A 142,589-nucleotide genomic window follows, 5' to 3' on the forward strand; every position below is an offset into this window, starting at 1 on the left:
TCTCTGTCCTCAGAAGGGCATTGCTAGCCGATAATGGCATATATCACCTGATCAAATGTCAATGCACCCATGAGACCTGCCTTTTTTTCAGTCTTTGAAAGTTGATCTGGCTATGGGATGGGGTACAATCGGATGACTGCTCTTGCTGCACACTCCGTTCTAACCTGTTCTGAATTTGCCACACGCTCAGAGCTGCTGGTGTGTTGTGTGACCTGGCTGTTTAACAGAAGCACACGCAGGATAATTTCTGCATAGATTGTGGGCATGTCCTGTGGGTCACTTGGTCTTTCCCCTTACTTTGCTGCCTTCAATAACAATCTGACAATCTGCTTCCTGAGATAGTCACTTAATAATGTCTCATTATTATTATTTTAAATAGAACATTTATTTCCTTCCCATACGCTGCGGAAACCTGAAGCTGTGCTGGTGTGCAAAGAGGCATGGAGGTCTTATTGTAATGCCTCTGAAACATATTTAATTAAAGTTGTTTGCAGGGTGCAGGTGGGGAAAACAAAAAAGGAAAGAAGGGTCCTCTGAGCTGATAACATGATTCTAAGTTGGATTGTAACATGTGAGTCCAAAAGCTCAAGGGCAGCTGCAGTCCTAAGAGACAGAGGAAGAGAGGCTGGCCATTGGAACAGCCTGGAGCAGTGGCGGCCATGGACCAAATGAGGAGGACATCATGGCGACAGAGCAAATCATAATCATAACCACAACCTTAATGACATAAACAGCTTCAAATCCACACGAAACTCTCGTGTGTATAGGCCCTGAAAGTAGCCGGCAAATGAAGAAGAAGTCAGAGCTTTTTCAGCTGCCTGGTAAGAAAAAGCCAGTGTGTGTGTGTGAATTCCAAAGATATGGAAGATGCTTATTAATGAAACTAAGCTGCCTGCAAGACCAACACTGACTCTGTGACAGCTTCCTCCTTTTCAACTTGCATATTTGCAAATAAACAGAAATTACCCCCAAAAAAACCACCCCCACCAAGCAACACCCAAAACCCATAAAGACTGCCGTACTTTTTAATTATAAGGAAACAAATCCTGTAAAAGGCTGCTCCTGAAATCTCTAACATTTGGAGAAGTGGTTACCATAGAAATGTGTGACAGCACAACGGCTGAGAGTCAGGAGGGGTTTTCCAGCCACTTTCCTGGTTTGTCTCCCTACAGAGAAAAAACGAACTCCTCTCCCATGCTGCAGCGCGAAGGCGTGTAGCAGCGCAAGGTCCGCTACTCAGCATTCCCCCCCCCCCCGAAGTCTGGAAAAACGACACACACACCCCGCTCTGCCGGTTGCTAGGAAGGGGAGAGAAATTTGATTCACGTGTCTGTCAAATTTGCACTTTTCAAAACAATTATGAAATGAAGCACAGCTTCTTCCTTTGAATTTTGCTATGCCATCCGAAAAATGTTCACAAAAATATACCTATTAGGGGAAAGTGTGCATAAAAATGAACATATTTGTGAAAAGAATGCACAAAATGCATTATGCTAGGGGAAATTGCTGGCAAATGTGTACATTAGTGAAAACTACATATAGCAGATGTTTATTAGGATAACTTTGCACTAAAATGTTGTGAGTTAAAAAACCCCACCAATTGCTGTAAAACGTAGAGAGCTGAACTTAAGATGAGAAAAATGAGAATGTGAAAGAACTGGAGTTGAGCTCCTTCCATCCCTGCTGGCAACCCTCTTTCCTTATCACCTGTCCCCAGCAGATGCCTCGGGACTTCACTTCCATCCGACAAATCCATATTCTCAGTTAAAAGCAGAAATGTAACCTTCTTTACAAGGTAACTTCCTGCTGCCTCAAAACTCCCCTCAGCTGCCTACTTCCTCCTTGCGCAGAGAGTGAGAAAACACAGTGTCCACCCCTGGATTTCCCCTGAGCTGCTCAAGAGAAAACATGATCTCTTCTGTACAAAGAAGGAAGCGCCTGGGCGAAGAGAAGGGAAGGGTGCTGTGGAAGGGCAGGAGGTGGGGCAGGAGAGGGGCCAGGCTGGGATAAGACACAGGCCTCTCTGGAGCAGGCCCAGCATGGGGAGAGGAGGTCTCCTGGGCTCCATTCTGCAGATTCCTAAGCTGCAAAGCATCTGCACAAGAAAGAGGCCCTCAGCAGTGCTGCAAACAGGAGGCCTGGATGGAGCCCAGCTGCCAGGAGGCTCCTGGGGAGAGCTGAGGCAATGATGGAAGCACCGTCTAGGCAGGCTTGTTTCAGGCAAGAGATTAGTCGCTGAATGGGATGGATAGCATCGCAGGCGGAAGCAAACTACAGACACCTCGAGTAACAAACTCTGCTCACCCAGCAGTAGTACCTTGAGTTGAGAACTTTGCCCCAGGATGAGAATGGAAATTATATGGTGGCGGCACAGCAGCAGCAGCAGGAGGCCCCATTAGCGAAAGCGTGCCTCAGGTTAAGAACAGTTTCAGGTTAAGAACAGACCTCCGGAACGAATTAAGTTTGTAACCACTGTACGAATGGGCTTTTGATTTCAAAGAAAGCAGTTGTAATGTAGCCAAGCAAGTGAGCTACAATTTGCAACAAATAGCGCGGGGGGGGGGGGAGTTTCAGTAGAGAAATGGTGCAGCGGCCAAAGGAAAGGTATTAAAATTCTTCCCCTCAATGAATGCTGTATCCTCAGTCTGGATCGGGGCAGCCTCCTGCCTCACAGCTGCTGCTGTTGTTTGGAGAACAAAAAGCAAAAGATTTAAAGATATCCACAGAAGTGACCACAGGAGGAATGACCACTGGGGTGGTGCAGAGAGACTAAACGCCATGATGCACCAGTAGCAGCAAAACCGGATGTCTGCTCCTGTTCAGGAAGGGTTTGGGGCTCATGTGTTTAGGGCTCTTCTCCCACTGCCCCCCCCCCCGGGGAAACTGCTTTTTCGCACTCAGTCAGATCAAATGGCAATTCAGGTTTCATCTGGATTGACAGCCGCTCCCATTTAGCACTGACCAGCAGGCTTTCCCTGGGAAAGGAATGGGGCAAGGGGAAAACTTCTCAGCCTCATGTTCTCCAGGCATGGTTCAAGCAGAACTGTGGATTAGCTCTTCTCTTAATTCATTTGAGCACAGTTTGCAGGGTGGTTAGATGGACACCAGATGTCAATCCACCATTTAATAAAAACAAAAACAGTAACAACAGAAACTATAATTTATATAGCACCATCTAAGAAGAGAGATGGCGTATTCCTACGCTGAGGGGCTTACTGTCTGGAACAGACAGGGAAACAGCAAGGAAAGTGTGTGTGTTGGGGTGAGAAATGGAGGCATGGAGAGGACAAGGAAGAATATGGGGTTGTTTCAGCCACAAAACTTTGGCGATAGTATACAATTGCAGAGAAGGATCAAAGTTCTAAGGCTTCCCAGAAAACTTGGTTTTTGATAAGGGACTTAAAGCAAGTGAGGGAAGAGGAGACCTATGGAAGGCTGTGGGAGATAGAACTGGATGAGTGAAGGATGGAAAATAAGTATACGAAGATAAGGGGCTAAGTTTGTTCCCCTTTCTGTGAGATTCCTGCTCCCATCTTCTTTTGTTTAGATTGGATTGCCACAGCATCTTTAAAGGGTTATTCACTGCTATTGCTCTTAAGAAATAGCTGGGTTGTGGACGCATAATACATTTAAACCACACACCCCAATTCAGTTCCAGGTGGGTGTGCTTTAAATGTATGTTGGTCTCAGGCTTTAGCAGATTATGGGCCTTTCCAGTATATGCAATCCCACTTTCAATACTATTTGTGCAGCCTGCAAAACTTTGGGGGTAGTCTTATTGCTTTGCTTCCAATCAGTGTATTCCCCCCATAACTTCTTGCTGAAATGCAATTCTGGGCTGCATCAATAGGAGTATAGCATCTAGATCAAGGGAAGTAATAGTGCCACTGTATTCTGCTCTGGTCAGACCTCACCTGGAGTACTGTGTCCAGTTCTGGGCACCACAGTTCAAGAAGGACACTGACAAACTGGAACGTGTCCAGAGGAGGGCAACCAAAATGGTCAAAGGCCTGGAAACGATGCCTTATGAGGAACGGCTAAGGGAGCTGGGCATGTTTAGCCTGGAGAAGAGGAGGTTAAGGGGTGATATGATAGCCATGTTCAAATATATAAAAGGATGTCACATAGAGGAGGGAGAAAGGTTGTTTTCTGCTGCTCCAGAGAAGCGGACACGGAGCAATGGATCCAAACTACAAGAAAGAAGATTCCACCTAAACATTAGGAAGAACTTCCTGACAGTAAGAGCTGTTCGACAGTGGAATTTGCTGCCAAGGAGTGTGGTGGTCTCCTTCTTTGGGGGTCTTTAAGCAGAGGCTTGACAACCATATGTCAGGAGTGCTCTGATGGTGTTTCCTGCTTGGCAGGGGGTTGGACTCGATGGCCCTTGTGGTCTCTTCCAACTCTATGATTCTATGAAATCCTGTAGCCTTTTATACCACAAATGTTCGGAGGTGGCTGCTTTTTTTGTCGTGCGCTATACCTCAAGAGTGCCCCTCCAGATGGCAGCAATACAGTAGCACTGGGGGAGCATCTCAGAACTAACAGTGCAGAATGAAACTCCCACTAATGCACCATTCTTGCATCAGTGGCATGGAGCAGGATACCACTTGCGAAATAAAATAACCCACTGGACTGGAGGGGCCCTGCCATATACATATGAGGTCAGAAAAGACCCCCTAGGCTCAGAATACCCAGTGGTGAGGTATCTGCATGTGCTCAAGGGCACTCTCTCCCATAGACGCTAGTAGTGAACTATTTCTAAAGAAAAATGTGTCCAGATGTGCTTAAGGCTCTGTGGGAGTCCCTGCCTTAGGTCTAGAAGACCTCCGCTTAATTTCATGTTTGTGGGTAACTGAGTAATGGAGGTGAAGGCACTCTGCAGTTGCTCAGAGGCACCTTCCCTTAGTGAACTTGGCTTCAGCTGCTTGCTCTCTCTCTCTCTCTCTCTCTCTCTCTCTCTCTCTCTCTCTCTCTCCACACACTGTGGCTGGAACCGTGTGAGAGTTGATGACACAGGAACAGGAAGGAGAAGTGGTGCGTAGATGGCCCTCTCTTTGCAGCCAGCCAGGCGGAGGTAGGAGGGGAAAAGCCTGGGCTGCAGGACTCTCTTGAGCGCCCACATGATGTTTGGCTTCCTGCAAGGAGGAGGTGGCGGGCGCCTGCCTGCTCTGCGGGGTTCCCAGGTTCCCACGTGTGGAGCAGCTGACAAAGAGGAAATCTTGCATCAGGCCTGTAGGGGCTGGAAAGCTGGGCATTGTTTTTTCTTTTTCTTTTTTTGTAACCTAGTTTTTATTCATTTTCATCTATTTAAACTATTTAACACGGTGGCATATGACATGCAACAATTACATGAAATACAAAATAAAAATAAAACAACAATAAACACATTTCACGATATATTAAAGTTTTGCCAAATGTATATACCAAAATTATTAGTTTTTACAGATGTGAAATGATGTGTAAGCGAAAGGTATTTTGTATCAATAACAATAATAATTTATAGGGATTTGTGGGAAGGGGAGAGGGGGAAGGCCTGTGTGATTTGACTGGCCAACAGCAGAGGGAGGCTTCCCTGAGGCAAGTACAGTTCGTTCTTGGTCATCTGGACTTTGCCTGCTGAGTCATAGCAGCCCCTGGCAGGGCCTTTTGTGCTCGACCAGCATGGAAGATGTCCAAGCTGATCTAGCAGTGAGTACTGTATTGTCAAAGTTCCTCAAGGACTACAATGGCATCTCCCTGGAGTCCTGTGTCCAGTTCTGAGTGCCACAATTCAAGGAGGATCTTGACAAGCTGCAGCATGTGCAGAGGGTGGCCAAGGTGAACAGGGGTCTGGAAACCAAGCCTTATGAGGAACGGTTGAAGGAGTTGGGGAGGAAGAGACGCTGAACAGTCTAACTTGATTTTCCTGTTCCAGTAATTTTTAATATCAGCCTCAAACTCAGAAAGGGAGCCTCTGAAAGCTCCCTTATTGTTTTATCTCTATATCAGCAACCAGCTCCCCTTGCTAAATTTATGCAGAAGCAGAATCAAATGCCCCTAAAGGAACTATGTCTGCTGCCTGACCCAGAGAGTAAATGTTGCTGAATATATTTGAATAGCAGCTGTTCTATAATCAAGAAGAACTGTGAGATTATTAAACTTCCATATTTATTTTTTAAAAAACTCTTTTGGTCAGTTGAATAAAACACACACATTATAAAATACATGCAATGTGTAACTCAGACATAGATTCAGAGTATGAGAGAAGTGCCTCTACTGTCATCTGTGAAGTTTTTTTGCAGTTGGGGGGGGGATTCTAGCATACCCCATGGTAAAGTCCAGACACAGGCTGCCTACACACAGTGAGACCACGAACACGCCCAAATTAATACTATACAGTACAAGGAAAAAGTAAAGGACCCCTAGACGGTTAGGTTCAGTCAAAGGTGACTCTGGGGTTGCGGCGCTCATCTTGCTTTCAAGCCGAGGGAGCTGGCATTTGTCCACAGACAGCTTTCCGAGTCATGTAGCCAACATGACTAAACCGCTTCTGGCACAACGGGACACCGTGACGGAAACCAGAGCGCATGGAAACGCCATTTACCTTCCAACTGCAACGGTACCTATTTATCTACTTGCGCTGGCATGCTTTTGAACTGCGAAGTTGGCAGGAACTGGGACAGAGCAATGGGAGCTCACCCCGTCGTGGGGATTCGAACCACCAACCTTCTGATCGACAAGCCCAAGAGGCTCCGTGGTTTAGATGATTTTGTTGCTGAGCTCATGGAAATGACTCAGAGCAACTTACTGGTTCTGAAATGACTGCAGCTTTCCCTTCTGTCTTGGGGGAGGGAGGCTAATTAAGAGGAAGGGATAGAGAGAAGTGACCAGAGGGGGTCCCTCTGGCGCAATGGCCCTCGCTCAAAATGCCAAACGAGCCCATGGACCTAAAAACATTGATGACCTCTGCTCTGGAGTGAATATATATTTGAGCTGTTTCTAGCAGAAGCCAGCTGTGTAAAATTCTGGCTGAGTGTCCCTTCTGCCAGCCCTGAAGACACTGCCCTCCCTCCCTCAGCCAGGACCAACCCAAGACATTTTGGTGCACCTCATTTTGGCACCCCCTCCCAGGCCAGGGAAGAAGAGGGGAGTCAGGAACAAGGGGAGGGAATCAAATCCATCTCACCCAATGGTTGAAGAGGGATTAGAAGGCCATCACCAGGGATCACTTGGGGGAGGGGGAAGAGACCCACTCGGATGAGTGCCAGAGGCGTCATCTTCTAAAGTACACTGAGCAGGCCCAAAGTGATGTCGCACACTGTCCTGATGTCACGTGTGCGACATTGTGTGACGTTCTAACATTGCTCTGTGCCCAGCTCTGTGTTTGGCCTCAACAATGGGCCCCTTCAAGAGAAAGATTGAGGGGCCCCAAAGAGCTTTGGCCCCTTGGACCCAGGGCAGGTGCAGAGCCCAGGAGATCTCAAAGGCCAGCTCCCACTTTTACGCCTTGGGGTGGCAGGAGACCAGCAACATCTTTTATTCCCCGAGAGGCCCCTGCAGAGGGGGATGAGGGGGTTCTGCTGAGGAAGCAGCAGATCTAGCCTCCACGGAGCACACCAAGGAGCAACGCATTCCTTGCAGACCAGTTCTGCTGTCCCTGCGGATCTTGCTGCCCTCGTGGGGGGGGGGCAGCCCTGCCATCAGCTGTACAAAATCAGAGGGGCTTGAAAAAGTGTTCCAGGTCGTGTGGTGAAGTGGGAGGTAGGACTTTGTTTGTGAAGTGGCTGGTGGGACTTCCCATCCTTCCCATCGGGCCCCAGGGTGGAACTGGACTCCCCTCCCTGCCTCAGAGGCTGCTTCCCTGGAATGTGGGGCCCTCCGCTCTCGGATGCTTCTCAGTGCCTGAGAGCTGCCTCATGACCTGCATCATGGATCCCAAAGGACAAAAATATTATTTGGTTTGTCCACTGCTGATCATGCAAGAAAATTTTATTTACAGCATCCTTTGCCCTCCAGTGCGGCTGGAGTCTGATGGTAGCCATGGTCCAAAACACCTAAACTCCTGGAGGGCACCAGCTTGGCAAAGGCTGCTGCAGCTGAGTCGTATCTGTCACTCAGGCCCCCAGGGATTATCCTAAATCACATGGAGGTGACTCCTTTGCTCTTGGCACTGATTATCAAATGAAGCCTGACCCTTCAATGCCATAAACAGTCTTTCAAACCTTGACCAGATTAGCGCTGATCTCATTGTGAATTCCCCTGAAATACTAGGCACGTTTTGCAACAACAGACCTGAAGCTTCTTTGTGGAGCAGACCAGGAGGTCAGAGTGCATCAGCCACATGGGATGGGCTTTCCTAATGGTCAGTGCTCATATCTTAATGAGGCGATGGGCTGTTTTCTCCTTCTCTCCTAATACAAAAAAATACGGGCTGCTGCCAGTATTCTGTGCCTTCTGCTAACATTTTCTTCTCTTTCCATCTAAAGGGGCTGTTTGAAAAGTTGGCAACTTTTATTTTCAGAGGGAAGTTAGTGGGATATGATAAATAAGCAAAATACTTTAACCCTTTCCCTGTGACAGGTTGTTTTTTTAAAAAAAGATTAAATAAATGGAATGTAACTTGGCAGCTGCTGTCCTGACTGTCCTCTGAGGCTATTGGGTTGCATGATGCACGATGAGTGCTTGTATTTAAATGCAATAATAAAGCAGAAAATGTAGCACCACTTCCTCCTGTGGTGGTATAAATTTAGAAGGTGGGGAGGGAATATGACATGATGAGAATTATGTAGCATCATATATACTTAAGGCTACAGTTGTATCACTTTCTCCTTTCCACACTTACTTTGAGTATGCCCCACTGAGTTTCAGGGGGATTCAATGGCATAGTGTGATGGGGGGCAGGAGGTGTGGCTCTGGGCTCAGAATACTGGGGGGGGGGGTGAAAACCAGTTGCCCCCTGCATGCTCCTGGTGCGCGGTCGCCTGTCAGCGGCAGGGACTGGGTGAGTGTGGAGGGCTCCCTCTGAGGATGAAGAGCAGTCGGGCAGACGCTCCCCTGCTGGGCGGGGACAAGGCAGGCAGTGTGCTCTTCACCCTCGGTGCTGACCTAAATCTCCCCTGTTCCAAACTCTGCTAGGAGCAAGTCTACTATGCTGGTTGCTGAGGTGGGCTAAGCCTGGCAGAGGGGAAGCAAGCCTTTAAAATAGGGTTTGATGGAGTTAGGATCCAGGACAAATCCCCTCCTCTGGAGCACCCATTTTTCAGGGTTTATGCTGGCATAAGGCCCACCAATCTCAGCTCAGATGGGAGTTATGCTGGCATAGCCTGACTGCATCAAGAATTGGCAGCTGAACCAGGTATCTGCTGGATCCTAACTTGTTCATCCTGGCAGATCTTGGGTTTGGATGCCCCCTCAGGCAATCTATTCTGGGCTGAGTCAGGATACTGTGAGTGTGCTTCCAGTACAGCTCACAGTGGCAGAGAGACGGAGAACCCGCTTTGCGTGCAGCTTCTATCCCCAGCATTGCTAGGTAAAAGGATCTCCGCTAGAAGCAGGACTGAGAAAGGCCTCAGCATAGGACATTGGGGAGCAGCTGCCAGTCAGAACAGACCATAATTGGACTAGTGATTCAGTGTAAGGTAGTGGAGGCTGCTGATCCTATTAGGGCTGCTGTCCTGCCAGTTCCTTATGCCAGGACAGAAGCCATGTTTTCATAAACAGTGCCCTGAAGCAAGACCAGGAAGCCTCAGGCAGGGGCCTGACTAGGTCCCTCCACCCTGCCCAAAACAAGACAGGGAGCTGCTGCTTCTTTTTAAAATTAAACAATTTCAACAAAACAAATTATCCATCAAAATAACCAATTGCATTTTTGCCCCTTTTTATTCCCCCTCATCCCTCCCTCTCCCACCCACCCAAGACTTCCCTCAGCTCCCCTCTCTGATTTCTTTGCACATATTATTCTCTGCATGTTGAAAGTTGTACATATCATTACCTTATCTGTAATAGATTCTATTAATAAATTTGTGGATGTTTATTCAAAACCTGCCAAGGAGTCCAAATAATTTTGCCGTTTTTTTAGATAGTTTGTAAAAAGTTCCCATTCTTCCTTGAAGTCACAATTGTCCTTCTCACATAATTTATATGTCAACTTTGCCAACTCTGCATAGCTCATCAGTTTTTCTTGCCATTGTTCTTTCGTTGAGGTTTCCTCATTCTTCCATCCTTATGCTAACAGGACTTGCTGCTGTTGTAGCATACATAAATAAATTCTTTGTTTTTCATGGCAGGTCTCATCCTAAAACCCCTAACAAAAATGCTTCTGGTTTCTTTGCAAATGTCATTTTAAACATTTTTTTTCAAGACAGGGAGCTTCTGATGCCAGAAGGATGCAGTGCGCAGGACGGAAAGTCAGAAGACAGGAAGCTGACCAGGACCCTGTGTCTCATCACCAACTATCCTCTGATATCCTGTTTCAGAAGGGAATGTGACCAGATCCCCTGGGGCAATGGCTGAATTTACCATGAGGGCTTCCTTCAGAGCCCTGGCGCCTCCTTCCCAAACCCAGGAAGCTTCTGCCTGGCTTAGGGAGGGAGGTATGATGCTCACCCATGCGACACCTGGACGTCATGACATCATGCCCATGACATGCCCCCCATTGCACCTCTGGCCCTACGAAAGGGTTCACTGGTTCCCCAACCCCTGGAGTGGATCCATGGCTGACTGGCAATGTTTTGTTGCAGGCCCCAGTGTTCTTCCTTAGCACTTCTCAAAATTAGAATGCAAGGGCTAGTAAAGGTAAAGGACTTCTGGACAGTTAAGTCCAGTCAAAGGCGACTATGGGGTTGTAGAGCTCATCTCGCTTCAGGCTGAGGGAGCTGGTTTTTGTCCATAGACAGCTTTCCAGGTTATGTGGCCAGCAGGACTAAATCGCTTCTGGAGCAATTGAACACTGTGATGGAAGCCAGAGCCCACATAAATGCTGTTTACTTTCCCGCCACTGTGCTGGTCCGGGGGGGAGGTTACTGTGGGGCGAGGTCCAGGACCTGAATCGAGGGTCGGCAGACAGTCCTCCACGGGCAAAGCGGGGTCCACAGAGAGGAGCCGGGCAAGGACAGGAACTCTGGGGAAACAGGACTGGATGCTGGCCAAAACAGCTCATCAACGACGTTGCTCCCGCAACCTGGGACCGGGCTGACTGGCCTTTATCTTCTCTGATGCCAGGGGCGGTCCCGGCCCCCAGGAGACCCGCCTCTCCTGGCCTTAAGGCGAGCACTCCTCCTGGGAGAAACCAGTTCCCTCCGCCTCTCTGCCCTAAGCCTATGGAGTTCAGGAGAGGCTGAAGGGTTACTGGGCCCAGGGGGAGACTCACCTGTAGGCACTGAGTCCTCAACCACCTCCGGAGCCAGAGTGGATTCACCTGGTGCCTGCTCCTGAGGATCCGGCACAGGTGCAGGCGCTTCAGAATCAAGGCCCTGCCCCAGTTCAGCCGGCCCTGGAGGCGGGGACTCCTGTGCAGGCTGGGATTCCCCCGGTTCAGCCTCTGAATCGGATTCCCAGGCCATCACAGCCGCAGTGGTACATATTTATCTACTCGTGCTGGTGTGCTTTCAAACTGCTAGGTTGGCAAGGGGTAGACTAGGGCTATGGCTCATGGTATTGTGAACCCAACCAATGAGTATTCTTGAACCACATTTATTTCAGTCACTTGCCTGAGCTTGGGCTGGGGCTAAGTTTATCAGAGCTTGGGCTATTGGCAGAGCTCTGCCTGAAGCATAGCAACATAGCCTGAGGATCCTCTACGAGACTGCCTCTCCCAGTATGCCCTGCAGAGGACCTTAAGGTCCATAAATAGCAACACCCTAGAGGCCCTAAGGAAGTCAGATTAGCCTCAACCAGAGCCAGGGCCTTTTCAACACTGGCTCCAGCCTGGTGGAACGCTCTGTCTCATGAGACCAGGGACCTATGGGATCTGATTTCTTTCTGCAGGGCCTATAAGACAGAGTTGTTCCACCTGGCCTTTGGCTTAGAATCAATTTGACTCCCTCCCCCTCTTTCTTTCTTTTTTTCCTTTTTCCTCCTGTGATGAGGCTGCATTTTAATGTTTTAATGTTGTATTTTAATCTTGTTTTTAAGGTTGTATTTCAATCAACTTGTTTTTATTATTGGTTGTTAGCTGCCCGGTCTTAGATGGGGAGGGCGGGGTATAAATAAATTTATTATTATTGTTATTGTTATTATTTGTTTAGTCGTGTCCAGCTCTTCGTGACCCCCTGGACCAGAGCACGCCAGGCACTTCTGTCTTCCACTGCCTCCCGCAGTTTGCTCAAACTCATGTTTGTAGCTTCCAGAACACTGTCCCACCATCTCGTCCTCAGTCTATAAATAAATAACTAGATGAGTGCAGGATTTTCAGGGGGAGAGCTATATGTCACTAAAGAATTATATGACTCAGCCTTTGAATTCTTTGAATTGAAAAGGGGAACACAGAGCAGAACTGGAAACATCTTTGACTAAATTCCTGGATTATCTTTTTTATGCAAGCATGTTTCTTTCCAGTGCCAGGAGATATGATAGCCACCTTCCAATATCTAAAGGGCTGTCACATGGAAGATGAAGCTAGCACGTTTTCTCCTGCTCCGGAGCGTAGAACTCGAACCAGTGGCTTCAAGTTAAAGAAAGGAGATTCCAACTAAACATCAGGAAGAACTTTCTGACAGTAAGAGCTGTTTGACAGTAGAACGGTCTCCCTTGGGAGGCTGTGGACTCTCCTTCCTTGGAGGTTTTTAAACAGGTTGGATAGCCATCTCTCAGGGATTATTTAGCTGCAATTCCTCCACTGCAGTGGGTTGGACTAGATGACCTTTACGATCCCTTCCAACGTCCATTATTCCATCTCCTAACTACCGGTATATCCTGGCAATCAGAGAATCAATGCTACCCATTGTTATCAACAAGTCTCCTGTTAGAGCATTTTGCCAGCTTCCTGCATAAGCTGTTGGTGACAGCTGTACTTAAGCAATTTTATCTCATTCAAACACTGTACATCCCATGTGTATCTCATGGAGACAGCTGTACAGTATAGCAAAGCACTAGAATGGGCAGAATATTTTACATCAAACCTGAAATGTACCGTAATTTATATTACTGAATGCAAAAAATGGGATGTCATACAGTTTTATACAGTTAAAAATCACAACCAACCTACGCACATGTTTTAGAAACTGTCAACTGACAATTTTGACAAAAATGTGGAGAAATCTGTTGCTACACACTGAGTACATTAAAACTGCATGGCCTCAGAGGACAGAGAATGAAGCCTTCTGAGCTTCCCATCCTCAGCGCTCTATGACTGCCACCTTGGAAACAGCATCATTTCTGTCACAGCAACTGATGATGATGGGGCCAAAATGTTTTGCTATAAGAACTTCAAATTTCTCTTTTGAATTATAGCATCATTAACTAAGAACCCCAACATCTCAGATCCCCTCTGCTTCAAGGAATGGAATAAGGATATTTCGAAGTTTATCTGGCAGGGGAAAAGCCAAGAATTAAACATAAAATTATGATAGACATAAAAGAAAAAGAAGGCTTTGCTCTGCTAGACTTGCAAATGTATTATGAGGCAGCTTGATTGTGCTGGTTAAAAGAATGGATTACACTAGATATGCGGACATCCTGGACTTAGATGGCCATGATTTAAAATTTGGCTGGCACGCATGTCTCTGGTATGGGAAGGTGAAAATCTATAAAAGTTTTATGAACCATGAAGGAAGAATTTGTATAAAGTTTGGAGAAATATAAAAATCTGCTTGAAAGGAAAACACTTTTATGGCTATCTCTTATTGAGGTTATTACAATAAAGAGAGCTAATATACATAGACAGCTCACAGGGAATAGCTGTATTTCACAGAGGGAGAACCTGAACTGAAATCAATGGACAATGTAAGGAGCCATGTTACAGACTGGCTACAATATCATCAATAACATGAAATGTTTAAAATAGATAGGAAAAATGGTTTCTTGGACCAAAGCTCACAATTTGAAAAAGAACTTATACAAAACACAGGAAAACCTTTATCTAAAATGTACAATCTGCTATTAGAATGGGAAACAAAAGACGAGCTTGTCAAAGCCTTTATGACTGGGCAATAGATATAGGACATAACATAGATTTTAATCTCTGGGGAAAACTTTGGAAGAGCGATCTGAAGTTTACAGCATGTTATTCCTTGAAGGAGAACTGCTTGAAAATGATTTCCAGATGGTACCTACCTCTGAGTAGGCTTGAGAAGATATATAAGGCTGAATCAGATAAGTGCTGGAGATGCAATGAGGTCGAAGGTACTTTCATATGTGGTTGACCTGCAAAAGGGTTAAAGAGCATTGGAAAATAATTTATAATGAACTGAAAAAAATGTTTAAAGCACTTTTCAGATGGAAATTCCCAGGTGTCAAAAAAGGTTATTTATATATATGCCATAACTGCGGCCCGTGTATTGTTAGCCCAAAAATGGAAAACGAGTGAGAGAATGGCAACTTAAACTGATGGAATATGTGTAGCCTGTGGACCTAATTTATAGAATAAGAGAACAAGAACATACGTTTAAAGCTTGGAAAATGTTTATTGAATATATTTGGCTTCTGAAAATCGTTTGAAAACTGGAGCAATTACTTCCGATTGTTCTGGAGCCGAAATGTTCAAGTTCAAAGGCGTTCGGCTTCTGAGGTTTTTATTAACATTAATTAGTGACCCGCTCTTTCATCACTATTTGGAGTTTTAGACCTTTGGATGCTTTAACTGTTGTGGATCATTGTTTCAGTAGTTTTGCTCTACCATGATTTTTTTTTTAATTTTTATGTCTCTTTGATTATTTTAATAGGCAAGTGGAATTCATAATCTAACAAAAAAACCCCTAAAGAGTCCAGTCCTGTGCATATCTACTCAGAACGAAGTATCTCATTGGATTAAATGAGACATACTCCCAGATACATTTGCTTTTATAGCCTAATTTGTTTGACCAGAATTCCCATTTGGCAAGGTCCATTTTCCCTTGCAACTGGCTTCCTCCTTGACCTATTCTTTCAAAGCAAAACCTATTATTTCTTGGCTTTTTCTTCCTCCTTTACAAGTTGCTTCCTGTTCACCAGCAGATTTATGGCAGTTGAGACCCGGATCTTAATTACTCAGTCCCTGCTCCCTACAAAAGTGCACGATGGCTTCAATTTATGACTTTCTGTAGCGAAACTAATTGCTCATCATTATTTTTTAATTAATTGCACATCTTAGGTGGTCCAGTGGTTCATGAATGCCCCACAATCTATCTTCTGCCCACCCCTGGGAAGAGACAGAAAGCAACACTTAGAGGTTTCTGTTGATAGTTTGTTCTGAATAACTCATCAAAAGGAAGCAATCCTTCCTAGAAATTGTCTGTTCAAGGTTTTCCTGTTATTCCTTTGGCTTCATAAAAATCTAACAAACAAGGAACGCCACTTTCACTTGGCTGCCCTTGAAAAAGATTGGATTTGTTTGTGCAATTTTGGCACATCACTGACTATTTGTCAGGCCATTACAGAACATAGTGAAATCAAGTCTGTTTACAAAAAATAGTCAATATATAATTGTTCTTTAATCAGGAGAAAAATGACTGTTGCAGAGTAACAATTATGCTCAATGCTTTTGCATCTCCTCTAAGAGATTAATGGGCCACCATCCTGAGGAATCAAGTGATCCTGGATACATTGCTTATGGCAAATTTGAAATTATGCTCACAAAAATTACTTGTGTGCAAAATCATCATCATCATCATATCTGCATTGTGCATTTAAAGCACATGGCCTTTCCCAAATAATATTGAGAAATATTGTTTGTTAAGGGTACTGGGAATGGTAGCTGTGGGTGGTAAACAGTTTCCAGGATTCTTTGATGGGAGCCATGTGCCTTATGGTGCAGATGTGACCACTTGTCTCCTAGGAACTGCCAGAAGAGTCATGCAGAACATCCTTCTGGCAACCTCTCCCTGCATTTCAATGCTGGGTGCAGAGGTTGGGGCTTCTCTCCTCTGGACGTCCACCTGACCTCTCTGCTGAGCACTGAACAGGGACAGAGAACTGTTCCACTCTTCTTCTCTCACTTGCTGACGCCTGCAGACTGTTTGTGGGCTCTCTTTAATTTGTATGTCATCACAATCATTTCCTTCCCTTCATTGAACTCTCTTGGCAGTCATCAGGAATCCGTGTTCCTGGTTTTTGACAGCATCATGTTCAGCAATCACATTTTCATTACACATTATACTGTATTCCACTTGTGGGCTCTGCCCAAAAAGCTACAGAGTTTGCAACCAAACTCCTGAGAAGGAATGGAAATGTGGTCATTTTGGCAGTAATATAGGGACCGACCAGGTTGAGTAGTGATCACGAGTAAGTTCTGGGATGGAAGAAAGCTAAGGGAGAGTGAGCCCCCAGACAAGGAGATTCAAGGTAAAGCACATCAGATGTCAGGGAAGCTTTTAAAGTTTGACATTTTATTATTTTTTATATTTTGCTAGAAGCCACCCAGAGTGGCTGGGGAAACCCAGCCAGATGGGCAGGGTACTAATGCAGAGCCGTAGCTAACAGGGGGGGGGGGCTAGCCGGGGGTTTTGCCTTTTACAGGCTCTTTTACATGGGGAGGCAGGGAGAGGGACTGAGGCTGCTTGGCTCTCCAGATGGGATCCCCTGTGGTTTTGCAGCTACAGGTATGTGAGAGAAATCCTGGAGAGAAGAATGGGGTGGGGGGAGACTGCCCTCCAAGCAAAGCTGAAAAAATATGGGTTTGTTGCTGTCAACGGCTTGTTTTGCTGTTAAATCTAAGGAAGTAGAATTGTAGAGTTGGAAGGGACCCAACCCCTGGAAATATCCTTTCTGCTTTTTCTTTTTCCTCCCCTCCATGTTTCAGAGATCCCTACCCTGTCCTTTTTTGGGAAACAGGAGCTTTTGTCACAATTAAACAATTTAAATGTCAAGTTCACAAGATAAGCCCCTTGGAGTATTGTTTGCTTATCATATGTGTTGTGTGTGTTGACAATGTATTCCACATACACCATGTGAACACATAAAGAGGGCACTGCCGCATACAATCAGCTCTAAAATACTTGAAATGGAAAATGTGGTGCTGACATGAAACACTTTGTATTTACGGTATCCCTTCCTGTAATTTTTAGCCAATCCAGCTTTCTTAGGCAGGGCTTCCGGTCTCAGCCAAGTTGCTGGAAACAAACGGCAGAGCTCAGTGGCGGGAGAGGCCAGCCACCCAGCCAAGTCTCCTTGCCTGGAGGCAGAGTCCATATACAAGGTTCAGTCCAGTCCTAAGGGCAGGAGCATCTCAGCTCACCTAGTCAGATGGTCCGGGGATCAAGAAAGCAGAGGATCCAAGGTCAAGAGAAGCAAGAAGCAGCAAGGTTGGACTGAGGCAGGAAATCCTGCCTAAGAAAGCTGGAGCAAGAAGGCAGCAGCAGGTGGAGTCACTCTGCCTTCTGCTCCTTCAGGCTGCAGCTCAGCAGGTGAAGCCAATTCCTGGCCCATGACAAATGGGTTGAAGAAGAAACCTGAAGGAAGAGGCCTGAGACAGGACCAGTTCCAGGTGTTGTTTGCAGGGGTTGGGCAGCAATATGCCATCGGGTTGCTCTCTGATAGGGTGGGGGGTGGCTGGAGCTGCTCCTTGGAAGCTGCACAGCAGCAGGGTTTGGCAACACGCCCTTCCTGGGTGCTTGCAGCCTTGGTGGCTTTCCAAGGATGTCCGCTGCTGCTAACCATCTGCTTGTGATATCTGGACAACCCTTTACAACTGCAGTCCCCAACAAATACCTCCTTTAGCACCCACCAAGGCACCGCTGTCCCTTCTGTTTTTTAATGGTGTGCAGGTATAGTTTGTTTGTTTGCAAATGCTGACCTTGGGGGGGGCAGGTTCCCTTTTTTGCCTGTGTTTTATATATATTTTAGGGTGTTGGTGTTTTGCCTGTTTGGGTAGGCGTGGGATCTGGGCACTGTCAAATTTTCTTCTGTGCATTATGTGTCCATCGTGGTTTATTGAATTCCACATTTGCTCTTCAGTTCAAAAAATTTAGGGCTCCCTGTTTTATAGTATTACACTCCCTTCTGGAAGCATCCCCCCCATTTTTTACTGAGCAAATACATAACATTCTCACAAAATCTCTCCCTGCCTTCCTGTATTTTCCCTGTGCTTTTTTCATCCTTTTTTCAGAGCACAGAAAAAGCCAACTGTGTTGGGAGACCAGACTGCCTTGGTGCTACCTTTTCATTTTTAAAAAACAGGTGTGGGGAGCCTGAAGCCCAGGGGCTGGATGCGGTCCTCCATTCCTCTCCCCAAGCCACACCCCCTCCTCAGACCACGCCCCTTTCCCAGGCCACACCCCTCTGGGGTTCTGGGATGTGTCCTTGAAGTGCAATCCTATCCCCGCTCATTCCTGGAGATCATCTGGAGAAGCGAGAGAGGAGCTGGGCTCCTCCGCTTCCAGGCTGCAGAGATGCAGCAGGAACCCTCACTTTCAACTGCTTGAAGCTTTTTTGCCTTGTATTGCTTTAAATTATGTGTGATGGTTTTTTTGCTGTACACGACCATGATATCAAAATACAGTGGTACCTTGGTTCTCAAACTTAATCCGTTCCGGAAGTCCATTCAAAAAACCAAGGTGCGCTTTCCCATAGAAAGTAATGCAAAATGGATTAATCCATTCCAGACTTTTTTAAAATAGATTTTTTATTAAAGGTTTAAATAAAACATATTATCTTAAAATATATCATCCTTAATCCCCCCATTTCCCCCCTCCCTCCCATAAAACAACCCACCTCCCCACCCACCCCCAACTTCCCTCAGTTCCAATCTCTGGTTTCTCTATCAATGCTATTCTTCATATTACAGATTTGTATAGATCCTTAATTTGTCTAGCTGTTTGTTATCAATAAAAAAAGTGTGATTGTTTATTCAAAACCTACCAAGGAGTCCAATTCACTTTGTTGCGACTTTAGGTACTTTGTAAAAGGTTCCCATTCATCTTTAAAGTCACAGTTATCCTTGTCCTGTAGTTTGTGTGTCGATTTTGCCAGTTCTGCACAGCCCATCAGTTTCTCTTGCCAGAATTCTTTCGATGGAGTTTCCTCGTTCTTCCATCCTTGTACTCTTAAGACTCTCGCAGCCGTTGTCGCATACATGAAGATGTTTTTCAGCTTCTTTGGCAGGTCTTTCCCTACAATCCCTAACAAAAATGCTTCAGGTTTTTTGACAAATGTTAGATGGAACACTTTCTTCAATTCATTGTATATCATTTCTCAATTTTTTAAAATTACATTACAATCCCACCACAAATGATAAAAAGTCCCCTCCTTTTCCTTGCACTTCCAACATATATTTGAGCTAGTTTTGTACATTTTCCCTAGCTGCACTGGTGTCATATACCATCTGTACGTCATCTTCATATAATTCTCCCTCAGCAAAGAACAATCTGTAAATTTTAGGTCAATTTTCTATAACCTTTCCCTTTCTTCCATCATGATGTTGTGACCTACATCTTGTGCCCATTTGATCATGACTGATTTTACCTCTTCATCTCTCGTCTCCCATTCTAGCAGCATGCTGTATGCAGCCTTCAGTAATTTCACTTTCCCTTCAATCACTTCAGTTTGAAACCTAGATCTTGTATAGCTAAATCCTTTCTTACTGTCTTTTTCATATGTTTCGTGTAATTGTCAATAGTGCAACCAACCGGAAGTCCGTTCCAAAACCAAGGTGCGCTTTCCCATAGGAAGTAATGCAAAATGGATTAATGCATTCCAGATTTTTAAAAACAACCCCTAAAACAGCAATCTAACATGAATTTTACTAACAATACCAATGATCCATAGAATGAAAGCAATAATCAGTGTTCTGTACTATAAAATAAATAAGACAGTATTGTAGATGATAAAAATTAAAATTAATTTTTTTCCTTGCCTGTGCTGATGACAGTCATTGTTTGGATGAGGAGCTTTTATCCATTTCCGCAGTCACACAATCCATCAGTCATAAAACAAAAAACAAGCCACTGCACAAAAATGAAAAAGCCACACAAACAAAAACACAAAAATAGCAAAAACAAAAGCACCAAATATCACCTCAGAACACTGCAATCAGAAATGGAAGGCTTTAGTTACGAATGAGGGGTGGGACTTAAATGAGCTGCGCAAGGGTAAAAATGAAAGTTCAGGAGCCTGAGGCATTATTTAATGTTTGGCATTATTTAATGTTTGGATTAGATATAAAGATTTGTTGGAAAGTAAAACTCCAAGGTGGTTGTCACCTATGGAGGCAAAGGCTGTTAAAAAACTAAATATGGAGGCTAAATGGCCGAAATATTGGGAAATTTTAGAACAAGAAGGGGACAGATTGAAATTGCAAAGTTTTGAGAAACCAAAAGGGAAGGTGAGGGATTGGCTGCATTATTATCAAATAATGGAAACTTTTAAAATGGACAGGAAAATTGGCTTCCAGGTGGAAAAATCAAAATTAGAGACAGAACTGTTAGAACCCAGTACTAAGAATTTGTCAAGAATGTATAATTTGCTGCTGAAATGGAACACTCAAGATGAGACGGTTAAATCTGCAATGATTAAGTGGGCTCAGGATATGGGTCATAACATTATGTTTGCTGACTGGGAAAAGTTGTGGACCACCGGGATGAAATTTACGGCATGCAATGCCTTGAGAGAAAATATTATGAAAATGATCTACAGATGGTACATGACCCCAGTCAAGCTTGCAAAAATCTATCATTTGCCTGATAATAAGTGTTGGAAATGTAAAGAAATTGAAGGAACTTTTTACCACCTTTGGTGGACCTGCCCAAGGATTAAGGCTTTCTAGGAAAAGATTTATAATGAAATTAAAAAGGTACTCAAGTACACGTTCACTAAAAAACCAGAGGCTTTTCTCCTGGGCATAGTCGGCCAATTGGTGTCTAAGAAGGAGAGAACATTTTTTATGTACGGTATGCTACAACAGCAGCAAGAATACTCATCGCAAAGTACTGGAAGACACAAGATCTACCCACCGTGGAAGAATGGCAGATGAAGGTGATTGACTATATGGGTTTGGCCGAGATGACGAGCAGAATCCGAGACCAGGGAAGAGACCAGGGAAGAGAAACAGCGGAAGAAGATTGGAGAAAATTTAAGGACTATTTAAAGAAATATAGCAAAATCAATGAGTGTTAAAATGATGTTGGATTAGAAAAGAAGGAGTTAATAGCGATAATGGTTAAATTAAGGAGAGTAAGTAACATTAAAAGAAAGTTAAAAATAAGGGAAGGATTTGCTGAAAATAAATTTGAAATTGGAATACAGAAAGGGGAGGTATGAGGAAGTCGGGAAAGTAAGCTATAAGAAAACAAGAATTGAAAACAAGGATATGTTTTATGTTTTATTATGTTTTGTGTTTTTTATGTTGCGTTTTGTTAAATTTGTTGAAACTTTAATAAAAAATACTTTTTTAAAAAAATGAAAGCTCAGGAGCCTGTTCGGCTTCCAAGGCAAAGTTTGAAAACTGAAACACCTACTTCCGGGTTTGCAACTTTCTTGGGAACTAAGCTGTTTGAAAACCAAGGTACCACTGTACTTTTAACGGAGCCCATAGACCAAGAGGCAGCCAATGCAGGTGGAACAAATACTGCTTTACTGATTCTGTAGGGGGCTGTATGGCAGCACCATTTCCCACCAGATGACATTTCTAGGCTGTTTCTAAAAGCAAGTCCAAACAGAGCATTGCAGCAATTCAGTCTAGAAGTAAGTACTTGAGGAAATAAGTAGAATAATAGAATTGTAGTTTTGGAAGGGACCCTGAGGATCATCTAGTCCAACCCGCTGCAATGCAGGAATATGCAGCTGTCCATACAGAGATTAAACCTGCAACCTTGGCACTATGAGCACCACACTATAACCAACTGAGCTTGAGATCTTGCCCATGAGAACAAGCATTGTGGTATTCTTACGGAGAAAGAGAGTGCTAGATTAGCCATGTGGAACAGCCATTTTAATTCTGCATTCTGCTGATTTCGGAAAGTAGCAGCCCACAAAGGCTCAGGTGCAGAGGCACCTTCTACGTCCTCATGTAGCAGGTGAGCTGAGCTGTGCCTTACTGTTAGAAGAACCTGACTTTGCAGTCAGGTGATAAAATGGAAGGCACATCAGTGGATCATGGGAATTTCAGTTTTCAAAAAAGAGTGGACTACTCAGGATGGAAGTTGGTACCTTCCTGCACTTTACTGAAAAGAACTCCCAACTAGGAATGGCTAAATCTGCCAATTTTGATTTCTCTCAGTTTTTCAGTCTTAAGTACAGTTCTCTGCTTTTCCACATTTTTTTTTAAAGTCCACCAGCATTTTGGGGTGGAATCCTCCTAATCAACACATATCTGTATGTACATTTGCCAAGTAGTTTCCCCTAATGTTTGGTATGTGCTACACCCCTGACCGGAGCACTTACATCCGGGTTTTCAGCATTTGGGAGTTGAAACGTTTGAGAATGGAGCCGTTCGAGTTCTGAGGTACCACTGTATTTCTATGTTCTCCGAATAAAATTGTTCTCTGGGAAGTGTGTATGAAATGATAAAATACAATTTAAATAAAATTCAGTATATTAAAACCCCAATTTGTAGCCTAAATGTTGTTGTTGTTTTTCAAGCAGAAAGAAATTTGATACAGAGTTGAGGAACACAGAAAGCTCCTGACTGGTGGAACAGAGTTGAAGCACATTTCAGTCACTGGTCTCTAAGTCATGCAAATCAGTATCTGTACATGAGAGAGAATGTTTAAACTTTTTACACCGGTGGTATCATAGCTCTGTTCAGCTGCCTCATATTACTTACATTACCTCACCAAAACGTTGGAGACGTTGTGGGAATTAAGAGACCTTTTTCCATTTCTGATAGAATGTCCACAGGTTGCCCTATTATGGAATGATTTTTTTCATGAGATATCAGTTATTATTAAAACATATTCACATCTCTCCTCAGTTATCCCTACTATTTATGTGTGCAGATACTATGAAGAAAATTTGCCCCAAAGATCTTCTGACATGGATGCAGCAGATACCAGGAACTCTATAGAACAATGGAAAACATTGAAAAACCCACCTATGGAATTTCTCTGGATACAAGCCAATAAGCTACATATAGAGGAAAAGAGGAAGCCAAATGGTAGTGGTTCTCAGTTGAGAAAATGGTGTGAGCCCCAAAAGGATCTCTCCAAACTGAGCAAATGGACAACAAAATGACCAATGAGTTCTGCTGTGATGTGCACTGGAGCACAAGACCCAGCTTCACATATAAGATGATGAGGTCTGAACCAGCCATGTGAACTAACTAAAACTAGACTTGGATTGCTGACTTCTTTTCAGATTAAGCCCTCACACAATGGAAAACCAAATAACTTCCATGAGTCAGACCTAGTAAGATGAGTCTGGTTTTCTTTCCTTTCCTTCTCACTTCCTTCTGTTTTGCACATATACACATCAACCTATAGATCCTCTTGGAGATTTCACCCCTCCCATATCCAAGAATCTCCTGATGAGTCTGCTGATTCTCCAGAGAGGAGGGGCAGTGTTCTGCTCTCTACTTATTCTGCTCCAGCACCACATCAAAGAGTCAGTCAGTCAGTGTGTCGGAGAGAGAGAGACTGAGTGTTAGAGATTGTGTGTATAGATAAGGTTGCTGCTAAGAGCAGCTGCAGACACTCAGTGTAGTGCAGCATTCATTTATGCTTAGACCTCATTAAGCTCTGTATATAGTTTGTATGATAGTTGTAGATAGAATAAAAGTAGTTATTCTACAGAGCTGCTCTCCGAGTCATTTGTGCTCTGCTGTACTCTGCTGCTATCGATGACTGTCTTCTTGTTGGAGTGAATCCGGTGCTCACAGCTCTGGGCTGTGAGTCCACAGCACTTTGATCTGTTGCTGTGCAGAGGGTGGTCTCTGGAAGTGCTACCCCAGCTCGCCTGGCCCAGTCGGGGCTGAAGTGGCGCTGGCTCGGGGGCGATGCTGACAAGTGTTTCAATAAACTAGTCTAGTGATGAAGGCTAAAGATAAAACTCCCTCCTTATACCCAAGGGGCAGGAGGGGATGAGGAGGAGCCCAGGCACAGCTGAGCCAGTGGCACATGAGAACAAGCCTTCCCAGGGGTGGCTCCCTGTTTATGCTTTCCCCAGGGCATCATCATTACCTAGATTTAGGTGCCAGGTGTCAGGGCTGGAGTCAGACTCAGCTCTGCAAGAGAGGAAGCAAATCTCTGATGCCAGTGACATTAACTCTTTATTCAAGGAAATGAAATACAACTCAGCCTAGTGGTCTCAGCACACTTCCCCATAGCTCTTGGCCTTATGGAGCAGCTGCCAGGAGAAATTCCCTGCCTTCCACCCTCTCTAAGACTCCTCCTCTCCCGAATGTTTCCCAAGCAGTCTCAAACTGCGACTGGGCACCTCTGGCCTCTGTTCTGCTCTCTTTATTACTCTTTGTGTTCTTGGAGACCGGAGGGGGGGGGGGAGAACTTATTGGCGGAGCCTTTCAAAGCTCAGCACGCATTCAATGTAATTCTTGCAGTGAATACCATTTTCTGACCCATTTATTTGTTTAACTGATTTTTAGTTAGCATTCATTTTAGTTTGCATTTTTCAGCATTTCTTTATATAAAAAAGAGAAATTGAAGTATAATACTACAAACACCATAGTTGTTTGTTTGTTTGTTTGTTTATTGTATTATAGTGTTTATAGCGCTATAACACTGAAATAAAAAATATCATTTTTTGTCATAAAAATGTATGTGTATAAAAAACACGTCACAGTCAGCACCATTTGACCAATATAATATAAGAATGTAAGAGGAGCCTGCAGGATCAGGCCCATGGTCCATCTGGTCCAGCATCCTCTTCTTACAGGGGCCAACCAAAGGAGGGTTGCCATAATTTGACGTGTAAAAGAGAGGATACATTAACAACCCACTTTCCCACCTATGCCCCTGGCCGACTCTCTTATATTGGGGGTGGGGGCAGGGCTAGACTTCACAGCTCACTTTGGATTACAGCAGCAGCAGCAGCAGCAGCTCCAGCTGTGTTCCAGGAAAAGAGCATGAGTCTGACCAAACTGTGGGATGCAGTGGAAGACAGGAGTGCCTGGCGTGCTCTGGTCCAGGGGGTCACAAAGTGTCAGACACGACTAAACAACAAGAACAAACAATCTGCAACTAACAAAGTTCTATGCTTCTGAATGCCACTTACTAGAAATCACCCCTTTGGGGTAGAGTTGTCATATGTCCGGTTTTTACCGGGTACATCCTCTTTTTACGGTTTAAAAGGGCTATCTGGGCAGATTTTTAAAATTTTGCAAAATGTCCAGGTTTATTTGTTTTGTACCATTAGTAACATCCAGGCCAAAGCAGTAGCAGTGTGACTGGCAGGCAGGGCCAGGGAAGAAGGGAACACGGGGTGTGAGTGGCAGAAACAGCTGCTGCTGCTCGCCCTCCCGCAGCCAGCAAGAGTCTGGATGCTGAGTGCCAGTGTGGGGAGGGCACTGCAAGAAGACGGCTCCAGCACTGTCACCGCCTAGGTGGAAAGTTCCCCACTTCGTCAGGCCAGTGGGGAACTGCCTAAAATCAACCAGCCTCTGGCAGGCAAAGGGACACACGGATCTGCAGATCTATTCAGGGGACTGATGCCCCCCCATGCAAACTTTGCATTTCCCCCCACGCTGCCTTTGGGGGGAAAAGCCCCACTTGCTCCCCTGAGAAAAATGCACCGTTACTCTACTGCCTTGCAAGGAAAGTAGCCACTGTTAGGCAGTGAGTAAAACCTTTTCCCGTGCCAATATATTCTGCTGTTTTGTGGGTGGGCGGAAGCAGCGCGTTCCCCAAACTCTCTTCCTTGGAAAGTAATTTGTTAGCAGCAGTCAAAAATCAAAACAAGAAAGGCAGCCTATTCCTGCCTCCTGCCACCTCAGGCTCTCAAAGTGGGGGGGGGGCGGGGGGGTTGCATTCAGTGTTAGTCATACTCAGCAAAAACCCATTGACATTAATGAACATGGCTAAATTAGGTCCCTTTATTTCTGTGAGTTTCCTTTTGAGTAGAGGTCAGTTGGCTCCACAGACCCTCTGGGTGCAGATGGGGGCAAGTGCCCAGCAGTGACCCCCCTTCAGGGCTCCCCCTCCCCACAAATTAACAAAAACTCCACCAGCGCCCCTGAATGAGGGGTGTGCAATCCATGTGTGGTCGACACATCAACGTGGGCCACATGGGGGGGGGAGTGTTGCGTGACATCATATACACGTCATGCATAACGGGGGGGGGGCAAACCGGGCGCCCCTGGCAGAGATGCCCAGCCTGCCGCCCGCGGGCCCGGGGGCGCAGAGGGCGCGCTTGCGGGCGGGAGGCCGAGCTGCTTGGGGCGCCCTCGGCGCTGGGCGGGCTGGGCTCCTCGCCCACAACTATGGAGGGGCCGAAAGGCTGTTTCACTCATTTTTTAGAGTTGTCCAGGATAGACGCCGCATAGTCTGACTTCGCCCAAGGCCCCCCGAGAGCAGGCAGCGGAGGAGTCGGTTTCGCCTTCTCCCGGCTGAGACGGGGCTGCCCCGAGGACCCGCTTTCCTAAATGACCCGGAGGCAGGCGGCGCCTGGTGCCCCCGAAAAACGGGTGGGAGAGCCTCTCCGAAGGCGGCGAAGGGGCGCTCGGGCGGCACCTGACCGGCCCCTCGCCGCCTCCAGGAGGCCGGCCAGGGAAGGGGGCGGCGGCGGGAGTTTCCCCGACCCTCGTGAGCGGAGCCTTTCCCGGAACCGCCTCGGGGCGTATAAACTGGGGCGAGAGGCTGCGGGCGCCACAAGCGGAGGCTCCGGCGGGACTGATTGGGCGTCGCCTGCGCAGCTGAAGGGCTCTCCGGCCGCAGCGCCCGCTCCGCGCCATGCCGCGCCTCGCCGCCGCCGCCGCCGCCGCCCTCCTCCTGCTCGCCTCGGCCGCTTGCTCTGCCGCGCAAGGTAAGGGGCCAAGGGAGTCCGCCTGTCCCGCCGGCCGAAGGTGCTGGGCGGGCGAGGGCGAGTCTCGAAGGCCCAAACCCGTGTTAGAGGAAGGGGCGAAGGGTCAGAAATGCACTCTCCGTATGCTCAGAGGCACTTTCTCTGAGCCAGACTTCACAGGCTTGAGCCACGGCAGTGAAGAGAGGTGGGACAGGGCTTCTTTTCTTCCGCTTAAATCTGTGCGGGGCTCTCCGCTTCCCCCGCTTGCTGCCCCTCCCGGTCTGGGGAGAGAAGGGGTTGCCGTGAAGCCCCCAGCCTCCCCTCCTCTGGGGCTGAGGCGCAGGCTTGCCTTGCTGCCTTTCTCAGCTGGGGGAAACCCCGAGTTTTGCTTGACCTTGGCGGTATGCTTCCTGGAATGAGAAAAGCAGCAGCAATTCAGTTCTGGCTACTTTCACACAAACAGCTGAGTGTACTTTTTCCTCCCTGAACATTTTTTTTTATTCATAAAGAAGGTACCTTCTGCCTGATTCTGTGAGTGAACTGATTAGTATATCTATGGAAGGACTCAGGAGTGTGAGAAGTGAATGAAAATGAATTCATTCTATGGTTCATGAACTCTAGTAGTGCAAAATTAGAAGAAGAAAACAAGAAAGATGTCAATGCAGCTGGCTTCAATTAAAATTTCAGTTAGAGCAGATGAAACAGACACAGTTGTGAAACTTTTTTTAAAAAATTGCTATGGTGCCAAAGTATGAGTTCACATTCACTAAGAGCAAATCACAACAACAACATACACACCATTCCAATCTCTGGTGGAAATATTCTCTGGTTCTGTGATTGTTTGGGTCCTGTTGGGCAGCCTCCTCAAGCTCAGCTCAGTGTAGGTAAAATGTCCAGGAGGGCAAAAGCCCAGGGTTCAAACACATGCTTTGGATGCAGAACAACCCAGGTCCAATTCCTGGTAGCATCACTAGCTAGAAGGATCCCAGGTCCCAAGGCTGGAGAGTCACTGTCGAGACCTTGGAGAGAACTGCTAGGTAGAGGGCAGATCTTCTGACTGCTCTCTGGGTTTGCAGCTTTCTGACTCCCAGCTGTTTTTAAAGCAACATTTCTTTTTCTATTTAAAATGAGAATGGTGAGATGAAGAAAGCTAAGCAAGAGGTAGAGCTTTTTGTGTGTGTGTAAAAGGACATGATCAGAACTCAGTTCAGTTCTGGTACTAAAAAGAAATCCCTAGAAGGAGAACATGTTCAGATCTTTAATTCTAACTGTAGATCTTGGGGTTCTTATTAAAAACAAGGTATTTCTAACAAGCTTGAAGTTTGCCTACTCCTGGTCACTCTCTAGATGGAGCAGCTGTCTGACAGCTTCATATGCCCATGTCCCCGGGCCCAGAGAGAATTCTCTCCCAGCATTGTGTTTGCATTCTTGCTGCCTTGTAGATATCCACTGCATTTGTCTTAAGAGGGGAGACACTCTTTGCTTCACTGGTTCAGAGAACACAGCCTTTGGAAGCGGGTGCATCTCTGGAGTTACATAGAACAGAGAATGGGGGGGGGGATAGCTAACAAACCAACCAACCCACAAATTTATATAATGAAAATACTCAGCACTAAAGCCATTTTGTACTTTAGTCTTCCTTGTGGAATTCCAAATGCCTGTATTCCCTCAATTCAAATGACCACTCTCCCCCATATGTATTGATGTATGGGAGTTGAGAGGAGCTCGACTGAGATAAACACAGACATAAGATGCTCATCAGAAAGGCAAGCTTAGTTGTGCACCAGGGGTGGGGAGCCTTTTTCAGCCTGAGGGGGACTGCATGGCAAGGCCAGACGCAAAAGGTGAGCAAAGCAATGGGTGTGACTCTAATCTTTGCACAGAACGCATTCCAGCCGCACAGGAATCGGGGGTTTCCACAAGCACGTCCTCCCCATCCAGGCGCCTGGGAGGCATCATCACAGTTTAAGGCAGGGAAACGCACTGGGGGCTGGTGCAGAACAGGGCCAGTTAGAGGGTGTGGCCTGGGGAAACTCCCCAGAGGCGAAGTCTGGAATGCCCAGCCCTGAGCTGCACTCAGTGGCAAATACAAGTTGCTGCCATGTGGCTACCCAAAACTTTTTCACTCTGATACAGACATGATGCAGACCATATCAGTCTTGCCATCTGGCCAGCCCAGGACCTCCGCACAAATTTTAAAAATGCAGGAAGCGGTAGTTACAAGTTACCAGTTTCTGCAGCCACAGCAGACACTATGATTCTCCAGCAGCTTGACTTCACCCTGGTGATGCCTTGTCCCTCGAGACAAATGGATGCCAGCAACAACTCCCAGCTGCGTGTGCAGAGGACTGCAACCCTACTCATGAATGTTCTGCATCACGTGTAGGTGCATCCCTTTGCCAGACAAAACAGGCAGTGTTTGATGACAGGCTTCCAAAAACTGGTGCCTTCCAGATATTAGACCAAAAGAATCATAGAATCATAGGATTTTAGAGTTGGAAGGGACCCTGAGGGTCATCTAGTCCAACCCCCTGCAATGCAGGAATCTCAGCTAAAGCAGCCATGACTGATGACCATACAATGAAGGAGTGTTCACCACCTCCTGAGGGAGATTTCAACTCCCAGTGGTGAATACAGTGGTACCTCGGGTTATAAACACCTCGGGTTACAGACTCTGCTAACCCAGAAGTAGTACTTCTGGTTAAGAACTTTGCTTCAGGATGAGAATAGAAATTACGCAGCGGCGGCAGCAGGAGGCCCCATTAGGTACCTCAGGTTAAGAACAGTTTCAGGTTAAGAACGGACCTCCGGAACGAATTAAGTTTGTAACCCGAGGTACCATTGTAGTTAGGAATGATGGGAGTTGTAGTAGTTGGAATATCTAAAGGACATCAGGTTGGGAGGCTTGGGCTACAGTATTGAGTTTGCATGTGGGAAGTCCAGATTCAGCTCTGCCTCCCCACCTTCGCCATGAAGGCTGCTTGTGTTTGTCACCTCTCCACTGCGCCAAAATGCTTTTCTGAGTGGCATTGTTATATAGCCAACACAAACGTTTATATCCCTTTTGCCACACTCAGGGGTTTTTTTTTTGGGGGGGGGGGTATATTTTAGTGTCTGTGAATTGTTGAGCACTTAACTTTCTCAATGTCTTATTGAGTAGATGTTATGATAGACATATAGGGTTGCACTCTTAAAAAGTTGCTTTAAGCACCCTGCCATGTTCACAGTTCATAACTAAAAGGGGATTTCTCCCTATCATTCTCCACTCCCAATCACAGCGAATGTGATTATAGGGTCCATGCTGAATATTCCCTTGAGTCATGAGGAATCCTAGGTGTTCAGAGTTCGGGGGGTAAGGTGGGCAAGGTTTGAATTGCGATATTACCCCTTTTGTGGGGGTGAATAAGCTGCACTGTTACTGGGTTTTTTAAAGCAGTTATCTTCCTATTCTAAATTAAGCTGCCAGCCTTTAAGTGGAGCCCACCAGCTCACAAAATAAAAATCCCAATTCATTTTGGACTTCACTCCTGAGGTGCACTCTTCCATTGTCTCCTGAGACAGACAGATGCCAACCATACGATACTTGTTTTCCCTTATGGGACAAATACTACTTTGGGAGGGAGGCAGTCTAAAGCTCTTCTTTAGCCCCCGCCCCCAGCTGCTAAGTTTTTGTTTTAAAGAGACATCCAATCACAGATCCCCCATAGTCCTTCAAAGTGTTTCCCCAAAACAAACATCTGCTTAAGTGAGGTCCTGAGAAATTAGCATTTCACTCTGAGTTATGAAACCAAGTGAATGGAGCAGGGGCGCCGACTTATAAAAAAATATTGGGGGGCCCATACCGACTTATAAAAAATATTGGGGGGGCCCAAGACCTCCAAACCGCTGCTGCTGGGGGAACAAAAGGGGCGAGCCCCAGGCTGCCCCAACCTTAAGTGAACCTGTGAGGGCCCGCCCTTTGCGGCAGCCGATTGGCTGCCGCTGTGGGCGGTGAATATTAATGATGTATCATTTTTGTGCTTCATGCTGTGGCCACAGACATATGATCTGATGGTGAATTTGGGGTGACCCAATGCAAAAATCCTGAGAATCCCTGTGGATCCATGCTTTGTAACCACGTTTTTGCACCATTGCAGCCCCAGGCAACAGTGGGTGTGTGATTTTGGGGGGGCAGGCTGTAGCCATGGACATGCTATGTGCTCTGAAGGTGAATTTGGGTTGACCCAATGCAAAGATCCTGAGGATCCCTGTGGATCCATGCTTTGTAACCACGTTTTTGCACCATTGCAGCCCCAGGCAACAGTGGGTGTGTGATTTTTGGGGGGCAGGCTGTAGCCATGGACATGCTATGTGATCTGATGGTGAATTTGGGGTGACCCAATGCAAAGATCCTGAGGATCCATGTGGATCCATGCTTTTTAACCACATTTTTGCACCACTGCAGCCCCAGGCAACAGTGGGTGCGTGATTTTGGGGGGGCAGGCTGTAGCCATGGACCTGCTATGTGATCTGTTGGTGAATTTGGGGTGACCCAATGCAAAGATCCTGAGGATCCATGTGGATCCATGCTTTTTAACCACATTTTAAGTGGGGAGGGAAGGAAAAACACAGAACGGACAAGGAGCACGAGAGGGGTGTGCAGAGAAGCAGCTGGCTAAGAATGCAGGGGAGGGGTATAATGGCAGGGAGGAAAGGAAGGCAAAAGTTTTCCCTCACCTACCCACCAAAGCCAGCCAGCTCGCACGCTCTCTCTCTCTCTCTCTCTCTCTCTCTCTCTCTCTCTCTCTCTCCCTCCCTCCTGCATGTTTTCAGCAGCACTCTGCTTTCCCCTCTCCTTGCCTGGAGGGGAGGGGCTTTCCCTGCTCTTTGTTCCGTTTGAGCAAACACAGCAAGGAAACAGAGGAGGGTGGGCAGTAAGACCCTGAGGCAGAATGCAGGAAAGCAGACGCTTCCTCTTTTCAGGTTTCCCTTCTCCAACGCATGGTTTGATTTTTGCCTGATTTTTCGGCTCCAGGGACCACACATTCGCTCTATAACACGCTCTATAACACACGTGTTATAGAGGGAAAAATACGGTAATAATTTTCTTAAATTATTGGTGGGGCAGAGCCCCCCCAAACGTATTTTTGAGGGGGCTCGGGCCCCCTCAGGCCCCATGGAGTCGGCGCCTATGGAATGGAGGTTTCCAGATTGAAGGTCCCAGTACTATTACTGGTATTTCCTTTTATTTGCAAAGTGAGATTATTGGGATGGAAGGGTTAGATGTAGATAAGGAATATTTCTTCTGGGGAGATAGCAAACACGACTGGACCTAACGGTCAGGGGTCCCTTTACCTTTACTTTTATACGCATGTTGGCAGAGTTAGGTTCCGCTGTGTTTTCTGGGCCTTGCGCTCCCTAGTCAGTGTGTTTGTGTAGCCTTGCATTCCAAGGGTTTGATGTATTCCTCCTTCCCACCCCAGTATTTCTTCTTGCAATTCACATGGTGAGTTGAGCCATTCCTGGAAAGGGACTGATTTTCTTTTAGCACTAATCAGAATAAGGAGTGGCAGGGAATTCCTCTTCTTGATCTACTGGCAGCAGTCTAAAGAGCAAGTCAAAAAGTGACTCATTAAACAAAGGAAAAAGGAAGCCTAAAAGTCTCCTCAAAGGAGATTTAAAGTCACACCTAAGGCATTTCTATTACAGTGCCTCTGTTCTTAATTCTCAAGAATCATGGGGGAGGGAGGAGAAGGCATTGGTTCCAGGAACAGAAGCTTCTGTTTAAAAATAGAAGCAAAAGGACTCCAGTATTTCAATGGCTAATCAGTACCATTAATGGATTTAAATCAGGCATAGGCAAACTCTGGCTCTCCAGATGTTTGGGACTACAATTCCCATCATCCTTGACCACTGGTTCTGATAGCTAGGGATGATGGGAGTTATAGTCCCAAACATCTGGAGGGCCGGAGTTTGCCTATGCCTGATTTAAAATATCATTTGTTGTTGTTGGCATCCGTCTGTCTCAATGGACACAATGGAGTGCGCCTCTCGGGGGGGGGGGGAGTCAAACCGCTGGAGAATCATACAGCCCCGAAGTGACCTCTGTGGGGCACAAGCTTGGACAGTATGTATGAAGGTCCTGGGCTGCCCAGATTACAAGACGCCTTCTTGGCCTCACTGATGTGGTCCAAAGGATAGCAGAGCGATAGTCTTGGCACCAGCTGGCTGCAAGAGTTGCCGGAAAGAGGCATACAAGGCCAAAATCTTTTGGACTCCACTCTGAATTTGTGTAGGGTTTGCTCCTTAGCCTTTTCTTCTCCTGAGGATGTCCTGTGAGGCAGCAGGTATGGATTTCTTGTCAGGGTTTATGCCCAAAGCCTTTCTCATGAATGAGTATAACCACAAGGCAGCAGAGGTTTAGGATCAGAGTTTCCTTCTCCTAGATGGGCTGCCTTCCCAGGTTGATGATCCCCACCTGCCCCTCATTTCCCTCTACAGCACGTGCGGAAAACACATTATGGACCATTGTGGCCCACTATTGGTTTCCTCCACTTAATCTGCCAGAGCCTGTCTTCACATGCAGGGGAAGTCCCATTGGCTACCCTCATGTGGTTAAGCTGGCCAGTCAAAGCCATTTCTGGGATTGTGGCCGCTGTCACATGCCGACAGCTTCAAGGAGCCACAGGTGAGAGCTGGGTGGGGATCAAAGGGGGACAAACTACCCCAGAAGGAGCACAGAATTGTAGAGTTGGATTATGAGGATAATCTAGTCCAACCCCCTGCAGTGTAGGAATATTTTGCCCAACGTGGGGCTCAAACCCACAACCCTGAGTCTCACGCTTCATCAGCTGAGTTATGTTTCCTGCTGAGGGAAATGGCTGTTTCCCATGAGGTCGGACCCCCAGTCGTGCCAGAAATTCAGGGCTAATAAGAGGGTAATTAGTCCTGCCAACCTCTCCAGGGTAGGAGAGGGCTGTCCGTTATCTGGCCGCTGCAACAAGATGTGGGGGCAGAGGACTTTGGGTGCCAAGCCTGGCACGGAAACTGGGCACTCTCTGGAGTCATTCTCTAGAGCAGGGACACCTGTTTCTTAAAAATTAATAAGATTTGGCTAAAAACAGGCGTATTCTGGACTGAAGGAGATAAGGGAAACAATCTGTGGAACTGCAGAGTTCACCTTATTCAGTTTCACCTTATTTGGTATTACTACTTTCTTTCTTTTGCCTTTTCCTTGCTTCTTTCCCCCCACTGTAATCTCACCATTTTATTGCTTCTTATTGGGTTTTTTTTAATTAAGAACTACTTAGTATTGCACTTTTGTACATGTTGTATCTATTGTGTTTTCTTTTTTTTGTACATTTTTATTGATTTTTTAACATATCATTTCCAACAATCATTTAACATAAATTCTTATTTTACACAATATTTTAGACTTCCAACAACCTCTGAAGATTTTCCATACTTTATCACTTATTCTGCATTTCTTAATTTCTCTATTACTTTTACTTATCATTAACTAATAATTCTCTTCATAATCTTCATTGCAATATTTCACACATTCCTCCTTACAGAAACTTCTTGCAGTCCTACTAGCGTAATCTGTTTATTACAATCGCTTTTTAAATAGTTCAAATATTTACTCCAGTCTTCTAAGAATCTCTGATCCCGCAGGTTTTGAATCCATCCTGTTAATTTATCTAATTTTGCATAGTCCATTAACTTCATTTGCCACTCTTCTTTTGTCGGTAATTCTTCTTGTTTCCATTTCGTATCTATTGTGTTTTCAGAGGCTCAACAAGAGGACTACTACTTGAGGATTTGGCCAGAAAAGCCTGCTGTGAAGTATGGAGATTCCATGGTATTAAACTGCAGTTCCAATTGTGAGAACATTGGCTTGGAGACCAGCTTACAGACCGTTGCTGCAGGGACTGGGCCTACTTGGAAAGCCTTCAATCTCACCAGTGTTACTGAGTGGGAACCAAAGCCATTGTGTTTTGCTACTTGTGGGGGGACAGAGCAGAAATATCAGAGGATAACCACCACAGTTTACCGTAAGTCATATACTGGGCAGTCCTGGAATAATCATTCACTCAGGGCAGAGGATTTGGAGTGCTGCTTGGCTTGAAGGTTATTCAGTGGAAAATAGGAGGGACATGGATTCAAATTCAGCAAGAGGCCAGGAAAGAAAGTGGCTGGCTACTACCCTGAGCATGCAAAGCTGCTTTCTGAATCCACATAACCTGGTAATCTAACTTGGAGTGGCTGTCCAGGGGACCAGGTAGGGATCTCCTGCAGTCATTTGTGATCCTGGAATGGGAGCCCTGTCTTCAGGACTGTCTCCCCAGAGTAGTTCACTGTGGTGCTGACGCTGTTGTATTTTCAGCACCAGCAGGATACTTCTGTATTTGCCCAGGCCTTTGGTTTTTCTTTTATTTCCTCATTTACATCTGCTTTGAATGCTGTTGATGTTTACTTCTATGTTGCTGCACTTCAATTCCTCCCGTTACTATTATTTGTTCGATTCTATTTATGAATTACTTCTTATAAAGCATCTCAAAGCAGTTTAACAGCAGAAAGAAAGAAAGAAAGAAAGAAAGAAAGAAAGAAAGAAAGAAAGAACAATTTGAAATGCAGTGCAGCTATAGAGTGTTTTTATTAAAGGAGCTTTGATTTTATGCTTTTGTTTTTTAAGCTGCCCTGGAAGTTTCCTTGTAAAGTGAAAGGCAGGTGCCAACCTCAAAAGCCCCAAGCAGCTTAGAGCCATTTGCCCAGAGGTTGAGGTTCCCTTCCAAGGCCCAGCTGCTTGGCCCACCTCAGAGTTGGGCGAACTTTTTCCAGCCCAAGGGCATTGCCCAAGTCAGCCCTCTCTGTCAGCCCCACTTGGTTCCCAAGCAAAATTATCTTTGCAAAGGCAGGAGGGAAGACGGCAGTGGGGTGAGAGGGGCTGCCTAGTTGAAGCAGAGACCTCATGGGTCTCATCCTGAAGGTCTGGACATGCTGCCCCCTGGTCCTGAGATGCCCGGCAGGGATCGCTTCCAAGACTGGTGTAGAAAGAAACACAGAACGTGTATCCTTTCTTTTTCCATTACTTCTGAATTTTATTAACCAATGAAGATTGGGTGGTATTTGATACTCAATTGTTTATGCATTTTTTTATTGTTAAATTGCTTTGACCTGTTTCATAGGAAGTGATCTGTAAATGAAATAAATTATTATCATTACTCATTTCATTTCTATACTGCTTTATTTTTATGGGGGAAAATCTCAAACTGGTTTACAACATTTAAAAAACAACAACAATCCAGAATAAAACATTATTGAAGAAAGTCAAATCAATAGGATTTATCACTTTTTATTCCGTTCCAGGAGCTCCGGAGCGCGTAGTGTTGGATCCGCTGCCAGAGGTGGAGGTGGGTAAGGAGTATAATGTGACTTGTCGAGTTTTCGATGTTGCCCCCATCTGGAACCTCACCGTGACCTTGTATCAAGGGGAGAGGAGGCTGTATGTGGAGACCTTTGAGGACCACAGGAATCCTGAAGCCAGCAATGTTGTGGTGACAAGCAACAGCATCACCGCTCAGCAGAACGACCATGGAGAGGAAGTCACCTGCCGCGCAGCTCTGGACCTGAGGCCGGAAGGGCCCTTCTTGGAAATGGCTTCCCTCAGCAAATCGCTGGAGACTGTTGGTGAGTTCACATCAGAGGCCCCCGTCCTCTAAAAGAAGTGGGCACAATGGCAAAAGAAGCAGATTCTTTGACTGCTAATGGGCATAAATCCAAGCAGAAACTCTGGAGGTAATGGAGCCCCCCCTGCATTGTCACTCCCCCATACAGATCCCCTTGGATGTCAGAAAGGACACTCTTTCTTGCTTCTGTTTTGCATCCATGATGGATCTATTTCATTTTTATTTATGAAATGGCATTGGGGTGCAGACAGGGCTATTGTATCTGCAAGGCTGGGGGTACTGAATGAAACTGCAACTGGTTGTAATCTTTTTGGTATCGGTGGCTACTTGTAATTTTGCTTATGATTTATTTCCATCTGCCGCAAACCAGAGAGGGCAGTAAGTCCATGGAAGCCAACTAACATCTAAGCCAACTGAGCAGGCTTGATGTTCATTGAGCTGGTTTGGATATTTTTACTGCCTTCCTTTGTTTTTTGGGAAAGCTCACTTGTTTTAACTTCTGCAAACCTCTAGTTTATTTCTTCAGTAGCTTTGTTTTCATTTCTGTTGGCATCAGTGGTCACTGCCTGTTTATGGGAGTGATATCTCTTTTCATAACTGATATGATTTCTTTCATGGTTTTCACAGTTTTCCCTATGGACCCATATCTTCAAACTTTGGGCTCTGTAGAGATCAATACTAGCATGCCTGTGGAATGTGAGGTGTCTGGACTTTTTCCGGTTCAAAAGGCAGTGTTTCAGCTCTTCTTTGCAGGGGAGAGATTGAACTCCAGCAACCGCATATCAGGGCACAAAGTGAGTGCCCAGGCTCAGGTGACCTCAGTATCAGCAGGAGAACATCAGTTGATCTGCATAGTCTCTTTGGGGCCAGTGACCAAAACTGCAGAGAGTACTGTGAATGTTTACAGTGAGTATCATTTCTGGATTTCATAGAATCAAAATTGTAGAGTTGGAAATGAGCTGAGGATCACTTAGTCCAACCGCCTGCAATGCAGGATTCTCAACTAAAGCATCCGTGACAGGTGGCCACCCAACCTCTGCTTAAAAACCTCAAATGAAGGAGAGCCCACCACCTCTCATGTTTTGCTGTCAAACAGCTCCTACTGTCAGAAACTTATTCCTGATGTTTAGTTGGAATCTCCTTTCTTGTAACTAGAAACCATTGGTTCAGGTCCTGGCCTTAGGAGCAGGAGAAAACAAACTTGCTCCATCTTCCATGTGACAGCCCTTTAGATATTTCAAGCTGGCTGTCATATTTCTTCTCAGTCTCCTCTTCAGCAGGCTAATCCTGAGCTCATTCCACCAGCATTTGTTGGCCCAACACCTATAAAGTACAGCCTTTTGCAGTGGGGCTGCCAGGCATAGGTCTTCCCTGCATGCCTCTCAAAATGACAGACATTTGGCTCCCATTAGTTAACAGCCTTTCAACATGCAATTCTAGGGAGCAGAGTCTGGCCAACGTCTCCACACCAAGAGGGGGATGATGAATGGGTTGAGCAACAGACTGGAACTTTCCTGCCTGTCCAAAAAAGCATCTAGATCAGTTTGTCTGGCCCAGCTGGATGCTTCCAGGAAGCCCACAAACAGTAGGGGAAAGAAACAGCTTCCCCTGCCCCTCCTGTTTGTCCCTAGCATCTGGTACCCTGCCTGGCACAGGTACTCTGCCTCTACAACCTCTAAAACCTGCCAATTTACCTCAAGCCTATTTTAAAAATTCACCAAAATTTTTAACTTGATAGGGTTTAGCTCATTGTGTAATAATTATAGTCATTCAAGGAATCTAGATATGTAATGGCCGTTCTGCTACATTCTCTTGCAGGTTTGCCCAAACCCACCCTGCACATTGACCACCCCCAAATCCCTGTCAACACAAACGTGACAGTTATGTGCAGGTCTGATGGCTCCAAGTCCCCTGGTGTCGTCATGCGGATCAGTGACACCCAGGAGATCTTACTATCCGGAGATGGTCCTTCTCTGCAGTATTCACTGACGGCCCAGAAAGAGGATAATGGGAGGCAATTCATGTGCAAAGTGGAGCTGAAAGTTGATGGGCGCTCGGTTGTGAAAGAGACAGCTGCAAATCTCACTGTCTTCTGTGAGTAGGAAATGCTCTTCTGAACAATATTTTATTTCTAGAGATTCAGAACTCTTCACATTTTGCAACAAAGAATAAATAAATTATGCAGTGGGAATGAATTATCCAACCTGTGCAGCTTGTGGTCCATATATATCGGCCTAGTTCTGCATGAGGCAGCCTGTGCTTGGACTGTACCACTTCAGACTGTAGACAGGGGCTCACATGGCTGAGAGCTATTTTATACATGGTGGTTGTTGATTTATTTATATTCCGATTTTTCTCCTGACAGAACTCAAGGCAGCTAACAGATAAAAATAAGAACCACTAAAAACATAGATAAAAAACCCCAATCATTAAAAAAACAATTAAACATAGGTAGAATTAAAACCGCACACACACAATTAAAACATACAAATAATTACAACAAAAACAGCACAACAATCAATCCCTGCACTTCAAAAACAGGCCTGGCCTTCTCCCTTATATGCTAGTTCTTAATCTTTTGTTTGCATCGTGGAGCACTGAGTCATGTCAGCCCCCACTATCCCCTGCCTTCTGAAGTGGTGCAGACCAAATAGAGATTTAGCTCATCATTGGGATCAATGTGATATATGCACAATTTGTGGGGTTAATTATTGTGTAAGGTTAATTAATTAATTTCCATGAATGAGAAAATAAGGGTTAGGGAAATTGCTTGAGAAGCTGGCCTATAAAACGGGAGGTTATTCTTGGAAGCCATCAGGTCTTTCCTACCCAAGCACAGGTCCTATAGCTGTACTTTTTTCCAGTGTCAGTTCCCAATGCATTTTCTCAAATCTTGGAGCCACTTACACAACCTGATCAACTCCTGATTATTCACATCTGATGTGATGTTCGATGCTGGGAGGATTGTGTTTGGATGTCCGGTTCTTTTTAAACAGTGAAACCAGGGGCAGGGAGGGGCTGATTCAGACCCATGCCATTTAGCTGGGAGTGTGTTAACCTCCCTCCCTCAACCATTTCATTGGTCCAAATTGTCCCAATGAGAGATACTAAATGGTGTGTGCAAGGGATATACTAATACCTATAAGTGTGTGTGTGTGTGTGTGTGTGTGTGTGTGTGTGTACTCCCTCCAGTGCTGTGGTTCAATCCCACCCCCAACCCCTCCTGTGGTTTCTTTTAGCATGTTTTCTTTAAGAAGAAATAATAACTGTAGGACTGGATTATGGATGTTAACTCCTGACATCACATCTGTTTTGACCCTGAATGTATGAACTGAGCTCAGCTGAAATGCATTCTGTGATCTGAAGCGATACGACACTTCCGCCTATGGTGCTTGGCCTCTGGTGGTTTATTCACACATGCATCATGCAGTGAATACGGATGCATGGACTAGCCTTGGGATTCTCAAGTTTCTGTGCAAGCTGCTAGACTGGAGCATCCAGGTGGCTTCTAGGATCCTTGAGCATCCTGTGCATGCTGCCTAAAGGGCACAAGATTACCACCAAATCTTATGCGGTTTTGCAATGATGAAATAAGATGCTGCAATTCATCCCTTACGGCCAAGGCAAAACAACCACGTTTGTCTTCTCCATTCCAGATGCACCCCAAATGAGTGATTCTAGCTGCCCTGATAAGTTGACCTGGAAGGACGGCAGTGAAGAGACCTTTATCTGTTCAGCCTCAGGAAACCCACCACCAACTGTTGAATGCAGGAAAGATGAGGTGTCGTACAACATTGGGATACAGCAACAAGTCTCAAAAGAGCATGGTGGCATCTATCATTGCAATGCCACCAACGCCTATGGATTTGATGTAAGAGATGTGATCATACACATTGAATGTAAGTTAACCTCCTTGTCCAAATCATCTTCCAATGAAACACACACACACAAACACACACACACACACACACACACACACACACACGAGAAGGAGAGGTTTGGATTTGTAGCAGACTGCCAAGAATGTGGAATTATTTAAAATTACTCTGCTAAAAAGCAGGACCAAAGTGTAGGTTATAAATTGATCCCAAGGAGGCCAGCAGAGAGAACCTTCCTCAATCTTTCTGGATTGGAGATAGTACACAGCTGGATATGGGATGCCAAGCCGAGCCAGGCCACTGGCCAGGTTTTCTAACAACCCGCAGGCATTAATTGCACAGGTCCAACGGAAAGATTCTTTTGGGTTTTGATGTGAGTGCTGTTGAAATCTTGCACACGCTTGTTGGCTCGCTGAACAGCTTTTGTCAGGTGCCAGCCTCTGGAAGTCGCATATTCTCAGCCTCAAAGTCAGAGACGACAGTGGACCAACAGGTAATAGTGATGCCTTCAGGTTCCCAAATCAGTGGACTTGACTCTTCTGACACTTGCTCCTGTGTTCCCTTTGATAGACCTTAGTGCTTCATAACCTCCAATTTGTGTGTAGCCTACACAAAATTCCACTTTCGGAAATGTGCAGATTAGCTCAATTGTCTTAGCATTTCAATTTGCAACCAGACTTCCAACCCTTAAAATACCAGGAACTTCCAGAAAGCAGCTAGTTTTGGAGGATTAGTCACACCTAGCATGCAACAGCAACACAAGTGTAGGAATCACCAGAGGTCTTAAAGTTAGCGAAAGAGGCAAGAATCTCTGTGGTCCACTGGTCCAGGCTCATTTACTTGAGCTTTTGGTGTTTAGCAACCTACATATCCTTTCAATCACGAGGGCTTGAATTTTGCCCTTTAAAAAGCAAAGCTGTGTGTGTTCTGCAGATTTGCAGCCCTGCAGAATTCTTAGGCCCATAACCTTAACCCACTTGTCTTTGCCTTTCGCAGCTTACCAGCCTGACATCCTTGGAATCATAATTGGGGTTCTCTGTGTAGTGGTTATTTCTTCTGCAGTAGGCGTGGCTTATTACATGCACTACAGAAGTAAGATCGAGAAGTACCACCTAAGACGGCGGCAGCAGCAAGTAACAGGGAGCCCCATGGAGCAAAAGTGCCTGAATGGCAACGTATAGTCTGTGAATGTTTAAGTGGACAGGTGGCTGCTATAAACTGAAGAGGAACTTGAGCCCATGCCAGCAAGTTGCAGTTGTTATTCAGGTTCATCCTCCCCACTTAGCCAGTGATCAGGGGGAGAAAATGGGAAAGCATTCTTGAGATGCTGAACGACTGATGGGCAGTGCTCCAACTGGACTTTGTCTTAAGGAGTTTGGATGGTTTCTGCACTTTCAGAAAAAGACTTGTGATCAGAAACTTGTCCCTTTTATGTTTTCTTAAAACCTTCTCTTCCATCCAAGCCTTGGAATCTTGAAGTTTTGAGAACCGGAATGTTGGACTCTCATACTTACAGGTCAGGAGGGGGTAAAAGCTGCCAGAGCATAAGCTTTAAGAAATAGCTGACAACATTCAGTTACTCAGTAAAAAGCAACACAAAGAGTTCAGGCAGGTGTGTTGAAGGCGGAAGGATGGAAGAGCCTCATTAAGGATGGACTATTTCCCCAGCAGTGGATGCTTTCAGAACTTAGATTTCCATTCCTGCAGTGTGAAATGAAGCGTCTGCCTGGATCCTTCACCTCGCCCCACTGGGACTATAAGCCAGCAAGATCATGATTGCATTTTGCATTGTGAAAACAATTGTCTCCTTCTTGGACCATCCAAGCTCTTCCAGGGTGCAATCTGGCACCAGTTGGGTCTTAAAGGAAAGCCAAGATTCTTATGTGGTGGCATAGTCAACATAAAATTGTTTTTTTATCATGATCCATGAACTCAGGATTCTCTTCTTTAAAGATACTACATGTCATAACTCTAAGACAACTTGTCTTTTTCAGTGTCAGGCCAGGCTGAAGTCTTTAATGTGAAGGATATGAGAATGGTTTAAAAATAATGTAGGCTTTTAAATGACTGCTGAAAAATGTTGGGTCATGTGTTTCCGCATGCTCAGTTTTTCCACACTTCCGCGAGTTTAAAGTGTCATTTTTGCACATGTGGCTCAAAGCCACATTTATATGTAAAAACACCAACAAAATCTGCTTTGTGAATTATGCTTTATGGGTGTATGCCTAAAATGTATGAAATGGTCTACATACATTAGAATAGGAGGAAAGCGCTCTTGCAGAACCTTGAACTTGTCATCTAAATTTTTTAAAATGACTCCTTGTTTTAAATCTAACCTTGTATAGGAGAATTACCCCACTGTTTCAAAAATCTTTGAGCTTCTATTCTGGAGCACCCAAACAGCAACCGAATTGAAGGGACTGCAAGTTAATTTTCTTGCATCAAAACCTAGCAAGTCATTTTCAATGAATTTATTTTTATGTTCTTGTCTTATTGCCTGGAGAATAAAATTGTTTGCTAAATTCTGTTCATGCCATCTCCTGAATGAATGAACCTTTCACTGCAGCATGGTGAGTCTCCGTTACCAGGAAGAACTGCAAACTGCGAACAGTATGTGGGACACGGTGTCTTCTGAGAGGCAGACGGCATGTGCTGTGATTGTGCTTCCTTAGCTGCTCTGTCAGTGTTATCATGCAACCATATATAAAAATGGGAATGCTCTGAATTTAGAATTCAAGGATATTTCACTATTATTATTCTGTAGACTTTCCATACCTTAGACATGAGAGATTTTTAATAATAGTAATAATTAATAACAAGAATAATTTATTATTTATACCCCACCCATCTACCCTGGGCGGCTCCCAACAATTAAAAGCACAATAAAATTTTAAAGAGGTTTATCACTGCAAATAAACCATAGAATCATGTAACTATAGAGTTGGAAGGAACCCTGAGTGTCATCTAGTCCAACCACCTGTCAGTAAAAGAACACCTGGGAGCCACTGACACACCAACTTTCTAAAGTGGCTTCAAGGCTGGAGTGCTGCAATGCTGCATGTGGGGCTTCGCTGGCACTTGGTCTGGAAGCTGCAAGACCGTGCAGGATGCTGCAGCACAATTGCTGGCAGAAGAGACGCCTCGTCAGCATAGAGCACCTCTGCTCAGAGATCTGCGCTGGTTGCCTGCTCACTCCCAGGCCAAGTTCAAGGTGTTCCTATTAGCATATAAAGTCCTTAACAACTTGGGATCAGTTTACATCTGAGATCATCTTGCCCCACATATGACTGCTTGACCACTTCTGTTGGCAGAACTGGCACCTTCACAGAGGCTGCACATGACCCACATCTGTCAGCACTTGATTTTTTAGTGTGGCAGCATCAACACTGGAACGCCCAGCCCCTTGCTCTCAGGCACCTTCACTGTAGTCCTTTCAGCACCTGCTGAAGATGTTCTTATTTAGACAAGGTGCAAGTAGATAAATAGGGACCGCTTACCAGCGGGAAGGTAAACGGCGTTTCCGTGTGCAGCTCTGGCTCGCCAGAGCAGCGATGTCACACTGGCCATGTGACCCGGAAGTGTCTCTGGACAGCGCTGGCCCCTGGCCTCTTAAGTGAGATGGGCGCACAACCCCAGAGTCTGTCAAGACTGGCCCGTACGGGCAGGGGTACCTTTACCTTTACCTTTTTACCCAGATATTCTGAAAGTTTGTAGGAGTTTAAATTGGTTTTAGTCAATTTTACTGTGGTTTTAATCTTCTGTATATTTTAAATTATGGTTGTAAATTGTTTTTAGAGATAATTTTATTGTTCTGTCTTTTTTTGTAAGCCACTTTCAGGTTTCCTACAGTCAAGCAGTATATACATTTTATGAAATAAGTAAATAAAATTAATAAATGGGGAGGCATGGAGAGGGAGGGGGAAGCCCTGTTGTTATTTTAAAAATTGTTTTATTAAAAATTTTCTTGGGTTACATAAGTACATACAGTGTCTGTTTTCAGTTTTCTGTTTTCTTTTCTAGAGATCGTTTATATTTAATGTGAGACAATAACACTTTAGAAAAGATAGGTTTGGGAGAAGCCCTGTTATGCATGTGGAAGGCCTTGCGTAGGACTTCTGCTGATGGAATTCATCAGCTGAATCCTGCCCAGGGTCTTACACCTGCTCCTGCTGCCCCTGAAAAGGAGCCAAAAAATCCTGAAACCAGATCACCTAATCTTGGGGTAACCTATAATGTGAGCATTCAATCTTCTGGCTGTTTTAAAATTATTATTATTCAAGGAAATAAACATCTATCTGACTTTTAGAAGACATCTGAAGGCAACCCTGTATTGGGAAATGTTTGATGCCTAATGTTTTACAATTTTTAATGTGCTGTAAGCTGACAAGAGTGGCTGGGGAAACCCAGCCAGATGGGCGAGATATAATTTACTTATTTTTTAAAAAAATATTATTGAAGTGATTTTGCCCCCTCACAAATGGAATGAGCTTGGGAGTAAAGAGACTGTACAAATTGAAACACATGCTATGTCTCTGCATCACAGTTCCCCAAGTGCACAGCTGGATTCTATGAACTGGACCAATGTCTGTTGCTGAGAACAGAGTAGCTAGGCAATACTGGATGGTTAAGCCCAGTCAAAGGCGACTCTGGGCTTGCGGCACTCATCTCGCTTTACTAGCCGAGGGAGCTGGCGTTTGTCCACAGACAGCTTTCTGGGTCATGTGGCCAGCAAGACTAAACCACCTCTGGCGTAACGTAAAATCAACCATAGTAACATTCATATTACACACAGAAAATTAAGATAACGAAGTGAAGGAATGGGTTTCTGTGTAGCAAGTTTAAAACTGACTCAACCCCCCCCCTTTTGTTCTTTCAAAAAAGAGCATTTTGAATGCTCAAAACTTGAGCTGTTGAGCAAAAGCAAAATAAGGACACAATTGCATAAACAAGCTCTCTCCTTTATCAGTCACGGCAAGGGATGACCCTGGCTCTTTAGGGGAACAAAGAAAACACGTCAATACTTTATCTCATGTGCTCACCACAAAATACGTGGGGACCAAAAGCGTGTTCCCAGAGATCACGACCTCTTCCCAGATAAGAGTAGGAAGAGGAAGATCCTTTTATGGCCAGAAGTACAGGAAGGAAGATCCTTTTATGGTTGAGAGTACCGGAGCAGGAACATATGTGATGTCAACCTGCGTACATAGGCTGACGTGGTTGGGCTCCGAAGGGAGGAGGGAGAGGGTGCCTGGAGGATATATATACTGCATGAAACTTCTCATTTCTTTGGACTTGCTGTGGACTTGATCACACAAGTGCCTTCTGCTATCCGGAAAGCAGAATAAACTCTCTCTTTGAACCAACTCGGTGTCATTTGACTTCCTTCCTCCTGTCCCAGAGCAACGCAGACCCAATCGTTGAACTCCAGTAAGGCTACAGAAGGATAACATTAAAATAAAAATTATGAATAACATTAAAAATAATCCTAATGAGAAGGCTGAACCTAGTGCACTGCTATCAATTTATTCATGTTTGGCTCTATTTCTGTCAGCAGCATTCTTAAATCACCACAATTAGCTATCCCTGAAGCCTGGGAAACCCCCTGCCTCCAGCACGACCTCCAGGTCCAGGGAAGGCATTGCTGCTGCCCTGCACCTGACCTGCCAGCCAGCGCCATTACACAACGCAAGCTTCCACCCATCCTGTGTAAGTGCAGACAGCCACTAAGAGATAATGGCATAAGCCACACCTGGGCAGTTCAGTGAAATCAATAACTAAGTCCTCCATGGGAGCTGTCCCTTGATGTTCAATTCCGGAAGGAGGTAAGAGTCCTGTTCTGGGATTGTTTTTCTGGCAGAGGACACGACGTCTCGAGGCCTGAGAAGCTAACTGGTACACCTTCGATATATAGTAACAGCTCCCAAGATGTTTGGCCAGAGCATCGGGCCCCACATGACAGGAGTCATGGTACCGACGCACAACTTGGGGGCCCAGGGACTCTGGCACCCATAGGCGGTTGTCAGGGGTAAGATACCATCCCTCATCAGTAGTTGCCAACTTCTCAGCTTCTGCCATTAATCGCTCCTGTGTTGTGTATGGTGGTTTAAGGCTAATATCCACAATCTTCTCTGGTATCAGGGATCCCAGGAAGAAAGCAGGTGCCTGTTGTCTAGCTGCTTGTTTAGCTGTTTTATTGGCTAGGCGATTGCCCCTGGCCGTATCACTTAGTCCAGTTCGATGTCCATAACAATGTATCACAGCCACTTGGCTGGGAGCCCATACTGCAGTTAAAAGATCCATAAGGGCTTGGGGGTGCTGCACCTGGCTCCCCTTTGATGTGAGCATGCCACGCTCCTTCCAAAGTGCTCCGTGGGCATGCAGGGTAAGAAAAGCATATTTTGAGTCAGTATATATATTAATGTCTATGCCTTCAGCCAACGGGTTAGAGCAACAATTTCAGCAAGCTGAGCGGATGAAGAAGGGGGAAGTGGGAGGCTTCAATGATTTCCCCTTCCAGGGCTACCACAGCGTACCCCGCTTTTCGCTGGCCTCCCTCCAGAAAGCTGCTACCATCCACAAACCAGGAAGGCCAGGCAGGATTTGGCACGTCCTTCAAATCAGGTCTACTAGAATAAACTTCATCCATCACCTGTAAACAATTGTGAGTTGGGGGCCTTCCCTCACCCACAGGTAAAAGTGTAGCCGGGTTAAGCGCCTCAGTGACTCGAAACTGCAAACGTGGATGCATTAACAAAATTTGACATTTCATCATTTTGTCTTGTGATAGAAAATAAGTCCCTTTCATATCCAACAAGGCTGGCACAGCATGTGTGGTGACACATACAGTGTTCTGGCCAAAAGTGAACTTGTCAGCCTTCGTAAGAATACAATCACCTCTTGGGCATCATCATCAGGGTCTATGGGGGTGTACTTGCGGAATGCCTACTTTAGCCTCTCCAAAAATGCTCCTGGAGGCTCATTGGGCAGCTGAAAAATCTCAGATAATTTCGCCCTATTTGTAGGCCTTTTTGCTGCCCGTCTGATGCTTTCTAAAACATCTCTAAGGCTGCCCTTCCCTCCGTAGTATTGTAATCCCAAGGGGGGGGGGTCCGCCTGGGGTAAGAGACCTCAATTGCAGCGTCAGTATTATTTGCTGCCTTGAGCTGTTCCCTGGCACAGGCATTTACCTTGTGGACCTCCTCAGTGGTCAGAATTGTGTCCAAACGCTGACTTACATCATCATAAGTAGGCATATAGGTTTTGAACACACCTTCAAAAAGTCTAATTATTTTTGCAGGATTTTCCTCAAAAGAAGGATTTTGATTTTTCCAATTGCAAATATCGGAGCTTGTAAAAGGGACATGCTGAATGGTAAAAGTCCTTGGTGGTCTAACGCCCTGATCATTTGGCTGTTCCAGAGGATCATACACTTGCCGGAGAGGGGCCACCCCAGTGGGTTTGGACAAAGCCTTAGATTTAAGTGTCTCTACATCTTTTGTTGCCCTGTCCCACGCTGTTCTCAAAACCTTTTGCTTTTTTCTCCAATTCTCATCCTGGCACTGGGCTGCTTCTAGAACCCAGGGGGCCACATCCAGTTCTGCTTTAAACGGTTCTACATACTGGAACACTCTGTCAAACTGCTTACTAGTCCATCTTATTTCTTTATCTAGAGTTTTTCTGAAGCCTTCATCATCATCATCATCATCATCACCTTTCTCTTCACCTTCCTTGCTTGCATCAAATGGGGGTAGGGGAGGGGCAGAGGGGGGAATCTTCTCATTTGGGTCCTCAGTCTGGGCATTGGGTGGAGAAGCAGCCCTATTTGCTCCCAGATTTGGTTGCCTTGGCGCAGTTGCTGCATATGGTGGGGGGGGGGGTAATTATCTCCTCTTCCAGGACTGGCAAAACTGGTGGCTTTTTAACTTGTATTTTTTTTTTATAATAATTTTTATTGGGTTTTCACATTTTTAAAAGACAGACACACAAGAATACAACAAAAACAAAACAAATATAGTCTCAACATCTTATTTTCTTAACCTAATTCCCCAGACTTCCCCCACCCCCTCTTCATACATCCCTATTCTCATGATTTACTCAACAAATTTTAGTTTCATCTTCTTAACCTATAGTTGATATTTTTAATATATCTCTTCATGATTAATCCCATTTCTCTTTTCCCAAATCTTATAAACATTTAGATTTCTTTCCTAAGGTCGGCCTAGGTTCCCTTCCACAGATTCCCCGTTTTTTTAAAAAAAATAGACCCTTTTCACCCAACCCGAAATTCATCATCGTTCTTACCCTTCTGTTTCCCCCTCCCCCCTTCCCAGGTTCTGGTCCCTTTTCAAATAAAAGTCATCCGTAGTTTTTAGCCCGGATTCCTCACGTCCGAGGCCTTTAAGTCACTTTCAGTTCCTCTCCGACGGTTTTGTTGGAAATCTCTTATATCCGTCATCAAATCCCGAAGCAATCCATTCTCCATCACTCCAATTTTTCTTCCCACCAGAATGCTTTTTAACTTGTAATTGTACTGAACACAGTTTGACTTGGGCAGTCACAATTCTATTTTTCCGAAGCCATGAGGGATTTTGATCCACATTGGCTTTCCAGATAGAAATATAGGGAATCTGATCTGTGTGGGCCTTGAAAATGTTACTCCATAAAATGTTGACCAAGTTTGGATCAAAAGATCCTCCAGGAGGCCACACTGGTAAATACGAAGGCCGGTCAACTTCACATAAATGTTGGAGTCTGCTTTTTTTGAGTTTACATCCCCACTCTTCTGCTTTCATGGCACTTTTCCAGTTTTCCAGAAAGCTCTGTAGTGGTGTCTCAAGAATTGTTTTACTGCTTTTATTTCCCATGACTCTGGGATCCTGGGGACACTGGGACACTCAGCCCTCCTAACATTATTTTTTTCACTCAGTCACAGGCCAGACGTTGCTTTCAACGTCCCACAGACTCAAAACATTCACTGGAGTGTCCCCACACGCACATTCAGAAAAACCCATGCACCTCCCCCAATCCCCTTTTTTACCAAAAAACCAAAACCACAACTGGCAGTGCGTCACAACTTCGACTGGGGCCCAAGAGCACATTTTTTACTGCTTCTTCTGGGCACAAAACCAACAACCAACCATAACCGGCAGCGCTTAGACTTCGACCGGGGCCCAGCAGCACCCTTTGCTGCATTTTCTGGGCGACACCAAAACCAGTGGCACTTCTTCTACCCTGCTGGCGGAGCTGATCAGGCTCACTTTTTGCTCGCACCTATCCCTGTGGAGCTTGCTCCCACCTATACCCTGTGGAGCTTACCTTGTTCCTCGAGGTACCTTCTTTCTGCACGGCCGTTGCTCTTTCTCTCCGTCACTTTGTCGCGTGTCCACTCAGGAATGGGTGGCCAGTCCCTCCCACGAAGTTGGCAGGATGCGCGCTGGAACTGTTGACCCAGGATCCCGAGCTGCTTGCCTTGCAGTGACGCCCTGGACCTTTTTGTCCCTCGATCTCGGGGAACGTGCTTATTCCTGGCCAACGCACCAGAAATATGTAGCCTTTTTAATCCATGGGTAGGAATAATTGTTGCACCCGAGCAGAGACAAAAGGAGCCAAACAACACCAAGGGGTTAATCCAGAGAAAGAGCATTTTATTCTGCCATCGGGGGGGGGGGGGGCAGAGGCACCTGTGTGATTCAGTTCACAAAAAACAGGTCGCACCGAAAACATTTTACAAGCAGGTTTTATCCTTTTTTCAAACCTCTTTTTTCCTCTCCCCCTTCACAGATTCTTACATAGAAATGTTGCTTTTCGTTCTCTGGCTCTGTTCCCAGAAGTATGTTGCAAATCAATGTACCAGGACAAGGTTATCTTGGATGTGGGAAGCGAAAAGTTTTACTGTTCTCAGCTATAATAATAATAATAATTTATTATTTATACCCTGCCCATCTGGCTGGGCCTCCCCAGCCACTCTGGGCGGCTTCCATAAAAACCAAAAATACAGTAAAATATCACACGTTAAAAACTTCCCTGAACAGAGCTGCCTTAAGATGTCTTCTGAATGTCAGGTAGTTGTTTATCGCTTTGACATCTGCTGGAAGGGTGTTCCACAGGGTTAGGGTTAGGGTTAGGGCGCCACTACCGAGAAGGCCCTCTGCCTGGTTCCCTGTAGCTTTGCTTCTCGCAATGAGGGAACCGCCAGAAGGCCCTCGGCACTGGACCTCAGCGTCCGGGCAGAATGATGGGGGTGGAGACGCTCCTTCAGGTATACTGGACCGAGGCCGTTTTGGGCTTTAAAGGTCAGCACCAACACTTTGAATTGTGCTCGAAAACATACTGGGAGCCAATGTAAGTCTTTCAAGACCGGTGTTATATGGTCTCGGCAGCCGCTCCCAGTCACCAGTCTAGCTGCCGCATTCTGGATTAGTTGTAGTTTCCGAGTCACTTTCAAAGGTAGCCCCACGTAGAGTGCATTGCAGTAGTCCAAGCGGGAGATAACCAGAGCATGCACCACTCTGGCGAGACAGTCCGCAGGCAGATAGGGTCTCAGCCTGCGTACCAGATGGAGCTGGTAGACAGCTGCCCTGGACACAGATTTGACATGTGCTTCCATGGACAGCTGTGAGTCCAAAATGACTCCCAGGCTGCACACCTGGTCCTTCAGGGGCACAGTTACCCCATTCAGGACCAGGGAATCCTCCACACCTGCCCGCCTCCTGTCCCCCAAAAACAGTACTTCTGTCTTGTCAGGATTCAACCTCAATCTGTTAGCCGCCATCCATCCTCCAACCGCCTCCAGACACTCACACAGGACTTTCACCGCCCTCACTGGTTCTGATTTAAAAGAGAGGTAGAGCTGGGTATCATCCGCATACTGATGAACACCCAGCCCAAACCTCCTGATGATCTCTCCCAGCGGCTGCATGTAAATGTTGAAAAGCATGGGGGAGAGGACAGAACCCTGAGGCAGCCCACAAGTGAGAGCCTAGGGGTCTGAACACTCATCCCCCCCCCACTTTCTGAACACGGCCCAGGAAGGAGGAAGGAGCGGAACCACTGTAAGACAGTGCCCCCAGCTCCCAGCCCCTCAAGACGGTCCAGAAGGATGTTATGGTCGATGGTATCAAACGCCGCTGAGAGATCCAGCAGAACTAGGAAACAGCTCTCACCTTTGTCCCTAGCCCGCCGGAGATCATCAACCAGTGCGACCAAGGCAGTTTCAGTCCCATGATGAGGGCTGAATCCCGGCTGGAAGGGATCCAAATGGTCCGCTTCTTCCAGGCGTGCCTCGAGTTGTTCAGCAACCACTCGCTCAATCACCTTGCCCAAGAATGGAAGATTTGAGACTGGGCGATAGTTGGCCATCGTGGCTGCATCTAAAGATGGTTTTTTAAGAAGCGGTTTAATAACCGCCTCTTTCAGCGGGTCTGGGAAGGCTCCCTCACGGAGGGAAGCATTCACCACCCCACGAAGCCCATCGCCCAGTCCTTCCCGGCTAGCTTTTATAAGCCAGGATGGGCATGGATCCAGGAGACAGGTGGTTGGCTTCACTCGTCCAAGCAGCCTGTCCATATCCTCGGAGGTAACAGATTGGAATTGATCCCACTCAACTTGACTAGACAGAACTCTAGCACTCTCCCGCCCCGGCCCTGCTCCCACGGTGGAGTCTACTTCTTCCCGAATCTGAGCGATTTTATCTGCAAAAAACTTTGCAAAATCATTGCAGGAGAACATGTGGCCCGTACTGGGCCCCGATGTTGCAGGTGGTATCCTCGGAGGTAACAGATTGGAATTGATCCCACTCAACTTGACTAGACAGAACTCTAGCACTCTCCCGCCCTGGCCCTGCTCCCACGGTGGAGTCTACTTCTTCCCGAATCTGAGCGATTTTATCTGCAAAAAACTTTGCAAAATCATTGCAGGAGAACATGTGGCCCGTACTGGGCCCCGATGTTGCAGGTGGTTCCGCTAAATTGTGAACCACCTGAAAAAGTCTCCTGCTGCTGTTTTCTGCAGATGCAATAGAGGCGGTGAAGAAATTCTTCTTCGCCATCACTATCGCCACTTGGTAGGCTCGACGTTGAGCTCTAACCTGTGTCCAGTCAGATTCGGAATGAGTTATCCGCCACCGGCGCTCTAGCCGTCTCAATGATTGTTTCATTGCCCTCAGATCCGTGGAAAACCACGGGGCTGTCCGGGCTCCATGCAATCGGAGAGGGCGCTTCGGAGCCAAACAGTCAGTAGCCCTGGTTAACTCCACATTCCAGCGGGCCACCAGGGAATCAGCTGAAAGGCCATCAACATGGGATAAAGCATCCCCTACCACTCTCTGGAAACCATTTGGATCCATTAAGTGGCGGGGGCGGACCATCCGAATTGGTCCCACCTCCCTGCAGAGGGGATGGGTCGCAATGAAGTCCAGTTGCACCAGGAAGTGATCTGACCATGGCACTTTTTTCGTTTCGCTTTTACTTAGTGTCAGATCACCAACATCCATAGAGGTAAGCACCAGGTCCAAGGCATGTCCGCGGCTATGCGTGGGCCAGACTTATTCAGGGACAGCCCCATGGAGGCCATGCTTTCCACGAAGTCCTGAGCGGCCCCTTGTAAGGTCGTGTCGGCATGGATGTTAAAATCCCCTAGGACGACCAAGCTAGGTGTCTCCAGGAGAACATCCGCCACGACCTGAAGCAGCTCGGGCAGGAAATCCTTGGTGCAGCGGGGAGGTCGGTACACCAAAAGGAATCCTGTACTGCCCCTATTGCCCAACTTCCAGAACATGCACTCAGAGAACTGGGTCTTCCCAATAGGACGCATGGTGCACACTAATGACTTTCTAAAAATCACTGCAACCCCCCCTCCCCGCCCACATGACCTGGGTTGCTGTGCGTAAGAGAAACCTGGTGGACAAGCAGCGGCAAGGACAAGCCCATCTGCTTCATCCAACCAAGTCTCTGTTACACATGCCAGGTCAAGTCCTCCATCCACGATCAAGTCATGGATGGCAATGGTCTTATGAATCATTGACCTGGCATTGCACAGCAGCACCTTCAGGTCATGTGGGTATCCCTTGCTGATTCTAGTATCCATCCGGTCAGGACCAGACCCAGAGGCAGGGATAGTCCTCAGACAACGACTAAACCTGCCTCCTCTGTAATGACATGGTCTGGTCTTAGCGTAACTCCTCCTCCTACCCGTGATCCCTGAGATCGGTTGTCCCAGTGCATTCCCCCCTGTGGAACATGCCCCAGCCATTTTGTGGGCTGGGACCTACTCCCCAGCAGCCCTGAACCCTCCCCTTAAGAACAAAATAACACCTTAAACAAACAAACAAAACCAATAAAACAATACAAGCAAAAAAATTAAAAATTACAAAAACATCAAAATAAAAAAAATAATTCCCAGAGCCCAACCAAACATCCATCCCACCCCCACCCCCCACATACAAAAAATCCAAAAGAAAAACATTTTAAAAACACTCTGTGCCCCTCCGGCAGTAACAACTGTCCTAGTGAGGCCTGTCAGGCCCCGCCCTGGGCCAGGTGGTAAGTGGCAAGAGCAGGGCCCTCAGGCACTCACTCAGGGGAGTCCTCCTGGGCAGCAGGCAGCAAGCAGCACGCAGTCCTTGTGAGGCTTCAGGCCAGATGGTAAGTGGGTTTGTTACAGCGTTTTTGTTACAGAGAGGACTGCTTAGCTCGTGCTTTTTGTCTTAGAGGAGTTTTTTAAAATGCGTACACCGAGGCCTGGCTGGGGGGGGGGATTCACAAACAGTTTTTTAGGGCTTTCTGGGGTAACCCTAACTGTACCCCTTCACTCTGAATGGGTTTTTCAAAAATTTCTTCTCTTCTTCCATTATGCTTCCACCGCCCGCCCCCAGTTGCACCCCAGGCTACTCCTGCCCCCCCCCCGGAAACTCCTGGAAGCCAGTGCAAGGCCTCCCCCTGCTCCCCCCTGGGAAGCTGATGGCACCCCCAGAATGGTGTGTAGCCCCAGCTGACAGGGGGGCTCCAGGGTCCCGCCAGAGAGCCCCCTCCCCTCCTTGAGGTCCCAAATCGCAGTCACAAGGTTTGTGCCTTTCAGGTGTGCAGTAAAATCCTTGTCTGCCCCCCAGTAGTGGGCATGGCCGCCCCATTTATCTCCCCACACTACTTTTTCTGCTCTTTCCCCTGCAAAGAATGTCACAATCTCGTTAAGAAGAGGCCGCATTCAGTCACAGTCAAGCCCTTGGGGGGCCCAAACTTCAAGCAGGGGCAGCTGGATCTCCTCTCCTTGGAAAGAAGGGGCGTTTGAAAGCCGCCATCCTTCAGTCTGAGGATGTGTGAATGGGCGCCACCTGCTGGCGAGTGGCAAAGGGCGCCTCCCAAAGTGCATTCAGTGTCTTCTGCAGAGGCATTTTTAGGGCGATGCCTCTCGGCAGAACTGTCACCCACTGCCCCCCCCCCCGTGTCGCAAGGCGTCATGAAGGGCCCTTTGCCCTGTGTGGAAACTGGAGGCCTCCTCTGGGAATCTCCTCTGACAGCCTTAGGATGTGGGGGGGGGGCTGCACTCACGTAGCCACTGCCCCCCAGTCCTGTGGGGATTCACCTGGAAGATACCTGAGCCATTTGGTGTTCTGGATAACCTCAGGGATAATAAAGTTGTTTAAAAAATACACAATTTCTCCCATGTATATCATGTATACAGATATTTCAATCTTTGGAGAGTTCCATAAGTTTTACAAATGTTTTGCTCTTTAAAAGGTGGGGCAGAAACAGCCTCGGGGAAGACACCACCCACTCTTTCTCCTTTGTATTCAAACACAATCGGAAATAAGCTGGTTTCCACCAGACCATTATTATTATTATCAGGGCTTTTTTCCAGCTGGAGCTCAGCTCTGGCCCCTCTCAGGCAGGCACCCTTGTCATTCTAAGAGAACAAGGGAGAGATTCATGGTGAGCACCAGCACTTCTTTTTCTTGGAAAAAAATGATTATTATTATTTACAGTATTCCCCCCATTTATTGAAATCTTGACACGTTGATCTACCTAACAATGCAAACACTATTGTAGCAAAATAGAAACTTTTTCCACTGCCATATTTCCGACTGTTTATGCTGGCAAATTGACAGATGTGAGGCATGTCCATTTTGTGCATTGCCTTTTTTTAAAAAAGTAGGTGTATGTTGCTGTTTAAGAAACCACAATGACTCCAGTGGAATTAATTTGCATAATGGGAGCAGATGTATAGGAAGCCTGAAGTGCAAATGAGGCTGGTGGTTGAGAGCCCTACCTTTGATCTGCAGGATCTTCTGACTGCTTGTCAGGTTTTAAGGTGTGACATGAGTCTTCCTTGTGGTCCGCTCCCCCCCTTGCCACTTTTAACATCTTACTGAACCTGCGAGACAATGTGCCCTACATTATGGTTACCAGACGTCCCTGTTTCCTGGAGACAGTCCCCGGATTTATAAATCTGTCCCCGGATTTCATTTAATGTCCCCAGATTTATATATTAAGTGTTGTAAATTTATTAGTAGGGAATGAATGTTGCGTGATTGGTTCAACGGCACAAGACACATCATATGGGGACTTTCGGTGAGGCAAAATGGCGGGCGCTACGGCAGTGAGCAGCTCCTGAGGCCAGCCAGAGCCAGCTGCGCTACCAGGCTGGCTCTGGGCTGCTGAGACTGCTGCTGCCGCCGCCACTGCTGGGAGGGAACTAGGGACGCCCAGCGCATCAACTGGGGGAACCACTGACCCCCCTGCGACCCAAATCGAGCTGGGAGCAAGAGCACCAGCTGACTGCCCAGCGGCACTCTGGGGCCAAGAAAACCCTGGAGCTGACGCAGGGAGAAGGAGGAGAGGAGAAGGAGAAGGAAGAGAGAGAAAGAGGAAGGAGAAAAAAGAGGGGAGCCCCAACCTTGCCACGCTGCTGCCGCCACTGAGGAGGAGAGGTAGTAGAGCACTGGGAGGGCAAGGACACGTGGCCAAGCCCTGGCCCGACCCGAGCCTACTCCATGGCGGCTAGCACTCCAAGAGAGCAGGCTGGGGCCCAGAGGAAGGCCACGCGACAGAGGAGACCACAGAAGAGAAGATATTACTTCTTTTTTTAAAAATAATAACTTTTTTAAAATATTTTTTTTCTCTTTTCAAAAAAAAAAGTATCCCCGGATTCTTTGAAAAAAATCTGGAACCTTACCCTACCTTGCAGGGGGTTGGCCAGTGCGGCGGAGGGGTGAGAGTGTTGGCCTAGGACCTGGAAGGGACCAGGATTCCAGGATTTGAATCCCCATTCTCATGAAGCTCATTTGGTGTGACCTCAGCCCAGTCACTGCCTCTCAGCCTAACCTACCTCACGGGGTTATTGTGGGCATTCAGTGAGCAGTGTGAGAATTATGTACGCCACCTTGAGCTCATTGGAGGAAGAAAGGTGGGAAATAAATGCAATGAATGAATGACTATTGGGGCCCCTTCCAGTTCTACAATTCAGTGATTCTATACAAGGGGAGAAGGGGCAAGACAATCCTATGCCTGTTTATTCAGAAGTAAATCCCACTGTGCTCAACCAGAACTTCAGCACAGGCTGAACTCTTGTTAGGGATGGGGAGAAAAGTGATTTGGTTTGGATTTTAATGATGCAAACTGAAACATGGCTATCCTTAGAAAATTCACACTTCTCTGACTCTTGTGATGCAGTTCCAGCCAAATAATGTATGCAAATTGCATGTACTAGAGCAGAGGTTTTCAACTTTTATGAGTTAACAGTTCCCTTGACCAACTGCATTCTTTCTCCAGCTCCCCTGCAGGGAAACATGCTCCGAGTCTCAGGGGCTCAGTTATGTTGTTGTCCCTTGCCTGCTGAGCTGTCAGCCCCCACCCCTCTTTTGGACACCCTCCCTTGTGGAGGGTTCCCTCAGCCTCCTCTCCTCGGAAACCCTCACTCGCATGCTTACATTCTCCAAGGCCAGGGCCGCTACAACAAACAGCTGCACAAATCTCTGGATTTGTGAGAGACATGAGAGGGCATCAGAGGAGGGAGGGAAGGAGGGAAGGAGGGAGGGATGGAGGCCAGTGCTGCCCACTGCACCCCTAACCAACATTCAAGGTGCCCCGGGTGCCATGGTGCACTGGTGGAAAAGCACTAGAGGAAAGTGAAAATATTAGTCAAATTTGCATACAAAAATGTATATATTACAATAAATTTTCATTAAAATGCTCACAATTGTTAATAAGGAATCCTTTTTAAAAACATAATCACAAATGCAGAATGTGGATAACTGAACAGAAGGCCGGGAAAATGAGAAACTGAGATAAAGCAAAATTGATAGATTCAGCTCCTCCCCCAACTCTTTCTCTTACTAAAAGCAGTTGCTTTGGCTAGGCTGTGCCTAGCCTGCTCCTCCAGAATGTTCTTTCTAGGCACTCTTGAGTTTTGCTGACTTATCTTCCTCTAGCAGAAAGGATACAGCGCCCTCAGCCCACCACCAGCAGAAGCCTTCTTATCTTTCCTGCATGTTGCTTGCTCTCCTTATATTCATATAGCTCATCCTGCAGTCTCACAGCAAGGAGAGAACACCAGCCTCACCGCCTGCCATTTGTCTTGCTTGGGTGCTCTTTACTCTTCCAGCCCCCTTTGTCACTATCCCGGCAGGTAAGTGAGCCAGCCCCCTCTGGGTCACTTCTTGGGGACTGGGAAAAGGGCACAAGCCCTGGGATTTCCTCTTCTAGCTAGCCAGAGGTGGGGGTGGATAATGGAAGCCAAACTGCTGCCTTTGACAGAAGCTGCTTGGGTGGTCTTGTTTGGCCCATCACTTGTTTGGCTGAAGCCTGGCCAACCTGACACGGCAGTTGTTGAGAATAAAATTGAATAACCTCATGTATATCTTTGAGTTTCATAGAGCAAGGGGAGGAGAGGACACGGTGAAGGAAAAGAAGTAAATCTATGGGATTTGTGTTGCTACTTAATAGAAAAGCAAAGTCAATTCAATTGTTTATCTGCTATGTATATATCCCTTACCTCATTGAAAAAGATTACAAAACTGATTAAACTGGTTAAACTGATTAAAACTGATTAAAAATTAAAATCAATTAAAAAGACAGCAAGAAGTCAAAATGAAACGAAAGAATTAAGTTAGAATAAGTATGGCTGCAATCACACAAGGGACTTACTTCTATGACTGAAGATGCCCACGCTTGCATTGCAAGTAAGTAAGTAATTAATGCCCTGCTCTGCTACTCAAAGGGTATTCAGGGTAGCTTCACACCATGAAAATGCAGAGGGAAAAATAGGTGTCAAAGAGGCAAAATATCATATTTAAACTGCAGTAATCTAAAGGGAAACAGAAAGCAGCAGCAACAAAACTTTAAACATTACAAGACTGCTGCAAAAGAAAAACTTGGAGTGTAAAAAAACCTAGATTGGGATCCTGACAGATCTCCACTGAGAGGATGTTTGAAAAGAGAATTGACAGTACTGGACACAATGGACCCAAAGCGGCTTCATATGCCCCAATGAGAAAATTGCTGAGAATTGAAAATTGCAAGAAATATATTTATATTTCTTGACATTATCTCATGTACATTCCTAAGCATTAGGGTTGGTGTTGATGACAACTTTACAAACTCATCAATGGGTCGTTGGGCAATGCTTCTAAACCAGAAGAAGTAAGCCAAGGGGAAAACCTTGGATTCCTTTTAAAGGTTGGTTGGAGAGAATTCTTTTGGAAGCTAAAACTCTGCTTTTCTCTCTTTCTTAATAGTAATGAGATCCTGGAAGCTCTGCATTGACTTTCTGTGGTGTGCTGTGACCCTCACAGCATTTCCAGGTCGGTGCTCTAAAACTGGGACTGTACACTCAGCTCAATCCCATTTCAAAGGGCTCCTCCAGAGGAGCTATTTATTCAGCATTTGCAATGATTTGCTTGCACAAAGCTTCTTTAGCGGTTATTGATATTCATTCTGATTTGCTAGGAAGTCAAGTTGTACTGCAATGAGCATTTATTCTGATATGCCTGTGGGTTGTTTATAGGGGCCTGTCCACTTTGGGGCATCGTTTAGAGGCTGACCCCCCCCCTCTGAGTCCACAGCCACACATACAGCGTATGAGGAGCAGCTTAGGTCTTTCCCATCCATAGCAGTAGGCATTCCCTTTTGTGTTTGTCCCTGCCGTCTAATTTGTTGGTTCTGCTATACTATGAAATACAGATGGGGCAGGCACACAGATGGCTGCATGGGCACCATGGTGGGTTAAAAAAACACACAAAAAACTCCACACAGCAAATACACAAAAGTGTACAGTCAGGCCATTTCTGGCACACCATTTTTCATGTACTGTATTTTTCCATGTATAACACCCCCCCATGTATAACATGACCCCATATGCACTATCCGTGTATAAACAACCCCCAATTTTAAACTTGAAAAAATATATACACGAAAAAATACAGTAATTTGTGCAAATAGCTGGTTTTGTGCAAATCTGAAGCGTCAAGAGGGAGAAAGCTTATAAGGCTATGCTCCATTCAGGAGCACACCAGAAATATTTATGAGCATGGCTGAAAATGAAAGCAATGTGAAAGCAGCGGGCACTGAAAGGGGAGTAGCAGAAAGTGAAAATTGATTCACCCAAAACACCAAAACAAATCGTCTGTGACTCTCTGGTTTGGAGCCTCATTTCTGACGCGCAGCGTAAATTGAATGCAGAGTTTTTAAGTGAAAGAATAAGAGCTTTATTGAGTTAAAATAAACTTCTACATAAACAACATGGTTCCAAACAGTTTGACTGAGCTTACATACAGTGGTGCCTTGCAAGACGAAATTAATCCGCTCCGTGAGGCTCTTCGTATAGCGGTTTTTTCGTCTTGCGAAGCAAGCCCATTGACAGCTTAGCGGATTAGCGCTATTAGCGATTTAGTGGCTTATCAGCTTAGCGGATCAGCTGATAAGCGGCTTAGCGGTTTAGGAAAAGGGGGGGGGAGGAAAAAAACAACCGCAGGAACTGGCAAGACATTTTCGTCTTGCGAAGCAAGCCCATAGGGAAATTCGTTTTGCGAAGCGCCTCCAAAACGGAAAACCCTTTCGTCTAGCGGGTTTTCCGTCTTGCGGGGCACCACTGTACTGACTCTGCTCACAACTGACTGACTGAAATCTTACTGAGAACACAGAGAGAAAATGGCTGCTACTTATAAGGAGAATGTCCCATGTCAGAGTGACTCCCCAATTAGCAGTTAGGCCTGAATAACCTGACTAAGCCCAAATGACTGTGCCTGCTTGGCTGCTGCTGCTCTCAGGTGTCTTTGTCACATGACAATTTCCCCTGATTTATAGGAAAGACCTGTATCTGGTGAACATGCACTTCCCAGGAAAAGGCATCGAGATGGTGTTGTCTGAGGGGAACATCGTGTGAACTCTGAAGACTGTATAGGAACACAAACTGCTTATATGTGTCTGTGTGTGAAGAGACAGTAGATTTTTTTAGAGTGTGTTAATCCATATTAATTGCACAAACCTAGTTTCCAGTACAGTGGTACCTCAGCCTACGAACAGTCCTGTTAATGAACTATTCGGGCAATGAACTCCACAAAACCGGAAGTAGGTGTTCCGGCTAGCGAACTAGCCTCGGAACCTCGGAAGCCGAACAGAAGCCGAGCAGTGGAAGGGCACCAGCAGCGGGAGGCCTCAGTAGGAAAAGTGCGCCTTGGTTTAAGAACAATTCGGTTTAAGAATGGACTTCCAGAACAAATTAAGTTTGTAAACCGAGGTACCTCTGTATACACTTGATTTAGTGACCATCTGGAAGTATTTAAAGTGCTGCTATTAATTTTTCTATATGGTTTGGGACCTTGATACTTATTGTAATTTATTTATAAATATATTTATATAGCAGTACATCATAAAAATATATCACTGTGGTTTACATATCAGGGGGCTGGACCTTGGGGTCCCTTCCAACTATACAATTCAATTAATCTATGAACAATATAAAAAGCACAAAACCAAGCAATAAAATCACAAAAAGTTAAAAACAAATTAAACGTGAAAAGCAGTTAACAATAAGTTGGAAGCAAAAAGCAAATAAAAAGAAACATTAATAGACTATAGTGGGAGACGTACTCTTAGCTGCCTGGTGGAACAGAAAGGTTTTCAACAGCTGCTTAAAAGTTGGCACAGAAGGCACCCGCTGAATCTCTATTGGCAGCAAGGATGCCACCTTGCCACCACAATTTAAGGGGCTGGTGCCACATGCCATGCACGAGTGATGTCAGCACATCATGCGCATGCCACAGGGTGTGTGAGAGTGGTGTGAGCACGCCAGCAGGCTGCACAATTAAAATCAGCATGTGCAGCGTGTGCACACGGCTGCTGAGGATCCCCCCATGTCTGGTACAGAGTTCCACAGGAGTGGGTGGATAAGATTAAAGGCTTGGTTTCTCATTGTTGTCATATGAGCCTCACCAGTGCAGGGAATGACTAGAGACACTCCTGCAGATGGTCCTGAGGTATCCTGAGCCCAAGTCGTTCAGGGCTTTGTAATCAATACAAGAACCTTGAACATGGCTTGGTATCAGATAGGCAGCCAGTGGCAGCAGTTTCAACAATGGTGTCACATGTTCTCAACCAGAAGCTCCCAACAGCCTTCTGGCCACGGTGTTCAGCACCAGCTGGAGCTTCTGAACTAGATCCAGGGCAACCCCACACAGAGTGCATGTCAGCAATCTAGCCTCAAGGTTACAAACATGTACTATAGTGAACAGACTTTCCCTGTCTAGGAATGGCTGTCCTTGGTGAACCAGGCAGCTGGTAAAGGGCACTCCTACCACAAAGGACAGTTGGGCCTCTAGTGTTCTCCTGGCCTGCTACACTCTTCCCAAGTTCGCCCATCCCTGGCATACCTTTTTCTGTCTTTTGTCTGTTCCTCTCTTATGGGTTACAGTTTTCTGCTTGACCCATGCTTTCCAGGCACGGGTCTGAGCAGTTTTCCCTTTGCCCTGCTCCTTTCCCAGGGAAAACCTGTCCTTTTGTACTAAATTGGAACAAACGCCAATCTGGAGAAAAGTTGAGTTGCCATTTGCTCTAACTGAGTGCTAAAGAGTGGTTTTCCCCAGGGGAAAGCAGTGGAGCAAGAGGAACTGTGGACAAGCCCTTACTACCTCCCACGTGCACTGCCTTGCCCCCGCAATTAAGGAGGCCCAGGGCAACGCAACATCAGCACACTGTACTCACATTCCCTGTGGCAGGTATTCATGATGTCAGCACCCGCCGCAGCATGCTCGCAGCGTGGTGACATCATTCACCCACGCTATGGGGCGTGCTGATGTCCTGCGGTTTGCGCATGTGATGCAAGCATGCCCCGTGGCATGCATGCACAGCTGCAAAGAACTTTGGGGTGTCCTGGCCCTTTAATCAGAAATATGGGGGCCTGGCCCCCCACTGCCCCCTACTCAGTGCCCCTGCTTCCCCCCAAAATTTCCTCACCATTTATATACCCTCCCTGCTATATTATTGCATTTTCATACAAGTTGTATCTGTTGTGTTTTCAGGGGCTCAGCAGGAGCAGGAGTTTCTGAGGATTTGGCCCATAAAGCCTGTGGTGGAATTTGGAGGCTCCATTGTATTAAACTGCAGTGCCAGTTGCAAGAACATTGCCCTGGAGACCAGCTTAAACAATGTTCCAGCAGGGGAGGGTCCTACTTGGAGAGCCTTCAGCCTCACCAACGTCAGCAGCTGGGAACCCAAACCACAGTGTTATGCTACATGTCAAAGTAATACATTTCAGGAAGCAGCCATCACCGTTTACCGTAAGTCATATTTTAGACTGCCTTGGAATAATCATTCAGCTCACCCTGAAGGAAAGTGGAGCTTACTCAGTGGAACACAGGGAGGGGTTTCCTCTGCTTAGAGCCACAGATTCAAATTCAGCAGGAGTCCAGACAAGAAAGTGGTTGAATGTGCACCCCACTGACAGGGAAGTCTTTCTTTTTCCAACAGCCCTTTGAGAACTGACTGCTTTTATTGAAAGGGCTGGTGCTGTGCTGCTTTTATAGTAACTATTGGTATGTTTTAAACAGATTTCATATAGTTATATCATTTTAATTCTACCAATATTCAGTTGTATTTTAATAATGGACTTTTTAATGGTTCATGTTCTTATCTGTAAGCTGTCATGAGTCTTGTCAAGGAAAATAAGAAATACAGAGTCAGACCTTGGGCCCATCCAGCCCAGCACTATAACTGAGAGCAGATTCCCCAAGATGCCTGGCAGACATATTAACTGTGCACAAAAGTGTTTGGTTAAAATGAAATGAACACAGGACACAGGAAACTGCCTCATGCCAAGTCAGACCATTGGCCCACCTAGCTCCTAGAGTGTATTGTCTGCACTCTCCGGGGTTTCAGGCAGGGGACATTCCCAGCTCCAGCTCCACCAGCCCAGTTTAGCCCTAAAACAATGTTGTGAACTCCCCTGAGATTGGCAGATGAAGGGTGGTATACTAAACAAACAGATGATGGTGATAATCCTAAAACAGAAATAGCTTTTAGGAGATGCACAGATTCTGACTTTGTTGAAGGAAAGAATTCCACATTGAAGGACAACCAGTAGGAAAACCTCCCCCTGTAAAGCCCATCCAGTCTGGATTTGGCACCCATCAAGGAAGTCTGGCTTCAGGGACTTGAAGTGATAACATTTGTGATGGAAGCAAGCAAAGCAAATTTCCATTTCCCCGTTATTTGTGCATGTCAGGCTGCTGTTTTGCATAATTCAGCTGATTATTTTGCAGAATGTACATACAGGAGCTCTGTCTCTTGTGTGCATCCTGAAGGAGTTGGACACTAAACGCCCCATGATCCCTGGATGGCGGGGTAGTGGTGAAGTATGACTAAACATGACAAGACCAGCAGGCCCTTGATCCATCTTTGCGCTCCTTTCCTCAGGTAGCACAGGTCCAAAAGCCCACAAAAGATCAAAACAAGAGCAAGTCCTCTTCAGTGACTTCTTGCTCGCCTTGCGTTCTGCTGAGGTTCTCTCACGACAGCAAGCACAGAGCCCCAGAGTTCGTTCTGGTCCCAGCAGACTTAGTGGATTGGTGACAGCCTCTTTCCAGCTCCTGAGCCCCTTGGTGCCAGAGCAGCCTTTCCCCAGGCCATGGGACTCCAGGAGGGACAGGTCCAGTGGACCCCCTTGAGTGGTGCTTCTTGTGCCGGGGCCACAGTAGCCTCTCCGCTGGTGGTGGGGGCAGGAGACGCCTCTTGGCAGAGCCCCCTGTCCCTTGCTGCTGGCCGGGGAACGGACTTCCCTCAGCCAGCCTCTGTCTCTCTCAACCTCTCCATTTGTCCGGACGGAAGCAGCTCTTTGGCCAGGCTGCTGCGCTGGGAGTCTCCCCTTCTTGCTGGAAGGAGACCCAAGGAGACGGTGTCCTCACGGCTTCTCCTTCTCCTGGCTCAGCCTTAGCCCTCCGGTTAGCTCCTGTCTAAATGCTCTCCCAAGACACTCCACACTGTCTTCCAGGCTAAGCCAAAAGCCTCCTTTCTCTCGCTGTAGATAATTTCCTCAGAGTGGATGTTGCACACATTGAGCAGAATCAACTCAACAACTCTCCCTCCCAAAACTGACCCTGAAAATTCTATCTCTAGCTTTATCTCTATGCATAGGCCTAGCCAAGGGAGGGCAAGAGGAAATCAAGGACAAGAGAAAATTAACTAACTGACCAAAACCCAGGTCTCTATCTCTAGCTCAACACTCCCTCAGAAATTGCTCTTTTTATTCTCCCTCCCTCCCCTCTGGCTGGCTATCTTGGTAGCCAATCAGAGAGAGGCTCTCACCCTCTGGTGGAATTCTGAGGGACTGCATGCCCAGACTGCTCTGGCTCTGCTGTCCGTCCCAAGAGGCCTGGTGGGAGGGCTGGGGTGCAGGTATACCAGAGAAGGATGTCAAAGGCGCCAGAGTGATCAGTTCCAGAGCTTTGTAAGGAAAGGTATAGACTTACTGCAAATCAGCCTGCCAGTTTCCCAAGTCTTTGCAGATATGGGACAGACACCACAGCAGAGAGATGGCTTGTCTGTGCCCAAGCAAAGGTGCATAACATTCTTCATATACAAAGCAGCATTTGCCACTTTGCCTAAGGCTTCCCGTTGCTTCACCTGCCCAGATGAGGGCATAGGTGGCAAATACCCAAGTCTGACAGATAGTTCCCCTTCCTGGGCTCAGAGCCCAGTATCCCAAGCCCACAGGTAAGGACAGCATCACAGCAAAGCCATTTAGCCTATATCAAAGCAAGTGAATATAAGCATAAATCAGCTCACTGCTACAACCACCACCAGTTAATTGTGGGGTTATCTTGACTACCAAGTAGGTGTTAGCAAAGCTTCTGGAACAGTTCACCTTTGGTTCAACACACTTTGCAAAGGAGGAAGCTGGAAGTGGGCTGAGAGGGGCTGCCTCATGACCTCATGGGCCTCATCCTTCAGGCCTGGCCACACCACACCATCCTGGGGGCATGCAGGAAGAATTATTTCCAGAGGAGACACAGAGAGGCAGAACCTTCACCCTTATGTTCTTCTGCCCCTCTAAAATAGATAAACAAATGAAGAGTTGTCACTTTTTATTCTGTTCCAGGAGCTCCGGAGCGCGTAGTGTTGGATCCGCTGCCAGAGGTGGAGGTGGGTAAGGAGTATAATGTGACTTGTCGAGTTTTCAATGTTGCCCCCATCTGGAACCTCACCGTGACCTTGTATCAAGGGAAGAGGAGGCTGTATGTGGAGACCTTTGAGGACCACAGGAATCCTGAAGCCGGCAATGTTGTGGTGACAAGCAACAGCATCACCGCTCAGCAGAATGACCATGGAGAGGAAGTCACCTGCCGCGCAGCTCTGGACCTGAGGCCAGAAGGGCCCTTCTTGGAAAAGGCATCAAATAATCAAAGTAGAGTGGCATGTAAGTGGCTGTACCAGGGAAAGTTTGGGGCATGGTGGCTATGGCAGCACAAGTGTCTGGTTTTGAGGAGTTAAGGGCTTATCCACACTTTCCTCTTGTCCTGCTGCTTTTCCCCAGGGAAACCACTCTTTAGTGCTCAATTGGAGCAAACGGCAATTCAGGTTTTTCCCAGATTTCCATTTGTTCCAATTTATGGCTAAAGAGTGGGTTATCCCTGGGAATGGAATGGGGCAAGAGGAAAACCTTTTGGGCCCGTACTTTCTAGATGTGGGACAAGCAGAAGTCTGTACAAGCACAGGTTTTTGTGAAGCTTACTGGGCCTCTACAACCTACCTAGCCTCGTCTCAATGTTGTATCTGAGGACTAATCCACACTTCCGCTTGTCCTGCTGCTTTTCCCTGGAGAAAACTGTTCTTTCACATTCACTTGGAGCAAATGGCAATTTGGGATTTCTCTGGATTGATGTTTGCTCTGATTTAGAGCTGAAGAGCAAATTTTCCTTAGGAAGGGTGTGGAGAAAGTGACAAGTCTCCTAGAGTTCCATGCTCTCTAGGAACAGAACAAGCAGAAGTGTGGGTGAGCCTGAGAGTACCTTTTCTCCCCCTCTGGGAGCCAGTGTGGTGTAGTGGTTAAGAGCGATAGACTCACAATCTGGGGAACTGGGTTCGAGTCTCCACTCCTCCACATGCAGCTGCTGGATGACCTTGGGCCAGTCACACTTCTCTGAAGTCTCTCAGCCCCACTGACCTCACAGAGTGTTTGTTGTGGGGGAGGAAGGGAAAGGAGATTGTTAGCCGCTTTGAGACTCCTTCAGGTAGTGATAAAGCGGGATATCAAATCCAAACTCCTCCTCTCTTCTTCTTCTTCTTCTTCTTCTTCTTCTTCTTCTTCTTCTTCTTCTTCTTCTTCTTCTTCTTCTTCTTCTTCTTCTTCTTCTTCTCCTCTCACCACCCAGTCAGGAGCTGCACCGGGGGGGGGGGGGTGAGAGCCACCCATTATTATTATTTTTTAAAGTGTCCCTCTACACTCTCATACATGGGACTTGATATAGATATTGTTACAGAGGCCATCGCAATCCCTTCCGAACGATAGCAAGATCCCAGAGGTCCTGGCACTTAACCAGGGTTGCATTTCTGTTGAGAAATTAAGGCACAGCGGAGATAAGTGTCTTTACGATATATGGTTCATTGTACACATATTCGCAACCTGAGTCTTGATGGAGGGAGAGTTCACAGCATTCTCCTTCCCAGCAGCACAGCAGCAGTGGATTCAGAGGAATCCTAAGCACCATCCCCTCATCCCTCTGCCACAGCCTGCTTCTGCCAGCCAGCCTGCCAGGCTGGCTGCTGCCCTTCCGTCCCTGCATGGAGCTCTGCCCATTCCCTCCCCTTCTTCCCAGAAACCCTTCCTCCCAAAATCTCTGTTGGAAAAGGACACCCTCTGCCCCCGTTTACCCTGGCAACCTTCACCTCTCAATTCTTCTGCTTCTGCCCACTTCTCATCTGCATGGTCCGTTGATCTTAATGACCTGCCACTTAGCTCTCCTTGTGCCTATTTTAATGGCATCTCTTTTTGCAATCTCCTGAACAGGAGAACTGATTTAGCCTTTATTTCCACTGGCCTGGCATCTTCCCTTCATACTCCAAAAATCAGCTAAATTTACTACATTTAGGATTATGAGGAATCTGCCCCCTGCCACAAAATCATAACATTTTAAAGCTATAGGCAGGGGTGGGGGTACCTCAGGTCTGGAGACTAATGCCCCCCCACCCCCACCTCACTTTTCTGACCCTCAGGGTGACCCCATCCATGCCATGTCCCTCTCAGACTCCTCCCTGCATCCTCCTGGAGGAATCTGTCCTTGAACTATGACAATGTCTGTCGCTTGCCTGGAGGGTGGATGAAGAGGTGTGCTTGCAGTTTGTATGTGTGTGGAAACCTCTGGCGTTTGCAGGCTTCAGATGTAGCCACCTCTGCAAGGGTAAGAGTCACAGTCGTTGCTCAGCTCACTCTTGCCTCTGGCTCACCACCGCCATGTGGCCCTTGGAAGATTAGGCAGTGCTCTCCTTGGGCCACACGCCTGCTGTTGGTAAATATTTATAATAAAATGGACAAATCAGTCTATTTCTGCCCCATGTCAGTTTTGTACACGCCTACTCACAAACCTGTTCTGTCCCGTTTTCATATTAATCTATAATTTTAAACAAAACAATCAGTATGAAAATTAGCATTTAAATACAGGTTTTTTCTCCCCCAAAATGGCAATTCTAAATGTATTTTCTGCCCTACAATACTAGTTTTAACATTTATTTTCGTAATGTTTTTGAACTAAGAATTGCACCAGCACATTTGGAAGGTGGCAATCTGCACAAAGCATATTCTGGGAGGTGCAGATTAGGTCAATTTGTACAGTGATTCAAATTTGTTTGCTAAAAACCATTGGCCATCACAAACCTGCAAACCATCAGGCGAGAGATCCTTTAAAAAATAAAAAGCATAGATGATCTTCAGCACATGCACATTGTCCCCCATGGGTCTGTTGAGGATTGTGTAGTCAACACTAACAAGTTCAGTGTGAATCAAGGATGGCACTGCCAAGAGGCATTTGACACATTCAGATCTTGGCAGCGCAGTGGACAGAAAGAGGAACATGGAAGCCCAGTGGGCTGCCTGGCAATCTTAATGTTTCCCTTGCTTTATGTGTTATTTCAGACCCTCCAGAGCAGGTGATCATGGAGCTCCAGAAGTCTTCCACAGGCCAAAGCTGGCACTATAACCTGAAATGCCACATTGTAAGAGTGGCCCCCCTCAGCAAGCTCACAGTGACCTTCTTCAAAGGGGCAGAGAGGCTACATTCACAGAAACTCTGGAACTATACCAGGCCTGAGCGTGCCAATGTTACAGTCACCCACCCCATCACCCTGGGACCGTGGGACCATGGGAAGGCGGCTACCTGTCACGTGATGCTGGATTTCAGCCCCCACAAAAAGCCCTTCACTGCTGCATCCCGCAAGGTGGCACTCAGGACAGCTGGTGAGTTTGTGGGCATAACGTGCTCTGAGTCACCTTTTTAACAAACCAACCAGCCACTGTTTTATATGAATCAATGCTTCAGCTTAGGGCTTGCAACATTTAAGTGAGTTTCTCCACTTTGGGATTGTGCAGCTTCAGTCTCACCATAATGTATAAGAACCATTGTCCTCAAGTAGCATAAGTGCATAGCTACCACAGATAATTTAAACGCACAAACAAATACAAATACATTGATGAGAGAACAGATTCCTTCCTAACCAACCAGCCTTCTCCAGCTTTGCAAGTGTTTTGGACTACATCAGCCCCCCCCCCAGTTGAGGCTGATGGGAACTGTAGTCCAAAATAGCTAGAGAGTGCCAGGTTGAGGGAGGCTGCTCATCTACTGTCTTTTCCCTTCTCTGAGTGACAAGGGCAAGTGAGTGGGCACAGTTCAGGTAAAGAGTTGCAGCGTAAGGTTTCACTCATGTGTCTAAAGTGCCTTATATGTCCAGCATGCTCTGTAATTACTATTCAGACTGGCAGCCACTCTCCAGCATCTTACCCACCCTTACCTGCCCTCCACACTTTACAAGGCACAGCTCCATGTCCAAGCACTCTTTGTGTGTGTGTGTTTTGCTCCAGAGCTTTCCTCTCCTCCGAGGGCCTTCTGGCAGTTCCCTCACTGTGAGAAGCGAAGTTACAGGGAACCAGGCAAAGGGGCTTCTCGGTGGTGGCACCTGCCCTGTGAAATGCCCTCCCTTCAGATGCCTAGGAAATTAAGAACTACATAAATTTTAGAAGACATCTGAAGGCAGCCCTGTATCGGGAAGTTTTTAATGTTTTGATGCTTTATTATGTTTTATATATTCTGTAAGCCGCCCAGATGGGCGGGGTATAAATACCGTAATAAAATTTGTATTAGTATTCCCTGTGAAAACCCACTTTTTAAAGCTAAATCAGAGTAAATGGCAATCTGGGGGGAATCTGAATTGCCCTTTGTTGTGCTTCAGCTTTAAAGAGCAGATTTTTGCAGGGCAACCTCCAAAGTACAATATACTGTATTTTTCGCTCTATAACATGCACCTGACCATAACATGCACATAGTTTTTAGAGGAGGAAAACAAGAAAAAAAATATTCTAAACGAAACAGTGGATGTATTATTTTTGTGGTTCATGCTGTGGCCACAGACATGTTTTTTGACAGTGAGTTTGGGGTAGCCCAATGCAAAAATCCTGAGGATCCATGTGGATCCATGCTTTGTAACCACGTTTTTGCACCACTGCGGCCCCAGGCAACAGTGGGTGTGTGATTTTTTTTGGTGCAAGATGTAGCCATGGACATGCTATGTGATCTGATGGTGAATTTGGAATGACCGAGTGCAAAAATCCTGAGGATCCATGTGGATCCATGCTTTGTAACCACGTTTTAAGTGGGGAGGGAAGGAAAAGCACTCAAGGGACACATGGGGTGGGTGGAGAAGGATGCTGCTAATAATGAAGAACAGGGGTTTAAGGGGAGAAGAAGCATGTGTGGGGTGGGTGGAGAAGGTGCAGAAGAGGGGTATAAGGGGAGAAGGCTCCTCTCCTCTCCCGCTTTGCTCCTTTAAAGCAAGCAGGCTCTGCTTTTCTTCCTCCTCCCCGCTCATCCCCGGCTTAGCGAGCTGAAAAGCCTTGCTGCTATTTAGCGAGCTGAGTGGGGAGGAGAGAGGGACAGAAAGCCTGCTTGCTTTAAAGGAACCAACCGGACAGGAGCCGCTTACACTCGTGTAAGCGGCTCCTCTCCTCTCCCGCTTTGCTCCTTTAAAGAAGCAGGCTCTGTCCCTCTCTCCTCCCCACTCAGCGGCTCTTCTCCCGCTTTGCTGTTTCAAAGCGAGCCACGGAGGAGGGAAGGAAGGGGAACCATGGATCCTCTGCTCACGACTGCAGCAGATCCCCCCCCCACCACCACCCATAGGCATTCCCTCCATAACACGCACAGACATTTCCCCTTACTTTCTAGGAGGAAAAAAGTGAGTGTTATGGTGCAAAAAATACGGTAACTTTTCAGGTACTGAAAGTTGATGCTGACATATAATCAGATATGCCCACTCAGCAATAACGTTCTCTAATTTCACTGCATGTTCAGAGCTAATTTTGTGGGACATAAAGTGACATTGAATTTACTGTTTGAGAACTGTGATCCCAAATTTGTTGAACACAGTGAAATTGAAGCATTCAATTTGCTCATTAATGTTCCGGAGAACCTTGACCTAAGTTGGGCAATATGATGAATGTTTGTGCATTTTCTCTCCCTTGGATCTAGATCAGAGGTGGGGAACCTTTGGCCCTCCAGATGTTGTTGGACTACAACTCCCATCAACCTTCTCTCTTGGTCATGCTGGCTGGGGTTGATGGGAGATGCATTTCAGCAACATCTGCAGGGCCACAGGCCCCCACTGCTGATTTAGTTCGCCTGTTACCTTTGCTGATGTTTAGGGACATTGCCTGCCCCGCCTCCCTTCTTTCCTCTTCTCTTACATTTCTTCTCACTTTCAGAATCCTGCACAGCTATAGTTGTAGCTGCTTCTTCTATAGCCATGCTATCTCTCCTGCTGGTGGGCATTCTCCTCTACTATCTGGTCTGGGTGCCTGCAGCTTCTAAATAGAACCCAGGAGGGCAGAACAAATGTCAAGCTAAGTAAGTCGAAAAAGCTTTGTCACAGAGATAAAGACGACCGCACAACTTGTGTTTTATGAACATCCAATACAGAAGCAATGAGCTATGAGTCATAAAGCAACTATGAAGCATTTTGTACATGGAAAAGTACTGTGAACCTTTTTTTAAAAAAAAGTAACACAAGCCGGAATCACAATCAGACTTGGTCTTGAGCCTGACACCCAGGGGAGGTGGGGAGAGGCATGTTGTCAGGCCAATAGCCTTATTTCCCTCCACTGCTCTCTTCCTTCTCCTGGAGGTGCACCAATCAGATGTCCAAGTGACAGTAGCTGTCTGGATGATGTGCCACCCATTCATTGTTTTTAAGGACCTCTCATATTTCAGAAGCTTTGTCTACAACCAGCTGCACGAATATAAGACGGGGAATGCCTGGCTTGCCGATAGAATTGTAGAGTTGGAAGGGACCCCCAGGGTCATCTAGTTCAAACCCCTGCAATGCAGAAATCTCAACTAAAGCACCCATGACAGATGGCCATCCAGCCTCTGCTTAAAAACCTCCAAGGACGGAGAGTCCATCGCTTCCCGAGGGAGTCCCTTCCATGGTTGAACAGCTCTTATTGTCAGAAACTTTTTCCTGATGTTTAGTCAGAATCTCATTACTTGCAACTTGAAGCCATTGTTTCAAGTCCTGCCCTCCAGAGCAGGAGAAAACAAGCTTGTTCCATGCAACAGACCTCGAGATGTTGGACGATGGCTATCATATCTCCTCTCAATCTCCTCTTTTCCAGGCTAAACATATCCAGCTCCTCCAACTGTTCCTCATCAGGCTTGGTTTCCAGACCCTTGATCATCTTGGTTGCCCTCCTCTGCACACCTTCCAGCTGGTCAACATCCTCCTTAAACTCTGGTGCACAGTTGTCACCAACTGACACTGAGTCACTTTGATAGGGAAAGTTTGAGCTCAAATGCATACCAATGAAAGAAAAACAAAAAGGGCATTTTTTCCCTGGGGGGGGGGGAAGGTTCTCCTTTAGAGGAATCTTTGCGCATTGCATCCAAGTGAAGAAACAAGAAAAGTGCAGTGAAGCTTTTTCTGTCCTATTTGTCTTGCCCCACTGCTACAGTGCATGACTGCGACTCAGTCGTGTTAAAGGGGAACAAGTCTATATGTGTGGTTTTCCTTCATTTGTTTTATTGCCGCCCTTCACCATAAGGTCCCTGGACAGCAATTTAGCAGGTCAGACTAGGATACAGCTGCTATCACCAGAACCTCCTTTACACTCAGGCAGACCTGTGCAGAGCTTGCCTGAGACCTGGGGCAGGAGATGTCACCACCTAATCATGTAGCACCCTGCTTGTGGTTAACGCAATAATTTATTTGTCAGACAAATAAATGAGAGACACAGTGGTATATGGTTACCAAAGCTCTGCCCCCTCCAGCCCTGATGGTCAGCACTTATATTTCCTCAGCCCAGCCCCCTTGCTCCTCCTTTGGCTGCCTCTGTCCAATCAGCCTGGATGAAATTCCTATTGGCTGTTTGCTAGAACCAATCATAAAAGATACACCCATTTCGTGTTACCTATTATGGGAGACAAAGAGCTATATTTCCTTCTATCCATAAATGGCAGACAAGTAGCCATATATCTTACATTTGCCTCGACAAGGCACCTTAATTACCAGACCACCTTTTGCCCTTGTTGCCCCTCCATTCCAAAATAGATGGCTAAAACAGATGGCTCATGGTCTTACATTCTGTCTTAAACAGAGATCTTGGGTTCACATTCTCACACACCATCAATGAAATAAGAATCTAACATAAGAACCTAACATTTCTTACTTTCTAAATCCTTTGCATAATTACATTTAAGCCAACAAATCTCATACATTAACATAGATAGCTTTTTAGAAGAAAAGGCCTTTGCAAACTAAAACTCTTCAGTTTATTTTTTTTTGTTCTTTCCCCCAAAATAATATTTATTACTTTTAAAAGTTACAAAAAAGGAGAAGAAAAAGAAAAGAAGACAAAAAAGAAAAAACAAGAGAGAAGAAAAGAAAAACAATACAGTACAATATATAAACAATACAAAACACAACCTAAACCCATTAAACTAAACATAATTAAAGCAAAACAAAAACAATTTAAAAACATCTCTCCTTTTCCATACTCTATCCTTCCTTCCCTTGTTTCCTTGACCTCCTCTCACCTCCCTTTTTGTATCCCACTTCTACTAATTGTTTCAGCAAATCCTTTCCATCTTTCTCTATTTTCTGTCATAATATAAATAACATATTTTTTAACCTTATTTCCCATTAAAACTAAAATGCTTATATATACTTAACTTCTTATAACATTTCTGCTAAATCCATAAAATATCATTCCACCATTTTTCTAGCAGTCATTACTTTTACAATATTTCTAAATATAAACTTTAAATTTTCCAGTCTTCTTCCACCATCTCCTCTCCCTGGTTTTGGATTCTGCCAGTCCTTTCCGTCAGTTCCATATAGTCCATCAACCTGGAGATCTTATGTCCGAGGCTCTTAACTCTTTTCCAAGTCCCTTCTGCAGATCTTCTTCATATTCTTTAATGCTAAGGAGCAAATCTCGGGAAAACTCCAACCTAATAGTACTTTTATTCCTTCTGGACAGTTCAGCCAAATTTCCATAGTTAAAGCTAAGGTCCATAAAGTGTTTCAGGACGTATTTCAGGATTCCTCCAGATCCAAAGGCCCCCAAAACTTCAATCTCCTCCAAACCCAAGCCCATGTCCCAAAAGTCAATTGATACCTGGATAGAGGGATCTTTCCAACTTTCTTTCTTCAGTCCAAGCCGGGATCCAATCCTCAAAGTCTGACTTGTGCTAGATTCAACCATAAAAGGCCTCAATTTATAGTCCTCAATTTGCTTCTGTAAGACTAAGGATTCCGCTTGTACTACTTTAGGTTTCACAACAACAGCTTTCTCCTTTTCCTCCACCATTTGTCCTGCCAAGGTATATTCCTGTGCCGAGTCCTGAATTATTTCTGTATTGGTGCTCGCTTTTTGACTCAAATTTGTCACTTTCTGTTCCAAGTTATCAATTTTAAAAATCGTGTCCTCTGTCTTTTTATGAAGGTGTTCCAGCGAGTAACTTATCTTGCATAATACAGTCACAATGGCTTCTCCTGTCAACATTTTGAATGGTCCAAGGTCAATCTCTGGTTCTCAAATCCTTATCTTGCAGCTGGAGATCTCCCTGTTACACTCCTGTAACAGTTTCACATGCTCCCTCTAGAGGGAAACTTATCAAACCTTTATTAGGCATTATGCGAATAAAACCATAGAAGAGAAAATAACATATAAAAGCCTTAAAATATATATAAAAGGGCAGCAGTTGGCTACATACATATATATATATATATACATATAGAATCAATGGTTTTCTTTGTTAACCTGCTCCTTGGAGGACTGCTGCCAAAAACTCGGCTACCCCCGCCGTTACCCTTTGGTCAACGTCGGATAGGTAGAGTCCCACACATTCACCTTGCTGGGGTTCCAGACCACCCAAGAGAGGGGACAGCACGCGTTGACGGAGCGTACTGTGCAATGGGCAATGAAAGAGAATATGCTCTACAGTGTCCGGGACATTCATAGAACATCTGCAGAATCTCTTGTTTCTAGGAATGTTTTGATATCTTCCCCTGACAAATGCTGAGGGAAAAACATTCAAACGGGCCAGCATAAAAGCCCTACGTTGGGCTGGGATTATTAATTTAGTGACGTAATTGGCTCTGCTATCTAAGATATTTAAATCATAGAATATAGGGGAGCAAATTTTGTTTACAGCTGCCATAATATTTTGTCTCTCGACATCCTTTAGTCTAGTTAGGATATTATGGAAAATGTATTGCTCATTAGAATTGTACAGGGGCTCCAGCTCGATGCCTAAAGATTCAATCTTTTTTTCGAGGTGCTGATACCATCTTGATTTATAGGAGTCATTGAGCAAATCAGCGAGCAGACTTGATGGAGGGCAGCGAAAATGGCAGCGTAACCAGTACTTTATTGAGGTGGACCATGCCCAATATTCCATTGTGTGTATGCCTATTTCTGCACACATTGTTTCATATTTGATCATAGCTGGGAGTCCAAGAATACGTCTCAGAAAGCTGGAGTGGATCTTTTTAAATTTATCACTCTAGAGGGAAACAGTCTCCACTTGTATCAATTCTTTCGAACACAACTCAAGCAATAAAAATAGTTTCGATTTTCAGTTACTTTTTCCTCCTTTTTAAATGCAGAAGAGGACAATGGAAACAGTATCTTATTCTTATTTTAGCTAGCTGTCAAATCCGTTCTGTCAATGAACTTTCCCCAAACGTCATCTGGCAGCCCGTTCCCAGGTTCAGAGCAGTGGTAATTTGATTTTTCACTCTCTCCTGCAGGCTCACTAGGTCCAAAATTTCCCCCCTCTTGTAAAATTCTTCAGTTTACACCCCCCTTTCCCGGCCAGCTGCTTTTCCCATTAGCTCTTGCCCTTTAACCTTAGGAAAATGTGGCTAGTCTCTAACGGGAGGCACATGGTATTATTTTCTGTTAAACAATAAATCCTACTATTTACTAACTCTTAATTAGTATTTTTGCAGCTTGATTGTATTCTGTAATACAATCAGTGTAACCTTTGCTCCCAGCCTATAATTCCCTTTTACAACTTTGAGAATTTTGGCTCCTGCTATAAATGTCCAGGAGGATAAACATCTGCCAAAGTCCTTAGCCAGCTGGTTTTCTGCCTGGCATGAAACATTTGCAAATCTTTAAGCTCATTTTAAAATACAGGCCTTGATCAGATGCCTCAATCTGATCTAGGTACACAGTAACACTATTGAAGCCTTGCAGTGCATTTTGCCCATTAAGTCCGTGGTCAGCTGGGGTGTTCTGGCATGGGGCGTTCTTGCCATGACAGCGTAGGTTTGGCAGGGCTCCTCAGCCGCCTTCGTCCTCCAAGGCCTGGGCAAGCGAAGCTGGCTGTCCCCACCTCTCTGCACAAGCCTAAACTCGGGGTACCAGGTGGTTTGCTAGCTTCTTAAAAGTCTGGACAAGTGTGCTCCACACAAGGGCAGGCCGAATCATGATGTGGCGGAAGGACTGGCCTCCAAACACCAGATCTGGGATGCAGTTTGCTCTTCCACCTCATGCTGCAGCACGTCTTGCTCCAGGCTCATGCAAGCAAGCCAAGGCACAGGCCACATTCTTTCTGAAAAATATCAACTTCCAACTCTCAAAGGTGTGTCACTGCTTCACCCCTCTCCATGCAAGTACAAGACGAAGGTGACAGAGCCAAGGTTATGCAGTACCTTTATTGGAAGATTTTGGTCAGTGTCCACAGGTCAGTGAGACCACCATTTTAAAATTTTATTTCATTCTTACATTTATATCTCACCTTTGCTCCAAGGAGTCTAGGTGTCATACATGGTCCTTCCCTTCCCCATTTTATCCTTGCATTTTATCCCTGTAAGTTAGATTAAGCTAAAAAAAGTGACTGCCCCAAGGTCACCCAGGGAGTTTCAAGGCTGAGTGAGGATCTGAACCCTGGTCTCTCAGTTCCTGGTCGAACACTCTAACCACTACACCACACCTGAGAATTGTGGCACCCCACCATCCACTGGAGCTATGTATGACAAATACATTTGATCTTAAACAGCTTTTTCTCAGCTGGAACTCACCGAAACTCAGTTCTGGCACCTTTCAGGTAGGCGCCATCGCCCTGGTAAGAGAACAAGGGAGGTGTTCATGGTGAGTTCTGGCACCTCTTTTTCTAGAAACAGCACTGATCTTGAACATAAAGTGAGTGGGAATGTAGGAACCTATGTAGGAAAAGCTATTTTTAAAATTTGTGAGTTTTTTGGTGGGGTTTTTGCATATTACAGAATTATTTTGTATAAAGTGTTTCAGTGTAGAATTAGCACAAAATCTGCATGCTCCTCATCACTTCTGAGAGTCTTCCATTCGAGTGGATTCTTGAAGACTCAGATTGGGTACAGTTTCTCAGTATGTGTGTAATATATGTACTTGCACTGAAAAACCTGTTCATGTGTTCTACACATGGGTTCCACTCATCCCTGTGTTGAATTATTCTTAGCCATAAGGGTCCTTTTCAAAGAAAGGGGGAAGATATATCCATAACCCACTCTGAAATGCCACAAGGTGAATTCTGCACCTCTATGAAGCATCTTGAATGTTATTGAAGATGGTGTAAAAAGCAAATAGACAACTTTGGATCTTATATGTCTGCTTGTTTTGCTTTTTCAGATAGGTGTGGTATATCAGGACTGTGGCAGAATTTAACACTTTGCTTCCCCACAATCCTGATCCAATTCAGGGGAGAGTGGGTGCTCACCTGCAAATCTATTTATTTGTTTGTTTTTAAAAACCTGACAAACCTTAAATACACGAATAATATCATTTCTAGTTTGGTGGGCCCTCACTTATTAGGAGTACCTAGGAAAACAGTATGGGCAGGTAGGAGGAAAATGTGATACAAGGAGTAGGAAGAGCGTGGATTACAGATGAAATATGTTTACACAGAGTCTGCTTGGCACTGTCACCTCCCTGGCACATGGGAAAAGAGTATCAGGTTTGCAGTGGCGTAGCCTGGAGGGGCTGCAGGGGTCATGGCCCAGGATGCATTTTCTGAGAGGGCACTACCAGGCGCCCCCACAACAGGCTCCCTCATCAAGGCTAGAGCTGTGGGGCAGGAAGCTGTGCCTAGGGCAGGGCCTCCAGGGCCTGGCTCCGGTGCGTGAGGGAGCTTCCTTGTGTGATGGCCCAGCGCCACCAGCTGGCCACAGCTCCACTCCGGGTCAGGCCTGACCCAGGGGCGGGAGAGGAGGAGAGTCGGCAGCAATGTTGCCGTCCCTCTCCTCTGCTGGGCTCTGGCACATGAGGGAGGGCTGGCAAAACCCCACTGGGCTCCCTCTTCGCCCTTGCTCCTGTGTGTCCTGCGTGTCACAGATCTGCCCTGGGTGGCGATAGCATATGCTCTGCTGTGGCAGATTTGTGTTTAAAGAGAAAATTCTCTCTCTCACCCACCCACACCAATTTAAGTCCTTTTTGTCTGGAGTGAACGGAAAGGAAAGCAAGGTGGGATTGGCAGGGAAGATATCACAAAGTCATGAGGCTGGAGGCGGCTGCACTCAGCCCTTAATCTCTTCCTCACTTGCTTTGTTTGGAGTCCCCACACGTGTGAGTCATGCTCCTGCTGCCTCAAATAGGTCAAGGGCCACCTCCAGCAGGCACAAAAGTGGCTCAGTGTGACACACAGCCTGGAGGAAGTTGCTGGAGTTCTCCAGTGCCTAGTGGGGAAGGGAGTCACCAAAGGAAAGCGACCTGGAGGACTGGGATGCCAGGCATGAAAAAGAGAAGAGAACAGAGCTGTGCAGTGGCAGTTATGTACCCTACATGCACCCTACACTTGTCTACCAGGATCAACCACCTCCCTTCCAACTTCCAGTGTTTATTTCTCTGCTTTCTTCATTCTCCTGAGTCCTTCATTTCGCCACTCATCCCTCCTGCAATTGAACTGAGATACCGCTCCATATACGGCCTTTGCCAGCCGGGTGGGTACCTTCTAGGCTGGGCTGATGGAAAGTTGTTATTCGAAACATCTGGAGGGTAGCAGGCTGGCAAAAGCTGCAGTTGTGATTATGTCATTGCAAAGCTGCACTGGCTGAAATTCCCCATCTGTTAAATATTGTTACAAAAGCTGGGCGCTAGCCCTACGCTCTGTCAAGCAATAGCAGAAGTCTATGGGGTTCCAGGCACTGACACAGGGCCTGTTTTCTTTGGAGAATTGAGACGCGGCAAATGGGGATTGTTCAAATGGGGCTTGTTCACCACAGCAGTGCAGCCCTGGAGTCAAAGCCACCTTTCCAGTCTTCAGCCAACCTACCAAAGATCGATCCTAGTCTTTTATCTCGCCCTTCTTGCTCAAAAGACTCTCCTTTTGTGTCGCCTCAAACACACACCCCATCACCATGGCAACCTCTGTCTGCCCAGGCTCAAGATTCCTTTTGGATGGGCTATCAACACCTTTTGTCATGTTAATGCCTCTATCCCAGGTCTGTCCCTGACTTGGAAAGAAAAATTAGCCTGTACTTTTCCACCGACCTCCTGTTGTCCCTACAATACTTGGGGTATTCAGTGGTCTGTGTTTGCCTGAGCTTGAGTCTGGACTAAGGATTCTGAGCTCCTGTGTTCTGATTCAATACATGTTCTCCAATCACAGAACATTTCAGGATTTGGACCTCAGCCATTGGCCCTTGAACTCTGAGTCGTGATTCGCAGTTTAGACAGCCAATCACATTGGGAGTGGGAGTGGCCCAGGCTTTCAGAAATGTATATAAGCAGATGCTTTGCCCCTGTTCCCCAATTATGTAGTTCCATAAAGGTTCTTGCAGTTCGCTGTGTCTTGCCTCATGGGAACCCACCTACACTTCAAATAATTAAAATCCTATCATTTAGCCCCCCCACCCGCACAAATCTATAGCAGTATAAAGCCACCCTATACTTCTTCACATTTGGTCTCCTTATGTGTGGTGATTACTATTAGCAGAAATGCTATGCATCTCACAGTAACAGGGAGACTGTCACCAGGTGCTCAGTCTGCTGCCCAGAACAACTGATTGTTGATGGGCACCTGCAACTCCCCCCCCCCGTCACTGATTGTAGCTTTGTTTAAAAAAATGTGTGTGTGCCCTTTTAAATTAGGGTCCGTGATAATTCCCCAAGTGCTTGGTAGAAAAGGGGTTGAAAATGGATCTCTTCCTGGATGTAACTCATAACACCTAACTAGCACAAATGAGGGAGACACCAAGGCTTCGCCCATAGTTTCACTTGACCTGTCTTTTGATCGCATTGTGTGCCATCAAATTTCCCCAGGTCTTATTGTCTTTCGTAGTTGTGCCTTGCAAAAATCCAATCTTACCTGCTGAATTGGATCTTATCAGGTGCGTGGGAAATCCGAAGAGATATTTCACTAAACAGAGCTTCAGTTCAGCAGGTGTGCTCAGATTTTCACAAGGCCCAGCAATGGAGGAGCAAGAAAAAGTCTCAGGTCCAGGGGAATTAATCTTTTGTGATCAAAAGATGGGTCAAGCAAAAAGGTGGATGAGCCCTAAATTAAACCAATTTAATTTGCCCCTGAGGAGTCTTGCCCAAACATCTTTACAGTTCAGTGAAGGGAACAGCCCCAAATTTGTGTCAAAATAACTATGCAGTTCAATAAGAGTACATACTTGGCCAAATTCCTATCTGTTCATAATGGATATTCCCACAATATAACAGGGTTCTCTCCATGGGAATACCAAGGATTTATGGGGGGGGGAGGCTTTATGTTAGGGGGACAGAACCAAGCTATCTGTGGCAGGATTGGTCAGTTAGGTATTTTTATTTACTCACTTGATTTAGGGGGGCCGCTGCCCCTTGGCTACACCCATGCCCCCCCCTGAGTGGGTTTTTTAGGAGGGGGTGCAGTTCATGTCCACGTGATTCAAGAGTGTGCTTTTGGGTTGGAATTTGAAATAGCAACCCTGCAGGCCTCCCCAAAAGGCTTTTTGCAACCACCTGGCACCTTCAAGTGCAGGCTGAAACTGCCCCCATATGCCCAGACTGTTATTCCTATTACTGAGATGCAGGCTGCTGCTAGGAATAACCCTTGCAGCCGCTTGTTCCCAATCAGACTATAAGAGCATAATCTTGTGCATGCTTACTCATAAGTAACTCATTGAGTTGAATGGAGCATTCTGCAAGCGTGTCAAGGATTATAGAATAAGCCACCTGAGAAGCACCTGCCACACAAAAAAGCAATTGCGAGCCTATCAAGCCAGCACACGGCTTGTGGTGAGAGAACGGAAGGGGCCAGCAGCAGACATTCATCCAGTTGTTCAATATTGTTTTATCCTGCCTTTCAGCACTACATTTCCAAGGTGGCATAAAACCTATTTTTAAACCAATTTACAACAGAACAACTAAGACAAATAGCAGAATGCTCTGGGCTTGTTTAAAAAATAACCACTGAAAACTTATTCAAAAGCCATTAAAAAGCCCAATTTTGTTGTTGTTGTTGGCATTCATCTGTCTTGAGGGACAATGGAGTGAGTCTCCAGGGGTGAAGAGGAGAATCACCGTGCCTGCTGTGGCTGCCGAGACTGGTAGCCCGTAACTGCTGCCTCCTACATTGTATTTGCTGTGTTAGCTGCACTGAAGTGACCTCCATGGGTCACAAGCATGGGTCCATGCAGTGTGCATGGAGGTCCTGGGCTGCCCAGAGAAGATCAGCTTAACTGATGTGGCCCAAAGGAAAGCAGAGCAATGCACTTGGCACCAGCTTGGCTCCAGGAGTCAGGAAAAAATAACCATTTTTACCAGACAGATAAAAGCCACCCCACTTTATGCCCGGTAAGGAAATAAGTGAGGGGAGTATCATAGGCACCAGTGTGCCAAAACCACAAAAGGCCTGTCTCAAGCTATTATTATTCTTAATAATTAAATTTATATACCATCCTATACCTGAGGTCTCAGGGCAGTTTACAAGATAAAATTACTATGTAAAAACACAAACAGAAACAGCCGAATAACCTCCCCCACAACACACAAAACAGTTAAAAACAATTGAAAACTATAAAAATAAAAAACACATGTCTGTGCACCATCTGAATAATCCAAATGACGCATCACAATCAACCCACCTTTAAAATGTGCTTAAACTGGCTACTTTTATTTTGAAGAAAAAGTGGCCACAAGGCTTCCTGGATCTGGTTCCATGCCAATTCCTGCCTGAAAAAATCCCTGTTTTAGCTGCAATTTGTTCTGAATGCAGCTGTTTGCTAATTTCAGGGCAAATAGCAGCTGAGAAGGGGAATGTTTTTTAAAAGCAGAAAGCTGATGCAGAACTCCAGCCAGAACATCTTCTCAATTTAAACACTTTTAAAAGGATACATAAACTGATCAAACTGATCAAAACCATAGAAAGTTATTTTTAAAAATGGGTTTACTGGAACATGTCATTTGGCTCTTCTCCGGAGCTGGATTTTCCATGCTACACCTTGCATCTTTCCTTCCAGTTTCTGAGCTAAAGCATCTAATCACATAGCCAAGCTGAAGATGTACCTTGCACCTTTGGGAACAAGAGATATCCGTGGGGCAGGTGGATTTGCCCTTAAACATCATTGCCATCCATGCATTGTGAATCTCAAGGCTGGAGACCTATGAACTTATCAGTGCTGCAGGGTCTTTCCTTGGTCCTAGCAAGCTTCCTCCTGCTTGGGCACAAGGGATTACTTCCCAAATGTAGATTCATAACCAGCATTTGCAACTGCGGAGGCATTGGCTACACCAGGTGTAAGGTAGTTTTGGCCCTCCAGATGTTGCTGAACTGCAACTCCCATGCTTGCTGGAGCTGATGGGAATTGTAGTTCAGCAACATCTGGAGGACCAAAGGTTCCTCACACCTGGGCTACAGGTGGATGGCGATGCTTTCATAGAACCTGTTAGGACTGGTGGTCCAGGGGAAGAGGCTCCATAGCCAAATTAGCCACTGAGCGGGCAGGCTGAATGAGGAAGCCAGCAAAGCTGAGGGTATACCGGTGAGCTGGTAGTCTCACAATAGCTTAGGATTGGCATCAGAGCTGGCACCAGGGGTTGACATTGTTGGGCACCTGCTTACGCCCCCCATCCAAGCAAGGGACCCACTGCACTGACCCCAAAGCCCTGGGGCTATGCCCCTCCACTTGCTGCTGACCACCTTCCCTCTCTCAGCAGTGAGAAGAGCAACCTTCACCTGCCTTGCCTTTTCCTTTTGGACAAGGCAGGAGATATGGCCCAAAGGGAGAGTGGCAAGGAGCACCTCTCTCACTGAGGGCACATTCTCTAAGGACGGCCTTCCCTGCAAAATAAAAGTAAAAAATGAAGTGTACACATTGGGCCACAGTAGACAGGTACGTGCACAGGCATTTCACCACTACTCCTGCTGATTCCCACAACTGTGTTGCTGGTCAGTGCTAGTCAACTTGCCCTAAATAGCTCTTCCCTTTGGAAGCTCCTGTTTCGGAGGTAGGAGGCAGAGCCATTGCCGGGTGATCTTGCGCCCCTGGCAGAACCATCCAGATTGCGCCCCCCAGCCACTGACAAGTTAGCTCTTCTTTCCACCTCTCCTCCAACCTCCCTCCCTTTCAACTATTCAGTTCACCCTCTATTTAAAACCATTTCTTATGAGGCAATAATTGATATTTATGGACATAATTTTAGCTGATTTTGCCCCCCCCCCATTGCCTGTGCCCCTGTTATGGCCATGGTAGGAGGGGAATATGGGGGCGGGGAGAGATGGTTGCCATCTGAGTCCTTATGGCAACAGAGCTAATTTATGCACATGCAATTCCAGAAGCAGGTATGGGCCAAGGCAAGAATGAGTGGCCCCTAAGCCAGGGTCAGGCCAATGTGGGTGACCACTTTGAAGTGCTTTCTAGCTGTACCTGCTGCACAGTTTACATTTCAGAGTCAGGGAAGGTTGCCCTGTGCTGGGAATTGAGAGGTTCTCTGAAAGTTTGCCTTGTGTCCCAGAGAGGAGAGCAAAATAAAATGGATCTGGGCAGCTTAGCTTTTGCCATTGGAACAACCTTTGAAGAAGAAGGCTTGCCAAAGAATCCTCTCCAGGAGCTGGCAAGACTTATCAGCACACCCAAAAGACCAGATTCTTGAAGGTGTCCAGGGTCCAATATGGCCTCTTGCTTTCCTTCCTAAATAGGGGATGAGCCATCTGTCACTACAATTATGTCATCTGCCCACCTTCTGGTTTGGTACTGCTCATCTCAGCCCATTAGAAGCCTAAGTCTATGTGTTTCTCCTTTCCCACTAAAGTGCATCTAGAGGGACATCAGCCTTTTTCGAACAATGGAAAAGGCATGGTTCTCTAGCTCTCTACCATTTTATCCTTAGGAGTTTGCTGATGCAGTTTTCTGGTACGTAAAAACAACAAGGTGTATTGATTAATCCTAACAACTAATACAATAACAACTAATATTATGTATTATTATGAATTAATCTGCTTCATCAGATGCACAAAGTATTATCCTGGATTTTTGTGTGTGTGTGTGTGTGTGTGTCTGTCTGTGTGTCTGTGTGCATGTGTGTGAAATTTCATGTTGCAGTCTCCCTTTGAAGTTTGTTCTAGGAAGGACACTCAAATAAAAGAAACTTCAAAGACAAGCTAAAGTGTGGAATTGCAGAATTATTACAATTTATCAAGAGGTTCAGTGCAATTACTTGTGGACTTGATGGAAACATTTTTTTAAAAGTGCATTATATTTGTAATTGGCTTGCCAATGCCACAATGTCTGTGTCATGAAGACCTGTTTTGTGAATGACTACCATTAAGTACTTAGTCATCACTCACTATTAATTTTCACATTTCATTTCCCTTTAGACCTTCCTTTTTTGTAAGTCCACTACCCCTAAAATTATTTGTGCGTATTACAGTGGTACCTGAGGTTAAGTACTTAATTCGTTCCAGAGGTCCGTTCTTAACCTGAAACTGTTCTTAACCTGAAGCACCACTTTAGCTAATGGGGCCTCCCGCTGCCACCGCACCGCCGGAGCACGATTTCTGTTCTCATCCTGAAGCAAAGTTCTTAACCTGAAGCACTATTTCTGGGTTAGCGGAGTCTAACCTGAAGCGTATGTAACCTGAAGCGTATGTAACCCGAGGTACCAGTGTATATACTAATATCAAAGCAGAGTGCACAAAAACAGTGCATTTGCTGACAGTTCATTTCTGGGCTCAGTTGAAGGGGTTCACAGCAATGTTCATAGCCCAAAGCAGGGCCAGCAGGAGACATTCTGGTACCTGAGGCAAAGCATCCCCGCTGCCACCCACCCTTCTCGTGCTGCCGCTGTGCACTTGCCTCTCCCTCCCAGCAGCAAGTCTCTTTCTTTCTTTTTAATTACCAGCCTCACATAACCATCATGTCTAAGTTTGATAAATGCATGAAGGGGTTAATGCCATAGAGTAAGTGGTCCTGCCAGGCTTAGCTGGGTCATTCTTTGAGAAAAAGCCCTTGCAGGGCATCATCATCAGGAAGTAGGGTAGGATTCCTCCAGGAAAAGCCATTGCAGAGCCTAGCTAGGGGAGGGGCAGTGGCATCCCACCCAGGTGTTTGTCGTTTGTGTTCTCCTTTGCTGTCCAGGTGTGGTGACTTACTGTTGGTGGCAAGAAAAAAGAATAGGTATAAAAGAAGAATTCCTGGATGCCAAGATCCACATTTGGGGCAAGTACTCTTTGGTGAAAGAACCACAGCAGAGATTAAAAACCACAAAACACCCAGCAAATTAAAGCATGGAAATCTAGGCTGCTAGACCTTTAAAATATGCCCAATTCTTTCCAAAATAGTCCCCTTTTCTCCTAGCTTAAGGAAAGACCATACATTTGATAAATTAAAAAATGGTTTACTTACAAGCTCTCTAAAGGTCGGGTTCATGTGCTTTTCTATACAGCATTCATAAAACACAGGCAGTAGAACTTTGCTTAGTTACAGTGGTGAAAGTGCCTAAATTATCGGTATATGAAGACATTAAAGGCTTGTAAGAGTCATGTGTTTTAAGCTTAGAGCAACCAGCTCAGACCTCTTCACACCCTTAGCTTCTCAGGTAGACTGGGAGGGAACAATAGGTTTTATTCCCTTCCTCCCATGGTGAAGGGGAATGAACTAGCTAAGCCTGGCAGAGCAGCTTACTCTATAACATTAACCCCTTCATGCATTAATTAGACTTAGGCATGTTGGTTATATATGATGTTGATTATCCCACACTTAAGCATTGTTTCAGTTGTGGTAAGGACACAGTGAGTCACTTGTTTCACAGTAAATTATGAGTACGTTGAAAAAATTATAAAAAGAAACAAATATCTTGAGAGATCCTCTGTGTCCTTACCACAACTTAAACAATACTTAAGTACATGTAACTGCATTTGTTTGTCTCATTACCCTTGCGTCTCCTTTGATAGACAATGTTAAAGTTTAGACTGCAAAATCTGACTTATATTCATCCATCCAGTTAATACCCTCCCCTCCTCCTGAAAGAGGAATGTTATTCTGTCAAGTCTTGTATGCACCATATTGATGAACTTACCATCATCCTCACCACCTTCATCATCATTATCATATTCTTTCTGTGCAAACCACACCTGGCAAGTAATAAGCAGGAAAAGGGTGTCTTCCCAAGGAATTCCCCATTTTGATGACAGCTGTCACCATGCAGGAAGAAGGGCCTGGAGGGAGTGGGCCTTTTAGTATGGGCAGTGCCAGAAGAGAGGCAAGGGAGCACATGCCCCCCCCAAAGGAGATTTCCCCTCACTTGCCCCCTGCCCCAATTGCTGGACCCCTGGCATTAAGATATACTGCTATTTTTCTTCAGAGGTGTGTGACACAGCCAGTGGCAGACCTACATTTCAGGGGTCCTGAAGCTTGACCTGTAATGGAGGTCCCTTTGCAACCAGAAACAAGGTCTGGGTAACCACTGTTCTCTTCTACAATGGGTTGTTCTTTTAAAAAACAACTATTGCATCTCAAATTTTGAATAAAATTACTGTATTATCTCACATGTCAAAGTGTGAATAAAAAATCCTTATGCCTTATAGTTTTCTTGGCTATGCCTTATAGTTTTCAGGTTATGGGGCAGGGGATGAAAATTAGATAACTGTTACATTCATGCATGATGCATCATAGAAAGATGTGAGTTGTGCCACTCAAATTGGTTCTCCTGGACAATGTGGACTAAAGTCTCTTCTGGAGCCTCCGGGATTAGGGGGCCTGAAGCCCCTGGGCACAGCTCACCCACCCAGAACTATACTTTGCTTCTCCTGTGCCCTCCCCCAAATTATCTTCCTGTTGCAGTGGCAGAGTGTTCCCCACTGGGCAGGCAAGTGTGTGCCAGGGCACTCACAATGCGCCATGGGGGCAGGGCACACCTTGGGGATGGGGGCACACCGCCGGACCAATCCCCACCCTCTGGCCAGCTGGCTTTGAGGGGTGCCTGTGAGGCCAGCAGCACTTGGTGAGACTCAAAAGAAAGGGGTTGGGCTGGCAGGGCGCAGTGAGCTGTTTGTGTCCTTCTCAAGCACCCTCCAGCCGGAAGGGGGCTGAAAAGGACACAACAGCTCACAACTGCCTTGCGCATCTGCAAAACTGTGCCCGGGGTGACGCCCCCCCCAGCGCCCCCCTACACCTCTGCTCTGTTGCTGCCATGGCTTTTTAAGAGGGAGGTGCTGACCCAAGAAGGCTCAAGACCTTCCATGTGAGACCTGCAGTCAGGCAGCTCCCCCTGCTGGAAGAGCAAGAGGTTTGTGCAAACAACTTCTCTGACTCCTCCGCCAAGATCTCAAGCACCTCATCTCCTTCTCCCTCTCCGGCTCTTTCTCTTCCTCTGTGCCCTTCACAACCCGCACCTGGAAGACTACGAAACTGCAGGGGGGCTTCTGCCCATTTTTTCAGGTGACCCATTTGTGCTTGTGGCAATCCGAGCGGGGGTCCTGCATTTCCCCGCCCCACCTCCATCTGTGGCATCCATCACGCTGCCCACAATGGGAAATGGGATGCAGGAATGGTGGACCATTCTGCTGATGCTATGGGGCCGGGTCTCTTCCTGAGGAGTTGAGGCGGGTGGGAAGAGAAACACGCAGCCTCTGGCCCCCGAGAACAGCAGGTCTCCAGCTTCTGCTGCTTTCTGTGCCGCCTCTGCTGCTTCCTCTTCCTTAGATACCAAGTTAGCAACGCTAAACCAATCCAGAGCCCCCCCCCGCCTTCTCCCCCCTCCGCTCTCTAGGCTTCTCTCTCCAGCTCAGCTTTGCTTTCTCAGCCATGAAGACCCAGAAACTGGGACATCTCTTGCTCGGCTGCTGCTTCCTCCACCTCCTCCTCCTGCTGCTGCTTCTTCTGGGGCTGGCAGGTAAGGGTCTCAGCCGATGCGCTCCTTTCTTTCCTCCAGTCGAGGGCGATGGGCTTCTCGGGGAGCTGGTAACAAAGCAAGGGGGCTGGGAGGGGAGGCTCGCCTTTCCTCGCCACTAACGGAATCTGCTGAGATGGATGCAGCTGGATGAATTCGCCGGGGCTGTGCGAGGCTAGAAACAAGGAGGTCATTCTCCAACCGTGTGTGTGTGTGTGTGTGTGTGTGTGTGTAGGCGCGCGCGCAATTGCTGGGGACTTTACAGGCATCTCTCTCTAGATATCTTGCAGGGACTCGGCACGTGCCTGTGACCAGACAGCTTGCGGGTCGTCGCCCCCCCCCCTTTGTAAACCATCCTCTAATGCTGCATCCTGCATTCCCCCCCCCCCCCGGCTTTCATTGGGAAAGGATAAGACTCGTTCTTCTTGGCTTATAGTATAAAGTGAACCAGTGAGGAAAGCTTTTGTTTCAAGCTCTTTCAACTGATGGTTTAAGCACTGCATTTAACAAAATTTATATACTGCTTGATTGTAAGAAAACCTCCCGCTGTTTAAGAAAATTGTGCTTGTGCCTCCCCAGAGGTGCTTTGTGTTCTCTTCCAGGGAATAATAGTCTGCCCTGAGGTTTTATCTCTGGCTTTTAGAATGGAGTTCTGAAGTTTAATTCTCACTCCACGGAGGATGGTTGTGGTACTCAGCAATGCGCGAGAGATACTCTGCATATGCTCAGGGCCAAAAAATTAATAATTCTTATTTCCCACACCACAGCATCAGAAACCAAGAAGTCTCAATTCAAGCAGAGTTGAAAGACAGGGTTCTGAAAGGGAGGGGCTGGAAGTCATGATTGTGGAGCTCTAGCTCCCTTGCCGTATCCCGTAGGCTCAGGGGCCCTTGCCACACTTTACTTCCCTCTTGTTGCATTCCCACAGCTAGAAGCAAAGGAGAACAGCAGGACTCCTCTCCCTTTGGCAGAACATGTTGACAGATGGCAGCTTTCCCACTATTAAAGGTGTAGAAACCCTCTCCTTCTGCACACAGGTGCTGCTTGTGGGCGTCCCCCTGGGGCACCTGGTTGGCCTCTGGAGAACAGGACGCTTTGGCTTGATCCAGCCCAAGGGCTCTTCTTATGCACCTGGTCATTGTATACACACACATACACCACACACTGCTGTGCATCTCTTTGACACAACTATACGTAACTGAACGGACTGCATATGCCTCCCCTGTAGGTCTTCCTCCCTGCTCTCTGCTGCCATGCTTGTGGCAAAGTTTAGCTTGAAAGCACCCCTGGACAGAGACGGATCTAAATTATTGCTCTGTGTCTGTTACTGTTGTTGCTATTTTTTACCCGACCTTCACCCTGGGCATGTTACATCAATTTAAAATATGGTTTAAAACTCTTTTAAAATTTACAATTAAAAATTAGAATCACCCACATAGCAATCAGTGTAGGGGGGATGGAGGAGAAGTGGGTGCTCTCTCTCTCCTGCTGCCACTTTCCACAGGATAACCTGATCTTTAATGCTGAATTGGAACAAACAGCAATTTGGTTTTTCAAGGAATTGTTTTCAGCAGTAAAGAGTGGGCTTAGCACCCAGACACCGGGCTTTAAAGCATGAACTTGTGCCTAGAAACATGCCACAAAAGGAAGTCTGGATGAGCCCTCAGTGATAAAGAGCGGGTTTTCCTGGGTGGAAGCAGCAGGAAAAGTGATGTGTCAATGAGTCCAGTGTTTACAAATATGCATGTATTGGGGGGGGGGGGAGTGCATTAAATTGAATCATAGTATTATAGAATATGTTGGTGAAAATATCATATAAAAATATTATAGTAGGAGGAATTGCTAGCAGCACTGTGTACATTAGTCAAAACTGCATAGAAAAATGTGTTTATTAGGAGACATTCACACTAAAAGAAGAATTTTCATGAGGATTTTAAAAACCATCACAAATTGCTGCAGAAATGTGGCAAACAAAATTTAAAATTGGAATACTGAGGGAACCCAAATCGGCAGATCTTTCCATTCCTGGATTTACTGTGAGCCTGAGAAATCTCTGTGTGGGACAAGAAGCTACAGTTAGAACTGAATACGGAACAACTGATTGGTTCAAAATTGGGAAAGGAGTACGACAAGGCAGTATATTGTCTCCCTGCTTATTTAACTTATATGCAGAATTCATCATGTGAAAGGCTGGGCTGGATGAATCCCTAGCCGGAATTAAGATTGCCGGAAGAAATATCAACAACCTCAGATATGCAGATGACACAACCTTGATGGCAGAAAGTGAGGAGGAATTAAAGAACCTTTTAATGAGGGTGAAAGAGGAGAGCGCAAAATATGGCCTGAAGCTCAAAATCAAAAAAAGGAAGATCATGGCCACTGGTCCCATCACCTCCTGACAAATAGAAGGGGAAGAAATGGAGGCAGTGAGAGATTTTACTTTCTTGGGCTCCATGATCACTGCAGATGGTGACAGCAGCCACAAAATTAAAAGACGCCTGCTTCTTCGGAGAAAAGCAATGACAAACCTAGACAGCATCTTAAAAAGCAGAGACATCACCTTGCCAACAAAGGTCCGTATAGTAGGGATGTATGGAAGTGAGAGCTGGACCATAAAGAAGGCTGATCACCGGAGAATGGGTGCTTTTGAATTATGGTGCTGGATGAGACTCTTGAGAGTCCCATGGACTGCAAGAAGATCAAACCTCTCCATTCTGAAGGAAATCAGCCCTGAGTGCTCACTGGAAGGACAGATTCTGAAGCTGAGACTCCAATATTTTGGCCACCTCATGAGAAGAGAAGACTCCCTGGAAAAGACCCTGATGTTGGGAAAGATGGAGGGCACAAGGAGAAGGGAACGACAGAGGACGAGATGGTTGGACAGTGTTCTCGAAGGTACCAGCATGAGTTTGACCAAACTGCGGGAGGCAGTGGAAGACAGGAGTTCCTGGCATGTTCTGGTCCATGGAGTCACGAAGAGTCAGACACGACTAAACAACAACAACAACAAAGGGATGGAGAATTCAATTAAGTTTGCATTTAAAGGTGAATCTGCATAATTTTCACTTTCTAAAACAATGCACAAACTGAAACACAGCCATCCTTCAAAATCCACACCTCTCACAATTTTGCAGTGCTGTTCTCTAGCTGAGTAATCTATACTAGGGCAAACACTAGGGCAAAGTGTGCATAAAGATGTATATATTAGTGGAAATAATGTATGAAAATGCATTGTAATTGGAACAATTGCTTTGCAAAACTGTGTTTATGAGATAAAATTACATACAAAGCTGTGTATATTAAGAGAAGCTAATTGATGAATTTTCTTGGGGACTTTAAACAAAATACTTTGCAAGCTGATGTGGAATGAGGAGAACTGAATTTAGGACTGGAAAGATGAGACACCTACAACAACCAATTAAACTGAGTGTGAAGCACAGGACCAGGGGTCAGAAAAGGGATTATTATTATTAATAATACTTGACCCATCTGGCTAGGTTGTCCCAGCCACTCTGGGTAGCTTAAAACTCATATAAAAACATAATAAAGCATCAAACATTAAAAACTTCCCGATACAGTGCTGCCTTCAAATGTCTTCTAAAAGTCAGATAGTTCCCCCCCCCCCCCCCGACATCAGACGGGAGGGCTTTCCACAGGGCGGACGCCACTATCAAGAAAGCCCTCTGCCTGGTTCCCTGTAACCTCACTTCTCACAGGGAGGGAACCGCCAGAAGATCCTTGGAATCGATGGGGGGTGGAGACGCTCCTTCAGGTATATAGGACCAAGGCCATGTAGGGTTTACAGGCTGGCACCAACATTTTGAATTGTGATCAGAAACATACTGGGAACCAGTGTACTTTAGGACCGGTGTTATATGGTCCTGGCAGCCGCTCCCAGTCAGTGGATTCCAGTGGAACACAGCAATTCTGCAGTGTTCAATAGTTATACATAGTACAGTGGTACCTCGAGTTAAGAACTTAATTTGTTCTGGAGGTCCGTTCTTAACCTGAAACTGTTCTTAACCTGAGGTACTACTTTAGCTAATGGGGCCTCCCGCTGCCACCACTGCACGATTTCTGTTCTCATCCTGAAGCAAAGTTCTTAACCCGAGGTACTATTTCTGGCTTAGCAGAGTCTGTAACCTGAAGCGTCTGTAACCTGAAGCATCTGTAACCCGAGGTACCACTGTACAAGCAAAATTTAGTATGAGCAAAGGAAAGCTTCCTAAGAGTTTCAACTTTCACTTAAGAATTACAAACGTCCAGTCAAGTGCTGGGGAACTTTCTGTCCATAGTCTACTTTTAAGACCACATCCTGCCTTAGGTAACATGCTGAAGAGCAGGCCCATGCAGAGCAGTGGCAGCCAGGTACACTGACGCCCTCCAACTTTTCTCTGATTAAAATAGGGACACCCTATTCCATAACATATTTCCTGGAAGCGAAAGGAAAGCCCAATGCTGTAAAGAAAAATATTGCATAGGAACCTGGAATGTAAGAACCATGAACCTGGGTAAGTTGGAGGTGGTCAAAAATGAGATGGCAAGAATAAATATTGACATCCTGGGCATCAGTGAACTAAAATGGACGGGAATGGGTGAATTCAGTTCGGATGACCATCATATCTACTACTGTGGGCAAGAAACCCGTAAAAGAAATGGAGTGGCCCTCATAGTCAACAAAAGAGTGGCGAAGGCTGTACTGGGATGCAATCTCAAAAATGATAGAATGATCTCGATACGAATCCAAGGCGGACCTTTTAACATCACAGTAATCCAAGTTTATGCACAAACTACTGGTGCTGAAGAAACTGAAATTGACCAATTCTATGAAGACTTACAACACCTTATAGAAGTGACACCAAAGAAGGATGTTCTTCTCATTATAGGGGATTGGAATGCTAAAGTAGGGAGTCAAGAGATAAAAGGAACAACTGGCAAGTTTGGCCTTGGAGATCAAAACGAAGCAGGGCAAAGGCTAATAGAGTTCTGTCAAGAGAACAAGCTGGTCATCACAAACACGCTTTTCCAACAACACAAGAGACGACTCTACACATGGACATTACCAGATGGGCAGCATCGAAATCAGATCGATTATATTCTCTGCAGCCAAAGATGGAGAAGCTCTATACAGTCAGCAAAAACAAGACCTGGAGCTGACTGTGGCTCAGATCATCAGCTTCTTATAGCAAAATTCAAGCTTAAACTGAAGAAAGTAGGAAAAACCACTGGGCCGGTAAGATACAATCTAAGTCAAATCCCTTATGAATACACAGTGGAAGTGAGGAACAGGTTTAAGGATTTAGATTTGGTGGACAGAGTGCCTGAAGAGCTATGGATGGAGGCTCGTAACATTATGCAGGAGGCAGCAATGAAAACCATCCCAATGAAAAGGAAATGCAAGAAAGCAAAGTGGCTGTCCAATGAGGCCTTACAAATAGCGGGGGAGAGAAGGCAAGCAAAATGCGAGGGAGATGGTGAAAGATACAGGAAATTGAATGCAGATTTCCAAAGAATAGCAAGGAGAGACAAGAAGGCCTTCTTAAACGAGCAATGCAAAGAAATAGAGGAAAGCAATAGAATGGGAAGAACCAGAGATCTGTTCAAGAAAATTGGAGATATGAAAGGAACATTTCATACAAAGATTTCCATAAGAAAGGACAAAAGTGGAAAGGACCTAACAGAAGCAGAAGACATCAAGAAGAGGTGGCAAGAATACACAGAGGAATTATACCAGAAAGAAATGGATGTCCCGTATACCCCAGGTAGTGTGGTTGCTGACCTTGAGCCAGACATCCTGGAGAGTGAAGTCAAGTGGGCCTTAGAAAGCACTGCAAATAACAAGGCCAGTGGAAGTGATGGTATTCCAGCTGAACTATTTAAAATTTTAAAAGATGATGCTGTTAAGGTGCTACACTCAATATGCCAGCAAGTTTGGAAAACTCAGCAGTGGCCAGAAGATTGGAGAAGATCAGTCTACATCCCAATCCCAAAGAAGGGCAGTGCCAAAGAATGCTCCAACTACCGCACAATTGCACTCATTTCACACGCTAGCAAGGTTATGCTTAAAATTCTACAAGGAAGGCTCAAGCAGTATGTGGACCGAGAACTCCCAGAAGTGCAAGCTGGATTTAGAAGAGGCAGAGGAACCAGAGACCAAATTGCAAACATGCGCTGGATTATGGAGAAAGCTAGAGAGTTCCAGAAAGACATCTACTTCTGCTTCATTGACTATGCAAAAGCCTTTGACTGTGTCGACCATGGCAAACTATGGCAAGTTCTTAAAGAAATGGGAGTGCCAGATCACCTCATCTGTCTCCTGAGAAATCTCTATGTGGGACAAGAAGCTACAGTTAGAACTGGATATGGAACAACTGATTGGTTCAAAATTGGGAAAGGAGTATGACAAGGCTGTATTTTGTCTCCCTGCTTATTTAACTTATATGCAGAATTCATCATGCGAAAGGCTGGGCTGGATGAATCCCTAGCCGAAATTAAGATTGCCGGAAGAAATATCAACAACCTCAGATATGCAGATGACACAACCTTGATGGCAGAAAGTGAGGAGGAATTAAAGAACCTTTTAATGAGGGTGAAAGAGGAGAGCGCAAAATATGGTCTGAAGCTCAACATCAAAAAAACGAAGATCATGGCCACTGGTCCCATCACCTTCTGGCACATAGAAGGGGAAGAAATGGAGGTAGTGAGAGATTTTACTTTCTTGGGCTCAATGATCACTGCAGATGGTGACAGCAGCCACGAAATTAAAAGACGCCTGCTTCTTGAGAGAAGGGCAATGACAGGCCTAGACAGCATCTTGAGAAGTAGAGACATCACCTTGCCAACAAAGGTTTGTATAGTTAAAGCTATGGTTTTCCCAGTAGTGATGTATGGAAGTGAGAGCTGGACCATAAAGAAGGCTGATCGCCGAAGAATTGATGCTTTTGAATTCTGGTGCTGGAGGAGACTCTTGAGAGTCCCATGGACTGCAAGAAGATCAAACTTCTCCATACTGAAGGAAATCAACCCTGAGTGCTCACTGGAAGGACAGATTGTGAAGCTGAGGCTCCAATACTTTGGCCACCTCATGAGAAGAGAAGACTCCCTGGAGAAGACCCTGATGTTGGGAAACATGGAGGGCACAAGGAGAAGGGGGTGACAGAGGACGAGATGGTTGGATAGTGTTTTCGAGGTTACCAGCATGAGTTTGACCAAACTGCTGGAGGCAGTGGAGGACAGAGGTGCCTGGCGTTCTCTGGTCCATGGGGTCACGAAGAGTCGGACACAACTAAACGACTAAACAACAACAACAAAAATTCCATAACAACAACAACAACAACTACAACTTTATTATTTATATCCCATCTATCTTACTGGGTTTCCCCAGCCACTCTGGACAGCTTCCAACATATATAAACACATAATAAAACATAAAACATTAAAAAAACCTTCCCCATACAGGACTGCATTCAGATGTATAGTTACTTATCACCTTGGCTTGGGGATTGCATAACTCCACACCCTTGGATGAAAATAGGGAAGTCCTAAGGAAAAGCAGGAGATTTTGGGATCAAATCAGAAACCGGGATGATTTCTGTAAATCTGGGACTGTCACTTGAAAATAGGAGCACTTGGTGGGTCTGTACACTTACTCAGGCCTCAGAGGAGCATGAGGGGCCTTCCAGACTTACACTGTCGTGCCAAAAATGCCCTGCACCTCCCAGTTGACTTGGGACTCCCACCCTGGGCCTCAGACAGGCTCTGCATGGGCCTGCTGGGGAGTGCAAGTTAGGTAGGGTTGCCACATCTTGGAGAGCAAAACAGAGGACAGTCCGAGCCCTGGCTCAGGTGGGCAATGGCTGTGGCATGTAGAGCAGCCCAAGCCCCAAATGCAAGGAATATTAGATCCTCTCTGTTTTAGGACCCTGTCAATCTCTGTGTAACCTTCTTCTTTTTTGCCAACTCCCTGACAAAACGCTTATGAGAATGTGCACTATTTCAGGAGCTGAACAGCACACTTTTGATGTGACCATTTGGCCGAAAAACCCTGTGGTGGTGCATGGTGGGTCTCTCTGGCTGAACTGCAGTGCCAGCTGTCAGGAAACAGATGCCAGGGGAAGCTTGGAGACATCTCTGATCAAGGAGAAGAGAGACAATGGGACTGGCTGGGCAGCCTTCCAGCTTGTGAACATCACGGAGTGGGCACCCACTGCAGAGTGCTCCTTCAGCTGTTACGGAAAGCACAGATCTGTGCATGCAAGCATCACGGTGTATCGTAAGTAGCTATGAAGCAAAGGCTATTTTAAAAACAAAACAAAATGTGGTGTTTGCATCTTTTTCCTTTTCTCTAGGGAACTTGTAGTGGCTTCCTCCTATGCAGCCTCTGATCTAGGCAAATACAAAATCCAAGCCAGTTTGGCCCCAGAGACTGAACAAGATGAACGGCGTCAGACCAAGCTAGTTTCCTTCCCAAGGGAGGATGGCATTGCAGTGGATGCCCCTTCCTTTCTCAAATCCCAGCATGAGCAGCACCATTTGAAAGTTCTGAGGTGTATCACCTCTTAGGAGCAAGGAGAGGTGCTCAAATGCACATTTCTTAATAGGCGTGAATATGCTTGCCTTTGACTCCAAAGGAGTTTTCTTGGGATCTGTTGGATGATCTCCTGATCGCTGTGGTGGCCCTTTGTTGTATGCATCATAAAAAATAGGACAAAGAGGGACAGAGATTTGCATAAAATTTGCATAAATGCATACATTTAAAAAGAATGACTGGAGCTTAAATAGAAATGTAATGCAGCTCACATCATGGAGAGTCTGTGGATAGTGGGCCAGTTCAGTGTCCTGTCTGCTGAGAGGCAACTTCAAGGTGCCTTCTGCTCTCCCTCCTTAGGCTTCTTCATCTTTAAGCTGGCCTTGGACTAGGCAGCCAGGCAAGCAGAGGACCTTCCCAATAATATTTGAAAGTGTTAATTAAAGGACTGTCCCCTGTAAAGTAGGGTGTTTGACCACCCTAGACTCTCCACCCTGACCGCCTGAATGGGCCTCATGCAGAGGGTCAACAGGGATGGATCCTGGTGACATAGTAGTGGAAGGTTAAGGATGGCATGTCAGGTGGCAGAACCTGGCTATGTCTAGTGGTTAAGGAGGAGCCTGAGTGTCATGGGAATGGCAAATAGCAAATATCATCAAGTAAAGCAGAAAACAGCCTAGCTCTCCTTTGTTTCTGTCCCTTCACCTTGAGTTCTTACTCTTCCTGGAGATTCTGCTGTTTATGGAGCAGTCATCCTGATTTGTTGCACAAAGATATTGGCTATTTATTGAGCACTCATTTTGATTTATTTATGGGTAGGTTATGAACAATTGTGCATTGAACAATTACCCCCTTTTTCTCATGCATTTCCCTATTGTGCCAAAAGCTCTGCAGCCCCCCACTGTGGTTAATTAACAATCAATTGCTCTGCCCAGGGAACTCTGGGAATTGTACCTCTTGGAGGGGGAGAGGGGTCTTCTAATAACTCTCAACAGCCTTAACAAAGTACAATTCCCAGAATTCTTGGGGGGGTTTAAAGTATTCATGAGTGTTTAAAGTAGCATCATAATGCTTTAAACGTATTGTGTGGATGTGGCCTACTTGCCGGATTTCAACAGCAGCAGCTGCCATTCATGTGTAATCCCTGTTGGGGAGGTGGAGGGTGATTAGCAAAACCAGTCCTCCTGGCAAACTGGGAATATCCCCTCACTCACCCAAGTTTAGGACATTCCACGCCTTCCCTAAACAAAGTTTCTTTTTCTTTGAATTTACATTTCTTTTTCTTTACATTTACATTCATGTAAATGTAAACAAGCTTTAATAATAAACTGAGAGAAAACAGTAACAAAACAACATAATGAGAGAAACTAAATGCAACATGAGGCAAGTCTGAGGCAAGAAGCAAGGGGAGGCTGAGGGTCCCTCTGAAGGGAGCCCCCCTGGAAGGGAGCACAAGCCCCGCCCACCAGAAACCAAGCCTTCCACTGCTCAAATGAGGCAACAGTGTTTTTCTTACCATCCCATCCCAATGTGCTTCCACATATCATTCCAGAGATTCCAGAGCAGGTAGTGTTGGATCCATTGCCACTGATGGAGGTGGGTAAGGAATATAACTTGACATGCCGGGTTTTCAGCGTTGCCCCCGTCCAGAACCTCACTGTGACCTTGCATAAAGGGAAGGAGGAGCTGTATGTCAAGACCTTTGAGGACCGCAGTGACAATGAAGCCAGTGATGTTGTGGTGACTCACACCATAGCCGCTCGGCAGGACGACCATGGGGAGGAAGTCACCTGCCATGCAGCCCTGGACCTGAGGCCGGAAGGGCCCTTCTTGGAGAAGGCGGCCTTCATCAAGGTCCTAAAGGTCTTTGGTGAGTTGCAAGCTTTTTATCATTTGTATACTATTTCTTCTCCTCTTAAGAATGAAAATTAATTTTGGAATTTTCACTGAAAATTAATGACTTGAATCACTGTAAAAAGAGAAAGAAAATAGCTCAGAATTTGAAGAACGAACTGGCAGGAGCTGTGTGTTTTTTACAAGAGACTGTCACACATTAAGCACACATATATAAGTGGAATGAAAATTGGAAAAGTGTATTTAAAATTTGTGTGTCCAACATCATGAGGACATGAGAATATAAGAATATAAGAAGTTGCCTCAGGCAGAGTCCAGTCATTGGTCCATCTGCCTCAGTACTGTTGTCTTCCCTTTATCCTGCTATGCACATGAACAGTCAGCCAGCGCCAAACCTAGCTTACTGGGAATGAGCCAGTGTGCTGCTGGTGCAGGGTGTTCAAACTATGCCTGCCCTCCTCCCTCTTTGCTGCACTGAGAGGAAACACACCAGAGCATTGGCTTAGCATAACATGGGAACCAGCTTTCCTTGGTTTCTCTCCCTCTTAAAAGGCCATGTGAATAAACGATGCAAGACCAAATCAGAGGTCAGAGAGGCACAGTGAGGTCAAGTGCAAGGCAAGGCAGCAGAACTGGGGAAAAGAAAGTAGGGGAGAGAGAGAAACAGGCAGAGGAAGGTGCAAACACGTTGCCAGTGCAATGGGGGTTTTCCTCCATGCCTCTGTCGCCAGCTCTGTCACCAGGGCAACTGGCTGGTTGCACGTAAGCTTGCTGACTTGCACTCCTTGTTGGGCTGGAAAGCGTGTCTTCAGCTGGCTGAGTGGTGGCAAGCACAGAACCACCCTTGTTCGTTAAGCAGTTGGGATTCCTTTTGCTTTCACTTATTAGTACTAACAAAAAAAAATCCTTCCAGTAGCACCTTATAGTACTGTTATAGATTTGAGGGAGCCCCCCCCAAACCCTAGAAATTAATAATCGTAGGATTTTGATAGCGTATTGAAGGGAAGATTGGAGGCCAGTGGAAAAACAGGCTAAGCTTCCTTTCCAAGTTAGGGTCTCACCTGGGATAGAGGCATTAATATGACAAAAGGTGTTGATGGCCCACCTGAGAGGAATCTTGGGCCTGGGCAGATAGAGGTTGCCATGGTGACCAGGTGTGTGTTTGAGGTGGCAGAGGAATAGATAGTCTTTTGAGCAAGGTGTGCTGGGAAGAAGAAAGGGAGAACAAAGGGGGAGATCCATCTTGGGCAGGCTAGCTGAAGGCAGGCTGGGAGAGATGCCTTGCACTCCAGTCCTGCTCTGCTGAGGGTAGCAGCCCCTCTTAAGATGACCATGCTGTAAGAACTGGACTCCCTCCACACAGACTGAAGATGTAAATATGTGAATGAATAATATTTCTCAAAGCTACAACAGTCTCCTCCGCATCTTCAGTTTTCCAAAGGAGCACCAGCCCCGGGGGAGCACCTGGAGCCCACCTGGAGTCTTGCTACTGCTCAGCAGAGAGTCGGGGAGGTGCCCAACTTCTGAAACAGTACCTTGAAATGAAACAGAAGGAATCAATAGCCCCCATCCAGAGGCTCTTTCCCCCATTTTTGTTTCCCAGCCTTTCATGAACCTTTCATATTAGCAAATAAATATTTCAGGAAACTTCAGGGCACTTAATGCAGTCCAACCAGTTTACATAAAGCTATTTTCTGATGCTGAAAGTGGCCACAAGAAGCTAGACCACTTCAGAATGCCTGCTCCCTTCCTTGGGTCCTACAGCTTTTCAGTCACTTCCTCTGCGCGAATACAATTAGCTACAGGATGCCGGATTTGAGAGGCTCTTGATGTGAGCCAGTTTAGCAAGGACCTCATTCTCAGAACAAAAAACATAGCTTGTATTTTTTTTTTCCTGAGTAACTACCAATTTCCAGTTCTGTTTTCAGGAAAGGCATTCTACTGCCGGTGGGCATGCAGGAAATATGCAATTATTATAATGCTGTTAGTGGGAGTCTATTAATAACTCTGTGACAAAGACACTGCCTGTTCCCCTCAATCTTTCTTTCTTTTTTGGTCTCTGAGCTTGGTGCTTTAATGAACCTGCGAGGGATGTTTGACTCACAGCCTTTGTTCAAGTACCCTGAGACAAGCTGCCCCCAACCTCACCTGAGCAAATGGAACATACTGCAAATGCATCAGGAGAGTTCAGTGATGAAAGGGGGAAATGCAGGCAGCTTTTCTTGAGTGTGTTGTAAATAAAAATTGCCCTTTTCCCTTATGGGTTATCCAAGAGCCCATAAAGAGTCCTTACATAGGTTCCCTATTGGTAGGAGAAAATAACAGAGGCCAACCAGAGAATACTGAGAAGCAAAGCAGCTAGTAAGCTTGACCTGTATTAATCTGTTGCAACAGGGTGCTCCCCTCACACGCAGGAAAGGAGGAGGACCCAGAAAAATGGTGTGCAAGGCCTTATAAAGACTATTGAAATTGCCACCCTGTAGATCAAGACCACCCCCAGAAACATCATACATATATCACAGAAAGGGTGTAACCTAAGACCACCCCTCAGATACATCACACCTACATCACAGAAAAGGCGGTCCAAAATAGAAATTTGAATATTGTTATTCTCCTGTTTTTGTTTATCTCTTGTCTGGCAGGTTACTTGAATGGATTTCCTGGGTAGCCTGGCCAGTCTTTTGTAATGATAAATACTTAGTTCCTGGGCCAGGTCACAGGCTCACACCCTATTCAGATCTTAAATGTGTCCTTAAGACAGGATTTGTGAGGAAAGAGACAATGTGGAGGCTTTTTCCAGTTTGACCTTGCAGAGAAAACATTTGCTCAGTTTAGGAATCAAAATGGGTCCAGGTTGGTCTTCCTGTGCTGATCTATGTATGTGTGGTTATGAACATTACCATATATCTAAGACCTCAAAATTCCTATCACAAGTGGTTAGCAGTTCACAAACACACAGAAGACATGGTAAATTGGTAAACATCATTTATTTGCTGGGTTTATTTTTCACTTTTCTAAAGAGCTCAAGGCAGTTTTAAGAAATAAATATGCCATGTAATTAAAAACGCACCAGATTCTTACAAAAATATCATTTGGGAAGAACAGCTAAAGCAGCAGTAAGAGCAAACCATGAATGACTGCATTATTTTCTTAATTTTAAAGCATCCACAAGCTGCTCCAATTCTAGATGCACATAGTTATGCATGATGGGTTGCACCAGAACACATTCTATCCCAGACAGACCTATTCTTCATGCTTACTTATTTTCAACTGGCAGATGATTTTGCAGTTCCCACGGTTCCCATTACCATTCAAGTTTTCCTAGTTATTCATTTCTCATTTAGAGGAGGCAGCAAAAAAGACTTTCTGGATCTGGACCCTTGAGGTCTAAACAAACCAGGCGTCATGATAAATATGTGGTTGGCTGTTCCCAAAAGGAGCTGTCCAGGCCTCTCTGCCTGGCTTTCAGACCCCCCCCCCCGGCCACACCCTTTAGCACCTCTACATCGAACCCTCCTCGTGCCTTTTGGTCTTGCTGGAACCTGCACTGTGATGACATCTTTTGCTTGCCTCACAGGAGGATGGAAAGATGTGGGTGTAGAAGCCTTGGACTTCTGTGTGGCTGGAAATGCAGCCTCTTGCATTGTACCATGCATTGGTCCGCCCACTTTTGCCTCTGGCTTCTCCCACTGCTGGCATGATGTGGGCCCGGGAACATAAGGAAATATGTCCCATGGGATAAAAAGGCTTCCTTGCTCCTGATTTAGAAAAATGGACCTTGTTTTTTGTTTGGCAGCCAATGATATGAAATGAAGCTGGGAAACGTGGAAGGTTCATGGCATTGTAAATTGGAGGAGGCGAAGGCACGTGAAAGCTGGTTTTGGTGGACACCACACATTTAACCACCCCGTCTAGTTTCCCCCTAAGGGCATCTTCATTTTAGAGCAGCTTTATGGCCACAGACTTCTCAGATAATGGCTGGCATTTGACATTTTGACGTACCGGTAGCTTCCAGTTGGCAGTAGACAGCCAGAGAGCTCAAAACAAACACTCCCGCTCACCAGCATCTAGCTGGAAACCAGAGCGAGCATTTTTGAGTAGTTATACAAATAACAATTTTCTTCATGGTAACTGCAGGTTTCCCTGAGCCTTCCTTGAAGATCCTTCCATCTCAGACTCTTGTGAATGATTCTGTGACCATTATGTGCAATTCTTCTGATACTCAGCCACCCGGCATTTCTCTTCAAATCAAAATTGCTTCTGGAAGGACCCTGGTGTCTGGCAACCAGCTCTCTCTGCAGTCCACCCTTATAGCTGAGAAGGAAGATAATGAGAGGGAATTTATATGTGAAGCAGAATGGGGGATTGGTGGTGAGACCATCCTTAAGCAGACATCTGCCAATCTTACTGTCTTCTGTGAGTATAGAACTTCCCTTCCAATAATGTTTGGTTTTGCTCTTTTTACGGTAAAAACATAATATATATACTGTATATGAGATGCAGCAGCAGATCCATACAGCTGTGTCTTTTAAGCAGCAATGCTCTGTTTTCAAACTGCAAGGTCAGAGGTCACATGTGTGAATGCCTGCCCCACATCTCCAGAAAAGTTGAACAGGAGGCATAAAGGGTCTTTGAGGTGGGAGACGTAGGGGTAGAGATCCACCTGGTGAGCTAGAGAAAAATGTGGTTGCACCTTTTTCCATATTTGCTGAATATGGAGGAAAGCAGGGCTTGACCAGCTTTCTACCTCCACAACCAGAAGAACCAGGCCTTTGTACTCCTTCCCAAACTTGCCTAGCCTGAGGCATTTTGCCACCTCTGGCACCTGCCCTGTGTCACCTGAAAGGTGAATCCCACAGCATCTTCTGAGATACCACAGGTGGTCTTATGACAGCCCTTTCCTATTGTTTTCTGCTTCACTGCTGCCACTTGAATGGCTTATGCAGCCAGACCTCAGAAACAGATTGGGACGGTGTACACACCCACCCACAAAGAATCCGGGACCCACAGTTTACCCCTCACAGAGCTACAATTCCCAGCATTCTTCATAAACTCCAGTTCCTTCAGGAGGAGGGAGATATGCTTTAAATGAATGGGGTGTACACAGCCACAGTTTGCTGAGGCAATGTATGTGGTGCACTTAAGTGGGCACTTAAACATAGGTCTTTGGGGGGTGGAAAATGTGCTTTATAATTATGGTGTGTAATGTGCGTTAAATGTACAGTGTGCATCCAGCAAGCATGCTGGCTTATCCCTGCAATTGAGGGTGCCAACACTGCATGGCATGTGCAACTAACGTCAGCACCCTGTGCAATGTGCTCATGCCATGTGCGCACACCGTGCAACACGCTGACGTCAGTCGCACATGCCGCATGGCGTGCATGCATGAGGTGTGCACAGCCACCACAGAATTTTGAGGGGCTGTCGCCTCCTTGAAAATTTGGGGGCCCTCAGTCCCCCGCAAGATGGCACCCCTGGTATGCAGCCGGGGTCATACCTTTCCCCAGTGATACAGTTCTTCCTCTTGCCCCCTTGCCACAACTGCAAGCTGCTTGGATGCCAGCCTAACTGCTCTTTCAGCAGGTGCCAGGACACTCTGAGACTTGCAGACTGCTGCAAAAAATGAAATCCAGCGAGGCCTATCACACTCCCACTGCCACTGCCGCTTCACATGCAGTGATAATAAGACAGTGTTCACAGAATTTAACAGCCAGAAGGAGAAAAGGAAACAGACTTAACTCATTTGCAGTTTCCCGCCTGTCAGGAAGAGCCAATAAAGCGTGATTATATGCCACAGTGGCTGTGTCAAGGACTCCTGGGACTGGGGCTGGTGATGGGGGGGGGGGATGGCATCAGTCCTGGCTTCTGTCACAGAAGCAGAGAAAGGGAGTTGACTTGGATGGTATTGGAAGCAAGGTCTTCATTTTGGATCTTGGAATCTCTTGGTTGGCCAGGTGTGCAGGCCTAGGTGGGTGCAAAAATCACGCCTCTCCTCTCTGGCTCAGAGTGGGAAGAGCCTGGCTGCTTGTCTTTGCGCTCCCTAAGCCGCTCCTCTAGTAGGATCACATGTAACGGGGGTGTAATATGTGGTATCAGAAAGTTGTCATTGTATTTAAAAATTGTAGTCTGTTGTATTTAAAACCACAACAGTGCCCCCTTTATTGACCAGTTTGATAACTATTGACTCATTCTGTGATAGATCCCTTAAAGCTGTTCGTTGTGCCCTTGACATATTATTGAAAATTGGTTCTGTATTCAAGAAGTCTCCCACAAAACTGTGTTATGGAAAGTCTGAATGGTGGGATCCAGTAAAGATAGTATAAAATGTGACTTGGGTCAAAAATGACTCACAATGACTCATCGCCAAAATATGCTTTAAGTTTTATCACACGTATAAGTTTATACAGACCAACCTGCATCTGAAAAGAGTTATATTGTGGAGTGGGGGCAAAGGATAAGCCCAGATTCAATACTTCAGTTTCTATAGCCGTAAGTGGCCTAGAGGACAAATTAATTACTGCTACCTGTGGTGCATCCTCAATGAGCGGGAGTGAAAATTTGAACTCGGAGGTGTAGTTGCTTCCTTCTTAAAAGCTCTGGTATTAGGTCTACACATAGCTCTCAAGGATGAGTTGCCTCCACCAGCATTATGTTGAACCCCAACTCCCTCATCTCCTGACATAAGGGTGGCTCTGATGTGTCCTAATCAGAATTCAAAGTTGTATCATCATACCGAGTGATTTTCTTGAAATTTGTAGTTCCCTTATTAAACCACCAGTACACCTGCTTGTTGTTGTAATTGTGTAGATGTCTTAAGAATTTTGACTTTTTAAATTCATTAATCTGCTCTGACTACTGTTTGATATTGATATCAAGTTCTTTCATCTTTTGGCAACTATCTGTAAACAAACAATAAAGACCCATAAAATGGCAAAAGTAGTTTCTTTCCAAAATAGGTTTTATCTTGAACAATTGCAAATGCAATAACAAAGAGTCCACTTGTGAGGCGGCTTGTGACAATAAAATTCTGAAACCAGAGTCAGCCCAGGATTTTTTGATATCTGAAGCCAGAAACATAACAGGCAAGGCCGGCTCAGACACAAGGCAGAGTGGGGCAACTACCTTGAGTTGCTCCCCCTTTTATGACAACCAGCTGCCTAAGGCAGTCACCTGATCTGCCTCATGCAAGGCCCAGCTTTTCTTAAAACATTCTCACATACACTTGCCTGTACCAATGAGGCTTAAGTAACCATCTGCCCAACACCACCCAAATGTTCCAGACCAACATTCTCCAACATTAAACCTCCCCTCCCTTTATTTCTTACCCAAAGAGAGAAGAGCATCAACCAATGTGTGTGTTCCCTCTGCACATTGCAGATGTGCCGGAAATGGATGAGTCCACTTGTCCCAGCAACCATACGTGGGTAGAGGGGACACACCAAACCCTCCACTGCCTGGCTGAGGGGAACCCCAAGCCAACTGTGGCTTGCTCCAAAGAAGGTGTGGCTCACAACATGGAAAAAGAGGAACGGGTTAACCGGACCCAAACCGGCGTCTATAACTGCACTGCCACTAATGAGCTCGGCTCCATCACCAGAACAGTCACCATCTACGTGGAATGTAAGTGAAATTTCTGTGTTGTGATCTATGTGAGGCAAGCAAGAATGGGGTCCAAGCTAGCCACCCTGGGACAATGGCTCTGAATTTAGCATCACGTATGTCAGGTGGAACAGCCTACTGGGTCTTGATCTCAAGCAGGAGCTCACAGTGTGGCAGCACCTTGGAGAGACCTCAGTGAGCAACCTGCTCAAACGAAAGCTCAAGCTTGGCAGAAGCCTTGTGCACACCCTGCTTCCTTGGCTCCAGCCCCTCCTGCCCAAGGAGCCTGGCTTCTGAAGTGGCAGCTTGCTTGCCTGCCAGTGAGTGCTTCTCTGCTTCTTGCCTTGCCTGTTCCTTTGATCACTGGGCAGGAGCTATGGAGTGGGAGGTAGTTGGCCGCTCAGACTTCGGACGGACGGACGGACCATCTACTACTGGGGAGGGGGCTTTTCAGCCCTAGGGTTACATCCCATTCTAGGCAAGCCAGTGCTGGATGAGACCAGAAGCAAAAGTGTACTGAATGGTGAACACCATTTTTACCTTTGTCTAGTATGCCGGTTTCCACGCACATTCTCATGCCCCTCTCAGTCCTCCATGTAAGCAAGCAAGAAGCATGAGCAGGGCTGAAGTATATTCTGGGTTGGGGGGGGAGTATACATTTTGGCCAGGCTAAACACTCCAGGAAGTTGACCTGGGGAGAAGAGAAAGAGAGCTGGGTGGGGAGGCCTGCAGGGCTGCATTTGGCCCCTGGCCCTGGTCTCTTAAAGTCCTGGTCCAGGATCTGCAGGTCCAAAGCTGTCAGGCTCAGGTTCTTCAGCTGGCAGTGTGGTAGACACAGACTTGATCAACTCATCCTCCTCCCTGGCCTTGGCTGTCACCTGAGGCCACATCCTTAATTATAAGACCATGGGGTCATTTGGGCTGCTTTTTGGTGTAAGACAAGTTATTCCTGCCCAGCTTTCAGTAGATGTACTGTCCATCTTCTCTCTGTTGCAGACGGGCCTCAGCTGAGTGAGTCTGACTGCCCAAGTAACCAAACTTGGGTTGAAGGCAGCCAACTGGATTTCATTTGCCAAGCTCATGGGGTCCCAGTTCCAGATGTTTCCTGCATGAAAGATGGTAAAGTGTACAATTCCAACAAATTGCAGAACATCACACAAAGCCATGCTGGTGTTTATCACTGCAACGCTACCAATGCACATGGATCAAGCAGCAAGATGGTCACAAGCAGAGTTGAGTGTAAGTGCAACTTGCACCTTGCATGCATGATGTGTGCAGCTGATGCTGAAGAATCCAAGCAGAAGCAGCAACTAGGCATGTGCAGATGATCCATACTTTAATCCCACAGGTTTTAACAGAATATAAGAGTAGACAACTGACCATAAAATTTGTCTAGCTTTATAGTGGCAAAAGGTGATCAAGTTCCTACCAGAAATGTAAGAAGTATAAGGTAAAGGTAAAGGTACCCCTGCCCGTACGGGCCAGTCTTGACAGACTCTGGGGTTGTGCGCCGATCTCACTCAAGAGGCCAGGGGCCAGCGCTGTCCGGAGACACTTACGTGTCACGTGGCCAGCGTGACAAAGCTGCATCTGGCGAGCCAGAGCCGCACACGGAAACGCCGTTTACCTTCCCGCTGGTAAGCGGTCCCTATTTATCTACTTGCACCCGGAGGTGCTTTCGAACTGCTAGGTTGGCAGGCGCTGGGACCGAGCAGCGGGAGCACACCCCGCCGCAGGGATTCGAACCGCTGACCTTTCGATCGGCAAGTCCTAGGCGCTGAGGCTTTAACCCACAGCGCCACCTGCGTCCCACCTGTATAGGAGGGTACGTCCCACCTGTATAGGAGGGTATATTTTTTGCTCTGTTGAGGCCCATATGTCTTCAGTGGGAATTGTCAAGCAGTTCCTCTGGCTGCCGCAACTGTGAGCCACTAGCAGGGTTGTGTTACCCTACCATAATTACCACTGTAAAATCAGATTCTATTTTTCTCCCTGTCTTCTAGATGGGCCTGAGATGAATGATTTGAGTTGCCCCCATAGCTGGATCTGGACATCAGGGACAGAGCAAATGTTCATCTGCTCTGCTGGGGGAGACCCAGAGCCAACCATTGAGTGCATTAAGGATGGTGTGACGTACAGCCCTGGGCATCTCCAGAGTGTCACCAGAGACTATGCCGGCACCTACCTCTGCACAGCCACAAATGTGCATGGCTCCAGCACCAGAGCTGTCAGCATTCAAGTGGAGTGTAAGTGAGCCCTGACCTTCTGTCAAATGGGGGGGGGGCATGCTGGTAGGTTTTTGAGTGGCTGCTTTCAGGACCCAGCCAAACAAAGTTGCATCGTTCTGTGTTTTTTTCCCCATGAGTGCTTCTTGCTTTAGCTGATTTCTGGCTCTTGGTGCAAGCAGCTTCTGACTGCTGTTTTAATACCTTTGTCCTTCCTCCATTTGGCTTCTTTTTGCCCTCGCTTAGTCCTGCTGTTAATGGCATACCTGACATGATGAGATTGTGGGCTCTTTGGAACAAAGTTCTACTAAATGACAGTGTGGCAAAAGGCTGACTAGCAGTAGGAAAAAACACAAATGCTTAGAAATAGGAGAATTTGGGTGTGAGTGGGTGTGTAATTTATTTCATTGCTTTGAATATAATTTCTTTAAAGTGAATATTGAAATTGAAGCCTGTTCATCAGAACAGCCCTAACTCTTTTTTCAGCTGGCTTATGATTAGTTCCTACTATTGTTCCTCTTTAAAGATCAAGCCTAAAACTGTGGAGTAGCAATAGGCAGGGAGTTTGTGGCCTCCTGGGGCAAAGGGTTGAGGCACACTGGCAAGGCAGAGGCCTGTTTTGGTTTCAGCTCCATTACAAAGAGGCATGGCATGGAGGGGAGATCCTCAGGCCTGGGTGCTAAAGGCAGCCCACTCTATGTGGCTCTTGGGAAATCTCCCCTGACCACACCTCCAGCAGCTTGGCTTCACCATCTGTTCTGAATTTGCCTCCTTAATGAGTGGGTGTTTCTTATGCAACATGTTTATAGCTTTTGCCCCACCTGGTGGTTTTTCAAGTTCACTAACTCCAGAAAGAACTGCTTCCACAGCTGCCACAAAAATCTGTCTAGGAATTATTGCAAAATGTCACTGTCTCTCTTAACATTTCAGATAAACCAGAAATGGATGAATCTAGCTGTCCAAGTAACTGGATCTTGGTGGAGGGGGCGCTGCCCTCCTTTATCTGTAAAGCTGAGGGGATTCCGCCTCCAGAGGTTACATGCACCAAAGATGGCATGACATACTACCTTAGCCAAGGACAAGGGATCCCACTCTACAATGGAACCTTCTGGTGCAATGCCACAAACCGGCTTGGGACAGTGGCTAAGGCAGTTGTGGTTACAGTGGAAAGTGAGTGTTGGTTGTGGTCTCTGGAGAAGCAACACATCAAGCCAGTCACCCCCTCACCCTCACCTGGCCCTAGTCCTTGGTTAAGCTGGGTGGCATCCTGTTCCACTAGGAGTCTATACTTCCCTCCTGCCACCTACTTCAGGTGGGTTGATCTTCCCTTTTTGGCAGGTGAGGAGGAAGAAGAAGAATATTGTAGTCTGGGAGGTTTCCCAGGTTTTGAGCCGCTTTGAGGGGAATTTGTTTGCTTGCATATGTATTATACAGTATATTTCAACCTTCTGCATCCAAATCTCTGTTCCTAAGCGATACACTTTAGCTTTGACCCTAAGCCAAGCGTCCAAGAGTGGCATCCAAAATGTCTGGTGCAGAAATCCTTACCAGAAAAAACTTGTCCTTGTAGCCATTGGCGTGCTCTGGTCCAGGGGGTCACAAAGAGTCGGACATGACTAAACAACTAAACACCAACATGGTAGCCAATGTGGTGCCCTCCAGTTTTTAACTACAACTCCCATCTTCCTTCAAGATTGGCCGTGGTTTCAGGGGCTGATGGGATCTGTAATCCATGATATCTGGAGGGCACCATCTGAAATGTCAAGGATGAGCTAATATTAGCTAATAATTTATCACAAAATTTTTGGAAGCCTAAACTGAAAGATTACAAAATAGCCAACTGAAATGGCAATAATGCAAAATCTGTTTTGAAACCAAGCCGCCTCATTGCAGAGCATTAATTTAGGCATAGTTTGGTGGATAATGTACCCTGCTTATGTCAAGAGGAGTTTCTTGTTATATCAATGTGTTTCAGCCAAACCTAAAATGGATGAGTCCAGCTGCCCAAGCAACCAGACCTGGCTTGAGGGGACTTTGCATTCGCTGGCCTGTGAAGCCAATGGGACTCCCACCCCGCTGGTCATTTGTGCCAAGGAGGGAGGCATTGAGGAGTTCTACAGAGAACGGAATGTCAGCAGGAATGACTCTGGCATCTACCAATGCAAGGCCACCAATGGCCATGGAACTGAGAGATGGTTGGTGAATGTGCAAGTGGAATGTGAGTAGGTGAAGGAATTTGTTTCACTAATTTTTTTTTAATGTGAACATACCTAATTCACACTTTCTGCAACAGTACACAAAGCGAAACACAGCTATCCTACAAAAGACACATGTATCCAAATTTTGTGATGCAGTTCTCCAATCAATTCTCCAATTATACAAAGATGTGGAAACTATGCATAAAAATGCATATATTAATGAAGATAACATAGGAATGCATTTATTAGAGAACACTGCATATGTGCAGAATATGTGCATATGAAGCCAAGTAGCATACAGTCATGTGTACGAGGATAAAATTGCACTAAATTGCTGAAGAATTTTCATGAGGACTTAAAAAATGCAAATTGACACAGAAATGTGGAGCTCAGCTTAAGATAAGACTGGAAAAAGTAGAAACTGAGAGAAGCAAAAATTGAAAGGTGAGTCATCAGTCTAAACCAAGGCTGAACCAAAGTCCTGGCCCAGTTTCCCAAAAATATTACAGTGGTACCTCAGGATGCGAACAAGATTCATTCCGGAGCCCCGTTCGCATCCAGAAGCAAACATAACTAGCAACGGCACATCTGCGCATGCACACGTTGTTTTTCACCACTTCTGCGCATATGTGTGACGTCATTTTGATCGTCTGCGCATGCACGAGCGGCAAAACCCAGAAGTAACACGCTCCGTTACTTCCGGGTTGCTGTGAAGCGCAACTCGAATCCGCTCAACATGAAGCATATTCAACCCAAGGTATGACTGTATTCAATTTTCCAAGTGTCCAATTTTCTGTTGCTTTCTTTGGTGGGTGGTATTTCTCCAAAATTTTCAGAAGGCATTGCTGCTGGAACACCACACTGCAATGCAACATTGCATTCCAGGTGGACTATACCACAAGTTATTCATTTCCCCTCCCTCTGAGTTTTCCACTGATACCTCTCCAGGCTGGGAAAGTGCTTCAGATGGAAAAGTTAGGGTGATCAATTGAGTTACACCTGGTAACTCTTCAACTGAGCTTGCTAGCAGCACCCAAATATCACAGTGATGGAGAGCAAAGAAAGGTAGCCTCTTCTTGCGTTTGCTGGCTGACCTGAAGCCTCCTTCTCTTCTGTTTCCAGACAGGCCTGTTATCTCCATTCTGGCTGTCAGTGGTACCTTACCCATCAGAAGGGGAGAAAACTTTACCATCACCTGCCAGGCGGATGGGTCTCCAGCTGCCAGTTACTCCTGGAAGGTGCCTCAGGCCTCCAACCTCAACTACGGTGGCAACAACAGCACAGTGACTGTTGCCAGCGCAGATGGACAGAACAGTGGTGTGTATGAGTGCACAGCTAGCAACAAGCATGGACAGCAGCACAGCCAGGTGGCGATCAAGGTGGAAGGTGAGGCCACATAGCAGAAAGGATTTGAAATACCGTGTGCCCTTTTGGTTGCATCTTGAGTGCTAGAAGTCAAAGCTAGACAATCCACCCCAACTGAGTGCTGGCAAAGGAGCAGGTCAGTCAAGACTATGTGAGCAGCAGGTGCAAGTGCTTAACAGGTGTGTGTCCTGGAAGCTTAAATCTATGCCAGGGGAAGAAAACTAGGCTGTCAGTATTTTACAGCAGGCGTAGAAATGCATACCGGAAATTTAGGATTGCACTATTAAAGTGGATTAAAGCACAACAAATTCACTTTTTAAAAGTGATGGATGGCAGCTAACAGATTGAAGATAGATCCCAACAAGACAGAGGGTGGGCAGGTGTGGGGGCCTCCCTGGTCCTGAATGGAGTAACTGTGCCTCTAAAGGACCAGGTGCGCAGCCTGGGAGTCATTCTGGACTCAGCTGTCCATGGACGCGCAGGTTAATTCTGTGTCCAGGGCAGCTCCATCTGGTACGCAGGATGAGACCCTACCTGCCTGTGCACTGTCTCACCAGAGTGGTACATGCCCTGGTTATCTCCCACTTGGACTACTGCAATATGGTCTACGTGGAGCTATCTTTGAAACTACAACTAATCCAGAATGCGGCAGCTAGACTAGTAACTGGGAGCAGCCACTGGGACCATATCACACTGAAAGACCTACACTGGTTCCCAGTACATTTATGAGCACAATTCAAAGTGTTGGTCCTGACCTTTAAAGCCCTAAATGGCCGTGTATACCTGAAGGAGCGTTTCCACCACCATCGTTAAGCCGAGGCACTGGGATGCAGCACTTCTGGCAGTTCCCTCACAGAGGTAAAACTACAGGGAACCAGGCAGAAGGCCTTCTTGGTAGTGGCGCCCACCCTGTGGAACACCCTCCCATCAGATGTCAAGGAGATGAATAACAATATAACCTTTAGAAGACATCTGAAGGCAGCCCTGTATAGGGAAGCTTTTTAAGGTTTCATGTTTTATTATGTTTTTATATATGTTGGAAGCTGCCCAGAGTGGCCGGGGCAGCACAGTCCGATAAGTGGGGTACAAACAATAAATTATTATTATTATTAAAGCAAACAAACAAACAAACAAACAAACTCTTTGTAGTTAGAAAAGTGATGGGAAAATGCACTGAAAAGTGTGGGGAGAGCAAGTGATAGATGAGTATACACACCATGCAAGCAAATCTGGATGGATGTTCATTGTTATATAACCTCCCCAGAAACAAATCAGAATGAATGCTCAGCAAAGACCAGACATCACCTAAACTCTGTGTAAGCTTTGTGCAGAGCAAATCAGAATGAATGCTCAACAGGTTGTATGGAGAAGCCTACAATGTTACATTGGGGGTACAATCTCCTGCCTCGCTTCTTAGAAAAATGAACTGCAGCCACCAGAAGCTGAAAATATGTGGGAGTGTAGCACCCTGCTTGTGGTTAACACTTAGCTGGAATGAAATATTTAACACAGCAATAGAGAAATTAAAATAATAATTTATTTGTCAGACAAATAAATGAGAGACACAGTGGTATATGATTACCAAAGCTCTTCCCACTCCAGCCCTGATGGTCAGCACTTATATTTCCTCAGCCCAGCCCCCTTGCTCCTCCTTTGGCTGCCTCTGTCCAATCAGCCTGGTTGAAATTCCTATTGGCTGTTTGCTAGAACCAATCATAAAAGATACACCCATTTCCTATTACCTTTTATGGGAGACAAAGAGCTATATTTCCTTCTATCCATAAATGGCAGACAAGTACAGTGGTGCCTCGCTAGACGAAAAGAATTTGTTCCGCGATTCTCTTCGTCTAGCGGTTTTTTCGTCTTGCGAAGCAAGCCCATTGACAGCTTAGCGGATTAGCGCTACAGCTGTCAAGCGGCTTCCAGCGATCAGCTGTTAAGTGGCTTATCAGCGGAACAGCTGATAAGCGGCTTAGCGGCTTAAGAAAAGGGCGGAAAAAGTGGAAAAAACCCGCGGGGGGATGCAAGATTTTTTTCGTCTTGCAAAGCAACCCCATAGGGAAATTCGTTTTGCGAAGCGCCTCCAAAACGAAAAACCCTTTCGTCTAGCGGGTTTTTCGTCTTGCGAGGCGTTCGTCTTGCGGGGCACCACTGTAGCCATATATCTTACATTTGCCTCAACAAGGCACCTTAATTATCAGATCATCTTTGCCCTATTGCCCTATTCACTCCAAAACAGATGGCTAAAACAGATGGCTCATGGTTTTAAACAGATCTTGGGTTCACATTCTCACACACCATCAATGAAATAAGAATCTAACATAAGAATCTAACATTTCTTATTTTCTAAATCCTTTGCATAATTACATTTAAGCCAATATATTTCATACATAACATATATAGATTTTTAGAAGCAAAGGCCTTTTCAAAGTAAAAAGGAACTTAGTAAAAACACTTTCCAAAAGCAATCCCTTAAATTTATACCCCCTTTCAAGCCAGCTGCTGTTTCTATTAGCTCTTGCCCTTTAACCTTAGGAAAATGTGGCTAAAGCCTAATGGGAGGCACATGGTATTATTTTCTGTTAAACAATAAATCCTACTATTTACCAACTCTTAATTAGTGCTTTTGCAGCTTGATTGTATTCTGTAATATGTGGGGTCAGTGTAACTTTTTTGCTCCCAGCCTATAATTCCCTTTTACAACTTTGAGAATTTTGGCTCCTGCTATAAATCAGGGGGGTCCTTGCCCAGGAGGATAAACACCTGCCAAAGTCATTAGCCAGCTGGTCTTCTGCCTGGGATAAAAACACACAAGCATCTGCAAATATATTTTTAAGCTTATTTTAAATACAGGCCTTGATCAGATGCCTCAGGAGAGGAATGGCAGGATGGTGAAGAGTGGGAGTTCATTTTATCCTTTTTCTTTCTGTTTTTCTGTTCAAAATCACATGCACCCCCAGCTGTTTTTCCATTTGCAGGAGAACAGATACAGAGAGCCATTCTTCCCACCCTGCCTTCAAGTTGAAAAACAGCAGGAGGGAAGGCTGAGTCAATGGGGAAACACCTGGAGGAGAAAATGTTCCTTTTGTTTGTTTTTTAAATTAATATTTATTAAAGTTTCAAAAGAATTACAAAAAGAAAAAAAGAAAAACAGAAAATACAAAATACAGAAAAAATAAAAACAATTAAAAAGAAATCCATCTTTCCATGTCTTGTCTTTCATTTACTTGTTTCCTTGACCTCCTCACACCTCCCTTTTTTGTATTCTAGTTCAATTGATTATTTCAGCAAATCCTTTCCATTCTTGTTTTTATCTTACTAATTTATCTTAATATATTGTAACTTTACATTCTAACCTGTTAACAATCCATTCTTCCTTAACCCTATATATCATTACTGCAAAAGCCACATTATATCATTCCAACATCCTTTTAGCATTCCTTAATTTTACAGTGTTTCTGTAGATAGTCTTTAAATTTCTTCCAATCTTCTTCTACTGACTCTTCTCCCTGGTCTCGGATTCTGCCAGTCATTTCCGCCGAAAACGTTCCTTTTGTAAGGCAACGCACTGTTAGGAATACGCTGTTAAGAATACTCTGCTTCCTCCTTTGCAGATCATTGGCTTTACATTATTGCTGTCATAGCAATTGCTGCTGCCACCATGTTGGTCCTGGGAGGAATGGCTGGGGTAATTTACTACCTCAAATCCACAGCCTGTAAAAAAGGAGAGTACAATGTCCGTGATGCAGAGAATTCCACTGAAGCTACTTGCCTAAACCGTGAGAGGACCTGTGATGGTGACATCTATGGTATACAGCTCACCAGAACCTGAACAAGTCTCTGGACAGGTACCTCAGGCCTTGCCTGCTGAGACACAGCCAGAGAGGGATTGGTAAAATACACCTTTCCTGTACAACCACCAGACGTCTATCACCATCTCTGTCTCTGAAGGAAAGGGTCATACACTGGATTATACAGTGCTCTGCTTCACTTTGGAGTTGCTGAACAGCCCATTGAGAGAGACACCATTGAGGGTTGTCAGGGTGGAGAGCCAATTTTTGTGCCCCATGGTTAGGGTGCCAGCCAGACATTTTGCATGGCACTCTCCTACATGGGTTTATCCATCTTCCTCCTCCCAGATTCTCTGTTGCTCCTGCTGCTGGAAATATGGAACTGCATTGTCTCTTCAAAATGGTCAATGGTCACTGCCATTCTGATTTGTAGTCTGTTTATACATACTTCAAATGATTTAAGCATTATTCTGCTTCACTCTGGGAGGTTGCAGTTGACTGGGCCTTGCTAAATGGGAAATGGCAGCTTTGGATCACACATTCTTGCATGCAGAGCAGGACTTCATCGTTTCTACGACAAGATGAAGAGCGCCATTTTTTAAAAAAAGAAAGAAAGAAACATACAGTGGTACCTCGGGTTAAGTACTTCGTTCCGGAGGTCTGTTCTTAAGCTGAAACTGTTCTTAACCTGAAGCACCACTTAAACTAATGGGGGCCTCCTGCTGCTGCCGCGCTGCCGGAGCACGATTTCTGTTCTCATCCTGAAGCAAAGTTCTTAACCCAAGGTACTATTTCTGGGTTAGTGGAGTCTGTAACCTGAAGCGTATGTAACCTGAAGCATATGTAACCCGAGGTACCACAATACTCTGAAGGTGAGGAACCTGAAAGGACATTGAACAAATGCACTTATAAATCATTAGTTACCCAGAGACTGAGTCAAACTAGATGAAAATACCATGAAAATGTGCTTAATCTGGATTAACATTGTTCCATTGTATCGTAACCATCATGCTATTTTAATTATACTAAAGTAAAATCCATTATTTTCTGAAAAACAATATGAGGAAATCCAGCCGAATCAAATGATTCCCATTTAAATCCAAGCCTTTCATTAAGATAGTTTAATTGATCGGCATATGTAGATTCAAAAGCTGAACCTTTCCCCACCCACTGGACCTAAGTATGATGAAATATAATAAAATCATAGCATTGTAGAGTTGGAAGGGACCCTGAGGGTCATCTGGTCCACCCCCTGCAATGCAGGATTCTCAGCTAAAGCCTCCATGATGGATGGCCATCCCACCGCTGCTTAGAAACCTCCAAGGAAGGAGAGGGAGTCACATGGCACTGCTGAAATTTGAAAGACCCCCAAGGAAGCCCACTTTGAGCTCCCCAGAAGAAAGGTAAGAGATGCTTATAGCTGAGTTTCTGTTGAGAAATCTGCCTAGAAGTTTGAAAAGGAGACCTTCCTCAGGGTGCTTCCATTTAAAGATCAAACTATGCATGATGGCAGGTGCCACGGCTATAGGGTTGTTCTTGTTTTTATTTGGATTATGTATTTTGTGCTTTTATATTGTGATTTTATTCTGTGAACCGCCCTGAGACCTCCGGGGATAGGGCAGTATACAAATTTAATAAATAAATAAATGCTTTTTTAGTCACACATCTGCTATACTTACTGCCTCCCTGCTTGCTCAGTCAGGTGCCTTTCCCAATGGTAACATACATACATACATACATACATACATACATACATACATACATACATTTTACTCCGCCCATTTGGCTGGGTTTTCCCAGCTGCTCTGCTTTCAACAAAACATTAAAAACAGAATAAAACTTCAAACATTAAAAACTTCCCGAAAGATGTCTTCTAAAAGTCGGATAGTTGTTTATTTCCTTCCACAAGGTGGGCGCCACTACCAAGAAAGCCCTCTGCCTGGTTCCCTGTAACCTCACTTCTCACAGTGAGGGAACCGCCAGAAGGCCCTCAGTGCTGGACCTCAGTGTCCGGGTTGAACGATGGGGGTGGAGACGCTCCTTCAGGTATACTGGACCAAGGCCATTTAGGACTTTAAAGGTCAGCACCAACACTTTGATTTGTGCTCCGAAACGTACTGGGAGCCAATGTAGGTCTTTCAGGACTGGTGTTATATGGTCTTGGCAGCCGCTCCCAGTCACCAGTCTGGCTGCCTCATTCTGCATTAGTTGCAGTTTCTGGGTCACTTTCAAAGGTAGCCCCCCATAGAGCGCATTGCAGTAGTCCAAGCAGGAGATAAATAGAGCCTGTACCACTCTGCCGAGACAGTCTGTGGGCAGGTAGGGTCTCAGCCTGTGTACCAGATGGAGCTGGTAGACAGCTGCCCTGGACACAGAAATGACTCCCAGGCTGCGCACCTGGACCTTCAGGGGCACAGTTACCCCATTCAGACCAGGGAGTCCCCCACACCCACCTGAACCCTGTCCCCCCAAAACAGTACTTCTGTCTTGTCAGGATTCAACCTCAATCTGTTAGCCACCATCCATCCTCCAACCGCCTCCAGACACTCACACAGGACCTTCACCGCCTTGACTGGTTCTGATTTAAAAGAGAGGTAGAGCTGGGTATCATCTGCATATTGATGAACACCCAGCCCAAACCCCCTGATGATCTCTCCCAGTGGCTTCATATAGATTATTAAAAAGCATGGGGGAGGGGACGGAACCCTGAGGCACCCCACAAGTGAGAGCCCAGGGGTCTGAACACTCATCCCCCAACACGACTTTCTGTATAACAGTGCCCCCAGCTCCCACTCCTCTAGACGGTCCAGAATGATGTTAAGGCCGCTGAGAGATCCAGCAGAACTAGGAAACAGCTCTCATCTTTGTCTCTAACACGTCGGAGATTATCGACCAGCACGACCAAGGTGGTTTCAGTCCCATGATGAGGCCTGAATCCCAATTGGAAGGGATCCAAATGGTCCACATCCTCCAGGTGTGCGTGGAGTTGTTCAGCAACCACCCACTCAGTCACCTTGCCCAAGACTGGGCGATAGTTGGCCATATTGGCCAGGCCCAAATATGTTTTTTAAAGAAGTGGTTTAATGACTGCCTCTTTCAGCAGGGCTGGGAAGACTCCCTCACAGAGGGAAGCATTCACCACTATGCAGAGCCCAGTCCTTCCCGGCTTACTTTTATGAGCCAGGATGGGCAAGGATCAAGGAGACAGGTGGTTGGTTTCACTTGTCCAAGCAGCCTGTTCACATCCTCGATGGTAACAGATTGGAATTGATCCCATGCAACTAGACAAGACAAGACTCTTGCACTCTCCTGCCCTGGCCCTGCTCCCACAGTGGAGTCTACCTCTTTCCGAATCTGAGCAACTTTATCTGCAAAAAACTTTGCAAAATCATTGCAGGAGATCTGGGGGGCCTTATAAGGCCCCGATGGCGCAGGTGGTTTTGTTAAATTGCAAGCCACCTAATTATAATTTGGCCATCCTTGAATATTCTGCTATGTATGTTGGCTTGCCTCAAGCAGCAAAATATATTGGGCTCAGGGCCACTCCACCATCTGGCAGAGTGAGGCACCTGCCTCAGGTGGCAGATATTTTGCGGCATGGAAGTGGCAGCAGCCAAGGACTTTCTGCCCTCTGTTGGTGGACAGAGCTACGCATTCCTTGCAACCTGGCCTGCATCCCCTAAACTAGCCTGCTGCCCTCAGGTGTCATGGAGGATGTCCTGTCACTAGTCTCCCCCCCCCCAAGAATTCTGGAATTATAGTTTACAGAGTTACAATTCCCCACCTCTCTTAACAAACCACAGTACCTGAAATTCTTTCGGGGGGGGGGAGGTGCTTCAGATGTGCAATTTAAGTCATAGTGTGAGCAGACTCAGTCTGTGCACCATGGAGTGGAAAAATGAGAAACTATGGAAATGAAGGGACTTGTTTTGCACACCGATACTGGCTACATCTGGCTCTAAAACTAATGAACCTGTCATAATCCGGATCCAGGTGCTTTCATAACCAATATCATTTCCCTCATTGGATTGGATTGATCTTTATTACGGCCATTGGCCCGTTACACGACAGTTTCCCATACCAACATATTATACCTCCAAATTTAAAATCGCCAAAACTTACAAAAGACATTTCCCTCATTTATTTTTTTACTAGAAAAATCTTACAAACAGTAGCAACAATACAGTGAGCGTGAATGGTGTTTGATCCTGTTCAACCAATGCAAGATTATTATTACTGAGCACTTGAAAGCTGCCAACATTTCTTCCTGAATGGCCCATGATGGCGCATTAGGAGGGACACAATATCAGATGAGTAAAAGGTAAGGGTAAAGGACCCCTGACAGTTAAGTCCAGTCGCGAACCACTCTGGGGTTGCAGCGCTCATCTTCCTTTACTGGCTGAGGCAGCAGACGTTTGTCCACAAACGGTTTTTCCGGGTCATGTGGCCAGCATGACTAAGCCACTTCCGATGAAACCAGAGCAGTGCACGGAAACGCTGTTTACCTTCCCGCCAGAGTGGTACCTATTTATCTACTTGCACTTTGACGTGATTTTGAACTGCTAGGTTGGCAGGAGCTGGGACCGAAAAATGGGAGCTCACCCTGTTGCGGGGATTCGAACCGCCAACCCTCTGATTGGCAAGCCCAAGGCTCAGTGGTTTAAACCACAGCACCACCCGCATCCCCCTAGCAGATGAGTAGACCATAATAAATCCAGCTGCTGATAAAATGGTATTGAGAGACTTAAATAAAACAGCTCATTTTGATGGCAAAAACAGAAAGCATCTGATTATGAAGCTCCACTGGGTGGGTGAATTTTAAATGTGTATTTATTTAAATGTTTTCCTGAAACTGGAGTGAGGTTTCGCTGAGCTCATAGATGTGTTTCACGGAATGTGAATGGCTTTCAAGCTAGTGCTGGGCCACATTCTGTCCTCCAATTTCTTTTTTTAAAAAAATAATATTTATTCAAAATTTTAAAGGTTACATTAAAAAGGGAAAACAGAAATATTTTTTTAAAAAAACATAGAAAACATACAATCATTTAAAAAAAGAAGAAAGAAGAAAAAGGAAAAAAGAAACAAATCAAACCTTTACATAACTTTCTTCCTTTACTTATTTCCTTGAACCTCCTCACACCTCCCATTTCTGTATTCTAGTTTAAATTGTTGTTTCAGCAAATCCTTCTAACCTAATTTTTATCTTAATAATTTATTTTAACATACTGTATCTTTACATTCTCTCTTTCATCAATTCATTTTTACTTAATCCTTTAATGTCTTTTTACCAAAGCCACATTAATTCCTTTCTCAAACATCTTATCAACAAAATCCTTGATTTTACCATATTTTTAGAAACCACTTTTACTTTTACTTTATCCAAACTTAACTCTCATCCAAACCTATATAGCAATACTTGTTCTTAAGACATTTCCCTAAGGTCGAAAGAAAATTCCCTTCCACGAATTTCCCAATTCTCCTAAAAGTAAAACAAAAAGGTAAAACCAAAAAAGCAACTTATATTATATACACTTTAAATTCCCATTTTTCATTCCACCCATACCCCCTTCCCGGTTTCAGTCCCCAACAAATCTCCAAAAAAAAAAGGGGGGGAGACCATCAACCTGGAGATCTTATATCTGAGGCTCTTAAATCTCTGTCATAGCTCCTCTGCCAGTCTTTTTGATAGTCTTTGATATTAAAGACCAAATCTTGGGGAGACTCCCGCCCAACAGCATCCACGTTTCTTCCAGCCAGGCCTACGTACTTAAAGATAAGGCCTAGGTATTCCACGTCTTGTTTCATTCTCCTTTCAGTTCCAAATGTCCCCATAGCTCCAACTTCCAGCTGAATCAAATTTATAATCCAAGGGTCATGTGATCTCCACATAAGGCGGTCTCTCCATCTTTCATTTTCCAATTCAGGCCAGGCTTCCATCTTCAGAGATTTGTTTCTCCTTGTTACCATCATGTCAGGCCTCAAGTTGTGGCTCGCCTTTTGCATCTGCAGGGTTACGGCTCCCCCTTTTTCCTCTTCAAAGGCAACATTATTCTCCTTCTCAACTTTCTCTGTTTGTTCAATTAAGTGGAATTCCTGTACCAAGTTCTTATCAAGTTCATTGCTGGTACTAACTCTTGTGCCCAAAGTTGTAACATTTGTAGTCAAAACACCTATTTGACCTTGCAGCTTTCCCAAGAGAAAGAAAGTCCTGTTCAGTTCAGACTGGATTTCCTTACCAACTGCCATTCTTAAGCATATCAAGGTCAAAAAACAATTTCTCAGCTGGTTCTTAATGCAATGTCCCAAGGCTCCCTCTAGGGGGATTTAAGTTTCTTTTTACTCCTTTCAGCACAAAACCAAAAGTTCCATACGTTAAATTGTAACAGTCCTTCCTTCTTTTAAAACATAAACTTGTAACAAATATAGACAGTAGAGACAAAGTCCTCTTTTTGTATCTTGACAGCTGTCAAATTGTTCAATTGCTCATCAACCGGCTCTCACAGACCACTCCCGGGTCCGGGGTGTGTGTGTGGCACATCAATTTTTAAATTTAGTTCTTCTCCCGCAGGTTCCCCTGCTTCCAAATAAATTTTCTTGTAATCTCAATCAGTAGAATTAAAATCTTTTACAAAAAATAAGGCTCTCCACAACCTTAGTTGGAGGTTCTTTGCTTTAGATTATTTACAGAAAGGGGAGGCAGACTTCCTGTTTGGACCTTCCCCGATCAGTGCCGAATTTAAAAGTATTTTAAAAATCCAATTTCCGTACTACTCACGGGTTGTTGTTTTAGAGTCCAAATTGTCCCAGGAAAGAGGCAGCACTCTCTGGCAACAGCTATGCGGCTTCGCTCCACGGAAATAGCCGATGACTCTCAGCACTGCGCCACTTCCCCCTCTTCACTTCGGAGCCCGTTAGTGGATTCCTTAGCGGGTTGGGGGGCGCTAAAGGTGCCCGCTGAGTCCCATGGTCAAAGGCTTCATCCGCCTGTGATTTTTGAAAGGGTCCCCGCTTTGCTGTAGCGGAGAAGACCCGTTTCCCACGGAGCTATTCCCTCAGTTCAGAGGGAATCCGCCATTGCCGGTGGCACGACCCCGGAAGTCCTCCCAATTTCTGGAAATGTTATTCCTCTGTGAAAGAGCCTCCCATTTTTCTGTGTCATTCTCAGAGTACTTCAGAATTTTGGTGAGTGCAGTGCTTTGAGCACATCTTATCATTGGCCCATGTTTCTTTCCATTAACTGTGAACCACCTTGAGATCGTGTGATGAAGGGTGGTATATAAAGTTTAATGATGATTATGGTGATGTTTCTCCAGCTCTGCACAGGCTCCCTTGGCTGCCTGAACTTCGTGATGTGCAAAGTCCCATGGAAGGAAACTCAGAAGGCTTGTAGAGTGCGCTGGTGAAGTGATTTGTAGAATGAAAGCGTTGTAATAATAGAGTGCACGCACTTAAGTGCATAAACCACATATCCGCCCCCTTCTCCCCCAACAGGAAAACCCCCACCTCCTCTTCCTGTACTTTTCGCGTTTCTCGGCTAATCTCGTGAGTCTATGCAATCGGGGTGATTCCCCTGTCTCTATTTCTGTGTCTGTGTCACTATCTGAGCCTTGGTGCTGAATTCCTGCTCTCTGTGACCCCCCGTCTCTCTCTGTGCGTACAAAGGTTGAATTCCTTTGACTAACTGCTTCTCCCCCCTCCTGTGGGAATCCTTCTCCTCCTTCCCCTGGAGGGGCACCAGGCATGCTTTCTCAAGGAGATGCATTTGTGGGTGCAACACTGTTCCTCCCTCCCTCCCATGCCACAATATTCACACATGCATCCCCCTCTGCCCCGGTTTCCTGCGGAAGAGTCTTCCAGATTCTCCGAGTGGTCAGGCTCCCTGGGCCCACGTGCGATCCTGCTTACATGTGGCCCACCCTTCGCAACAGCGTGGGCATCTGCAGAATGAAGAATGAAGCCCACTGCAGAATGAAGCCCACTCCCCACCCCATGGCCCAGCTCTTCCTCCTGTTTGGTCCCATCTGGAGACCCTGCTCATGGGGACGTTTCCTACCTTGCTCCCTAGGGAAGGTTCCCCACTGGGTTGGGCAGGAGGATGGATAGATGAGTCCAAAAATGAAGGCCTTTACTTCTCCTCCTGCTCCTCTAGGGATGACCAATCTGCTTCTGCTCAGCTCGGTTTTGCTGCTTGTCAGAAGGTCCAGTTCTCTGACATCCAGGGCCTTTAGAGCTGCATCCAAGGGTTCTAAAGGAGCTTGCGGATGTAATCTCAGAGCCCTTGTCTATGATCTTCGAGAATTCTTGGAGAACAGGTGAGGTCCCTGTAGACCGGAGACAGGTAAATGTCCCCATCTCAAAAGGGGAGGGGGAGAGGACTGATGTAACTACCGACCGATGAGCTTGACATTGATACCAGGAAAGGTCCTAGAACAGATCACTGGTCAACAACAAATTTGTTGTCTGCGTTTTTTCAGTTGATTTAGGACGAATCTGATGCGCTGAATCCAAAAATCACATTGGTTTTGCTCAATCAGGTCACGGTTTTGAGCTATGGCCACATGTCGTTTTTTACGTTTTTGTTCACATGTATGCTTATGTGGAGCATTTTAGAAGAAGTTGGTGGGGGTAAAATGCCATGTTGAATAATTGTTTTGATTGGAAATGATTATTTTAATGACAAGAAGTATTCAGGTTTGATCAGGGATCAGTTTGAAGTCATAAAACCTCAAAATCTTCCATAAATTGGTGCGGCAAAGCATAAAGTTATTTGGGTATTAAACTTGGTAACCAGGATAAAGCTTGGGCGCCACACATGGTGTGCAAGGCATGCACCAAGACTCTACGTGGGTGGATCAATGGCAAGAGGAGTCCGAACTTTGGAATTCCCATGGTTTGGAGGGAGCCGACAAACCATGTCACTGACTGCTACTTCTGCACTGTTTATGTGACTGGGATCAACAGAAAGAACCGGAGCAGCCTCAAGTATCCTGATCTTCAATCAGCATGTCGTCCTGTAGCTCATTGTGATGGAATTCCAGTGCCTATCTTCAGAGAACTTCCTGACATTAGTGACAAAGATGCCTCCAGTGTTGAAGGACATGAAGAAGAATAAGTGGTTCTTGAAGATGATGCTCCACATCCATTTTCCCAAAAGGAGTTGAATGATCTAGTTCGCGACCTCAGCTTGTCAAAGGACTCTGCAGAACTGTTGGCATCCAGATTGAAGGAAAAAAACCTCCTCTCTGACAGTGCTCGCATCAGCTTCTTCCGCAACAGGCATCAAGAGTACCTCCGTTTTTTCTCAGGAGAGAAGGACTTGGTGTACTGTGCAGATATTGCGCAGCTTCTGCTCAAGCTTGGAGTGCCACAGTACGAACCCAAAGATTGGAGACTGTTCATTGACAGCAGCAAGCGATCACTGAAATGTGTTCTGCTACACAATGGCAACCAGTTTGCCTCTATACCCCTGGCTCACTCGACTACACTGAAGGAGAACATCTATGAAGCGGTGAAGTATGTGCTGGAGAAAATTGCTTATGATCAGCATAAGTGGTTTATTTGTGTTGACCTGAAGATGGTGAACTTTTTGTTGGGACAACAGTCTGACTTCACCAAGTACTCATGTTTTCTGTGCATGTGGGATAGTAGGGACCGTCCTCAGCATTACACGAAGAAGGACTGGCCTGTGCGGGAGGAATTGGTGCCTTGCAAAGAAAGGAACGTCATCAACGACCCTCTGGTAGACAGAGACAGAATACTCTTCCCACCACTGCACATCAAGCTCGGCTTAATCAAGCAGTTCACCAAGGCTCTGGACAAGGATGGTGACTGCTTCACTTACTTGTGGCAGGCTTTTCCAGGATTGACCATGGAGAAGTTGAAAGCTGGCATCTTTGACGGTCCTCAGATCCGTCAGCTCATCAGAGATCCAGAGTTCGGAAACTCAATGAACGAAGTGGAACTGGAAGCATGGAAGGCACTTGTTCTGGTAGTGAAGAACTTTCTGGGCAACAATAAGGCCAGAAACTACGCAGAACTTGTCAACAACATGCTGACTGCTTTCAGAAACCTGGGCTGCAACATGAGCGTCAAGATGCACTACCTATTTTCACATATGGACCGGTTTCCTGAGAACGTGGGTTCAATGAGTGACAAGCAGGGGGAGAGATTCCATCAGGACATGAAAGAGATGGAGACCAGGTATCAGGGTCGCTGGGATGCAGTCATGATGGCTGACTACTGTTGGACTCTGAAGAGAGACCTCCCTGCAGCTGAGCTTTCCAGGAGTTCCAAGAAACAGAAGTTCAAGCCCTGAAGTTTGAAAAATGGTGAAGCAACATGCAATTTACCTTGTACTTACATTTATCAATGTGCACCATTCAGTTTACGGTAATCAATGTTTCTATCAGGTAATCAATATATGTTGTTGGAAAAACATTTTTTTCTCTTAAAAACATATTTAGGATGATATGTGTTGACGATATGTGTTGATGATATGATATGTGTTGATGATATGCCAGCTGATAATGCCACAAAAATGTAATCGATTTTGTCACAAGATCTGATTTTTTTCAAATCAACATAACACAAAAACCTGACCTGATAGAGAGAAACAGATGCCATTTCCTGATTCAGCCGTGCAAAAATACCCTAAATCAGTTGTAGAAATCTAGGCAACATTCAAAAAGTAAAAAATTGTTACCCAGTGATTCAACAGTCAGTCTGTGAGTACTTAGAAAAGGATGCTGTGGTTACTAAGACCCATTTTCACATCCCAGTTCTAATTAAACCCAAGCATCCAGCACCCACAGATCTCTAACAAGATTATAAAGAGTGGAACTTGGATGACCTGCATTAAAACTATTTACTACAGTGGCAGGAGACTGCCCATGTGACGGACCCTTTAAGTTTGAGCTTGTTCTGGAATTAGATAGCAGCATCTCAAGAGCTATTCATACGTCATGTGAAACATCCCCAGGGACCTTCGGTGCTGATTTTTAAATGGATGCCTCCTGGCTTCTTGTTGGCTCTTCCAAACAGATCAGCTGTGTCTGACTTTGACATTGTTCCATTGTGCTTGGTGCTTTGATTTTGTGCCAGAAGATTGATTTTTGGTGTGAAGTTAGGAGCATCAGGATACAGGTAAGCAGGGAGTGCCAAGATGTTTCTGTGGTGCCTCCTTTACTGCTATTTAACATTCACACAGTAGCAACAACAAGCTCTGGAAAGCATTGTCTGTCCAGGTGGATGCAAGGTAAGAAGTTGAACTTCTTAGCCCAGGTCCAAAAGAAGCATGGAAATCCTCTGATGCTGGGGGGCAGAAATGCTATTGTGTACCTGTGAGCAATGTATGTGTGCAGGTCAGTGGGAAAGGAAGGTCAGAATATATCAGTTAAGTTTCGCACTTCTAAATTAGTTGCCTCATTCCCCACTTTAAAACTGATTCTACTTTTGGAGATGCCCCAATGCCACCAACAACCATTTATTTGGCAAGTTAAGCATGTGGGGTTTCTCAGACGTACAGTGTTGTGTATCACAGTGTTGTGCATGAAAATCACTGGATCAAACAGCTAAGTTGTAGAGATCTGACACACACACATGCAGGTGAGAGGATCTGACAGCTGAGCTTTACTCTCTCTTGTCTCCTCAGGCTGCATCTCCCTGAGCATATTCTTCACCAGCCAGGCTCACTGTCACTATGAAAGTGAGACTGGAAGAAAACCGCTTGGGAGTTGGGAGCACAGATGGTGGGGTCCAGGGCAGGTCAGCGTTACCTCATCCACACAGCCTGTTAGTGTCTCCTTCCACACTTTATATGAGAACACGGCCAGTAGGAGTACAAAAAGGCTATATGACTAGGGGGAATAAATATTTTTATATTGTTTTTAACAGCAGTTGGCAGTAGACCACGGGGGAAGGGCCACAGATCAGTGGGTTACAGGTTCAATCCCAGGCTACCTCAGGTGCCAAAATAACTTGACATCTCCTTGGAACCTGTGCACTCTGACAGAGAGAAGAGAGATTTGCTCTTCTACCTTGGACAGCCTTGTTCCCCGTGCCAGAGTGGAAACTAGAGGTGCGTTGGCAGCCGAGGCAGGGAGGGACCTGGCTGCTTCCTCCCCACTCTCTCTCTCCCTTCCCAGGGTTTCTCCATCTTTTACACAGCTTTCTTAGATCCCAACCTCTAGCCTTTCTTTTCTTTTGAACTCAACATTTTCTTCTCCACAGTCCCTGCCTCCGCATCTTCCAGTGTATTCATCTTCCTTCTGCAGAGCCATGTTGAATGAATGAATGAATTGATTTATTTCGGTCACTGATCAGAGTGCAACATGTACAACAACAGAGAGCATACAAAAATAAATAGATTAAAATTAAGCTCTATGAGTGAATACACAATAAAGAATTCAGATATAAAACAGCTAAAACATATGTTAAAACCTTAATTACTAACTTAAAATATATTAAGACATTGGGCCTTTAGATTCATTCGAAGCTTGTCTCCTTAATTTTATAGCAGCAGCACAGAATTTAGCCACTTTTAAGGTAATCTCTGGTTCATTGTCCTCTATTAAGTATTTTAAGTAATAATAATCAGTTCTGCTTGGGGTTTACAGAGAGCCATGTTAGAAATTGAGATTTGAAAGCTAGAAGCGAAACAGCACCTTAAACCTTGGTTATGGCCCAACAATGGAATGTCTAGGCACACTTTTTTATAACAAGAATACAAAGCTGAAAATGAATGAACTGCAGCTAAAATCTTATGTTCATTTTTCACATGGTCTGGTCCTTCCCCTGCCCACCCCCCTAATATTCTTAAGAGGGTCTCTTCTCCAGTCTTCAGAGAGTGGCCGGAAGTGGGAAGGCAGAAAATGGTCCTCCTTTCCTTCCACTCTGCAGTTTTAATCTGTAATTTTAGGTGCAGTATTGCGTCCAGAGCTCAGAAACTGCTTGTGCTAATGAAATTCCCTGTTGCAAAATGTGCCTAGAACAATGGGAATTTCAAACACTGCTGTTAAAATGCAGAGATTAGAGATTAGAATGTTGGACTAGGACTGGGGAGATCAAGGTTCAAATTTCAATTTAGCCATGAGGCTTAGTGAATGATCTTGAACTCATCTCTCAGTCTAACCTACCTGAAAGGGTTGGTGTGAAGGTCAAATGGAGGCTGAGGGGTTGAAAATCATGTACACTATCTTGAGGTCCTTGGAGGGAAGCTGAGATATAATAATAATAATAATAATAATAATAATAATAATAATAATAATAATAATGATATCCACAGATACCTCTTTCCCTTCTTATTCATGTAACAACCTTCCCTGGAAGCAGGAACTATTCTCAGCCAAGTACAAAATCCCAGAACCTAAATCCATGTTAGAAACGTGAGCTCTGGAATATATGAAGTATAATATGCAGAATGGCTTCTGTTAGAACTGCACAGAGTGGCTGGGCAGGGTATGAATAATAAAATCATTATTATTACAGCCACACTGCTACTATTCTGCCTAGTGCATTGTTTCATATTTAATATGGTTTTAAATTGTTGTTATATGTTTTAAGCTACTGAGAGAAGATAGTAGCATATAACAGCAGCATATACATTCATTATATATTTAAATCTATAGAAAATATTTTACTGTACTTTTCTGTCTATAAGTCTAGGTTTTTTATTTAAAAATTAGGTTGAAAATTGGGGCTCGTCTTATACACTGGGCAATCTCCCCCTATTTTCTTAATTTGGAGTTGCCCAAAATAGGGGGCGTCTTATAGATGGGGGCGTGTTATACATGGAAAAATACAGCATTTGATGCTTAGCTGTTTATATTTGACAGTTGATAAGTAACAATACTTAGTATCTGGGATTATTTGACTGTTGCCATGCAAAATAATAAGAATACAGTGGTACCTCAGGTTACATACGCTTCAGGTTACATTCGCTTCAGGTTACATACTCCGCTAACCCAGAATAGTGCTTCAGGTTAAGAACTTTGCTTCAGGATGAGAACAGAAATCGTGCTCCAGTGGCACGGCAGCAGCGGGAGGCCCCATTAGCTAAAGTGGTGCTTCAGGTTAAGAACAGTTTCAGGTTAAGAACGGACCTCCGGAACGAATTACGTACTTAACCCGAGGTACCACTGTATAATAAATGCACTTACAGTTTATTGCATTTGAAATGACTAATATCCAAATCCCAATATTTGGAGATACAGGCTTTCTTCAGGGGGATATTAGTAGTAGATGTTCAGCTAAGCAATTGTTCTCCAGCCTCCACTGCAGATTTAGAGGGGATGCTGGCAATGCACAGAGGAGAAAGAGGAAGGGGCAGTTCCATTTCTGCAAAAGGAAGTCATGTATGGATATCACCCTAAAGCCTTTCATAGAATCATAGAATCACAGAGTTGGAAGAGACCCCAAGGGCCATCGAGTCCAACCCCCTGCCAAGCAGGAAACACCATCAGAGCACTCCTGACATATGGTTGTCAAGCCTCTGCTTCAAGACCTCCAAAGAAGGAGACTCCACCACACTCCTTGGCAGCAAATTCCACTGTCGAACAGCTCTTACTGTCAGGAAGTTCTTCCTAATGTTTAGGTGGAATCTTCTTTCTTGTAGTTTGGATCCATTGCTCCGTGTCCACTTCTCTGGAGCAGCAGAAAACAACCTTTCTCCCTCCTCTATGTGACATCCTTTTATATATTTGAACATGGCTATCATATCACCCCTTAACCTCCTCTTCTCCAAGCTAAACATGCCCAGCTCCCTTAGCCGTTCCTCATAAGGCATCGTTTCCAGGCCTTTGACCATTTTGGTTGCCCTCCTCTGGACACGTTCCAGTTTGTCAGTGTCCTTCTTGAACTGTGGTGCCCAGAACTGGACACAGTACTCCAGGTGAGGTCCGACCAGAGCAGAATACAATGGCACTATTACTTCCCTTGATCTAGATGCTATACTCCTATCATTGTCCTCCTGCACTGATAATTGTTAGATCGGAGATGAGATTAAGAAAGAAGATCATATAATGTTTCAATACACAACTGTAGCTGCCAGGATTTTGTTAGCACAAAATTGGAAAACCCCAAATATCCCAACCGTTAAAGATTGGCAAATTAAATTATTTGAATATATGGATTTGGCAAAAATGACGCAGAACATCAGACAGCAAAAAGGTACAAAGTTTATTGACGATTGGACCAAATTCATAACATATATGGAAACAAATTCTAGAGATATAAAAATCACAGTAGGATTAATATAACCCTTGCGATGTGTAGACGTTAGAAAATGAAAAACTGCAGAATGGATTTAATATTTACATAACCCAAAACCGAGATGGTGGGATGTCAACCGTTATTTGTTGTTATTTAATGTTTGTTTGGGGACGCGGGTGGCGCTGTGGGTAAAACCTCAGTGCCTAGGACTTGCTGATCGTAAGGTCGGTGGTTCAAGTCCCCACTGCGGGGTGAGCTCCCGTCATTCGGTCCCAGCTCCTGCCCACCTAGCAGTTCGAAAGCACCCCTAAGTGCAAGTAGATAAATAGGTACCGCTTTATAGCGGGAAGGTAAACGGCATTTCCGTGTGTGGCGCTGGTGCTGGCTTACCAGCTGCAGCTTCGTCACGCTGGCCACGTGACCCGGAAGTGTCTTTGGACGGCGCCAGCTCCCGGCCTCTTAAGCGAGATGAGCGCGCAACCCTAGAGTCGGACACGACTGGCCCGTACGGGCAGGGGTACCTTTACCTTTAATGTTTGTTTATGTGTTTTGTTTTGGCTGATGTTTTCTTTTTTCTTTGATATGTGTTGTTTATTTTTATTTTTATTTTTTGTTGTTGTTTGGTTATAGAAAATGAATAAAAAGAAGTAAAAAAAAGATAATTGTTACACAATAGTATTCAGTGATGTACTATGTTTTCACAGCTAGCGCAATGGTACCTAGTATCTGACAGCAGCTGTGAGCTGATAGTTTTTAAGATCAAGCAACACTACAGCACTTTAGAAAGCATTAAAATTTCAGCTGTTGTGATCAGCTTTCAAATTCAAAATCCAAACCTTGAAATTTTCTATGTCAACTAATTCAGCATTTTCTTCCACCTCTAGATGGCCTTGCCTTGTGGTCATAGGTTATGTTATGATGAGAAGTGGAATCTGGCCCATTAGGGCAAATAAGTCACTGCCCTGCGAGCCTCAGCCTACTCCCAGACAACCCCCATTTCCACCTACAACCAGTCCAGGGGTGGCCCTGATGGTCAGCTTCCTTCTTCTCAATCTCAGTTTTGCCCTTGAAAAACATCGCAGAGAGGAAGGTGGGGACAAAAGCTGGATTCATTGGCTCTTGATCCACCTGTTGGCCTCCCTGCTTTCCTCTCTCTTCATCAGTCCCAAAGGGTATCAGCCACCACTGGTTTTGAGATCTTCTTGTTCATTCTGACTTGATGATTGGTTCTCTCTGCAGATCCCATGGACTGTGAGAATGGCACAGATGTTGCTGAGTTTGTCCTTCTGGGTTTTTCCTCCCAGCCTGAAGAGCAGCCCTTCTACTTCCTACTCTTTCTGCTGATGTATGGGGCAGGGCTTCTGGGCAACGTCATGATGATCATTCTCATCTCTCTGGATGCCCGACTCCAGACTCCCATGTACTTCCTGCTGCGTAGCCTCTCCATGGTGGACATGGGCTTCATCTCAGTCACAGTGCCCCAGATGCTGGCTCACATCATCTCCACGTCCAAGACTATCCCTTTCTACTCCTGTATGGCTCAGTTCTTCTTCTTCTATGTTTTTGGTGTAACTGACCTTCTAATGGTGAGTGTCATGGCTCTGGATCGCTATGTTGCAATTTGCAATCCACTGCACTATACTACAGTAATGAACCAGAAGGTCTGTGGACACTTGGTAGCCGGCTGCTGGGTTATTTCGACCCTCCACTCCATGCTCCATGCTGGCCTCCTCCTGCGTCTCAGTTACCGTGGAGACAACCACTTGGCCCACTTCTTCTGTGACCACGACCCTTTGCTGCAGCTGTCCTGCTCAGACACCAGCATCAATGAAACAGCCATCTTCTTTGAAGGTGGACTTATCATCCTTGGACCCTTTGTCTTCATTATCCTCACTTATGTCCGCATTGTGGTGGCTGTCATGAGGTTGTCTTCCTCGGGGAGGCGCAAAGCTTTCTCCACCTGTGGCTCCCATCTCACTATGGTGGTGCTCCTCTATGGGGCCATCATTGGTGTCTACTTCCAACCTGCCTCCAGTTACTCAGCTCAAAGAGGAGCAGTCTTTGCTATCATGTACACTGTAATCACCCCAATGTCCAACCCTTACGTCTACAGCCTAAGGAATAAAGATGTGAAAGGGGCTCTTAGACACCTCCTGGGAAAGAGAGTCTTTTCTCAACAGCAACCGTGAGAGTTAACATGTTCCTTCCATTCCCACTGTGTCCACTACTATGGAGGTGGGAAAGTGGATCCCCCACCCCCTACAGATTAAGCAGTCATATGACATTCTGTCACCACCAGTCTGCAGGCCCTTTTGAAGGTGCACTGTCCCTATCGCAGCTGATCCTAGTGGAACTCACTGTCAAGACCAGTCAACTGATGGGTGCTGACAGGGAGCCCCACTTGCAAATGAACAGGTGGGAGCTCACTTTATGACCCCATTTTTTCCTTTGGAGCTGCATCCTTACCTGCCCCATCATGTATGACATCATACATGACTTCAGCTGTGGTACAGGTGGGCATGGTTTGAGGGGAAATGGCTTTGTGCGCCGTGTTGGAACCTGTCCTCAGCCTAAGTGCACTATGAATAGGGATGTTGGAAAACTCCAACAAAAACAGAAACAGGAGCAGAAATTCCTGGTGTTTCCCTATTCTCCTCCTCTCTGGAATGGAAATCAGTGCAGCAAATTCAGTAGGTATTTGCTATTGTTGTTGCTTTCAGTCCTCAGATAATAGATAACTGGTGATGTTGCGTGTCTCTCCCCCTCCCATTTGCATTTCATTCCATTCCATTCACATTTTAATGAATGGAATGGTATAATGTGATGACAACAATACATAAACATTTTACATAATGAATTGTGCAAATTATGTAAGCTTCATAATTTGGCTCGCTGTCCATTGTGACAAAATTATATGTTTTGTAATTTCAGCACAGCAGACAGCGAGAGAAATGCTGAGAGGGTGGAATGGAAAATGTTGCCTTCCTTAACCATAAGATACTGCATCTGATTCCGAAGTAGATAGCTTAAAGAAGTAAGCTATTGCCTTTCCCCTTGGGTTAGATAACTTTGAAATAGTCCAATGGAGTACTGTATTTACTTCAGAGGAAGGGGAATTTACTAACCTCAGGATTCCTCTGGCATTTTGCCCAAGCTGGAAACCTTCAGTTTCACCCCAAACTGTTGCCTTAGATGAAAGAGCAACTCTTTGCTTCCCAAATGAAAAGGATGGTGATGGTAAAATTACTCCTCATTACTTGGCGCACTGGCTCTCCATGGTGGTGTGATTTGGGTACTGTGGTAATTTGCCACAGGGGTCATCTGTATTCAACTCACCATGAAAATGAAGGCGGCTGTGTATCCTGGCACATCAACACCACCCCTTTCAATCACATAAGTCAATGGTTTTCAACAAGCCATGCAATGAACTGCCACTAGATCAGTGGTTTTCAGCCAGTGTGCTGTGGCACCCTGGGGTGCCTTGAATGATGGTCAGGGGTGCCGTGGGAAACACTGGCCTCTGTCCCTCTTTACTTCCCTCCCTCCTCTGATGCCCTCTCTTGTCTCTGCCTCCCAAAAGCTTGCACAGCTGTTTGTTGCAGCAGCCCTGGCTACAAGCAAATAGTGCCCTCTCAGGCTGGCATCAAAGTAAGCAAGCAAGCAGGCAGGCAGGCAGGTGAGGTTAGGCCGGCCAGCCAGCCAGTCTGCCAGCCCTTGCTATTGGGAATAGACAGACAAGTCCCAAGCCCCTGTGGGGCAGTGTGAGGAGACATCTCTCTTTGGGGCAGGATGGGCAGCTCAGAGACCAGGGATGGCAGCAGCAGCTGCCCAGAGGACTCTCAAGGAGAGGCGGCTGAGGGAACACTCCACATGGGAGGGTGTTCAAAAAGTGTTGAGGGGCTGCTGCATCTGTAGGCAAGGGCTGACATAACTGGGCTCCTGAACCCCACAGGGGTGCCACAGAAAGAGTGTAGTTGGTCAAGGGAGCCATGGGCTCAAAAAGGTCGAAAACCTCTGACATAGGTGATTGAAGTACCAACTGGTAATATGATGCTTTTTCTCTCTTTGAAAATCATTTCACCTCTATCTGTCTTTCTTTACTGTTTCCCCAATAACCCACTCTAGTCAGATTCCATATTGTGGCCCTTCGGGGGGGGGGGTTGGGATGGAGCGAACTAAAGTCCAGCAGCATCTGGAGGGCCACAGGGCCTCCAGCCCTAAGTGAAGCCAATGATTTCTCTTCCACTTGGCCATTATTTCTTGCTTCCCCTTTCGGAAAAGGGGCCCCAAGACTCACGGTGAAGACTCATGGCTGGAAGGATCTGTCAGATGGGGTTCTCTCCATTTCTCATTTTCCCAGTCTTGAATTCAGTTCTCCACAATGTTCTGCAACAATGTGTGACATTTTAAAAAGAGTCTTAATGAAGATTTGTCAGCATTTTTGTGTGTTCTTTTTTTAAGAAAGCACATTTTCACATGCAGTTTTGAACAAGTCATACATTTTTGCAAACCACTTCTCCTAATATAATACTTTAATGTTAGTTCTTTAAATATCTTTTTTTAATACTTTCCACTAATATATGCATTTTTGTAAATGCTGTTTTGTTGGAGAATTACATTGCAAAAGTCAGATAAGTAGAAATTTCAAAAGATGGCCATGTATTGGTTCTCATATTGTTTCAGAAATTTTGGATTTGAAGTCCCTGAATTTCTCTCTCATCCCTAATGGTGACAAATGGTACAAACTAGATGGTAGGAGTTCAGTGAATAAGATCTCTCACAGTTGTTGTTGTTTTTTAAAAAAATGGATAGCAGATGTGGGATGGGGGGGCCTCCAAATTGGAACAGGATCATCTCTCTCTATACCATTAGAGATCTACCGGTATATATAGATCTCTCTCTATACCATTTTCCAGGGAAAGAATCCTTTTTCTCTGAGGAATTTCCCTGAGAACAAACACTGAGAGTCTTCCACTGTTGCATCCAGCTTGGTTCTGGGGCCAGATATCCAAATGCATGATCTCATAAGTATAATATAAAAAGCTACATAATAGTCAATTTGCTGCTGTCTACTATGGTAGTCTCTGAATCTGCTTGAAACTCTTTGCTCTCCCTTTCCACTCTTGACAACTCCTTTTTCATCTGGCAAATATATCTACATCTGTATTGTTCGTAATATATCTAGCGTTTTTCTTTAAGCTTTCTTTTCACATTACTTGTTCCTTTTGTGACTTGGTTATGATCCCAGAGGTGTTTGTATGGTGCCTGAGGCAACATCAGGTGCCTTGGAGATAAATAAATGTATAGGATAATAAATATCAACATGAATTGTTTCCCCCTTTTATAGGGCCCTTCCAGATGTTTTTTGAATTGAGCATTCATGATGATTTGTGATCATGATGGTAACTGGTTGCACTTGCAGATGTTCAGGGACAGACAAGCTACTGTGTTTTCAGTTGGTGCAGGTCCTTAACTTCCTGCTGAAACTTTTTTTTGTTTATGCATACATATTCAATGGTGTAATATTGAGAGATCTCAAATATTTATTGTAAATGTTGTCATGTATGAAAAGGATGGCTGTAAATCAATTGAAAAACCAATAAATATGTTCAAAAACAAAACAAAACAGCTGGAGTTTGCCCAACAAATGATTTCCAGAGAATGCATTGTGTTTGGTAAGTGGGACCTGCATATCCTATTGTGTCAACGGCATTCTGCAGACTATGCCCACTAAAAGCCACCAGTATGAAGGACCTCAAATCTCATTATGGATCACCTTTTTGTGTGTGTCGCTTATGCTTATTTAAAATATGGGAGCTCACACATAAACAACCCCTTCATTAAGGACCACCTGTAGCTCCAAATGTGAAATTGCTGCTTTTTGAAGATGGACTAGATCTGCTCCTTCACCCCCTTGCTTTTGTATGTCTTTGATGTGCCCGTCTAGCCCAGGGCAAAAGAAAATAGGAAAACCTAGGCAATGTTGAGGTAACATTTTCATTTTATTGTGGCTCCTACATATATTTCCCACCTCAGACAGGCAGGTAACAATATTCAGTGCAGGGAGGGGCAGCTTCCAATAAAGGTCTAGAAGACTATATATTTCCACACTTTGCTTCGCTGCATGTTTTGTGATTTTAGATCTCTGCTGGGGCTCTCTCACCAGAGAGTACTTGCCCCAAACCTGGATCTTGACATCCAGGGAATTCTCCTTTTTATTATACAATATTTTATCCTTTAACAAAATACCATATATTTCCCTCCCAGCTCCCTGCTTTTTATGCTCCAGCCAGCTCCTCCTCCCCCAGGTCTTTAGCTTGCTCTCAACCACTTGTGCCGGGTTCCCCCCACTTTGGGGGCTAGGCGGTGTGTGTGAAATATTGAGGGGTGCCTGGGCCCCCTCGAATTTTTGAGGGTGTTCAGCCCCCTGGCCCCCAGATGGTGCCCTTGCTCTGAACCACCCAAGCATACTCCCATATCCAACTTTTTTCCTGGTCACTCAAACCACAGTCAAAAAGGAATGATTGGAAAGTGACCCTGTGGTAGACTCCATGACAACATGGCTACCTTTGGCACACTGACAAGCATTTATCTAACAATTTTCCTGTGTAAAATGACTATTGGAATCCAGAGGGAAATTCACCTTTTAACATCATGTAAATGTGGCTGTAAACCGTGGAGACTGTTCCATGAATCCTAGAAAACTCAGTTACAATGGATGGTGTGGTTTCAAACATTGGTGTTGTTCAGCAAGGTGTCTTGGAAGAAAGGCACTCAGTGTGTTCCCACCTTCCTGCATAGAGCTTTGCGAAATGCTCCTTTGACATCGTCATTCCTCAGGCTGTATATAAAAGGGTTGAGCATAGGTATGACAATGGTATACATGATGGTGGCAACCCTTCCCTTTTCTGCTGAGTAGCGAGCAGTGGGCTGGAAATAGACCCCAATTACTGTGCCGTAAAAGAGGGTGACCACCAGCAGGTGAGCCCCACAGGTAGAGAATGCCTTGCGCCACCCAGAACCTGCAGGCAGCCTCAGGACTGTGACCAGGATAAGGGCATAGGAGACCACAATGAAGACAAAGGGGCTCAGCACCACTAAGGCCCCCTCAGTGAAGATCAACATCTCAATTAAGCTGGTATCAGTGCAGGACAGAGCCAGCACAGGCTGGTGATCACAGAAGAAGTGGGGAATCTCATGGGAAGCGCAGAACGAGAGGCGGGACATCAGGATTATGTGCAACAAAGAATGGAGGTGGGAGACAATCCAGGAGCCGGCCACAAACCCCACACACAGGCTTTGACTCATCATGATGGTGTACTGCAGGGGATTACGGATGGCCACATAGCGATCATAAGCCATGGAGGCCAGAAGAAAGCTGTCAGTGACCCCAAAGGCAAAGAAGAAATACATTTGAGTCAGGCAGGCAGCATAAGAGATGCTCTTGGCTTCTGACACCAGGTTGACTAACATCTTGGGCACAGTGACGGAGGTGAAACAGGCATCCACCAGGGAAAGGTGCCCCACAAAGAAGTACATGGGGGTGTGCAGATGAGCATCACAAAGGATCAACAGGATGATCAGGAGGTTCCCTAGGAGGCCCACTATATACATCACCAGGAAGATGGCAAAGAGGAACTTCTGCTGTCCTGGTTGGGAGGACAGACCGATGAGAATGAAGTCAGAGTGAGTGGAATGGTTTGCACTGGCCATGTCTCTGAGGAGCCTGAAAGGGAACTAGATTAAAATTCATGAAGTCTCTGCAAGCAGTTCACCCAGTGCATATGATGTATTTAAAGCCTTATTAGGCACATTCTCTACAAAAAGGGTTTCCTATGCCTTGCAGACTTTTGAAAGCATGAAAAACAAATCTGCCCTCTCCCTGCACAGCTCAATCCGTGCAACTATCCAGCGTGTAAAGCACAAGGGAAGCAAAGGAGGCTACTCCATCTCATCACTCTGCTCACAGCCTGCAGGATCAGAGAGGACAGGTGAGCAGGCAGTTGCACCATGGAGAAAAAGCAGTGGGGTCAAGGGCCTCAGAAGATCGACAGCAGGCCGTCTGCTGTGATGTGGGCCTTGACAGGTACCCCAGAATGCCAACTGCTGGTGCCAACCCTGTCTGTGAATATCCCTGCTTCCCTAAATGTAAATCACAGCTGTGATTCCATCGCATTGGTTATGAGCAACGGGAAGCAGGAGCAGGCTCATTATTTCATAAAACTATTGCAGATTGTGGCATCTAAATTTTGCCTCCTATATCTGCATTATATAGGGGTAGAACCTTGCTTTTTAAAAGTATGTTGCAATATCTATGATTTCACATACTTCAATTGTCACTTTCCCTAGGACCATAATTACAGGGGGGGGGACACTTTGTCCCATATCCATTGGCCAAAGAAGTGAAAACCATCAATTACTATTCAAGCAACAACCTCAGTAAGCAGGGGTGCCAACTTGAATAAGATATGGGAGGTGGGACTTAAGCACCAACCAGCTTAATCAATCACACACCATTTGAATGACACAATGCCCATCAATGGCGGGCAGGCAGGCTTGGACCCCTCAAATATTTTATGGAGGGGGAAGGACTTTGGCCTCTGGGAGTTGGCTCCTATGCCAGTAAGGGAAGTTCAGCCTGGCCTCAGCTGGACATAGGTAAAGGTGAAGGGAGCCCTGACCGTTAGGTCCAGTTGTGGACGACTCTGGGGTTGCGGCGCTCACCTCGCTTTATTGGCTGAGGCAGCCGGCATACAGCCTCCGGGTCATGTGGCCAGCATGACTAAGCCGCTTCTGGTGAACCAGAGCAGTGCACGGAAACATTGTTTACCTTCCCACCAGAGCGGTACCTATTTATCTACTTGCACTTGACGTGCTTTTGAACTGCTAGGTTGTCAGGAGCAGGGACCGAGCAACGGGAGCTCACCCCGTCGCAGGGATTCGAACTGCCAACCTTCTGATCGGCAAGTCCTAGGCTCTGTGGTTTAACCCACAGCGCCACCCTGGACATACAAGCTTGTTTATAGCTTCATGCTTCATTCTGGCCTTAAAGAACAGATCCCCTCCTCTGTCTTTTCCCTCCACTTCACCTGGTCTTTTTATTTCCTAAGTTTGGTGACAGGGCCACTTGGAGTGTGACATGCTCAGGCTCCCTTGGTGGTCAGAGAAGTCTTAGTGGCTGGAGGGAGAGGTGACATTTGGAGATGTTAACATAGATCAGGACCCACCAGCCACTAAGACTTACTCTGACACCTTCCCTCTCTTTCTCCCTTCCGATCTTCTTAAATCTCTCCTGTTTCAGGGAAGGTGCTGATGTAACCCTCCAGCTGTTTTTGAACTACAATTCCCATCTTCTCTGACCACTGGTCCTGCTAGCTAGGAATGATGGGAGTTGCAGTCCAAAAACAGCTGGAGACCCAAGTTTGGGGAACACCATTAAAGCAGAGCAGTGGTGGCTAGCCCTCAGTTTGGGAGCCTAATCTGGCCACCCAAGCAAATATTTCTGCTCCCCCCCCCATCAAGTTTGGTGGCAGCAGCAAAGGAAAAAAAGATCATTTGAGGACTGGACAGGGAATGATCACGCCTCCTCCTTATGCCTCTGTCCAGCTCACCTGGAGGAGCTGGGCTCTGTGTGTGCCTGTGTGTGACCTGCATGCTGGTGCATGGAAGGGTGTGTGTGTGAGGGTGTGGGGTGGGCAACCCCCCACTGGCATACAACCCCTGGAAAGATTTGCCACACCTGCTCTACAGGAACTAAACTCAGCAGTTTAGGGTGGAGAAGGTGCCAAGCTGAGGAGGCACAAAACAGCAGCAGCAGCAACCCGAAGAAGAACTGCACCAAAAGGAATGATTGTGAAAATAAGAAATGGGGGGGACGACTCCAAATGTGTTCTTTGCTCAGGGTGCCATATTACCCAGATCTACCCCTGAACCCAGATCCATGTAACCATCACCTATATTCTTCCTCTTCCACATTTGCATCTATGTTAACTTCCCTCTTTTCCTTGGAACAGGCATCTGTTGTTGTTTTCCTTGCTCTTTTACCTATTATTCCTTAAAGCCCCAAGTACACCAATGGTGCTTATTTATCTGTGTCCCCCCCCCTTCTCCCTGGACCCTAAAGGCAGGGCTTAGCCACACTTAGCTGTTGCCCTGCTCTTCCCAGGCACAGACCTGCACTTTAAAACTCTTGTGTCCAAGCATCCTGCTTTTTTTGCTCCAGCGTTTTCCCATTGAAAACTCACTCTTTAGTGCTCAATCAGAGCAAACCTTAATTCAGGCTTTCTGGAGCAAAGCAAAGGGGCTCAGCTTTGTGCCCAGAAAGAGCCGAAGAAAGGTAAGGGTGGATAAGCCTGCAGACAGGTTGATCAGTAGACGACAGAGTAGGGAGGGAGAAAAATGAAAGAAATCCCTCCATCCTCTCTCCAACCCTTCCTGGCTGTCTGAATCATAATTTTCCTGCTGCATGCCAGCTCAAAGCAAGCCTAGCTTCATAGGAGTTGTGGAAGTTTATTTCATTGTAAATTGAGAAGGATCTCATGCTGGCCAAGGGAAAAAGAATGGCGCTGCCGCCATCCTTCAGCCTGTTTCCAAAGATCCCTTTTCTCACACACAAAGGTACAGCAGGAATTCTAAGTATAGTAACTCCAAAGCTGGATATTTAAACCCCTGACCATGTTCCATGGAGGTTACTTGCCCAGCTGTGCTCAGCTGTCCAAAGATGGATTCATCATAGAGGGAGTT

General features: G+C 45.7%; 5 protein-coding genes and 2 long non-coding RNA genes across 12 annotated transcripts; 5 read left to right on the top strand and 2 right to left on the bottom strand.

Moving 5' to 3' along the window:
- The first annotated feature begins 26,865 nt into the window (after positions 1–26,865).
- LOC309360605 (intercellular adhesion molecule 1-like) lies at positions 26,866–43,072 on the top strand. Its single transcript, XM_081895254.1, has 7 exons — positions 26,866–27,018; positions 34,767–35,030; positions 36,346–36,666; positions 37,293–37,571; positions 38,484–38,759; positions 40,322–40,564; positions 41,540–43,072. The coding sequence occupies exons 1-7, from the start codon at positions 26,946–26,948 to the stop codon at positions 41,722–41,724; spliced, it is 1,641 nt and encodes a 546-aa protein (XP_081751380.1). The 5' UTR covers positions 26,866–26,945; the 3' UTR covers positions 41,725–43,072.
- A 4,357-nt stretch (positions 43,073–47,429) lies between these two features.
- On the top strand, positions 47,430–49,549 carry LOC309360524. Its single transcript, XR_014164202.1, has 2 exons — positions 47,430–48,453; positions 49,050–49,549. It is a non-coding gene; the product is annotated as an uncharacterized lncRNA (long non-coding RNA).
- Positions 49,453–50,438, bottom strand: LOC309360525. The gene is made up of 2 exons (XR_014164203.1): positions 49,665–50,438; positions 49,453–49,571 (listed from the first exon to the last, which is right to left on the bottom strand). It is a non-coding gene; the product is annotated as an uncharacterized lncRNA (long non-coding RNA).
- Positions 50,439–57,111: 6,673 nt separating this feature from the next.
- On the top strand, positions 57,112–73,085 carry LOC309360535 (intercellular adhesion molecule 3-like; the record flags this gene model as incomplete). The annotated part of the gene is made up of 6 exons (XM_081895093.1): positions 57,112–57,123; positions 58,054–58,162; positions 63,051–63,308; positions 66,125–66,442; positions 69,155–69,475; positions 71,990–73,085. 6 exons carry the CDS (start codon positions 57,112–57,114, stop codon positions 72,097–72,099), a joined length of 1,128 nt encoding a protein of 375 aa, XP_081751219.1. The 3' UTR covers positions 72,100–73,085.
- Positions 73,086–88,531: 15,446 nt separating this feature from the next.
- ICAM5 (intercellular adhesion molecule 5) lies at positions 88,532–118,302 on the top strand. Of its 4 annotated transcripts, XM_081895185.1 has the most exons (13): positions 88,532–88,629; positions 88,994–89,083; positions 97,080–97,352; positions 99,160–99,477; positions 103,599–103,877; positions 106,839–107,081; positions 108,057–108,299; positions 109,064–109,306; positions 110,216–110,455; positions 111,261–111,503; positions 112,606–112,869; positions 116,463–117,882; positions 118,043–118,302. In XM_081895185.1, exons 2-12 carry the CDS (start codon positions 88,996–88,998, stop codon positions 116,678–116,680), a joined length of 2,652 nt encoding a protein of 883 aa, XP_081751311.1. In that variant the 5' UTR covers positions 88,532–88,629; positions 88,994–88,995; the 3' UTR covers positions 116,681–117,882; positions 118,043–118,302. The 4 variants fall into 4 exon arrangements, with proteins under 4 accessions (XP_081751311.1, XP_081751312.1, XP_081751313.1 ...); XM_081895184.1 differs by lacking the exons at positions 88,532–88,629; positions 88,994–89,083 and adding an exon at positions 91,772–92,125; XM_081895186.1 differs by lacking the exons at positions 88,532–88,629; positions 88,994–89,083; positions 118,043–118,302 and adding an exon at positions 91,771–92,125 and having other exon boundaries at positions 112,606–112,984; positions 116,463–116,576.
- A 2,502-nt stretch (positions 118,303–120,804) lies between these two features.
- LOC309360622 (olfactory receptor 1B1-like) lies at positions 120,805–134,603 on the top strand. 3 transcript variants are annotated; one of them, XM_081895295.1, is made up of 2 exons: positions 120,805–120,960; positions 133,086–134,603. In XM_081895295.1, exon 2 carries the CDS (start codon positions 133,091–133,093, stop codon positions 134,033–134,035), a length of 945 nt encoding a protein of 314 aa, XP_081751421.1. In that variant the 5' UTR covers positions 120,805–120,960; positions 133,086–133,090; the 3' UTR covers positions 134,036–134,603. The 3 variants fall into 3 exon arrangements, with proteins under 3 accessions (XP_081751421.1, XP_081751422.1, XP_081751423.1); XM_081895296.1 differs by lacking the exon at positions 120,805–120,960 and adding an exon at positions 127,693–127,781; XM_081895297.1 differs by lacking the exon at positions 120,805–120,960 and adding an exon at positions 132,695–132,878.
- A 4,017-nt stretch (positions 134,604–138,620) lies between these two features.
- LOC309360485 (olfactory receptor 1K1-like) lies at positions 138,621–139,559 on the bottom strand (the record flags this gene model as incomplete). Its single annotated transcript, XM_081895037.1, has 1 exon — positions 138,621–139,559. The coding sequence occupies one exon, from the start codon at positions 139,557–139,559 to the stop codon at positions 138,621–138,623; it is 939 nt and encodes a 312-aa protein (XP_081751163.1).
- Positions 139,560–142,589: the final 3,030 nt, after the last annotated feature.

Source organism: Podarcis melisellensis (assembly GCF_964234715.1).
Source record: "Podarcis melisellensis genome assembly, chromosome: 17".
NCBI classification, from domain to species: Eukaryota; Metazoa; Chordata; class Lepidosauria; order Squamata; family Lacertidae; genus Podarcis; species Podarcis melisellensis.

Bases quoted from the DNA above. Each gene is read 5' to 3' on its own strand.
- ICAM5 (XM_081895184.1), top strand. From the start codon at position 91,870: ATGAGAAGAGAAGACTCCCTGGAAAAGACCCTGATGTTGGGAAAGATG. The intron at 97,353-99,159 runs GTAAGTAGCTAT...ATATCATTCCAG, and splicing joins TGCAAGCATCACGGTGTATC to AGATTCCAGAGCAGGTAGTG. The intron at 111,504-112,605 runs GTGAGTAGGTGA...TTCTGTTTCCAG, and splicing joins GGTGAATGTGCAAGTGGAAT to ACAGGCCTGTTATCTCCATT.
- LOC309360605 (XM_081895254.1), top strand. From the start codon at position 26,946: ATGCCGCGCCTCGCCGCCGCCGCCGCCGCCGCCCTCCTCCTGCTCGCC. The intron at 35,031-36,345 runs GTAAGTCATATA...ATTCCGTTCCAG, and splicing joins GATAACCACCACAGTTTACC to GAGCTCCGGAGCGCGTAGTG. The intron at 37,572-38,483 runs GTGAGTATCATT...ATTCTCTTGCAG, and splicing joins GAGTACTGTGAATGTTTACA to GTTTGCCCAAACCCACCCTG.
- LOC309360622 (XM_081895295.1), top strand. From the start codon at position 133,091: ATGGACTGTGAGAATGGCACAGATGTTGCTGAGTTTGTCCTTCTGGGT.